General features: G+C 40.0%; 7 protein-coding genes and 2 non-coding genes across 15 annotated transcripts; 4 read left to right on the top strand and 5 right to left on the bottom strand.

Moving 5' to 3' along the window:
- The first annotated feature begins 3,125 nt into the window (after positions 1 to 3,125).
- On the top strand, positions 3,126 to 36,357 carry tcf3b (transcription factor 3b). Its single transcript, XM_034146943.1, has 23 exons — positions 3,126 to 3,669; positions 6,484 to 6,580; positions 6,829 to 6,876; positions 8,566 to 8,638; positions 14,796 to 14,869; positions 15,971 to 16,043; positions 16,504 to 16,544; positions 16,781 to 16,913; positions 17,666 to 17,705; positions 18,086 to 18,092; positions 24,984 to 25,083; positions 25,171 to 25,271; positions 25,548 to 25,671; positions 25,811 to 25,869; positions 26,433 to 26,508; positions 27,073 to 27,134; positions 27,321 to 27,509; positions 28,652 to 28,763; positions 29,022 to 29,163; positions 30,096 to 30,149; positions 30,698 to 30,939; positions 31,047 to 31,195; positions 32,825 to 36,357. Exons 2-22 carry the CDS (start codon positions 6,506 to 6,508, stop codon positions 31,187 to 31,189), a joined length of 1,968 nt encoding a protein of 655 aa, XP_034002834.1. The 5' UTR covers positions 3,126 to 3,669; positions 6,484 to 6,505; the 3' UTR covers positions 31,190 to 31,195; positions 32,825 to 36,357.
- Positions 36,358 to 38,069: 1,712 nt separating this feature from the next.
- On the top strand, positions 38,070 to 40,821 carry LOC117495633 (cytochrome b-c1 complex subunit 10-like). Its single transcript, XM_034147025.1, has 3 exons — positions 38,070 to 38,200; positions 39,290 to 39,428; positions 40,405 to 40,821. The coding sequence occupies exons 1-2, from the start codon at positions 38,139 to 38,141 to the stop codon at positions 39,408 to 39,410; spliced, it is 183 nt and encodes a 60-aa protein (XP_034002916.1). The 5' UTR covers positions 38,070 to 38,138; the 3' UTR covers positions 39,411 to 39,428; positions 40,405 to 40,821.
- A 61-nt stretch (positions 40,822 to 40,882) lies between these two features.
- On the top strand, positions 40,883 to 52,230 carry mbd3b (methyl-CpG binding domain protein 3b). 5 transcript variants are annotated; one of them, XM_034147020.1, is made up of 8 exons: positions 41,058 to 41,086; positions 43,343 to 43,411; positions 43,945 to 44,104; positions 45,959 to 46,096; positions 46,319 to 46,409; positions 47,245 to 47,422; positions 50,207 to 50,353; positions 50,939 to 52,230. In XM_034147020.1, the coding sequence occupies exons 1-7, from the start codon at positions 41,073 to 41,075 to the stop codon at positions 50,346 to 50,348; spliced, it is 792 nt and encodes a 263-aa protein (XP_034002911.1). In that variant the 5' UTR covers positions 41,058 to 41,072; the 3' UTR covers positions 50,349 to 50,353; positions 50,939 to 52,230. The 5 variants fall into 5 exon arrangements, with proteins under 5 accessions (XP_034002914.1, XP_034002911.1, XP_034002912.1 ...); XM_034147021.1 differs by having other exon boundaries at positions 43,346 to 43,411; XM_034147023.1 differs by lacking the exon at positions 43,343 to 43,411 and having other exon boundaries at positions 40,883 to 41,086.
- Positions 52,231 to 53,311: 1,081 nt separating this feature from the next.
- si:dkey-110c1.10 (unconventional myosin-Vb) lies at positions 53,312 to 72,808 on the top strand. The gene is made up of 35 exons (XM_034146150.1): positions 53,312 to 53,595; positions 54,235 to 54,345; positions 54,591 to 54,759; positions 55,417 to 55,561; positions 55,710 to 55,866; positions 55,959 to 56,102; positions 56,216 to 56,297; positions 56,447 to 56,554; positions 57,104 to 57,216; positions 58,550 to 58,818; positions 59,314 to 59,395; positions 59,711 to 59,851; positions 60,342 to 60,473; positions 60,625 to 60,708; positions 60,802 to 60,918; positions 61,014 to 61,111; positions 61,232 to 61,318; positions 62,738 to 63,058; positions 63,446 to 63,602; positions 64,389 to 64,628; positions 64,992 to 65,201; positions 65,369 to 65,462; positions 65,556 to 65,704; positions 65,810 to 66,004; positions 66,263 to 66,363; positions 66,775 to 66,889; positions 67,379 to 67,484; positions 68,746 to 68,868; positions 69,436 to 69,587; positions 70,029 to 70,118; positions 70,288 to 70,420; positions 70,512 to 70,809; positions 71,300 to 71,474; positions 71,552 to 71,632; positions 71,702 to 72,808. The coding sequence occupies exons 1-35, from the start codon at positions 53,569 to 53,571 to the stop codon at positions 71,861 to 71,863; spliced, it is 4,968 nt and encodes a 1,655-aa protein (XP_034002041.1). The 5' UTR covers positions 53,312 to 53,568; the 3' UTR covers positions 71,864 to 72,808.
- A 2,044-nt stretch (positions 72,809 to 74,852) lies between these two features.
- unc13a (unc-13 homolog A (C. elegans)) lies at positions 74,853 to 104,995 on the bottom strand. The gene is made up of 31 exons (XM_034147540.1): positions 104,978 to 104,995; positions 104,741 to 104,819; positions 102,768 to 102,842; positions 102,460 to 102,679; positions 101,192 to 101,419; positions 100,332 to 100,473; positions 99,790 to 99,959; positions 99,531 to 99,646; positions 98,127 to 98,290; positions 97,340 to 97,493; positions 96,991 to 97,059; positions 96,543 to 96,632; positions 95,807 to 95,941; positions 92,407 to 92,540; positions 92,131 to 92,216; positions 91,090 to 91,216; positions 90,863 to 90,959; positions 89,903 to 90,046; positions 89,701 to 89,778; positions 89,421 to 89,498; positions 89,135 to 89,223; positions 88,867 to 89,013; positions 88,330 to 88,453; positions 86,907 to 86,912; positions 84,822 to 84,851; positions 83,583 to 83,639; positions 83,385 to 83,465; positions 82,200 to 82,347; positions 77,438 to 77,530; positions 76,642 to 76,801; positions 74,853 to 75,579 (listed from the first exon to the last, which is right to left on the bottom strand). The coding sequence occupies exons 2-31, from the start codon at positions 104,816 to 104,818 to the stop codon at positions 75,291 to 75,293; spliced, it is 3,609 nt and encodes a 1,202-aa protein (XP_034003431.1). The 5' UTR covers position 104,819; positions 104,978 to 104,995; the 3' UTR covers positions 74,853 to 75,290.
- Positions 104,996 to 124,091: 19,096 nt separating this feature from the next.
- Positions 124,092 to 129,521, bottom strand: hmg20b (high mobility group 20B). 3 transcript variants are annotated; one of them, XM_034147543.1, is made up of 9 exons: positions 129,436 to 129,521; positions 128,240 to 128,325; positions 126,452 to 126,652; positions 126,028 to 126,148; positions 125,846 to 125,898; positions 125,681 to 125,747; positions 125,362 to 125,577; positions 124,946 to 125,078; positions 124,092 to 124,721 (listed from the first exon to the last, which is right to left on the bottom strand). In XM_034147543.1, the coding sequence occupies exons 2-9, from the start codon at positions 128,318 to 128,320 to the stop codon at positions 124,709 to 124,711; spliced, it is 885 nt and encodes a 294-aa protein (XP_034003434.1). In that variant the 5' UTR covers positions 128,321 to 128,325; positions 129,436 to 129,521; the 3' UTR covers positions 124,092 to 124,708. The 3 variants fall into 3 exon arrangements, with proteins under 3 accessions (XP_034003434.1, XP_034003435.1, XP_034003432.1); XM_034147544.1 differs by lacking the exon at positions 129,436 to 129,521 and adding an exon at positions 129,405 to 129,428; XM_034147541.1 differs by lacking the exon at positions 129,436 to 129,521 and adding an exon at positions 128,484 to 129,371.
- A 2,442-nt stretch (positions 129,522 to 131,963) lies between these two features.
- LOC117495933 (elongation factor 2-like) lies at positions 131,964 to 138,919 on the bottom strand. The gene is made up of 13 exons (XM_034147545.1): positions 138,673 to 138,919; positions 137,583 to 137,797; positions 137,066 to 137,247; positions 136,646 to 136,854; positions 135,836 to 136,014; positions 135,619 to 135,724; positions 135,129 to 135,381; positions 134,803 to 134,998; positions 134,326 to 134,692; positions 133,886 to 134,239; positions 133,556 to 133,738; positions 133,078 to 133,210; positions 131,964 to 132,335 (listed from the first exon to the last, which is right to left on the bottom strand). Exons 1-13 carry the CDS (start codon positions 138,673 to 138,675, stop codon positions 132,142 to 132,144), a joined length of 2,574 nt encoding a protein of 857 aa, XP_034003436.1. The 5' UTR covers positions 138,676 to 138,919; the 3' UTR covers positions 131,964 to 132,141.
- On the bottom strand, positions 135,461 to 135,529 carry LOC117496271. The gene has a single exon (XR_004557271.1). It is a non-coding gene; the product is annotated as a small nucleolar RNA SNORD37 (small nucleolar RNA).
- LOC117496272 lies at positions 136,441 to 136,509 on the bottom strand. The gene has a single exon (XR_004557272.1). It is a non-coding gene; the product is annotated as a small nucleolar RNA SNORD37 (small nucleolar RNA).
- Positions 138,920 to 143,678: the final 4,759 nt, after the last annotated feature.

Consider the following 143,678-nt stretch of genomic DNA (forward strand, 5'->3'; position numbering starts at 1 on the left):
AACATATGCTAATTTTTCATGTGCATCTGTTGTTAATTACACATATAAAGCCGGGAATGGCTGGAAGGAATCATCGAGGGCATGTGTGACAGCATCCCTCCCCATCCTGCCTTTAACCGTCCATTGTACTGTGAATACATTTTCAGATTATACATGGCCTGTTTGTGTTTTTGTTTACTCCTTTCTGTATAATGATGCTGTGAGCTTTCACCATGCGGTAGATTATCCATAGTTTGATAATGCAACATCATTTTAGCATACGAATTGAGCTTTTAGAGGTCAATATCCGGTTTTTTGTTGTTGATTGTGAAACAAACAAAACAGAGGACGGCCACATTTTATTGTTTTTATGTTACAGGCTGCACTGATTATTTCCTAACAGCTGAATGGAATTGCATCGCTCAATATCAGGAATAACATATCAAACCAGCTATTGCCTTGGGCTCAAATGAAAGGGGGTACCGCCCTAATTCCCTTGTAAATACAAATTATAGAGAAGATGGAAATATAGTTCAAGAGAGGATAATGCTTAAAAACAATCTGTTATAAAACCTATTTCTGTTAGCCTCGTGTCCCCCTCACATATACTCTGTGTTCATTAAGGTGAAGATTCTCACTATATATGTTTTCTTAATTCTTTTTCTTCCGCCCCCTCCCTCTCTTCAGCCTGGCTGCCCTTGTACATGCTCTCCATGTCAGACCCAGCTGTTACTACAAACTACTTGGAGGGCTTACAAGCCTCATTGCTAATACTGACAACAGCACTATTCTTACTCAAGGCCTTAACGTCTTCTGGAAAAAAGCGAGAATATGAAAGATTTTCTCTGCCTGCACTAAAAATTCATTTCCCCAAACAGATGTTTCCATCTGCTCAAATCTAATCTTTTGATTAATATGAAAGGATTCCAAATAGGTGTGGATAAATAACTCAAGATGCTCTTTCTTTGATAGCTGTGATTATTTTCTGGCTGTCGTTGGATGTTTTTTTTTTTTGTGAGTTCCTGTGTGTGACCAAATGTGAATGTGTGCATGGTATGTTTGTGAAGGTATTTATGGCCCATATGTGCGCTTGTTCCGAGCAGTAACCCCATTACATTCCTAAGTCGGTCCGTGAGACTAATTAATGTTCTGTGCCGGGGCTTTTCCTTCACCCAGGGGACTCCCAATGGATTATTTACCTATATGTCCTATTGACAGCAAATCCTCCTTCCCATTGGTGACCTCTATGCAAATACAAAGCATTAGGATAGTCAGCTATGTTTGCATCTGCCATGTGTTAAATTGTGTTAAATGGTGTTAGCATCCCGCCCACACTGTAACTGCACAGATACTTTGGCCTTTGTTCTGGTCTACAGTGATAACTCTGTGCTGAGATATATATTTCTGAAGGTTTCCGTTGTTTTCTGTTTTGTTTCTTTATAAAATAACATGTCTAGATTGTATAAGTATATGTAGAACATGGTAACTTTTGGAGCAGAAACAAAGCAGGGTCATCCTAACTTCTCTCTTCTTTGACAGGGTTTGCCCTCAGGCTAAGATCAACAGCTGTCGAACACCTACGTATACTTTTCAAAAGAGTGTTTGTTTTTGTTTGAGGGATTTTCTGTACAATACAGACAGGAAACTAATTAGTAAAACATCAGGGTGATCTAAACGTATTCCATTGTATGTGGTTGTTTATCATAATGGTAGAAGACCTGCAGTTAATTCAAACATCTATAATTTGCTCTTGTTTTCTTGTAAAAGCAGCATTTTGACATTACAGACCCATTTGCGTAGATCATCCGGTGTGCCCTCCCTGTTTGAACAGTTTTCTCTGAACTATTTCTCCCCCCCCCCCTCTCTGTGATCCTATACTCTGCTCTCCCTCCTCTCCACTCTGCTCTGGAGCAGGCAGTTACTAAGGCTGTGTTGGTTTTATGTTTGTCAGCTCATTCACAAACAGACTGGCTACATAGACATAGAAATGAAAGCGGAAACAATAAATATATGAGTCGATTGACAGAAAATCAGCTACTAAGCAAAAAACGACAAATGTTTAATTGTTCAAGCTTCTTAATTAACTGATTAATTTCTCTTTATTCGGGTAAGGTTCAGTTTTTTTCTCATAGAAACAAGCCGTACATCCCTTTGGTCTCTGGTGAATAATAATGGCACTTTTTGTTGTTGCTATTTTCTGATTCTTTTGAGAAAACTACTTGATCAATTGTTAACATAAACAGAAGACAAATAAATCATAATAAAACATAATAATTTTTGGTTGCAGCCATAGTGGAAAATGAGTACTCCCCTAAATAGTAAATAAATGTTACTTCGACTTACATTCATGGATTTGTTGACAAATTAATGAATTAACTATTTCTACACAATGAAGTGATACTTGAAGTCTTGTTTTTACCATGGACATAAGTTATTGAGCATGACAACACGTTCAAAATGTCTGATAGATTTAATAAATTAAAGTGTCTGATCAATCGACTTAGACTGGGGGGGATAATGGACATTTTATTATAGTTTTATTCAAAAGTATAGTATTTCTAAGTATATTCTTCTGTTTGAAATATTGTTTTACAATCACACAATGTTTGGAAATGTGTTTTTTAAACATTACATTTTTTAAGCTACCAACTTGGCCTGAATATTTCTTATCCATAATCACTCATAGCATACACCAGGAACATATATATGTTAAATGGTTGTATTGAATTCGAAAAAAAAGTATGCCTCCTTTAAATGTTGAGATAAAAAAAATTACAGTTAGCTAGGCATTGGCTACCAAACACGTTGAGTTTACAATTGCTGTTGTAATTATAACCAAATCATTTAAATCCTTGGTTTAGATATATTATTTTGTTTTTAAAAACAGCAAAAGAGGTCACACCAACCAAAGTAATAAAATGATGTCAGCGGGCATGTTGGAGGAGCCCCCCTCAGCCAGCTTCCCTGAGCACACAGGGAAAGTGAGCGTCAAGAAAAAGGCGGGCTTAACGTGCATTTTCAGCCGTTGGTTGGCTTCCGTCGCTGCCAATCAAGCGTACACGCTCCCCCATTGGCTGAGCCCCTTCACATTTATCGTGCCATCTCGTCAAGCTGCTGCTGTTTAATCGCAGGTAACTTTCTTACGATAGCCTTCCGCCGTACGACATAGTGCTCGTAGCGCTCTTGCATTTTAAGGATTGCAGATACGACACACAACACTGAGCTTCGACAATAGACATTTCCGTCGTTTTGGCGGTTGTTACACGTTTAAGCTGTATTTTTCCCACTGTGAAAATACCCCGTCTCTCAAAGGCGTTTGAAATCGGACACCGCTGGCATTGAGGCCCTCACTTTTGTGCGGAGGGATACGTTGTTGCGTCTGACAATGTGGACGGAGGTGGTGAAGATGTCTACGAGAAGAATGAAATCATCTCAGTTGTAACAACAAAAAGGAAGACGCGAGATTAGTTACTATAATAGATTTGTTTGCACCCAGACTTGTAACATTGTAGCAAACACGTGGGCGCTGTGTTGAAGAGCAGGCTTACCGGGACAAAAGGAAAGACATCTACGGTGCTCCAATGCGTTTCATGCGCTGAGGTCGAAATTCTCTTGAAGTTTTATGTTTTTCTCCTCGCCAGTCTCCGCTTTTCTTTTTACTGTTGGATATCAGACACTTGCAGAGGAGAGGTAAAAACACCTTCTTTCACTTCATGTTTCGGGGGGAAGTTGCATGAATACGATGGCTTTCACTGACACCTATTTTGACGCCTGACATTTTTCGAAAAGTTTTTGGGAATGTGTGGTTAAAGCGGGGGGGATGTTAAGTTTTTGTCTGGTTTGAGGTGGCGAGCCAAGTGTGTGATGGTCCCCGCATTGACCACGGAGAGAAGGAAATTACTCCTTTGTTCTGCAAAAAGACCCCACTAACGTTAACTCCTGCTTAACAAGCCTCATTTTGTTTTTCACCGAGCGTATCCGCCAAAATGTGCAAATATTAATTGTAAAACGTTGTGTAATGTTCCTGAGGATTTAAGCTAAACTTTGTGTTGCGGGCCTACATGTATTTTCCACACAAGCCACGAACAAACTTTCCATAAAACCCCCTTTTGGCAACCCTTTAAACATTCCTTTATGGAAGTGTCTGGCCACCAGCTAGACTTTATTTTATTGCACATTTGGCAGGAAATTCCTCATGCTCCCACCCCCACCACTGCCTCCTCCACTTCACTCCCCTCATAATGCACGACTTGAACCCTAATATGTGAGAGAAATAAGTCACTATTTGTTGCATGAAGTTTGGAGCTCTTATTCTCCAGGGTCACGACCGTTGCACTTGTTTTACACATAATTTGTTTCCCCTAGGCAGCCACAACTGCAGATTATGTTTTTTAGTTATTACTCAGGATGATGTCAACATGCTTCAAGATAAATGCTGAATGGGTTTAGTTGTCAGCCCCTGGATGTTGGCCTAGCGGAGATGATCAAATAATGTACAGCCAACATCCTGTGGTGCCCTGGATGTTTACTGTCATTGTTATAAACTATTTCACCTAAAGTGGATATTATTTATTTCGGGCACAAGACATTCACATCCGTTTTCTTTTGAATCAACAGTTGAATTTGCGTTTTCTTTTCAGCACGGCGGCCCCTGTTGTTCCCGAAGTAATAGCATTGACATAAACACATGTTATGTTAATTACTTTGCTTTTATTTCCCCGTTTGACAGGACTGACGACAACAAAAACATGTACAACCTATGCGGGCGGAAATGTAATTTTTAATTACACATATTTTACCGCCAACAACAGTAGTAAGAGGATTGTTAGACAAGTACAACAAGCTTCAATTAGCCCATTATTGTTTGAGAGGCGTAGTAAAAAAACCGGTGGTAGGCACATGCATTTTAAGTCGTGTTATTAATGAATTTAAAACCATGTTTGATAAAGTGAAGCATCTGTTTAGCTCTATGGTTTCATACACTTGAAGTCCAGGCTCTTTTGTGGAGAATGACCTGCCTTCTCTGCCTTGGTGGGGTGACAAAGACCCCCTAATCGGCCTGCTTCAAATATTGATCCAGCAGAAGCAGAAGATGCAATTTTGTTACATTAAGCCCCTCAGTGAGCTCCACTGCATTTAACCCAGTGGTTAAATAATATTTAAGTTTATGTTAGTGGTGTGTGTGTGGCCTATTTTTGTCATGGATTGGCCATCTTATCCAAAAGTTTGGAAAAGCAGTGACAGCCATGTTCCTAGCTTTTTTACACTTGGGGCGATGTGTGTGTGTTTTCACTTCCTTTCCTCGGCTCAAGGTTAAATTAGTTCTGCCTGCCTGGGTTCACTTCACTTGGAGAGCACTGTTTGTCTCCCCTGAAGTGACTTTTGTTATTTCATACAAGCAGAAAATTACTTGGGACATTTTATACTTTTGTTTACATTTGATTTTTTTTTTATTGACACACTTTCAATGATCTAAACCCCCTTTGTTTACATCTAGCAAATCCTTGAAAACAGCAACCTTTTTTTCTTTTCTTTTTCGGATTGCATCCATTCTTTTTGGCAGTGCTGTATTACAAATGAGGCTGTAAAAGCACACCACCTGTTGGTGTCCAAGTGCCTCTATTCCTCCACTCACTCCCCTCACCACTGGTTCCCTGTGAGGCGTTCAGGCGCTCAGCATCAGAGAGCGGCCTAAGGCTTGCGTTGGAATGCAAAACACAGGGTAAATCCGCATTCATGCTCACTGTGTCATTTGACAAGGTTTCTTTCTGAGTTGACATATGGTAATTTGGTAATGACGTGTTTGCATACAGTCATTAGCTCTGCCTTTCACCCCTATTTCCTTGGGCTAACTATAGTCCCAATTATGTCTGTAATTGTAAATGTATTACATACTCTTTCATGTAGCAATGATCGACATATGGCTGTGTTATTTGCCAGGGTTGCGTAGTATAAAAGAAAACATTTTAAAGTCATTACTTGGTAGTGATTTGACTGCTTGGATGGGAAGGCAGGGTCTGAATGACATTAGCAGTATTAAGTAGACCCTGCTCAAGTGAATAGCGTTAAGTAGCCTTATGTTGTCTGTTTTCCCTCATTGGTCCGTGTGATAGAGTTGGTAATTTGAGCCGCATGTTTTGGCCAGCTGAGTCTCATTGAACGACAGTGATATTTTATTTTAAATTCTCAGACTCACAAGATCTTTCCTTCTCGCTCTAATATTTAGGTCATGAAAATCACAAAAAACTAATTTGACGCGTTTGCAACCACAACATTTTTTATTTTTTTCAACAAAAATGCTGACATAGCCCTGCATTGGTGTCTTCAGGGGGCCTAACAACCTGCCAATATGAATCATCTCTGGGGTTGTGATAAAGCAAAGATAGAGTAGTTTGAAACATTCATTACCATCACCCTCTGTTATTTTTTTAAAGAGCCAAATGTAAATTCTCTTTGTGCTTGCTAGTGCCATTAAAATCCTGTATCTGCAAATTTCTCTCATAGGGTTTATTAGAGACTGAAGGGTATGAACGAACAGCAGCAAAGAATGGCTGCAGTGGGAACTGACAAGGAACTCAACGACCTCCTGGATTTCAGCGCGGTAAGAGAGTGGGAGAGCAGTCTGGGTGGTTCTGGGTGGCAGTTGTAGGTGGGTGGTATTGGGAGAAAAGGGCTAAAGAGAGAGCGATACAGGTCTGGGTTTGAGTAGAGGAGAGCTGCAGGTCTGAATGAGAGAAGTGGGGGAGGCGGGGAAGGGGTAAGCAAGGAAAAATCATTCATTGGGATGCCTAATTTCTAAAAGTCTGTAATATCACAATTTGATTTTTTTTTGTTTTGTTTTAACATCAGGTTGTGTCAGCCCAAGATAATTCCATCCTTCATTCTTGGCATGCAAAGGTATTACTGATTACATCAAAAGCATGTCGAGTAAAAATAATGCTGTACCTCAGGGTGACTGTAAAAAATGATATCAGGATTCAAATGTAGATTTTTCAATTATGTAGATGATGTAGAGATATAGCAACAATAAGCTGGTGTCCACTGTAAAATGTAAAAAAGTGAAAAAGGAACAATTGCAGAAAACGGCGCAATTATTTTTACCCCTGTTTGTCTTGTTAACCGAATCTGAGGGGGTAATATTGTTATATGTGCATTTTGCAGACAGCTTCTGCATTTCTTTATCATATTTTTAGACATTTTCAAAGAGGCTGTCATAAGGTATCCTCTTGACATTACCTAGAAAGTGCATGGAGATAGCACTGTATTCTTTTTCTGTGTTTCATTCTGTTGCGAAGCCTTTGCTGAGCTCTACGCGACATAAACATCTCTTAGGCCCAATGGAGCCGTTACATTTTCTCCTTTTTTTTTAAAACATTGAATAACCAGCTAAATTGTCAGGTCTGGATAATTTACAATGTATAGAGCACAGCAGGTTATTTAAAACTGACCTATAATGATTATTTGTCAGCAGACCTAATGACCCGTGAGATTTATTTTGACAGTACTGTTAATTTATATAGAACTGTTTATCCAATTGCAGGAATTGTTGACATTTTATGAAGAGTAAAAATGTTTTATGTGTTTTTGTGCATGTGTTTTTGACGGAGCTTCATTATAGTGACTTGCATGATTCAGTCTGCTTTGTTAAATGTCCTATTCTCTGCCACCCCATCGGTATTTAAAGGAAACCTTACCCCATGAAAGAAAAACACTCCTTGTTGTGAAGGGGCTTTGTGGGAGGTTCCCATTAGACAGTTGGGTTTGTGTTCGAAACGCTCAGATTGATCAGCTGCCAATTTGTATCAGCAGATGTTCCGTTTAAATACAACATTGATAATTGGGTGAGAAACTGTCGAAAATGGTACAAACAAATGTCCTCCTTTGTTTATCTGCTGGCTAGTCACGAAAATGCATGCTAGATTGGATACGGAATAAAAAAACAAAAACATGTTTGAGATATCAGCAAACAAAAATGTAACGGAAACAAAGATGGTGTCCAAATCGGTTGTTGGACCACGTAGACCTAAACTGTGACAACAAAATTACACAGAAAAGAGAGATATCATATGTGGTGGTGGTGGCAGATTGTGTTTTGGTGTCCTACTTTAAAAAAAGGTTTGTACAGTAGAGTTTCGTCACTGAAAGATGCCACATAGAAGATATTGAAACCACACCATAGCCTCATGGTTAAACCCACAGTGGCTCGTGAAAAAACAAAATCCCTCAGCCTAAAAACTAACGTTGATGCTGCAGATCAACTTATATAAAAATACTCTATACTTATTTTGGGGGAAACGTACTACTTTATTTTTTTATAGCAAATAAATTATTTTTCCAATGTGGAGTTTTGCAAGACTAAGCATGTTTGTAACTACATAGATTTTATCAGCATGCTTTACTCGCTAGAAGTCGTCTTAACAAGGGTCAAATAACTTGTTTTATGTAATTTATGTCTCCCATAAAAAAACAAAAAAAAAACACAAACTCAACAACATGTGTATGTGATGTCCTTTATGACATAGGATGTGTGAAGTGTGCCATCCTTTGCTTTGTTAGTTACGTTTTATTTCCTCTTTTGTCTTGTAGATGTTCGCGCCTCCAGTAGCCAATGGGAAGAACAGGACGATGACGCTCGCCAGCAGTCAGTTCGGTGGATCAGGTAAGCGCTCAAAACAGTTTTTGGCAAATTTTGGTTTACATTTCTATCACTTTGTTGATGTAAATACTCTCAGTTCCCAGTTTGGCTCTAATTAACAAGGCTGTGGTCGCATGTGTGTTTTGGCAAAGCAACAATATAGGAGTTTAATGTTAAATCCTTGACATTATATGCAAAATAAATCTAAAGTTGACGCACCAAAATCACCCCAAAAAAGTATTTTCTCACAAAACTCTTTTGGTATTCAGCATGCAGGCAGTTTCAGTTTTGTCTGCCCCAGTTTTGTGATCACTGCCTCAGTAGGTATAGAGGTGATTTAGATTTCTGGTGCTTAAAGCTCTACAAAAAACAACAGCCGCATTGACATCATCTGGGTTAATCAATAGATTGCACGAACCAGATTTCAATGAAACGGTTTTCTAAGAAAGATAAAGTGTTCCTAATTGTCTGTGCTTGTATTTGTTTATTCAGTAATTTGTAATGAGAGGGTGTATTGTAAGTCATTTTAGAAGAAATTCAAATGTTGTTACAGGCTACGGTTTGCTTTTGGCCTGTCTATGTTGTCTCTTGATTCTTGTCTTAACAGAACAATGATCAATTCAGACTTCTACGAAGGATTAAAACTGTGCAGATTTTATTTAAACATTTAAGTTTTAATTTAACATGTGTGATAATTTCACCCACATTTCTCTAGTCCTTGTATCACTATTTTAAAAGTGTGAAGTAGCTGTAACCCCCTCAAGCACCTGAGCCTTTTGAATAAGCCTTTCTCTCTTCCTGAATGTTATTAGTAAGTCGTGTTACTTTCGTTCCCTGTCACCCTCCCAACCTGGCGTGTGAAATCGAGTCACACTCCTCAGTGTTCCCCAGAGTGAGAACTTGGCCACTGAGGAACAAAGGCAAAAAAGGGGGCTTATGGACTTGAAACGACTCCCCCACCATGAAGTGTAAAACACTCCTCCCCCAACACGGCACAGGGCTCTTACCCCCACTGATCTGCAGGAAATGGCTTGAGTCCGAGACAATGTCCCTCACCCCTCGCTCGCAACCTCTTAAACTGGCCCAGCATGCAGTGAGTGGTCAGAGTGGAAGAGAGAGCGCGGTGAATAGAGGGATCAGCCTGTCGAAGGCAGGATTCTGTTTGTTTCTATTACAGCAGGCAATTACTAAGCAGTGAGGAGTTAATTCCTTTCCCCCCTCCTCATGTCCCAAAGTGTGGCCCTCGGTCATTGACACCTATTTTAATGCAGTACTTCATGCTGTCCCATTTCACTTTGGGAGATCTGCATGTACAAAATAAAATAAGTTCTAAGTCAAAATGCTAACATCTGTGGATTAAAGCACCATAGTTTCGCGTGGATTTGTCATATTACAATATACAAACCATATATATATAAAATAAAGAATGTAAATATGAAAAGGAAACCTAAATACATTGTGTTTTGTGTTGCACTGTCGGAGAAGCCTGTGACACAAGATTTTCATCGACATAACTACACTGTAGCTATGTTCGTTTGACAAATAAAGAACCTTGAACCTTGATAAAGTAGAAATATGAACAAACTCTTAGTTAGGGCTAAATGATATATGGATATTGCCGTCTAGTGCGTGATAAACACATCATGATTGAGATATTGCACATGCACATTTTAAATAAAGTTTAAGAATAGAAATGCACTTACTAATGTCATTTATTTAGGGCTCTTTGCATTCAGTTAATTAGCAGTTAAAATGTTGCTAATGGTTTCCTTCATATTTTTTAAAAGTTAAATAACAATTTGTTGCATGTTAACAGTTTACTTAATAAAAGCAGCTTAAAGACAACATTGAGCAGCCTTTTTAATCATTGCAAGTCATGTCATTATGGAGATATATATCTATTTCAACATGTATATTTTATATTTTATTTTTCTTTCTATTCTTGTATATTTTGTAGTTTTGTTTTATTGTAAAATGCCTTTTATGCTGCTGTAACAACAACAATTTCCCAATTTGGGATCAATAAAGTACTATATATATATATATATATATATATATATATATATATATATATATATATATATATATATATAGTCAACAATGTTATCCCAAACGTTCCTTATACCGTTCAGCCCAACTGTTGTTCTTAGAAGGAAAATAGATTTTGACATGATTTTAGTTTTTAATGTAATTGCTGCATTTAGTTGCATATGACCATCTTTATTTAAACTCAAACTGATAGCTTGTTCTTTCAAAAATCAATATGGCTAGGAGCCAGGAAACCTGTTTATTACAGAGATGATGACCAATAAAGAACAATGTCCATGACGTCACTCGGGGCTTGTATATTCAGGCAGGCAGCAGCGCGGGAACGGCAGCGAGCGGCCCAGTGGCCCACCAGACCTCCTCTATTCATCAACACAAAAGTGCTCAGAGGGGTGCTAATTGCATTAGGCGTCCTCCTCTCTTCCTCAGTGGCTATTGTGTGTGTGTGTGTACGCGTGGGGAAGGGTTTGTCGGGTGGAGGAAAGAAGAGAGGATTGGCAAGAAGTGTGGAGGATGTTTGAGAAGTAGGGGAGTTGGAGTGTGTTGGTTTGTATGGTGGGAGCCGGCCAAGCCTTCAGGCAGGCGTCCCCTCTGTCACCTTTGCAGCTGCTGGCAACGTCTCCAACCCCCGTCACACACACACACATTCACACACACATTCACGGGACAAAACAGGCTCGCTTCCCTTAGATCACAACAAACAACATTGTGAATTTACACATGTGGTCTCTCATGGTTTGACTTCTGATGCACACTCCTGCAGTATTGTCATTTGTTTCACTGTGCTTTGGTGGGAAAATATAAGCCCTCCAAAAAGGAGAACATCTCAAAGGAGAGTGGCTTCCTTCTTCAACTAAATTAGATGTTTTCAGAGCCTGCAGCCGCGTGAAAGCTTTGTGGCACAAAACAAATATTTTTTCTGGTGGTGTGTAAGTATTTGTCTTGCCATGGGATTTTCTCTGGAAGTACATTCACACACTAGCCTGCCAAAGTCTGGATGGATGTGATATACGTCCAGAGAACCTGTTGTTTTTATTGCCAACCCCATGTCCTGTTTTTTTCTTGTCTTACTGGTAGATAAATCAGGGATTTCTTTAGCCTTATTTCCCCAGTTTGATCATCAGTTCAATTTCATATATTTTTTATATTTTCATATATTTTCATACCCTTGATTTAGCCAAACATCCCATGGCAAAAGGGGATAAAGATTTTGCTTTCAGATAAGTTATTTGCAGTAAGACATTAAGTATTTAGTGGTAATAACCATTTACATCTTATAAAGCATCTTTTTCCCCACAATTGGCATAACCCATCTGTAAATATGACTACAGGCAGTAAGTGTTTGATCACATCCACCAATATGTGCAGTCTAAAGTAATGATTGTGATGATGGGGTTTGCATTAACTGACATTAATTCATCTTATATGAGCGGCTGTGGCTCAGTGGATAGAGTGCTGGACTTCGAATCAGGGGGGTACCAAGTTCGAGTCCCACTGCAGTCAGCATGTCGTTGTGTCCCTGGGCAAGACACTTCACCCATAATTGCTCCTGTGGGGATTGTCCACAGTATTGAGTATGTAAGTCGCTTTGGATAAAAGCGTCTAACAAATGACATGTAATGTAATGTTATATTTCTATTCCCTCACTAAATATAAAACATATGAATGATTTTTTTTATATTTGTAAGAACTTTCAAAAGGTTTTGATTTCTTTCCTTAAATGTATAAACTTGGATTGGATTTTAAAAACCATGCACACTGGCCACTATATTTGAATCATGGTAAGTTGCTCTTATACAAGCAGTAAGCAAGTTTGAAAGTCGAATTGTACAAACAAGACTTGTCTTGTACCATTCAAAGTAGGTCAGAGATGTACTCCTACATCAATTATTTTGGCCAGTAAAATATATTTAGTACTTTGTTTCAAACCAACCCTTTGCCTGTGACCTAAAAACATTGCAATGGACACTTTTCAGAGTCTGCATTCATCTGCAAAAACAGATCTGCCTAATCAGGGCTATTTTTTATCCTTATTTCATCAGATTTGTATTCCTTTGTACCCAGTAGTGCTATTTCTATTTCTTATTAAGAACATGCATATAATGTTATATCCTACTTGTAATGCCATCACTGTAACGCACATCATTTCACATTCAAGGACCTCCCTTTTTGGCATGTTTCTTTAAAACATGCCTTAGTTTTATTATGAGAATTGTTAGTGTTGTAACAGTCATTCAAATTGATGTGTGGCTCAAATTATGCTGTGTTGGGTCCTTGAATTTGTGTAATACTGGGCCTGGAAAGTCCTTAAAGTCCTTGCATCTGATGCGTTAACAGTGTGGAACTTGTTTGTAGCATTTGATAGATGTTGTTAAATGGCATGGGAAGCTTGCTGGTATCTTTTTAATTTAGCATTATTTTATATCCTTTTGTGTTGGCATGTTAAGTTTTTTAAAACACCAATAAAAAGGTCTCTCCTCTGGCATAGTGGGGCTCTCCTAGGCTGGCTGAGCGTCAGTGTCACCTCAGCAGCTATCCACCTTGTTTTAATTGCCTCAGAGTTAATTACTCCAGCAAGTGTGAAACAATGTTGTCAGACTTCTCCTGCACAGCCGTGCTTTCGCTCTACCCCTCTGCACCCCCGCTGGCCAAAAGCAGGCTCTATAAGCGAATGAGTGTTGTATATAAAACGACTGTGAAGATAAGAAGTTACTCTCTTAACTCTCTTTGTTGACTCTTTGCTACTCAGTGCAGGTTATTCTTGACCCTGATGTAGATGTATGTGTTACCTGTGTACTTGTGACAATACTTGAGGTCTAGCTGTATTTTGGAAGTGCAGCTAAAGTGGAACAACAACAGTGTTTGAGCGAAGATGTTTTTATTGCCCATTGTTGAAATAGATTTTTATCTCACTCATTCAGTCTCTCCTGGCGCCTAGCTTTGGCCGAAACCTCTCCCCACAAAGTCTGTCATCTTTATTTAGCGGCGAGCCCGTCACCAGCGTCCTGTGCCATTGGACATGCTTGACGGTGGTGCTTCTCTTTATTAGTACTGTGGCCCTTCAGCGGGGCCGGTGTGACGGTGAGCGAGGCGGATCTTTTGAGGTCCGCTCTCCACTCTGCTCGCCTGATTCTCCATGCCACTGGCATCAGCTTCATAGATCACGGCTGTCGCAGTGTGTGTAGGTGCTTGCACCGCTCTGTTAGTCTCATCACTCATTCTCACTCGTCAGCCAGGCTGCTGATCTCACCCAGACCCCTCTCTCTCTCTCTCTGTTTTTCCTCCCTCCCTCCCTCCCTCTCTCTCTCCTTGCCTTCTCCTTCCACCCGCTCGCTCTCTTTTGCTTTCTCACACACATTTTTTTAATTAGGCAAAAATCAAAGTGGAAATATGAATATTCATAAGGAAACCGCATTAATATGCACAATTATGCAAATCAGCATGCAATTAAGGCTTGTGTCTCCAGAGAGCCTGGATAGCATTAGTGCATAAGACAGGGAGAAGGGGATGATGGGGGTATTTTGGAGTTTTCTGCTCCACCAGTCTTTTGGCAAGGTTTTTCCTTTGTGCCACACATCGGTCCTTTCTTTACCTGAAACATTGTGGGTTCATGTTTTAGCTTTACACATTTAGTTTTGTCGTATTTCATGTTTGTCAATTTGATTGGAATTCAAATGCAGTTAAGATGACATGTTATCCTCTTTGATTACATTAGGGATCTAAATGGTTCATTTTCTGCTATTCAGTGACCGTAAAAACACTAATGGGTACACTGAGCAGCTTTCATATGGTTTTGTTTTTTTCTAAAAAATGGTGTAACATTGCATCTTGAAAGCAGCATCTTTGATCAATAGTGATGCTCTCTGCTGGCTTGTGAAAGCCCATTGTGACCACTTAAGGATGTTGAATGTTTAGACATAGTGACAGGCTCCCTTGATATGACTCTAACATCCGGGCATTTCAAAAAAAAATGTTACCGCAGTGACACAAGGGATGATATTTATATGCTGTCATTTGGGGTTTTCAAAAATCGTTCACAGCATTAATCTAACCTGTCTTTTCAGTCTTTCATCCCTACTTCTGACTCGCTTGTCTTCCTACCTGTCAATCCTAACATGATGTCCTCTTCTCGCAGCGATAGACGAGCGCAGCGGCTCTGGGTCTTGGGGCTCGGCAGAACAGAACAGCCCCTCTTTCAGCCAAGGACGGGTAAGATCTGAACACACACTCGCACTCTTAAATCACACACAATTTTAAGTTTGGAGATCTAAGCATTAACACCAGATGCCATGATATTTGTCACACACGTTTGGTTAATCACGCTGCCATAAATGAACAAACACACACATCCTCTCCTCCCCCCCCACCGCCACAGCAGCTTAGTACTTTTTCCTACCGTGTGCCATGTTTGATTTGAAGTGGTAGTTTTACTCTCTACCTAATAACCTTGGCTCAGGATCCTGCGTTGGCAAGCTCTCCAGTAGCCCAGAACCTCTGTGGAAGCCCACCGGTAATTGCAGCTTCACATCCGCTGTAACTGTCTTGGCACAACTCTGTGTAAATACAGAAACAGGGGGTGAAATAGATGCAGCAGGCTTTGATTACCACAAGTTGATAATTAAGAAAGTCGGTTTGAATCCCCCGAGCTGATGCAGATTTGTTTGGCATGGATCCTGTTAGTTAGACAGAGAAGTCGAAGGAGGGTAACCACTAAGCAATATACTGTAGGTGTGCAAACTAAATAGCTTGGCCATAAAGTTGAGATAAAAACATCCCATCTACTGACATTGTGTTCACTTGTTTCACAATCTATGCCAAAAAATACATTTATTCATAATTCTTATATCAAATTCCTGTTTTTTAAAATCTTTTGTTTTCTTATAAATGTTCACACACCCACACACTACACATATTACTCAGAACTGACTGCACACGTGATTTTGTTTCCTTAAATAAATTAACTTGCTGTAAAGAGTCAATTGTGGTATGCTTATTTTGTCTCAACTTGATCTCTGTCATGACATTTCTTGTCTTTCTGTGAAACCAATATCACTTGTTTGTGTTCATGGCAGTTATTTTACAAGCAATTTAACTAATTAGAAGCAGAATCTAATGTCAATTATTTAAATTGTGCCCCTCTTGTACCTTTACACTGCTAACATAGTTGGTTTTACTGGGGAAGATATCATAGTAGAGTTTCACTGGGACACATGATTGGGTCCTTGAGATGTTGCACTGTTTTTTCTATTTACTGTTATTGTTCTTTTTTTTAAGGTTAGTAATGTTGTGCTTTTCCCATTGCTCCGACAGGGTTATGGTGAAGGTCCCCACTACAATGAGCATGAAGGACTTTCCTCTCCGTTCATCAGTGCAGGGGTTGCAGGTATGTTTCAGAATAATATTTTATAAGTGACTCCGATTTTTTTTTTTTTTTTAAAGCTTGATTATTTGTATTAGTGTATACATTTTATTCTCAGTGACAGAGGACATGTTGCGTTATCACACTGCCGTTTTTTAAAGAATCATGTTGATAACAGCCGATTTGACTGTTGTGTGTACTTGTTTTCTGGGTGGTTGAATGTGTATGTGTCTACATACATGTGTGTGTGTGTGCCTGTGTTCATTCGTTGAGTGTTGGGGATGTTAGGCCACTGAAGCAGAAACCTTCCCTAGGGTTTTGTCTGGCAGGCGGCTTCATACAGCTGAGCGTACTGAAAAAGGGAGGGCATCCCTGGACTTTTTGTACTTTAGAAGATGCTACTTTTCATTTGTTTTTCACACACATCATTGCCTCAAATCTGTATACAGATCATGTTTAAACCATCTTTACTTTTATCTTACAGGTAAAAATGAGAGGCCACCTTACCCTCCCTTTGGAAGCCAGGTATGTTTCATTCAGCTCTTCTCTCTCACCCCCGTAAGGTTATGTGTTAGAGCTAAATTCATGTTATGCGTCATGCAAAGGAAGCCCTGTTTTCTCACTTCTCTTTTCATGTAAAATGATTTGAATGAACGGTCTTCATTTCTAAGAATAGAAGCCGTTTATGCTGTGTTACCCCACGCCCCTGTAGGTATTATTAGTAAAACCCTTTTTACCTTTTGCTCTCTTTTTTCCTCTAGCCTGGTTTTCATCCCAGCGAAATAGCGATGCCCAGCCCAGATGCCATGTCCCCCTCTGGCCTGAAATCCGGCTCCCAGTTTTACCCGTCGTACCCCAACAACCCCAGGAGAAGGCCGCCTGACGCAGGTATAGGTAAGTTTACTACATAAAGAATGGTGCATGTTGCTGGGCATTTCTTTATACATTATTTTCATATATTTTTATCTTAAAACAGTGCTGCAACTACATATTTTCCTCTTTTTTTTTTTCACATTCCGATTTATGTTTTCTTGATTACTTGTTTGGGGTTTGTTAGTTAATATGTTAGGAAATGGTTAAAATATTACAAATTCTGAGAACCAAAGGTGATGTCTTCTCAATGTCCAAAAACCTTGTTTTGACCATTTCAAATGATAAAAAGACCAGAAAATAATGGCATTACATAGGTACAAAGGTGTAGACATAGTATTAGCTTAAATGATTAATAAATAAAAACACTTTACCATTTCACTTAAAAAAACAAAAAAACTCACACTTACAACTTAATAAAGTTGTCGGTGCATAGATGTGAAATTAAGCTAGCTAGACCCAAAGTGCTTTGCTTATTTTCTGTATTCAGTTTTCTACAAATTGTTTATTTCTGTCTTGGTAAACTGAGAAAAAAATAAAAATAAAGCTTTTTGCAGATGAATGCACAGCAACATTCATGTACATTGACACGCACGCACGCATGCACGCACGCATGCACGCACGCATGCACGCATGCCCCGGTGTGTTTTTTGTTTCCCATTCTGCAGAAAACAGACTGCACACACTGTACCTGAACTGACATAACATTGGCAAATGTGTCTTTACTAAGTCCTTATTTGTTTTTCTCTTTCACCTTTTTCTCTGTCTGTATGTAGAAACCCAGCCAAAGAAGATTCGGAAACCCCCTGGCCTGCCGTGCTTCGGTGGAGAGCTTATTTATGCTCGACTTCACAGCTAACGGTCAAGGGAATGGGAAAGAAGGAAAGAAAGAGAGAGAGAGTAGGAGAGAGAGAGAGAGAGAGAGAGAGAGTAGAGAGAGAGAGAGAAGAGAGGAGAGAGAGATAGAGAGAGAGAGAGAGAGAGAGAGAGAGGATCTCTCTCTCTAGCTCTCTCTCTCTCTATCTCTCTCTCTCTCTCTCTCTCTCTCTCTCTCTCTCTCTCTCTCTCTCTCTCTCTCTCTCTCTCTCTCTCTCTCTCTCTCTCTCTCTCTCTCTCTCTCCAGTTTCTTACACTCTTTTTTCACTACACACTTCATAGACACACAGATACACACTGCTCTCCCCACTCTGCTTGAGCAGCTCTGTGACAGACGGGGGTAAAGACCCTCTGCTCAGTCAGACTCAGTGAGCTGACAAGGCAACTCAGGCCCCAATAAACATCATCACTGCGGTTGTCTTTACACTACACTCAAGTGGTTTCAAGTGGTCTTCAAGGTCTGGTTGTCATGTAGACGAGCAATTTTATAGGATTTAGGGGACTTTGTCGAGCCTGGTAACTCACCTTCACTGTTGGCTCAATATGAATATATGTTTTGTAAGAACACCAAGGTCCTGGATTTGGGTAATGAAGAAACATGCTGCCAATGCAAGAGGGTTTGAAGTAATCTGTGTTCTGGTGGCTGGTTGAATGTTGGATCCAGTTCAACGTTTGTAATAAGACTCTAAGGATTTGTTTTTAGGGATAGTTCAGATGTTTTAAAAATAGGATTATGTAATGTACTGGTACACTATGTAGAGTGAGTGTTTTATCAATAGTAGATGAAAATGGGCAAGACTCCAGTTTGGAGAAGCAGAAAGGAGTTACTGAATGGAAGCAAAACCGTGTAGTGCTGTGGATGATGGCCCACCAGAAGAATTTGGTATTTTAGATGATGTATATTAAAAGAGAACATGTTATGCTTATGCAAAAGTTATGTTCATATTTGTATTTTTGCCTCTGTGACGTGATGCTTTAACTTAAAAAACCTAGTCTTTATTTTTCTCACACTGCCTGTTCTGCAGCACCTCTTTTCACCCTCTGTCTGAAACCAGAGCCCAGTCTGCTCTGATTGTTTAGCTGGCCGGCTCTGTTGTGATTGGTCAAACGCAAGAGATGTCCCTCCCCTTAGCCTATCATGTACAATGTGTTGGAGTATGTTAGGGAGTAAACAAGGGAGTCCAATGGAAGGGCGCAGAAAAACTCTTTCAGAAAGGAACTTTGGGGTTCAGACCATTTACATGCACAAAAACCTTAATAACACACTACATCTAAGGGAATACCTCAAAAAGCATAATAGGGCCCTTTTTAAAGTTTTTTCCAGGCTTTACCTATCAACTTTAGACAGCCCTTTCTGATAAGGAATAGAAGCGGTTATATCAACCCGTGCTATGTGTAAAGCTACCAGACTGAGCTTAACCTGTTTAGCCCGAGAGACCCCGGTACCGGGGCCCTCCCGCAACATCTTGCAGGAAACAGTGTCTGAGGGCATGTTCATTTAATAAACTATGAATGTTTTATATCCATGTAACGGGAAGAAACTCCTCTAACTGATCATTTAAAAAAAAAAATTCAAAATAAAATCCACAATGCTAACGCTGAGCCTCTGAATTAGCAACGAGTGAAAAATGCTAACAGATTACTGCACCGAAAATCACTCACAAAACCTTATTATTTATCTTTTCTACACATCCAACACATCGATTCACATCGTGAGGTGACACAGAATCGATGGGTACATACATTATCACTCAATGATACGAACTTGCGACTTTATAAACAGACATCAAAACATGTGGCGCTAGATAGCTAAAAACGCTAACATGGTTTGCCTGTGTCGTAGTCTGGTCAAAAGTGGTCTTCAATGGCATTAAAACGATAAAAACGCTGCTGAAGTTAATCCATAGGTTAATCCAATGTGTCTGTGTCCCTTTGAAATTATTTCTGATAATCCATAAGCAATAAAACTGCTTTTCCGTTTCCAGATGTCAGAGCTAGAGTATAGGTTCGCTCTGATGCAAAACTGCATGCGTGAAGCCCGCACCTTTTTTTTTTACCGTGTGTGTGTGTGGGGGAATCCCCCTTCGATTCTATTGGCTCTAACGGTCAGAAAGAGGTGTCAACCATCAAAATCGAGCAAGGGGGGCCAGAGATATGGAAAATCCACCCAAATGGCCCCAGAAGTATTTTTTTTGTGCTAAATCTCTCTAAAAAGGTAAAATGTCACTTGTTTTGCATCAATCTTAATACAGGGTACTTATTATATGTTGTACTTTGGATTCCTACAGCTTTTAGTCTACTAACCCATCATCCAAGGGTAGTTTTCACTATAAGTAAAAAATAATTTTTGGACGGACACTATAATTTACAGTTTTTTACTAAATTCAATCTGAATTTTCTTTAAAATAAAAACATCTATATTGATTCTGACTTTTCTACATCCAACTCACAGGTTTATCATTACTTTGAGAAAAAAGATTATTAATTTAACCCTTTTAGAAGGGAAGATATGGTCATTTGTTCTGGGAATGTCATTTTCGAGCCTGAGACCTGAAAAACAGGCTCAGGGCTTAACAGGTTAAGGCAATATAAAAACAATAATTTTACATTGCAGAACACGGGAGATGTGGTACCACTGCCTCAATGGGTTAGTCTGTTTGCATTTTTACGTGACTTTTGCCCTTTTTTTTAAACAACAAAGTAAACAACAAACGTACTCTTCGAGTCGGTGGTAGACCAGCCACTTTTATGTTCATAAAATTACTGTTTTTGTCAAAGGAGTCTGGATTTGATGAGCATAAATAATGGTTTCAGTTTCCCGCTGCGAAGGGGTTTTGGGTGGTATTTGCTTACCAGAGCTTCATCTGTTCATTACAATTGTCACTGCAGTTTAAACATTCAAGATAAAATGGCTAGGTGATTAGGAAGTAAATACTATGCACAAAATAAGATGGTAGGTTGAACTAACCAATTTTGGTGAATCTTTTGTAGTTTTAGTTTCTAAATATTCAGTTATTTATACCTTTTTTTTTCCCTCTTTATAAATAGGCAAGTTGAACCTATTTGATACTAAATTCAACATGGCTTTCGAACCCCAATGCTATGTGTAAGCGCTACACAGTAACATACAGCGCTCTTATATACTGCACCAATTGTCACATTTTGTCAGAGGGCCCAGAATTCCCAGCAGCTGATGTGTGGATGGTTTCGACCACACATAGCTGGAAGCACAAGTCACTGGGACATTTTTGAATATATTCTGAATGAATCTTACTGTAAGTTTAAAGCGACTTGACAAAGAATTGAAACAGGCTGCAGTTGCATCATTCCCATTTTTAGATTATTTCCACTGCTGCCGAAGTTCATGGATGATTCAGAGGCCATTTGCTCCATTTGAATTCCACATAGCTCCACTTAATATTTTACCCTGCAGATACATGAAAGGTCTTAATGCCCAACAAATGCTATGCTGGTGAATATGATATTTTTAGTTTAAAGGACCCTTCTGTAGAAACCCAATCTTGTTGCTTAAGCTGCGACTGCATCATCAATCTGAAATACTGCCATTAGACACAAAGTTCTGTCACCCAGTCCTCTTGCTCCTGTAGTTCTCAGGTGACAAGAGCCTCAAAGATGATCTGGAAGCTTTTCGTCTACTCACTTGTGGCCTCTGCGTATTAACACAGTGTCTTGAAAGGGGCCTTATTATGCTCATTTTCATTTTCAAGTTCATATTTATATTTTGTGCAGCTACTGGGACATGTTTACATGCTTTAATGTTCAAAAAGTGCTTATTTATTTTATTTTTTTGCATACTGCTGGCCGGCTCTGTTGTGATTGGTCAACCGCTTAGAGATGACCAGCTCTTTAGCCTATCACGTACAATGTGTTGGAGTGCTAGCCAAATTGGCACATTGGCATAGAAGCACGATTATTACGTAGTGATGTCACTATGTTACAGAAGTAAACAATGGAGTCCAATGGAGGCGCTCGGGAAGGGGGGGATTTAAAGGAGAGAAACTCCCTCTGGAGGTAACTTTCCGATTTTAGCCTTTGCCGACCATTTACATGCACAAAAACCTACATAACACTCCAGAAGCAGGGGAAAGGCCCCCATAAGCATAACAGGCCCCCTTTAAAGCATTACATTAGCAACTCATTTAATAATTTCCCCAAAATCTGTGCTGCATTTACTCTCAAAAGTATATATGAAAATTGACTCATGCCTGTGCTGATGTTTATTCAACGCATGGATGAAGGGAATTCAAAGGAGTTGTATGGTTGACTAGGTCCAAATCACGGAGCCATGGATGCGTAATCTGTCTGGAAAAGAACTGAAGCGTTAACAGTGTTGCATTCAGAGTCCATCTTAGTTTGAGATCAAGTTGGGACAGATTCAACATTTTCATACTTTCAGATCAACTATTAATCAGTAAGGAGATGGATCAGAGATGGATATGGTGAAGTTGCTGCTTAGCTCATTTCTAGATCCATATGAGAAGTCTAGTTTTAGTTTTTTTTTAAAAGACATCAGTGCTATCCTCCACCTGTGGGTGTTGTCGTGTTGAAGTGGCTGCTGAAACCTCAGCGTCTACACACACTTCGCCGCAGTGACTGCATCACAGAGATCGAGTGTGAACACTGTCTGGCTGAGGGCCCCCTCTTTTTCCCTGTCTGAACCTCAGTCATTTCCTGCAGTGTGAACGATGGCCACGCGTGGTTTTAGTGCGAATGATGACATGTCTGTGTGTGAACCCCCCTCCCCCACCTCACCCAGCCCTCTGCCTGCGCTTCACCACATGATGGCCTGGGTGGGCCTCCCCCTGTGAGTGACCCAGTTGTGAGGCGCGGTGCTTGCGAGGCCTCTTAGCCCCGTGTCTGAGCCCAGATTAATGACTGCCAGTGATGATCCTGTGGTCTTTCGTCCCTCCCACACTCCCTCCCTTCCTGCTCCTCTTCGTCATCCCTTAGACACACTCTTCTAATTCTCTTTATCTACTTTTCTTACTTAAATCATGTTGCTGTGAATCAGAAAATGGACTATAACAGATGCACTGTAAAGGCAGTGTTCATTTGCCCTGAACTCTCAGTCTTCTATACCCACCAACACATTCACCCACAAACCTTCACCCCCTCATATCTGCAACAATCAGAAACATGGAGGAACTTCTCTCCTGCCCTCTAGTTGTGTAGTAGACTTATCACAAAAACCCTCCTGGTTAGATAAAGCGGTTTTGAGGTTAGGTTGATGTTAATCTTCATCTTCTCCCCGCCCCTTCCCACAAGCAATGTTGTTCTGGCGTAGAGACCTTTACACGGTCATAACCTGAATTACATTAAACCCCTATTAGTTGAGGATTTTACCCTAGAAATCCCCTTTCTTCCTGAGGATACAATTATCCAGCAGCACCAGTCATTGTGTGGTTCTCTGTTCCCATCTAGAGCAGCAGGATTCACTTGACATTGTTCCCTATGAAAGAACAACTCAAAGCCTATTGTTAAATGAAGCCATCTCCGTCATGTTTTCCCCTGAATTAACCGTGATCATTTTAAATCCCCTGCTTCCTTCACACTCCCCTGGCCATATCAAGCTTTGTTTAAGTCATTTAGATTACCTTCTCCTGTCCCCCGTCTACGCCCCTTATCTCTCTAACCATTTCATAAATCATCAGGGCCTTCATTTTTTCCCCCCTCATTCCTCCCCCTTGCCCCTTTGCCACCCCCTACCCACTGCAATCTCCCTCTCTTCCTCCCTTTCTCTCTCCCTCTCTCTCGCTGACTGGATCCCAGCCCCCATCTCTCTCCCTCTCTTCACTCCCTCTCCTCAGCCCAGCTGCCTGTGGAGTTGGATGTGGTCCAGGAACAGGCAGATGGCTCTGTAATTAGAAGTGCATCTCTCCATTCCCTTTCCACTTCTCCCTGTTAAATCAAATTACAGAAAAAATCCCTTCTCTGGATTAGCATTCTTTGCAGCATGGCCTCCATTCTCTTCCTCTCTTCCTCCATGTGCCATGCACTACAGAGGAGGAGAGGAAAAGACGGACTGAGTGTTTGCTGATGGCGTTGGGGAAACTGAGGGGCTTCTCATGTCCGTCTTCAGTATGTCGCTTTGGAGTGTGTGTCACTTAAGGCCCAGCATCCATTTTCGTTGGCAATCTTTACAAAGGGAGTGTGATTGGAGTCTTTATGGCGCTTATATAAAATGTCAGAGCTGTCCATCTTCATATTTTTTGGCATCCGTTCCACCGTTCATGCCATATAGAATGTGATAGTGCTAGTTTTAGGGGTATTGCCAGTGGAGTGTGTGTGTGTGTGTGTTGGCTCACTGAATGCATGGTATGTGTGCGAGCTGATACTGAGTGTGTTGCAGGGAGGGGCTGCAGGCTAGGCAGGGCGATGTCACTGGGGTCCTGGGAGCTAGAGGAAGTGCTAACTGTGCTCTGGGATTCAAGCCGTCGCTGTGCCCAGCATGGCATGGCCGCTGCGTTCTCCTCCACGGGCGAGAAGCCGGCCTGCCTCCACCGCCCGCAGTCTCCCTCTTGCCATCTTGTGGCCACTTGAAGCTAGTGTAATTACATGTTTCAGGATAGGGTGGATTGATTTCTTACTACTTTGTCTCTTACAGATTTAAGATTTGAAGGCTTTATTATCATATGCACACTAGCTACAGTTTAGTTATTGCAATGAAAATATTAAGTCCCAGGTTCCTCCAACAATGCAACATAGATATATATAAAACAATAAAATGGTGCGAGATTATCCTGCATGCCTTAGAATGTCTTGTATATGTTTCTTTTGTTGTTATTATTGATTTTATTTTATTTCAAAAAATTAAAAAACCAGACCTTAACCACAAAACATTTTTGTTGGTATTGTTGACCCTGGTAGAATGGTCTCTTGTACTCCCTTTATTGTACATGTGAGGCTCTATGTATGTATGCTTTCTGTGTTTGACAATGCCAGAAATAAATCATATATTTAAAAAAAAAAAGAGATTATCCTGCAAGACCAATGTGCAAGTAATGTAGATGAAGTAAACTATACATGTAAAAAAAAAAAATACAATAAGATAAATGTTGCAGATAATGTTGTAAAAGACCATCCCTAGGGCTACACATTAAGAACAATGTCTTTGAAAAGATCCATCATAAAAGATCCATGTTTGAGTAAATAGTGGTTATTTTGAGGACCAACACTAACTGATCACTGTTTGTTTAGGTGTATGCTTCCACATCTGGTGATGAGTATGCAAGAGACAATGGAGGATATCCCGGTGCTAAGCCTGGAGCCGTCTACCCTGGCTCTTTCTATATGCAAGGTAACCTTTCATAGAATATCAATTCCTTTTGTAATCGTATTTTGGAAAGTGTTTTCATATTTGCAATTTTGTCTCCGCCTTTATTAGAAGACCCCTGGTCGTCTTCTGGCTACTCCGCCATGCTGGGTAACTCTCCTCACATTGGACAGCCAGGCTCCTTCTCTGCAATCAACCCACAGGACAGGATGGTGTGTGCAAACCACCTCAATTTTGTGTATTTTCGTTCATTTATAATCAAATTTGCCAATGTAAGGAAATGATGTAGTGATAACCTTTCATTGGTTATACGTTCTGCACAAGTGTCCTTTTCTGTAATGAAACTAACATCATATGAGATGCATGATTTAATGTACCTTGTCTATCTGTAATTGATCTGGTTTATATGTTATTTATCTGTCTTTCACATATGTTAATTTCCTGTGAGGGGTCTGTGCCTTATGAAGCTACTTGTATCCTCTTTCCAGAAGCGTCAACCCCTGCCTCTGTCCCCACAGAACTATCCTCTTCACGGCAGCGAAGTCAACGGCTTCCACTCGGCCCCCACCACCTACAACCACACGCCCACCATCAACGGAGAAGGCATCATGGGTAAAATAACTTTTTTTAAATGAAGTTTTCACACAAGTATGTTGGTAGCATCTGCACCATGGTCATTTGTTTCTTTTGTCTTTTCTCAAAAACTAATTAATGGGTCATCCGACTAACATTATTTATTTTGTCTCCGCAGCCAACCGAGGCACCACAGCTGGCAGTTCAGGAGACGAAATTGGGAAGGCTCTTGCCTCAGTGAGTTATTTTCAGTTTGTTATTGTCTTTTTTTGTATTAGTGCTGGGCAATGAAACAATTAGAGTGATTTTGTTTCATATTCTCTGAAGTGAAAATATGTGAAGTCGGGCAATTTGTGTGAATAAAAAACAAACAAGTGTACATTTAACTATGGAGGGTGACGCTGACAAAGATGTCCCTTCAGTGGCTTGGCATTATTTTGGTTCAAATTGATAATATTGATTTGTTAATACATTGAAGAGATATTACAATAAGAAGAAAACTGTTTAATTCAAGATCCTAATATTGTTGAAATCATAAATGTGATACGTAATATGTAATAAGTTTAAAAAAGGACAAGCAATTCTTAAAACCATTTCTTTGAGAGGAAAAAAATACAAATGCCAACAGAGAAGATTTTGTTCTATAAAAATGATTATTGGTTAAAAATACCCTTTTATAATTATTTATTTAAATTACTGTGGTTACACATTACCCATCATTAGTTCACTGTTCGACTAAACTGCAGTGGAAATCGATGTTATGTTTTGTGTCGTAATGTTCTGCTAATTAATTATTTCAGATTTACCCGTCGGACCACAACAGTAATAACTTCCCCTCAGCTCCATCTACTCCTGGATCTCCTCAGGCTATTGCCGGTACAGTTGGATTCTCACATTTAAATCGTTAAAAAAAACACATAATTTTACTATTTGGATATGAAACGTCAAAATGTTTTGATTTCATTTGGTGATGTCGAGGCACTTGGATTCATTTATTCTCCTATCAACCTGCAATGTTTTGTTTTAAACACCATTTAAAGAAATTAGCATTTTCGTAAAACATGATTTAGTCTTGTAAAAGACTGTCTTTATCTTGCGTTGATGTAAGATTTGTATCAACTTAACAGCTGAGTACATTTTGTCAATCAGACGGTTTGTAAACTGAGTTCAGGTGGTGTTACCCGGTGCTTTATTCTCATTCATGCCACCGCAAATTAGGATAATGTTTCAATTTCAGCCCCAGAATACCTGCATCAGTCGTATTTATTTAACTTCAGTTTGATTGCAGCCTTGTTTTGGCACACAAAATGAATCAGTTGAAATTCTTGGAGAGAAAATGATCCTCTGCATGTTTAATGTTCTTCAGTTCAGAAATGTGTCTGCAGCTCCATCTGGCTGTTGGGTTAGGAATTAACACTTTCCCAATATTCCTCCCTGCAGGAGCTCAGTCTCAGTGGCAAAGACCAACCACACCCAACTATGAAGCACAACCACACTCACTGGTAAGTCAACACATTGCTCTCTGCTACAAGTTAAGCAAAATGTTGCTATAATATACTTATTGAGTGCTTAACACTTAAGTGCACCTGTCATTTTCAAGTTATTTCTCATAAATGTACCATGCATTGATGCACTTGTATTCCCTTTTGTTAAATGTTCTAAATGCACCCTCACTGTGTTTTATAAAGCAAAGTAAATTGGAGGATCGTTTGGAGGAGGCCATCCATGTTCTGCGCAGCCATGCTGTGGGCCAGGGCTTAGAGGGCGCTCCCGATATACACAGCCTGCTGTCCTCGGTACACAACGGGGCCCTCGGGGGCCTCTCTGCAGCTTTCCCCAATGCTAGCCTCGCCCTCAGCAACAGACATCCTGCTATGGTGAGTCACATGCTTTTTTTTGTGTGTTTGGAGAGACTTGGTACTACTGACAGTGAAAGACAACAAGATGAAGCAAACACAAGTGTTTATTTATCCTTGAGGTTAATATGATCACATAATATCCATTCTTAAACATCTCTGACATAATAGAGATTGTACTGTAAAGCAACAAGTACTTGCCCTTAGTGAAAGTTCAAATAAACATACAGTATGTTATTTGTTCCATGACAAACACTTGATCTTAATGTTGTGTATATGTTGCAAAACAAATTAAGAGCCAAAAAGAACTGTTGCTAAATAAATAACAAAAATGGTACAATTTATGAGTTCATTATTGAGAGGGAAAAAACAAACATGGGACCATTTGTGCCATCTACTGGCCAAATAAAACATTGCGAGCGGGCAGTATTTTTATAAATGTTTTATTCGGTGAGTTAAAGTGGACCTATCATGCTATATTTTAATAATATAGTGTAGGACCATACCTATATAAGGCATATTTATACTTTTTTTTGTTCAAAATACCAAACAGATCATGCATTTTAGCCATGCCTCATTTCGCTCAATTTGCACTTTTGTAGCTCTGTTTTTGCAAGGGCTGATTCTGTGAGAACAGCACCACCTACAGGCCTGGCATATGTACTACAGCGTCTCCAGCGCTTTCGAACGGCAATGGCCGTGGCTGTCTCCTCCTGATAGGTGGAGAGTTGGCCCAATAGCCGTAGTGCCACCGTCCTGACGTCAGGACAGTGTTCAAATCTGGATCAGTTTTTATCAGATCCGTTGCAGCCCCTTTTTTAGAGATTTGGGTATGGAGGAAAATAGAGAGGGTTGTGTTTTCTGACACTTGGTGAGTTCCCTGGAACACCGGGGACACATATTCATGTATAAAAGACGTACAAAAGCATTGCATGATAGGTCCCCTTTAAATAACATTTATACACAGATTTCAACATCAACAAATATGAAAATGTGTATTGGCTAAGATGGCCTTCTGTCTAACTGTACATTTTTCCCTGTAGCTTCTCTGTCTTAACTTTGTACCAACACATCTTGTTTTGGGGAAGCTTTGCCGTGTGTTTACAGGGAAGAAGTTTTGATATGTCTGTGAGTTTCACCTCATGGTTCTCCCCCTTCATCAGCAGGGAGGGAAACAAGACGAGGCTTCAGGCCTTCCTCCCAGCAGCACTCTTCCTCAGGGGCATCACGCATCCGGACCCACACCGCCCGGGGGCCAGCCCGAAGGCTTCACCAGTAAGTCCCACTAGATATTATTACTTCCAGTAGAGTTTGTTGTTAGTGACACTGCAAAATAACATGTATTTTATTTATTCATATAATGATTTTCTGTCTGGGTGTTTAAATCAAACATTTGGTTTTGTGGAAATGCTAGTGTGCATACATTTGAGAAATCTTCAGAACCTTCTGTTAAGCTTTCTAAGCTCATCTGTTGTTTTACATTCCCTCTCAAGTGGTTTCCGACCATCCTAACATCCATGCGTTTCTCCTTAGGTCTCCCTGGTGGTTTGGCGCGCTCCACGCACTCCTCCAGCAGCTCAGACATCAAAAGAGAAGACAAAGAGGATGATGAAAACTCATCTGCAGACAAATCCGACGATGAAAAGAAGGAAGCCAAGGCAGCGCGCAATCGACGGTAAGATCGACCTTTCTCTCGTTTTACTTCTTCATTTCGTGGATGTGTGTTTTTAACCAAAACCTTTATAAAACAGCATTTTAATTTAACAGCATGACAAAAAAATGTATCCCAGAAAGGAGGAAATTGTCTTGACACAATGAAATGTATAGGATTGACAAATCCACAAGGTTCCACATGTCAGCTCTTAAGGCCCTGACACACCAAGCAGTCACCAGAGAACTCGCCGACGCCGACTGTTGCTTCGCCGTGTTCTCCTGCGTCTTGGCCATGTGTCGCACTGGAACACACCGCAAAGACTTCAGCCGAACACGTACGAACTGCGCATGCGTGAGTGGCAATAACTCTCCTTACCAGCAGGCGGCGGTAGTGTGTATTCGTCATTCAAAAGAGGCAACGACCGGAAGACAGAGAAGAAGAACAGACTGCGTGATCTAAACAAACAACAAATAGCGTGTGCGTTCCATTTTCACTCTCGTCCATCGAAAACATGTTTCGTGCGGTACTGGAGCTATCAGCCATTGGAGTGTTGCTTGTGGAAGACATTCTCAAGCAACCGTTTCGCTTCTCATGCACTGATTCGCTAGCTGAACAGCCAATCAGAGTGATTTCTTTGTCCGACTGCCTGTGGCCGACGCACGGCCGATTCAACATGTTGAATCGGCCGTGCGTCGGCCATGACAGGCCAAATAAGGCGTGTCACGGCCGACGGTGCGGGACACACCAAATTGAGTTTGGGCGACAGGGCACGCTTCGTCGTCCGACTAACGAAAACGGCCGATTTCGGTCTGGTGTGTCAGGGCCTTAAAATGATTCAGACAATGTATTTTATCTTAGTCGTCTCCTCTGTCCTTTGTTCCCCACTGTATGCCCAGACCTTGTTAGGTATTTAATAATGTTGAACCCCCCCCCCCTTCATTTCACATTTTCAGAAGGGAGGCGTTGACCCTCCAGATGCTCTCTAGCCTTACAGACACGAAAGATGAGTAAGTTTTTCCAAAAGAGGGGAAGTTGTTGTGCTTTTTGGGCTCTTGCCAAACATCAATTAAAGCACATGTTCATGAAGCTATTGTCAAACGTTATTATCCATCACTGACCTTCAATATGTCTGTATTAATGATAAAGGAGTGACGACCTTTTGTCAAAACAGAAATAAACATTTACCCCTAACGGAACAAAAGGAAACCATACTACACAACCATTTTTGTTTTGATGACCAAAAAGGTGCTCATTACGCCTTTCCTTCTTAAAATCCATAGTTTGTAATCACAATGCATACACAGCGTACCGTCCATTCACTCATCCAACATTTGTAGGGCGGATATTTTGATCAAATTATCAATTTCCAGTACTCTCTTTGGAATGTTCTGCAAATAGCTTCTCACACATTTGAGTTGTTGTGCATCCATGCAGTAAAACACTGTGGATATACTGTCCATGCTATTGATGCTAAAGTAACAGAACGCTCGCCATAAGGTCACATGAACACTTTAGGTTTTTGATGATTTTTAAAATTGTATTTGTGCATTTGTAGTAGTCTGGATGAAGAAGAAGATGATGAGGACCTTCCCCCTGAAGTGAAGATCGAGCGTGAGAAGGAGCGGCGAGTGGCTAACAATGCCCGCGAGCGCCTCAGAGTACGGGACATCAACGAGGCATTTAAGGAGCTTGGGAAGATGTGCCAGATGCACCTAAGCCATGACAAACCTCAGACCAAACTGCTCATACTGCACCAAGCCGTCAACGTCATCCTCAATTTAGAACAGCAAGTCAGAGGTCAGTCTGCAAGCTGCACATCGAAGCACGGCATATTTCCTTCTGTTATATACACAGTTATTCTGTTGTACTGAAGGCCTGTGTCTGTTTTCCCCTTCCTCGTTCAGAGCGTAACCTGAACCCCAAGGCAGCGTGTTTAAAACGCCGTGAGGAGGAGAAGGTGTCCGGGATCGGGGAGGCGGCCATGCAGCTCTCAGGAGGCCATCCTAGTATGGGAGGAGACGGCCACAACCCAGTGGGCCACATGTAACACCAGGTAGGCTGTGAACAGGCTATTATAATAATTATTGAACATGTTACCCTGAGGATGTTGTAGGTTACTACCTCCCCCTGTTACAAGGGAACTGAGAAATTCCACACCACCACTATGTGCAATATAAATACCATTACCATCATTACAAAACACTCTGCTATATAACATGTGCAATATTATTATTAATAATGTTCGATAAATAATGTGCAATTACGTAACTACCACTACGGTTTTTGCACTACTAAATACTGTTAATATTAACATTAATTATGTGACCATCTATGTTTCCTGTAGTTATTGAATTGCTCTTTTTACTGCACTGTTGGTGTACAGTTTTATTATTATTGTACTGCTGTGTTTATTGTATTTTTGTAACTCTGGCACATCAATTTCCTTCGGGATGAATAAAGTCCCGTCTTATCTTAAGATAATTGTCCAGAAGAATTTGGGAACAAAGCTGCTGGTGGGAACAGCAAGTGCAATTTAATATCCTAATAACAATAATATCTTTATATTTATATCACAAAGAGTTTCTCATAGCAAACTGAGAGCAGATATAATCAAAACATTAAAGTACTAAACGAACCAAAAAGTTGTTTTTCAAATGACAGAACTTGCAAATTAAATCAGATATGGCGGTGGGATAATATTATGTAATACATTATTATAAAATAATAATAAGGCCTACCACATTAAATAAGCCACTGACACAGACTGTTATTTCCTAGGCCTTAACCAGCTGTTTTTTCCTGACATTGTTTCAATTAAAAAGAAAGTCAATAATTGCCCTTTTCCTTTCCTGTTTTTGTGTGAGGATATTAACGACAGCAGAAACAGTGAAGTTGGAAATTACTCGTCTTTGATATGCCTTATTTTGCACTCAACTCTTACTGGCTGCTTCACTCGGCAGGGTTCCTACGGTCATTAAAAACCTGGAAAAGTCATGGAAATTCAAAATGCAAATTCCAGGACCTGGAAAAGTTATGGAAAACAATATTTTTCCCAAAGTTTTGGAAAAGTCATGGAAATGTAACTAAAGTTGCATCAAATATAATTTATATTTTATCTAATCGCCGAAATAGTAATACTATAATGATAATAAATACTGTATCGCATAGTAATGAAACGTAAAATAGCATTTAACTGACGAGGTATTTTGCTGGTGAGAGAGTTTAGTTGCTTTAGCCTGTAGAAGCTAGTAAGCCAACTATTTGATTTGTTTTAGATAGGCACAACATGTTTGATATGCAGACCTTATTTTCCTGTTCCATGTTAAAATAAACCATTTTCAGTGAGAAAGAGTAATTTTTTTTGGTCATGGAAAATTAGGTAAAGGTCATGGAAAAATCATTGAAAATCATTGGTGAAAAAGTGTATGAACCCTGACTCTGTGTTTGGAGTAGAACATAATTGGTTAGCAAGACTAGTCATTTGTCTTGAAACCTTGGTGTGTGTGAACCCTACGTGAATAGTAAGGCTGCCATAAACCATGAAAACTACCCTTTGAAAATGTATTTCTAAATGTAAATGGTCGGACAATGAATGCTATCAAACATGGGTTTTAAGAGCTCACTTTTTTTATGTTCAATTATGATGAGGAAAACTACAACACCTTGTCTTTCCTTTTCACAGATCCGGTGGTGTTTCCCTGGCTGTCAGAGGATGTGGCCTTAACAGATTTCTTCCACCCATTATTCTCAGTGTGTGTGTGTGTGTATATGTGGACATGTCTGTGTATGGTCCGTTCAAGTTTCAAGATGCACATTCACACACTCGTACACACATGCATACTGCCAAAACTGACACAGCCTGTTTGTCGCACTCCCAACCATGACTACAAGCTCAAATGTGAAGAACTTTTTTTAGTTTTTGCTTTGTTTTATACATGTAAAAAAAATCTTCTTCTTGGTTTCCACAAGATGATGGAACACCGGAGAACTTTTTGTCCTGCCACAAATTGGGACTTGACACACTGCCGAGTGGTGCTCTTGTGAGGGAGAGGAGACCTAAACAAACACAAATTGAATCATGGATTTGTGCCTAATTGTTACATGTTTTCTATTTGACATTTAAGCAAATTGCTTTACATGTGAGGAACATTTATTGTGAGGGATTGCTTATGTGTATGAGCAATTATTTTTAATGTATGTCATTCCCAGCGTGATGGTACAGTCTTACATATGTTATGTAACCAAGCCCATAGTTGAAGTTGAATTGTCTAAATTCAGTGACTTTTCCTTGATCTTATCAGCAAATGTTTGGGGGGAAGGAAATGGAAAGGTCAACGTCTTGACAGTTGGAAAGCAGCTTAAGAAAGACGGAAACTCTGACGTAGAGAAAGTCTCTGACTGAAGCCAGGTCTCATCCCTCGGGGCATCCGAAGCCTTGGAGTAAAAATAATCCTTCCTTGAAGGTTATGACTTATCCAATCGGTAGAGTCTGTCAACTACAAAACTGTTCTTCCTATTCGTTGACCACAAATTCTAGTGTTACTCCACTTATCCCTCGTCACAGGTTCAGGTTTTTGTACTGCTTTATATACTAAAGCATACTTAGAGAAGACAAAGCACAGTTATAAGTTTAGGCTGAAAATTAAGTGTCCACCTGTTGTGCATTCAGTCCATGAACGTCTTTTTATAAAAAGCCATTTGAGACTCCTGCTAAGTGATCAGCACCACTTAGTGCTCTTACTTACAATGGTTTATTAACAATGCCAGCAGACTTTACAGCTCAAGCCCCCCCCCCCCCCCCCCCCCCCCCCCCCCCTTTAATTAATGTTCTGTAAAAGACACACAAATCTGGGTTCCTTTGACGGGATCTCAACAATCCACACATGTTTGAAGCAGACAAGCCTTTGTTTAACGGAGGCTTCCTTTTCCTAAATGAGCATTCCCACTGAATTACAGCCCCTCACCTTCCTCCTGACTACGTTTGTTCTCGTGTTTCTTACCGAGAGAAGTGTGACGTGTCAATTCACTTCATACATTACTCTGATATGTTTCATTTTTCAAAAATTAAATATATATAAAAATATATATTTTTTGTTAGTCTATACATTGTAGATTTTTTACATAAATGGCAATATTAGTTTGAAGTTTAGAGTGTATTGTAGATGAGCTGAAAAGGGGAAATATTTGACATTTTAAATGGAATTGTTCAAAAATTAATTCAAATTTGAACGGGATGGCAGAGGTAAAAAGGGCAACAGATTATGAATGAAAAAGTGTTTAGGGTATCCTTGATTCCAGTTTAAGTTGAAAGGCGTATCATGAGCTACCCAGATGAGTTTTTTCCTTTCCATTTGGGGGCATGTGGACAGAGTGTCCTGTTGAAGTGGTCTTACTTATCGGTGAGGCACTGAGGAATAATGTGGGAAGATTTTTGTCTCCAACAGTAATTATGCAACTGGTTTTTGAATGTAGCTACCATACAAATGTGGATCACCTTCATCGTCAAAGTTGTGTTCCTGGGTTTTGTCAGTAGGGTCAATTAGTTAATTTCACCTTTTTATAATGTTTGCCCCCAACTAAGTGGCTCTCAGTGTGCAGATCACTTTTTAGTAACCTGCACATTAATTTTGGAGGCAGACAGGAGTATTTGGGTGTAAAATAATGGATAAAATGGAGAACAAAACAGTGTTATTGTGATGTTATACCCATGTCATGTCATGTTGTGAATGGTTTTTACCAACATGTAATCACATATGGGAGGTAGAGCATTTTGTGTGTTTAATTTCTACAAAAAGAGATGAAGAAAAAGACCTATACAAATCAATAGTGTGGCCTTTTCATTCTCAAGACTTAAGATGACATGATGGGAGAGTGATACCTTATCAGTGCCTGAACTTGTATTTTCATTTAAGACCGTTTTATTTTGTGAACCATATCATTTCATTTATCATGGAGATTAAAGAGGTACTTGTTCATTCCCCCACCCTCCCTTCTCCTAATGCTTTTTTCAATTTTCAGGAAGAAGTTTAAATGGTATAAAGAGATTTTCTTTCAGTGTATCTAGTTAAATAAATAAATGTTACGTAGATCTTGTTTAGTTTTTATTCCCTTTTTTCTAATTATTCAACTGGATTATATTGTCCAAACTGCTGTTTTAGTTAAGGTCATGGGTCCAGGTCATGAGTTTTCTTTCTATCCGCCCTATATTGTTATATCAATTGACATTACAGGGTTCAATACATGCTGCGTTTGGCTCTGATTGTCTGCTTTTGATGCACATTGACATGTTTCAGTGTATGTGTTGCTTCAATTTCAATGTAGGGAGTGGATTTTATTTTCCGTCTTAGCTGGAACCTCTTATGACTTGGAGCATTTAAAATGTCTGTACATCAGAGTGTAAGCCCTTTGCTGCAGTGACTTTCAGTATATTCAGTCTCCATTGACTATTCTCACCTCTGACCTTTCACTCTTCCAGCTCTTTGATGCCCTTGACAGTGACTTTTTGTGGGAAGTTTTTATCACTTCTTTCAAAAAGTTGTATTTGAAGTTTTTATTTTTATTTTTAATATTACAAGATCAATAATTGTACTGAATATTGCCGATTTGTTCCAAGGGGGGAATCTGAATTAATATCATTTAGTATTCAGTGACCATCACATTAGCATTCAAGCTAAACACTCAAATTATTAGTTTGGGGGAACTTTATTTCTTAACATGAGTCTTGACATGAGACACATTTTGAAATCTGCAGAAAAGCAAGCCAACCACTGCAGGAGCACATGATGTCAACAGAAAAGTTACAATATTATGATGGAAAATGTTAAGTTGACGGGCTTGAAATTGTTTTGGTATAAGAAAGCAGTAATAAAACACTTGCTTTCAACAGTTTTGTCATATCTTTGTTGAACTTAAAAGGGGGAGACTATTGATGAATTGAGTGTAAAAAAATACATTCACAGGTACAGAGCCTGACATCTTGGGGGGTGAGGACACTGTTGACTCCTGCAGGGTCCTCAGTGCCTCACTCAATCTCTCTCTTTGTTTTTATATATATATATATATAAATATATATAGTTGAGAACTGTCCTGTATATAACAGTAATGTAGCAATAAATGTGCCATTTTTAATAACAGATTATACCTTTTCCAATGTCTGGCTTTTGAATATTGTATACATAAAAAGGAAAATAAAGGAAAACATTGTAATAAAGGGTTTATTGTAGTTCGGGAATGAATTTGTTCATATATTTGCCATTGTCAATAGTCTGTTAGGGATGAAATGCGCATGAGACTCTTGATTATGCAACCAAGGCACCACAATATATTCAAGATGAACCCGTTGATTTCATAAAGTCAACTCTTTCAGAAGTGGGATATTAGTTTGAATTACACATTGCCTCAATCGGGGCCTGCTGAGGTGCAAATTCACCAAAAATGTGTTTTTTGATGATGCTTGGCTATATGATAATATGCATACATTTCGCCCAAAACTGCACCATTAGGATGCAAATTATCCTCAATGAAAATCAGTGCTAATACACACACGCAGTTACATTGTCATTATAAATGGAATTATTGATGGCAGCAGTAAAAGCCTGCTTCACTGCAACTCATGCATTTTGGGATGCAGTAACAGGATGGAATGACTGCTGTGCGATGACAAATTAATTATCTTAGCCATACACGACTTCAATGCATACAAATAAGGTTATTTGGCTATACCAGGGGTCTGCAACCCGCGGCTCTGGAGCCGCATGCGGCCCTCTGCTCTGGCTCCCTTGAGTTTAGACAAAAAATAAGAAGGAAATAAAATAAAATATATTTGTAAGACTATTTATATTTTGTTGCACGGTTGAAAATGTTTCGTGTCTTGTATTTTGAGGTGATGCTGTGACACATAAATACATTTAAAAAAACGCTTTTAATTAGGTCAACTAAAATATGCGTCACATCCTGCTACGGTCTCGCGCCAGCGCCTTTTCTTGCAGGCGAATAACCTGACCCCCGGCTCGATGAGCGAACTATGGATACATCAAAGAAAATAAAAGTATCGGAGGAACACAGAGGGATTAATTCTGCGTGGAGAGAGTTATGCTTTCACATCAAACGATGCTGGTTTACCGATATGTTTGATATGTGGAGAGAAGTTGTTAAAGGTGCTGCAGCCTTTACGTATTGGAGGAAAAACACGTAAGAGGAAGACAGCTGACGATCTTCAGTCATAATTCAATCAGTAAACTATTTTTAGGGTGCAGCTATGTTTTATTTATTTCAAAGTGGGCTCATTTGAATTATATTCATGTTCTTCAAATGTGCAGAGGACTCCCCAAGTGCTGTGTTAATTTATTTTAAAGTTGCCTGTGTATTTTTTTTAAATTCTCCTTATAAGAGTTCTTTATTATTAAGGTAAATGGTAAATTGAGGTAAACAGTTTTCTATAATGTAATAAATAATAAATGCAAAAAAACTGTAGTTTTTGTCTACGATATAACAATATATACAACTTTATAAGCTATCAAATATGTTTTGCGGCTCCAGACAAAAAAAATTGGTGGAAAAGGGGGCAAAATGGCTCTTTTGGTCAAAAAGGTTACAGACCCCTGGGCTGCCCTGGGCTATACAAACAAATTATTTTTTCCATTTCCAACGACAAGAAAGGGAAACCTTATTAGTAATGGTAATATTATTTGTACAGTGTATTTTGTGAATTGCAGCCAAAGACAGGGGCATGCATGATGAGTCGGGTCTCAATTCCTGGTGCAATCAGCGCTGGCAATCCATTCTTAATACCCGATAATCTTTTTTTAAAACGAGTGTGTTGTAAACCGAGACCTTTGACACGATTGCCTGAAATGACCCGTAGCAGAATGTCACGCATGGATGTTGCACGCAGCACGTCGGTTGTTTTTAAACAGGCATGAGAAAAGGCAGCCCAGGGTCCTTAACGGCCATCAGCGTTAAAAGGAGCAAAGAACTACAACAAACAGAAGGTCAGGATGGTGCAGAACATACTAAATAAATTCGTCGGTGCGAAGTATATAAATATTCTAAAGGCGTGGTAAGTTAAATCAAACAGTGGTGGAGTGGTTTACCTGAAACAATATTTTTTTAGTTGTTTAAAATGATGTCAACGAGTCTGTGTCCTTCTGTGTGACCCGTTTGGCTAACTAGCTAACTTTAGCTTAGCCTGCTTGTTTATTTCCTACTGGTTCAGCTAGCTGGCTAGTTAGCATAATGCTACTGAATGGCAAGGTTAGTGGAGGAGGCAAGTAACAATGTTTATATGACACTAAAGATTTGTATTGGGTATTGTGATATATTTAATGCTCAGGAAATTTAATTGCTAGCTTATCTTAAATGAAATTCTTAAATGTGGAAACATTAATGCCCTGAATATTTGAAATGCAATAACAGAACTGTTCTTATTCCTTTGCTAACATTTAGTCGTATCTCCTAATTTATTTATGATATACCTGACGAGTTTATGAATCTGATAAACTTCCATTATACAGAAATCAAGATTTTAGTATAATGTATTAATGACATGAATATATATGTTTTTGTGTAACGTGTATTATTTATTTTTTTCTCTTGAGTATAGTGTTGATTTACTCATCATAGTTCGAGTTAATAATACATGACAGCTGTTCGTTTTTGTATCAACATAGTGAGAGCTGGGTAGCACAGATGACCCTGCATGAATGACTGCAAAGTGCACACAGAGAAATAGCCACCGCTGAACAGTGTTTTTTAAGGATTGATATTATATGTAACAAAATAATATGTTTATCTCATTATCAAACCTCTATACTATCCAATCATTTTTAACCTTTATTTCATTATATTTTAATTTAACAATTTAACAACTTAAGCCAGTTCAGTTCAACCTAGAATATTTGGTTTGTCTAAACACACAATTATGACTTGTAAATATTGATAATCATACTTAACTTGTGAGAGTAGCAAGAACTGACTACATTTAATTAGGTAGGTGTGCATCCCGAAACTTGAAATAGATACAATTTATATCTCTTGTAAACCATCATGCCTTCTGAATCATGAGTACAACTATCAAATTGTTCTTGACATATGTATTGTAGTGAAGTAAATGTCTAATTTCTGAAAGCCATTGTTTTCTCCCGTCTAGGATACCGAACATGGCTACCTGGGGAACAGTTGGTGGAGTGGCGCTCGTTTACTTCACAGACTGGCGATTAATTCTGGACTATGTGCCATACATTAATCAGAAGTTCAAAAAGGATGAATAGAGTCCACACAACTAAATTGTGAGTGTATTGTTAGTTTGACCCATGCTAGTGTAATAGGATATTTTCACACACTCTGTTTGCAATGTTCCTTTGGATTGCTCATTAGCTTTAACCCCACCCATGTACTTGTGATAAGATGCAGGCAGGTGTAGGCTATGCCAGGTGTTAAACTGAACATTCAAATAACGCTCTTGAGTATTAGTTACTGTCACCTTGCTTACACCTGGCAGTTTGTTTGAACTCTTCTCAAACATCTGCACATGCAACCCCATACTGAAGACAAAATGGTTATTATAATACTTCTGTAGTGCTGAATAACAAGGGAAAGGCTGAGTAAATAAATTGCTTTACGCTTCTGTGTTATCTATAGCTTTGCAAAAGGGTCATATGTTTTTTATTTAATTTGCCATTTGCGGTTCACTCATAAATAATTATTTGCCAATCAAACTGTACTATCAACACTATGTGACTCCAAATAAATAATACAAAAAGAAAAGAAGCTTATTATGACAAAATAGAGATTTAAAATAAATATGCATTTATTTGACCTGACCCAATTGTGTTGCATTTTGTTGTAATTGTTCACATTTATTTTATTTTTTTATTGGTTAGAGGTTGAATTTTATTTTTAATCCACCTCTATGTTTATAATTCTCAATACTGTTATTGGCCCTTTTGAGCTTTCCTGCAGTGCTCAAGTACAGTATTTATTATTTGATTTAATAAATAACAATGCAACCTTAATCCCAGACATATCCATTCCTAAATCACACTATAGTTGATATTTCTAAGCTCTATTAAGATTTATAAACCTTTTGGAGCCCTATTCTCCATCACAACCAATCATTTTGCCATAATCCCCATAACCCCTACTTGAATGTGTTTTTGTCAGAAATCCAACATGAAAGACAGGAAGATTGTGCTTCTTACACATTTAAACAGATTTGTTCATTTACATTTTGCTAACAAGTTGGATTTGTGTTTGTGCCTACAGCTACAGGACCAGATTGGGGAATGGGCACATGGATGGGTTGATAACGCAACACAAGCTTAAGAGGGATGCCCTGGCTCGAAAATCAGTCAATGAGGGCTCGCCAGTAGTTGGGACTTCAAGATGCACTCTGTATACGTGTGCGTTTCGATCCAGTTTTATTTAATATGAATAAATCTTTGAACTTGGTCCGATTTGTCCAGTTATTCAGCAAAAAGCCAACTAATTAAATGTTTTTGCTTGAATTTACTGGTAAAATGGGTTTTTAAAAAATCGATTTGTTCAATGCTGAATAAAAGTGGAAATACTGTCATTTTATTTTTCATGGGGCAGTTGGATCTGAAAAACCTTATATTTGCCAACTCTGTTTATTTGTACATTAAAGCAATATGAAATAAAAAATATATTGAAGACAATGTTTATGCGAAGTATGTTATTGTATTTCCTTATGCATGCTGAATCACACGCATCCACCGAGGTATTGTGAGCCTAGCACACTGGGAATACGCCAGGTTCGCTCAAAACATTATTCCCTTTTTATCAGCCAGACTGCGAAATTTGCGTGGATAATGTCTTTCATTTCTCCCATCGAAGGGGGAGGGGACTGAATGAGGAGAGAGGAGAAGGGATTTAACATAGCGAGAGGGAGAAAACGAGATAGTGTCTTCAAGATGGATAAAAACGAGTAAGTACATAATCTGAAGGGTTTTGAAACCACCAACAACTGTATTGATTGCAATTGCAGCGTTTAATGCGCCTTATGTCGTTTTCATAATGTAATTAGAAAGTATGTTTATCATCGATTAGACAGATGCACTCTGTGGTTTCGCGTTTGAAAATAACAATGCTGTGGTCTCCAGCTATGATGTCGGTCTTTTTCCTAAGCATGACTCTAATATGCTTTATTAACTGTCTTGATATTTACAGCAAATGTTGAATTAAGCATAGAGGCGGTACACTGCGTCGACAGTGTGCTATTTCGACAAGGATTTCCACCTTAAAAAATAGATCATATATATTGTGTCGGAATCGTTGCACAAAGACTCATTAAATGCATGATACGCTTTTTAAAATGGTGTCTGTATTATGGATAAGATCTACTTTGTTCATTCATAAAAGCCGGCGTCAAGTCTGAATGACAACGGTGGGCATTGTCGTGTTGAAAAGGCTCTCCTATTTCACGAACATGAAACTTTCGCATTTTGTGTTACCGTGCAAAGCTACAAGTGAGGGACGACATGTTTCTACATCTTGAATATTTAATTAGTCACCGGCGTCCATCATTGTTGTCATTGCATTTGCGTGAAATGTATTAACGGTCTATTTCGTAGCTGTAGTCTAATTTATGTTTCCCATATGTTAACATTGGAGCAGCCTTCAGCGTCAACATAGAGTAGAACACTTCCGGGAAACCTTTCAAAAGAAAAGCATAACGGTCATAACATGTTTTTAGGGAACTTGTAAATGTTCAATCTTCCCATACAGCCCTCTTTTATCATATTTTATAAATACACTTTTTCAGAAAACAAAATAATGGAAGCTATGTTACGATATAATCATATAGGCCTAACAATAAGACTTAGGCAACTATAATATTTGAATACATGATTTTGACAACATGCTTCTAATTTAGAGGCCTCATTTTTCTATCACATAAAAAAGAGTGAAACCGCAAGTTTAAACTATTAAACACAAACTTTTTGAACAACATTACGGAGAAAAACTATTTTACCATTGCTTCTTGAGTCTTTGAATGTTCTTGGCATACAAGTTTGAACAATTTGTGTACTGAATGTAATGTTAGGGCATTACTGAAACACTTTGAGGCTTTTCTATTCTGGGGTCCATTAAACAGACTTTACATAGAGGCAATACAACAAAAACAAACTAACATTGTAACCATAACATTACAGAATGAAGTAGGCTAGGACCAAACTAAAACACACACACTGAGATGAACATACAAACATTACAGAATAAAACACGAATACACCTACACGCATAAAGTGCATAACATGGCATTACAACATACACAGGACACAACTAGAGACATATAACACCAGCTCCTGACAATTCAATGATCATTAATGTGAAATAGTCACATGTCTCAAACGGTAATGGTAAAGTCGATTTAGTAACCAAAACAACTATTTCAACAACAGTACATGTTGCTCCAGTCTCTCAAACAAATTGCGATTTAAAGTTAAGTTAAATCAAGTGTAACCCGTTTACTCCGTGACAAATGTCTGCTGACTTCCTGTATCGTCCTGCCCGCGCTGTCCTATGTTTTCATTTGCGGATGTAGCGCTGGTAACCCGACTAGACAGACAGGTAGTGATGCGGTCCGAGGTCCGCGGCGGAGCGATCTGCGCGACGACAAAGACGAGATGTTGTTAGCAGGGAGATCCCATTACAGAGGACGCATGTTGTAATATGGTCGAAACAAAAGCGTAAGAAGCGGTAGGCCTTCCACAAAAATAAGCCTTAAAACCCAATCGCAGTAACTTTAAGTGGATTTATAGGCTACTCGCGTGGGAAATGGAGAAGAAAAGGTGGGATTGCACTGCTCTCCCCAAGGGCTGGAAAATGGAAGAAGTGACCAGAAAGTCGGGTTTGTCAGCTGGAAAAAGCGATGTCTATTATTTTAGGTACTAAACGAACGGGGGCTTGCAAAACTTTTAGCTGCACAGGACACAAGAGTTTGCGGAAACAAGACAGGAGTTGATAATTGGGAGGGGGGGTCTGTGTAAAGTTTGTGATGGGAAGGGGGGGGTCTGTTTGCAGCGGGGTAAAAAGGCCACCAATGGTGAGATAGAAGGAGTGTGTGCAGGCTAGTAGTAGTAGCTGCAGCAGGCCTTATGATGCATTACACTTCCTCTCAGTTAATACTCTTTATTTCCCACTGAAGTGAATCAACAACGCCAGATTTGTTTTCATTTAGCAGAGGAGAAGAGCAAGATGAGGAACAGAGGCAAGAAAGGGGGGAGGCGGGTCGGTTGTATAGTTTGTGGTAGGCTAACTGTACACTCGTACTGCTGTTTACTGTGGTGTGTGATGTAAGATTTGCATGAGTTACTAGCACGAATCCACCCACAGTTTTGTTGGTCATTTCTCAGGATTTGTAAAGATAATGTTGCTTCCTCAAGTGGAGCTAAAATGTTTTCATTTAGAAACATTAGTGACATTGTGTTAATTGGTTCTCAAAGTTATATACAATGTTGTTGAACCTATTATACTAAAATATATATGACGCATAACATGGCTTGGGGTAGAGTGTACATCAAAGATTGCATCCATTTCACAACTTAACGTGATTTTTAGTGACATTGCTCATTTGGATGTGCTCTGCTTCTGTTTGCTTCTGACTTGTTGCATGTTGTTGTTGATGTTTGTAGTTTTTCTGTCTGCTGTGTGCTTTTTAAAGTGTGACCTGTCAGTTCTCCCTGCCGTCGTCTCTGTTTGTTTTTTGACACCTTCTCTGTGTTTTTGTAAAGAGATGATATACGAATGTTTTGGTTTCTCATGCCTCTGCCTCCTCGCCAGTCCATCAGGGAAGAAGTTTCGGAGCAAGCCTCAGCTGGCCCGTTACCTTGGAAACCAGATGGACCTCAGCTCCTTCGATTTCCGCACGGGGAAGATGCTGATGAGCAAGCTGAACAAGAACCGCCAGAGGCTGCGCTATGATAACAACAACCAGAACAAGGTGAGACAAATGGACTCATGATGACCAGCTACTGACTGACATTCAAATTCAATTCAAAGGTTTTATTGTCGTATGCACAAAGCTACAGTGTAGAAATGGCAATTACATTCTTCTGACCTGAGCTCCTCCAACAATGCAACATATATAATAAAATACAAAAATACAAAATACATCTACAGGCGGCTGTGGTGCAGTGGATAGTGTGTTGCTGTTCGGATCAGGGGAGCACAGGTGCAGTCAGCATGTAGTTGTGTCCCTGGGCAAGACACTTCACCCCAAATTGCTCCTGTGGGGATTGCCCACAGTATTGAGTATGTAAGTCGCTTTGGATAAAAGCGTCTAACAAGTAACATGTAATGTAATTAAATGTAATGTAATATACAACTGATGGTGACCTTGACCCTGTGTCATGCATGAAAACAAACTGTAAATATGACTGAAAACACACCTGTTTCGACGGCACCTTGACATTTAAAAAAACAAAATCTTAATATAGCTTTTAAGTTTGATGTAGTCCAAATTGTTTTGACTTTTTTAAAGTTAAGAGTAAGAAGTACTTGCAGGATTCTTGATGGTTCGATTTGCATCCTCTTGTCTAATTGCACTCATGATAAGTCTCTTTGAATAAAAGCGTCAGCTAAATGACATGTTATATACTAAATAAAGCATTCATATATTGAGAACTGCAGGCGAAAAATAAATTAAAATAAATTGCAGATTAAAATCACATGTTAGGTTTTAGTCCCTATTTTTTGTTTGTTTTCAAAATGTTTTTATTTAAATCTTCTGCAATTATTCCCAGGTATGGGCAAACATATTCTGCATTATTATGAAACTATAAAAACGTAGGATCAATAACAATGATTGTAACAGTAATAAAGCAAGGCAGCCCATTCCTACCACAGTTCATCCCATTGACTATCTATTTGTTTATGAAGTCAGGAGTTAGTCACAATAATAACTGCTTGTTCTGTTGTTTGGGTGTTAATAATAATAATAATAATAATAATAGCTTGCATTTATATAGCGCCTTTCAAGGGACCCAAGGTCGCTTTACAAGTAATAGGGCAAAAACAAACATAACAAAAGTCAGACAGACAAAACAACAGATCGATTAGGGGCCGAAAGCCTTGGCAAACAGATGGGACTTGAGGGCCCTTTTGAAGGCGTTGAGTGTGGGGATGTTGCGAATCTCCGCAGGGAGAGCGTTCCAGAGGGTGGGGGCTGCCACACTGTAGGCTCTGTCCCCGAAGGTTCGCAGTTTGGTGCGGGGGGTGGTAAGCAGGCCAGAGTCTGAGGACCACAGGTTCCGGGGTGGGGCATGTGGGTGAAGGATGTCCGATAGGTACTGGGGGGCAAGGGCATGGAGGGACTTGTAGGTAAGGAGGAGTACTTTGTAGGATATACGGAACTTGACCGGCAACCAGTGTAGGTGGATGAGGGTGGGAGTGATGTGCTGCCACGGCTTTGTGTGTGTGAGTACCCTAGTTATGTTATGAAAGTACGTCTTATAAATGGTCTTTTTAGTGCCACTGATTGAGAATAATATAATACCTTTCATGCACAAAGCAGCCCAAAATGCTTTACAGAAAACATAACAACAATATTCAAATAATATTAAAATGAATACAGAACAAGATAAAACATCTACAGTGATAATATGTTAAAATAAAACAATAAAAGCAAACTAGAAAAAATACAGTAATACATGGACAATGATACTAGAGAGAATTTAATACATCAGCTTCATGTCATGACAACCAACTGCCTATCCATATGTCATGTTCTGTCTCTTTGATCATTTTACATTCTCCTGTCTCCATCCTGGCCTCATTCTTCCTCTGTTTTCTTCAGGGTAAACCTGACTTGAACACGTCGCTCCCAGTAAGACAGACGGCCTCCATCTTTAAGCAGCCTGTTACCAAGGTTACCAACCACCCAAACAACAAAGTGAAGACGGACCCTCAGAAAGCTGTGGACCAGCCCCGACAGGTAAACAGCCGTCACCTGTTACTGTTTAACATCCCCCATACAAACAGTGTTATCTAATGCTGAATGGATATGTGCTAATATGAAACTGGTCGGATCAGACTTTGATTTAAATATGTTGGTGGTGTATTTGTTCTTTTCATTGCTCAAAGTGGTTTTATATTTACATTTTAAATGGTATGTTAAAACTGCCTGCCGCTAATATAACTTTTTTTATGTTTACAGCTGTTTTGGGAGAAGAAGCTCGGCGGTCTCAATGCTTTTGACATTGCAGAGGAGCTGGTGAAAACAATGGAACTGCCTAAAGGCCTTCAAGGTAAAATAAACACGTTAAACATCGATTCTTCAGAGAGAAAAAACGTTGTTTATTGTGAAGTTTAAATGTCCATTGTTGGGATAATCAAAAATATCCTCACATGAATGACTTGAAAAGGCTGTCTAACTCACTATCATAGCAGAAAAGTAAAAACAATGTATACGGAAAGAACAGTCACGCATTTTTTTTTATGCAACTTTATATTTTGTAATTATTAGTTTTTCTCCAATTTTCACTAAAACAGTAATGACATATAATTGTTTCGTATCTGTGAGGCAATTAAAAATATTCTTTCCTTCTGTCATGCCATTAAGAAGATTATCTGTATAATACCGTGAATTACCATTACTTTGGCCACAATAACTGTAACATATTTCATATCATCCAATGACTACATGTCCCTCAAACATTTATTCTTTGCAGTCTTAAAGGGCCCATGTCATGCTTTTCCGGTTATTACCCGTCCCCTTGTGTGTTATGAAGGTTTTTATGCATGTAAACGGTGTGCAACGGTGTCAAAACCCTCAAAGTACACCCTGTAGCGAGTAAAACTCTAACACAGAAAATACCTCCGCAAAACGCCTCGTTGGAGATACGTCATTGTCCATTTGATTCTTCCATTTCGTTCGTCGTAGTTTACAGAGATGCTGTATGAGAAACCAATGTGAGTTTGGAAAATTGCACAATATAAATCTATTCTAGTAGACCTCAACAATGGAATTATGATCAGTGGAAATGGCCATGACATGGGCCCTTTAACATGTTACTGATCCTGAGCAGAGATCCAGCTTTGATGTCTCTTCATAGTGTCTGATAACTCCCTGTTGCTCCTCAGGTGTGGGTCCAGGCTGCACAGATAAGACCCTCCTGTCGGCCATCGCCAGCGCTCTGCACACCAGCGCCGCTCCCATCACCGGCCAGCTGTCTGCAGCCGTGGAGAAGAACCCTGGAGTCTGGCTCAACACCACACAGCCGCTCTGCAAGGCCTTCATCGTCACTGATGAGGACATCAGGTGAGCCATCACCAGGGTCCCCGCGGATCCAGTCGCGAGATGATTCAACATTTATTTTTTATTATTATTATTATTATTATTATTATTATTATTATTATTATTATTATTATTATTATTATTATTATTATCCTGTGTTTCCCACATAATTTGATTCTATTTGTAGGGGCACCGCACCCCCCCCCATGCAAATGAGCCATAATCTCATTAAATATGCGCATATTTTAATCCTTTCAGGAACACAATTCTGAACATTGGATAAAGCCAGGTTCAAAATTCTTGTTTCATTTTGTAGTCATATTAGAATCTACAGTTTTTACAGAAGGGATTTTGGATATCTCTTTTTATCACTCCATAAATCAGAAAATACTGTCAACAGCTCTAAAATATCAATTTTTGCCATGTTTTTAGGTATAAAATGTTATAATTCAGGCTATGAATGATACATAAACAAACCCTTCTGTAAAAACCTTCAGAATATTGATAGGAATATAACTGGAAGGTTTGGTGTATGCAAGTGCTACTGAAGTGGACATTTCTGACTCAGAATATGAGAAAAAACTCATTTTGAGAAAACGACCTCACAGCAAAGATTGCTGTGAGGCGCTACCTAAACCCTCCTGTTCTTTGGATGACAGCTTGCGCCTCGACGCACTCCATGAAGGTATTTCATGTTCAGGGTCATTTGTTTTTTGTCTAACATTGCTTCGTGCAAGTGACAATTGTTGTCGTCTTCTCTATGAACGTTTTTTTCACTGTTCTTTTGCCAGTTTGAGATTTAAATTTCCAGCGAAAGCTAAACCAGGAAGTGTTTTAGCACACCACGTGACGCATCTGAACGAATCACGTTGTCAGAAATTGACACCAGCCAATGAGATTTAGTTTTTTGTTTTAAGACCCCTTTTGTACTTTCACGATTGGTTGCTGATACAAAGGAAATGACCATATTTGGATCCGATGAAATTGTGCAGGAGAGACGGAGCTTTCGAACGATACCTCTGATTACAGTAGGCGCGTTCACACCGCAGTACTTTTCCCACTTTAGTTCCGATATAGTTCCGAAATGTCGCGTTCACACCAAAAAGAGCCGGAACTAAAATGAGTTCATGAGAACCTTTTTACCCCCTTTTCCGTCCCTGCTAGAGAGCAGGTACTTTCGTGGGAGAAAAAGGTTCCTATGTCTGATTGGCTGGGCGGAATGCAAACCACGCCCCGTAAAACTCCCAAAAAGTTTTGTGAAGCCGCCATTTTATTATCCTCGCATTAGCATTATTAGCATTAGCCCAGAGCAGAAACGCAGAGAGACTAACTTATGGCAACACAAAAGAAAACATGGGAGCGGTGGAGTGATGAGGATGTGAAGGCGTTCTGGCGATTTACTCGGAAGTCCTCAACGCCGGGGACTTCCGGCTGGGGACTCCGGGTGGCAGTATACGCCGTGAAGTTGTTTGCGGCCTGCCAGTAAACCCAAAGCAGAAGAAGAAGAAGTGACGTCAGCGGCTTCATTTGCCTAATCCTCCCTCAGGGAACTTATTCCGGTGTGAACGCGATCTGTACTTAGTTCATGAGAACTAAAGAGTTCTCATGAACTAAGTTCTGCGGTGTGAAAGCGCCTAGTGTGCAAACAGCGGTCGCGGTACTTTATGTTACGTTAGAAAGCTAACTTTTGGTGAATTTAGGAGAAATCTACAGACGCAAATATAAACACCTAAATGTGTATTTTGTACATTTTCCTTCCAAAAGCCTGAAAGAAAACATGTTATGGAATCAAAATAGCACAACATATCAAAATTGACCAGTGCATGAAAAACGATGTTTTTGCCTGCCGTGTCTTGCCTTAATGAGTGAGGCAATTCATGTGGCGGGGGGTCTCTGGCACAGTTATTTTGGGGGTCGCGGGCTGAAAAGTTTGGGAACCCCTGATGTAGTTCATCGATTACTTTGTATTGGTATTATTTGTTCCTTTTTAGAGGTCTTAAAAAGGTCTTAAATGTCATTACATTTGTACTTAAAAATAGTGCAGATACCCTGCATCACACAACACATCCACACATTGATCACCTGTTGTGGATTTTTGTGTTTTACAATGTTAAGATCCTGATTGTTGGAGGAATATTTTGGATGTTTTGAAGTGGGTTTGGTGAGGTACTTTCCCGAACTTGGCGTATTCCTCAAACTAGATGTTTGGAGAAGCAGACAAGTTTACCAGCACAGGAGCAAAGCAACCCAATGGACAGGTGGAGCAGTAAAATGTATTTTAGCCACCCCAAAGAAAGACAAAAAAAATGAGTTTAAGTGTACGCTACACTTAGAATAATTTTTAAATGTAGTCAGATCCAAAATGCGTTTCCTCATTTGAACTTTTTTCCGTTTTGGCTTTGGGAAGAAATGCATCAACGATCGATGTGCCTGTGTAACAGTTGGGTTACAAATCTTGCTAAGATATTCTTCAGTTTGTCTAAAAACAAAACAAAACACAAATAATAAAGCACTGTGAATAATCGAATAATGCACCGTTTATAAAATATTGGCGTCCATTTGATATGCTTATGCACAATAACAACTAAAAAGTTTGAATCACAAAGACATAATGAAGAAATCTCCTATCTGATTGAGTTGAAATGAACTTGACGATTTCCCCATCCCTTCTTGTTGTCTGTTCCACAGTCCATCACCAGTGACCCGGCTCTTTGTAAAAACACACCATCGGTTGTGTGCTGATTCAGTGGCTGTTCTAGGCATCTGTAACTGCCAATTGTAACCACTTCCTGTTGTGTTGGTGTTTAGGAAACAGGAGGAGCTGGTGTACAGTGTGAGGAAAAGGCTGGAGGAGGCCCTGATGGCCGACATGATGGCGCATGTCGAGGAGGCTTCCAATGACGACGAGGCTCTGAAGGACGACGGCAGCGAAGATATGGAGAGTGTATAGCACAGGTTGGTTAAAATATAGGACTTAATTTAACCTTTAATTAAACCAAGGGAAGTTTCATTGCGATGAAAAATCTCTTTCACATGTTTTTTGTATGAATCATGGCCAAGATAAGCAGCAGCACAGATGAAGGCAACACATAAAAAACAGAGCATATCATAGTCACAATCAGAAACATTACTAAATAAAATATCTTCAGTTGCCTGCTGCTTGGGTCAGTAAGAAGCACTTTAAATCTGTTGAGAGAGACCATCTCCCTGAGTTTCAGCTCATATTGCAGCTAGTTCCAATCTACAAGTGGTCAAGAAGAACCATCCAACCCGAGCATACAAGGAGCAATGCAGTGTTCAAGGGTTTTAAAGTTTGGAATAAATCACAGAGCCACATGGGAGACAGTATCCAAAGAGTGTAGGCATTAAGAAGATGCATTCAGATAAACATCATCACCATAGTCAAGCCCAAACATGAAGGTTGCAGCACAAACAGAGCTTGTTTCTAAAGTAGAAACGTAGCTAGCTGCAGATCAAGGCGTATTGTGAGTGTTGTATTACTACCTGTTTCCTCTAATTGTCAATCCTCTCCTCTTGTAGGGATTTGTTCAACGCCCGCACACATGATCATGAACAGTGGGAGTCTACAGCAGTCCTGCCCTGATGAACTGTCCCCGAGTATCTGCGTTCAACCCTGACCTAACCCGACTAACACCAGTCCTGAACGACCTAAAGAACTGTCTTCCCCCGAGCCAAAAAAACGCTGGGAGTCTCAAATGCACCTATTCATCATTACCTCCACTGGATGGGACTCCTTGACTTCAACGACAATTAAATTACATATATATGAGCTGACATTTTTAAAAATTCCCTTGAACTTTCGAATATTAAAAATAACTTATCTACAGTGTGTCAAATTCAGTGTTTGATGAGAAGCGTATTTTTTACTGAGAGGCTTTGAATGGGTTTGTATTAATTTAGTGATAATCAGATCCAAACATTTTACGTCAGCTAAATGTTAATCTGGTTTCCTCTTTTTTCTTTTTCTTTTAGGGCAGATGGAAATGAATGTTTTGTATTTTTGGCATGTCTCTCTTTCTTTTTATTAATTGAACAGTGCTCTCCAAGAGTTGTCTGACACAAAACACAATGTTTTCTAGTCAAACCAGTTGAGCTGTAACAATAATAAGTTAATTGAATAGGTGCCAGCCTGCAGTTCTCCTGTTGATACTAATGCAGACGTTGTAGTTTGAATCCTGTGTTGATCCATCGGAGGGCACAGTAAAGTTTTTATTGTTGTAGTTTCAAGGAAATCATGTACTTTATGACAGCTGTGTCATCCTGTGAGTAATGGTTATTGACCAAAGAGGTCGTTTGGAAGAGGGTTGTTTGACATTTATGTAAAGTCTGCGTGGTATTTTTACCGTAAGCGATTATATTGGCTATGCCGTTGTAAAATTAATATAAGGAAAGTAAGACATGAGTGGGATGAGCACAACGGGAAAGATATAACTTAAAACCCGTTATTATGGGTGCTTACTGATGTTGTAAATCATGGTTGTTTAGGTATTGTTTCTGTCCGAGTCAATCCAGGTTTTTCTTTATTGTTTCAATGTTACCAGCATAGAATATATTTCCACGTTTACCACACACATGCTGCCTCCATGTAAACCCAGCACACAATTGGTGTCAAAGCAAAATACAGTCAAATCGAGGATTTCATGTCATTCATCATCTGAAGAAAAATTGTTTTGTATTTTATATCCCTGTCAATCATGGTTTGATGTTAAATAATATATCAAGCTAAAATATTGAAAATCCCTTCTCATTATCAGCAGGCTGATGCTGAATGAATTTGATTGTATTAATTATTAAAATGAGTTGAAAAGTCATTAATTCTGTTGCTACTGTGTTATTTTCTAATTGTGATCGTTTAACTTTGAGGTGTTCCCTCATCTAAGTAAGGGGGATAATATGGAGGACGTTCCAAATGTTGCTTCACAATCATATCTTAAAGGGGACCTATCATGCAAAATGCACTTTTGTACGTCTTTTATACATGAATATGTGTCCCCGGTGTTCCAGGGAACTCACCAAGTGTCAGAAAACACAACCCTCTCTATTTTCCTCCATACCCAAATCTCTAAAAAAGGGGCTGCAACGGATCTGATAAAAACTGATCCAGATTTGAACACTGTCCTGACGTCAGGACGGTGGCACTACGGCTATTGGGCCAACTCCACCAATCAGGAGGAGACACCCACGGTCATTGCCGTTCGAAAGCGCTGGAGACGCTGTAGTACATATGCCAGGCCAGTAGATGGTGCTGTTCTGCCCTTACACAAACAGCTAAAAAATGTCAAATTGAGCAAAATGAGGCATGGCTAAAATGCATGATCTGTTTGGTATTTTGAAAAAAAAGAAGTATAAATATGCCTTATATAGGTATGGTCCTACACTATATTATTCAAATATAGCATGATAGGTCCACTTTAAATACTTTTTGTGATCCATGTCTTTCAGCACTTTACAATTATAGCAACTGAAACGGGTTGAGTCAAACAAATCTAGGTTCGAACTAACATTTAAACTACAGTGTTACAACCCGGCTCCTGGGCTGCAACAAAAAGCTGGGAGGCGAGACGAGGGGTATGAATATAATAATCGTTTATTCATAATAAACAAACAAGTAAATGGAACCAGCAACAGATCCCCGAGGCTGGCACGGAGAGAGTGCCCAGAGGAGTGAGAGAGCGACGTATCCGACTTGGCTCCCCTTTTAGGCTTCCAGCAAGTGCAGCTCAACTGACAGGTGCAGCTCATTAGGCACTGGAACCTGCAAACACCCACAAACACACACAAACAGATGGCACCCCACGTGGTGTGGAGGGGTCGTCACAATAGTTTAACATGGATGTGGATGCACCTGAATCCCCCTAAAGTAGGCTTTTAAATTACCACATGTTCTGGATTTATTGGTGCACACTGCACATTTAAATGGAGAAACCCCTCCGTCCAATCACTGCATCCTCCCATAACAGTTAACTTGACGATCCTCATGCCTCCGTGTGAGCCTGGACAAAGTACAAAGAACTGTCAGCAGGACACAAAGTGGCTCTTCTGCAGAAGTGTGGAGGAAACAGACAGTTCCTTCAGAGGGATGTGTGGATGTTGCTCCTGTTGATTTAACCTCATAATGATATATACCTGCATGCTTTAAAGACGTTAAGATGACCTCACTGGAGCTATACAGCAAGGTAAGACTAGCTTAAATGTTTGTTTTTTCAAAACCTCTGAAGGGTTTACCAAAAGAGTACTGGTTATGATATATAAAACATTACTAGGTATGTATGTATTCATAAGACATATCTCGTATGTGTGTGTTAATCTTTGCCATTCATGTATTTTATAGAATATGTTTCAGTGCCCAAATGAAAGCCTTTCCTGATTTGTGTCAACAATTAATAGGTTTTATGTTAAAACGTGTTTTAATCTTTCTATGTGTAAACTCATAAGAGTAGGAAATTGTAATATGTTGATTTAACCTTTATTTGTAAAATGGGAAGAATAATAAGCAAATTACATATGTTGGAAGTAGGTAATGGGTAATCCAATTTAGAGTAGGATGACCAGTGTTAATTTTTAACATCGTTTAGGAGCCTTTTATGCTGATGGCTGACAAATGTCTGGGTGGGGCCAGGAAATTCATGTATCCTAAGCGTGTCAGAATAGAAAATAAAAAGCTGTAAAAAATCTCTCGTTTCTGGACTCCAAAAATGGTCTATAAAATGCAAAGAGTGTCAAACCTGCAGAATCTCTTCCCTTCTTTATTTAAATGTTTAAAAAAAAATGGTGTGTCTGTTACATTTTTTAAATCTAATGTGTTCCCTTGTTAGGGAGCAAGGGTGTGGGTTCCTGACCCGGATGCTGTTTGGGTGTCAGCTCTGCTCCTCAAGGACTACAGCCCCGGAGATAATAACCTGCTGCTACAGCTCTCTGATGGGGAGGTGAGACATGCTGTATCTTGATATTATCCACAATTTAATGTGAAGGCTCATGATCCTTATAAAAAATATGCTACACTCCAGTGCCTTCTATATTTTCATGAAACACTTTACATTTCCCATTCAAATAATTTCTATCTTCCTGTTGGAGGAGCCCGCGACCTAAGATTTTCATTGACATATCTACACTGCAGCTAAGTACAAATGACAATAAAAGCCTTGAATCTTGAATCCTTCTCCATTGGAAGGAGGCCCATTTCCCTTTGGCGTCCCCCTCTGATCTCCCCCCGCCGGGGAACCCTGACATACTGGAGGGGGAGAACAACCTGACGGCTCTCAGCTTCCTCCATGAACCTGCTGTCCTGCACAACCTGCGGGTTCGATTCCTGGACTACAACAGCATCTACACGTACTGTGGTGAGCTCTGAATGTGCAAATGCAGACTGCAGAGAGAGGGAATAGGAGCTACATAAGGGATGATTGCTCTACTTATAGTGGCCAACATTAGTCACAGCAGGTGTTTGAGATGTGTGCAACATGCAGCTCCTGTGTGCTTCTGTCTGCAAGATAACAGCTCATAGTGATCGATATATTACTGTAGGTCAAAGGTTGAGGAGGGAACTCCCTTGCTGCTACTGTTTTAAGATGCAATTACTTTTTTAGATGATGCAAAGTTTTCTTAAAGTCACCTTGCCCATTTAAATAAAATCAATTTCTTTTTTTTACTTTACTTCAAACGTTTGTAGTTTTTGAGATAACAACTTATGTTAGGGTTAGTTTAGTTGACAAAGGCATTTCATTGCGTCTGCTTGGTTCGATTAAGACTAAAACTGTGGGTTTTTGAAACAGTATCTTTTCTTATTTGTATTTTCGGTTGCACTGGGAATGCTTAAGTTAGTACGTGTACAATTAAAACATGTGTACTCTATAATACTGAGACTTATATAAGTGCTTTTTCTATACAAATAAAAACACCATAAAGCTATTACAAAAACAGTATTTCTATTTTTTTTGTCATTATTAGCCTATCAATATCCAGAGTATCTTACTGATGTGACTTTCCTGTCGCTCCAGGTATCGTGTTAGTGGCCATTAATCCCTATGACCAGCTGCCCATATATGGAGAGGAGGTGATCGATGCTTACAGCGGGCAGGACATGGCCGACATGGAGCCTCACATCTTTTCTGTGGCCGAGGAAGCCTACCGCACCATGATCAGGTCAGAGGTCATGTGACAACAACCAGAAACATTTCAACCATTATACAGTACAACCTACTTTAATTGCTTACACTGTACTGTAACAACCACAGTGATGGTCTCAGCATAACTTTATGGGATGTGGTATTCATGGTATCTGTGTGTACAGGGAGGATAAAAACCAGTCGATCATCATCAGTGGAGAGTCTGGCTCGGGGAAAACAGTCTCAGCCAAATTCACCATGCGATACTTTGCTGTGGTCGGAGGAGCGGCCCAGCAGACCAGCGTGGAGGAGAGGGTTCTGGCCTCCAACCCAATCATGGAGGTGATGGACCATTAAACACATTTAGCGCTTTCAAAAATAGTTTTTACCTGTCATTGATGTTTATTTTGCAAAACACATGCTTTTACCTACAGTCTATTGGGAATGCTAAAACCACTCGCAATGACAACAGTAGTCGTTTTGGGAAGTACATCGAGATCGGCTTTGGCAGAAAAGGAGACATCATCGGGGCGAACATGAGGACGTATCTCCTGGAAAAGTCTAGGGTTGTCTTCCAAGTAAGCAAGCTTTATTGCATTTGAATAATTTCCCATTTATTCTGAGGTTTAATGTAACTCATTTATGGATTATGCATATGTTAATGAACATTTCTGTCTTATGTGCATGTAAGGCATCAGCAGAGAGGAACTACCACATCTTCTACCAGCTGTGTGCCTCCAGAGAGTTGCCTGAAATTAGATCCTTTAAACTGGGTGAGACTTCACAGGCATCCCCATCATTTATTTTTCTTATAAAATGTTACCATGTCTACACCTTTTCCATTCACTGAGTTCTGTATCTGTTGTATATAACACTGTCCATGTTGCATGCAGCCTGACTGTGCTCTGTGTTTTTCCTCCAGATGCACCTGAGAATTTCCGCTACACCAGCCAGGGAGGAGAGATGCAGATTCCTGGCACTGATGACCTGTTGGACCTGGAGCGCACTCGCAACGCTTTCACCATCCTGGGTAGAGTACGCTTACTCTCAGACACCATACATAATTAAATATTGCATTCTATTTCAATGTAAATTACTGCTTTATTTTATTGCTATCTTACTATATTTGTATTACTGTGTTCATTTTTACATTTTTGTTTTTTATTTTATGTATGCACCACGACACCTAGTCAAATTCCTCGTACGTGTGAACCTACCTGGTAATAAACCAGTTTCTGATTCTCATTCTGATAAACACAGTCATGTTTCCATCAATTTAGAAGACATTACATTGACGTATATTCATGTCCACACTAATCTAACCATAACTATAAACACTACTGGTAGGATCCTTACTCTAACTTGTCCATTGTCCCCATAATTAAGTCAAGTCCCCACAACTTGGCTGTGGAAACAGATGTATGTCCCCACAAGATTATAAAATACAAGCTTTCTACACACACAAACATGTACACAATGCATCCACCTGTTCAGACTCAGGTGACATTAATGTGATTAAATCATGTTGTCAATTAATGAAGATAATGCAAGATTATTGGTGTATTTGTTCATCATGCAGGTGTGCAGCCTGACCAGCAGATGGAGCTCTTCAGGATCCTGGCAGCTGTTCTGCACCTCGGAAATGTCAACATCCAGGCCAGTGGGAGAAATTCTGACCGGAGTTATATTGATGTAAGAAATACATTAATCTCTCCTCTCACTTGCAGTAATCTAGATCTTCTATATATTATCCCTCAGCTATCATTCAACTTCCTTTATCAGTGCATCTACTGTAAGGCAAGACACGTTTATTTATACAGTGCATTTCTAAACAGTGTTTTTAAAAAGCATTAAGATTGAAAAAAAGTGAAACAGAAACTCATTACAGAATGACATTTTAGTACATTTAAAAACACACACAAAAAAACACACAAATTAAAACAAGCTAAAAATATAATGAGAATATAAAACAATTAAAGTTACAGTGCAGTGAAATATATGAATAGTGATTTGATATACCAGAATGCAGCGGCAAAAATGTAAGCCTTCAACCTGAATTAAAATGATAAGAAACTAAGATAAGATAGTATATGAAAGATAAGATAAGAAAAACTTGTGCAAACTTGAGTGGAAATGTATTTTGGGGCCAATGTGCTACACAGCTGCATTCAACTTAAAGTGCACCTATCATGCTATTTTTAGGCAATAGCATAGGTCTCTTTATATATAAATAAAAACATGTCTATGAAGTGTTTTGCTCTAAATACCAAACAGATCACCCATTCTAGCCATGCCTCATATCCCTCTATTTCACTTCCTGTTTCAAAAGTGCTGATTTTGGGTATAAAGCTTTAAAAAAAAAAAGAATTGATAAAAAAAAAAAGGAGGGGGCTGAGCTCATGCGGGACCCGGCAGCTACTGTCTAAACAAAATACTGCCGTGATGAAACTCCATATCATGGATTATTTCTGAAACAGTATGGAGCTCAAAGGCTTTCTCTCTTGCCGGTTATACCACAAGGTGAGTTCCTTTTTATTTCCTGCTTCTTCACACACATGCTCTCCAGTACAGGTTAGGTCTGAGTGTTAGCGATGCTAGTGTAAACACCGACCATATTACGTCCAAAACAGTCGGGCATAGCAACTTTCTGATAGTGCCGTAGGTCCACATTTCCGATATTACGTCATATCGGACGCAAATCTGGATCAGCTCCGTTGTACCCCCGGTTTTAGAGATTTGGGTACGGAGGAAAAGAGAGAGGGTTTTATTTCATGATGCTGCGTGAGTTCCCTGACTCACCGGGGACACATATTGATGTATAGACATACAAAAGACATACAAAAGTGAATTTTGCATGATAGGTCCCCTTTAAACAAATCCCAGCCAAAGGTACATTAATAAATTACAAACAAAGACAATTCAAACACACAAGAAGAAGAAATACAAAACATTGCACATGCTTTGTGAGACAATACAACAAATACATTGTCTATATAGTCTTTCTGATTATTTTGTTTCTTCTCAGGCAGACGACCGCCCCCTGGCAGTCTTCTCTAAGCTGCTGGGAGTGGACGGACCTCAGACGGCCCACTGGCTGTGTCACCGCAGGCTGGCTGTGGGGGGGGAGATGCTGGTGAAGCCGGTGTCCGGTCAGCAGGCCTTAGAAGCCAGAGATGCCCTCTCCAAACACATCTATGGTCAGCTGTTCACATGGACTGTCCAGAGGCTCAACTCCGCCCTGCACAGCCAGAAGGGACAAACCAAGTCCTTTATAGGGGTGCTTGACATCTATGGGTGAGGGATGAGCTCTGTGACACTGGATATGTATAATGTGTGTGGACTTATTACACAAAAACCCTTACATGTAGTGCTATTTGTGAATGTAGATGGTTTTGGTGCCGAATTGTCTTGTCGAGTAGATGCATTCATCCTTCTGCTAGGTAGAGTTGGGTAGAAAGAAAATAGTTGCAGCATGAAAAAGCACCGCATCATGATTTCTGGAAAGAGACATTGCTTTTGAGTTTTTCAAATTGTTTGTAGCTTTGAGCACCAAAGGTCAACTGCCATTAAGTTCCACTATATTCAAGAGAGGATATCTCCAACACTCTGCAACTCACAGCAAAACAATCTAAATGGATAAATAACAATACATTAAAGAGGAAAACAATTGTGGTTTTGAGTTTAGACCATAGACTGTATAGGTTTAGACTGAACTGTCCTTTTATTTTTAACATTGTTGTTCATATCTTCAGGGTTTTATTACAAATCTAACTGATGATCTCTGTGCAGGTTTGAGACTTTTGACCGGAACAGTTTTGAGCAGTTCTGTATAAATTATGCCAATGAAAAACTGCAACAGCAGTTCAACAGGGTAAGTCACTTTACAGGAAAACATGTCTTTCTCCCCCTATGTGTATTGGTGTTTACAGGTAGACTCATTATTCTTGAACATGCTAATAGCAAAATCATTCTTGTTAAACTCCTCAATCAGCCCAAAACAAGCACATACTGTCTTTCTGCGTGATGATCTGTGTTTCAAAGCAAAGCTAGCTTCACTGTGTTGACCATATTTATATCTTCAGGATCGTCTGCCTCCTTTAACTTTCTGTCGAGAGCCATTGCAATTTCTTTCACTTTGTCTCAATCTTTTTGAAGTTTTATATTTATATTGTGTGTTCGTCCGCAGCATGTGTTCCACTTGGAGCAGGAGGAATACATCCGGGAGGAGCTGGCCTGGAGCCGGATCGAGTTCAGTGACAATCAGCTGTGCATCAATCTGATCGAGGGGCAGCTGGGCCTGTTCGATCTGCTGGACGAGGAGTGCAGGGTCAGTGCTGCTGTCTCCCTCTCTCATCTGTCTTTTCCTATCTCCTTCACATTCGGCTCAATCTACACATTAAAATTAATATCTTTAACTGCACTGTAACTTTTATTCATGTATTTTTTCTTTTAATGTTTATTTTATTATCTTTGCTTTTTAATGACTGTTTTTAAATGCCATTTTCTTAATGTCTTTCATTTTTGTAAAGCACTTTGAATTGCCTTGTGTTGAAAGGTGCTATATAAATAAACTTGCCTTGCCTTGCAAGTGTTCATCTCACTGGCTTGAGTCAAAATAAATAAAATAAGAAAGCCTTTTTTTGTTTCACAGCATGGAAATGTTCAGTGTTACAACAGCGATGGGACAGTGCTGATTAAAGGCAACAATTAAATAAGAAAACATATGAAATAAAATAGTATTCCGTATGTTTTGCATATGAGCAGTGATAATCTGTTAATCTTTTGTCTCTGTGGTAATTGTCTGTGTTACTCACCAGATGCCCAAAGGTTCAGATGAAAGCTGGGTACGGAAGCTGTACGACCAACACCTGAGCAGCAAGCCCCACCCTCACTTCCAGAAACCCCGCATGTCCAACAGCGCCTTCGTCGTTCTGCACTTCGCTGACACGGTGAGTGATGAAGGTCAACACAGAGAAACTCTAGGAATACTGTTCATCTGTGGACTGTAGGATAGTTCCCCAATGAGAAGCCTCAATATGTGAAAAAGTCTCTTTTTCCAGTTTATGTTATTTCTAATGACAGTTTCCCTTTTTTCATCAGGTGCAATATGAATGTGATGGCTTCTTAGGAAAGAATCGAGACACAGTCTTTGAGGAGCTCATTAACATCCTCCGAGCAAGTCAGGTAGATATTTTCTATGTATTCTATTTAATTTAGTTTCTATGTGACTTTGTGATCACTGACTTTTCTCTGTGTGTGTTGTCATGTGTGTGTCAGTCCGAGCTGGTGGCCGAGTTGTTCCAGCAGCAGGGAAACGCTCCATCTGTGGCTAATGGAAGTGTTCGCTCAGGAAAAAGAGCCACCAGAGAACATAAACTGACAGTGGGTTTCCAGGTGAGCTGGTATGACTTTCATATTCTAATCACTTCATTTTTCATGCAGCAATTTGTCTGTAACGTTTTGTTTTGTTTTCATTGTGTTGGTGTCAGTTCCGACAGTCCCTAGAGATGCTAATGGACACTCTGAACAGCACCACTCCTCACTATGTCCGCTGTATTAAACCCAACGATCTCAAAGAACCATTTATGTATGTCTTTGTTCTCCACAAAATTGCACATTTATGCAATTTGAATTTGTGTTTTTTCTGACACTGATGTGTGCACACAGCAGCATGACATCCTTTTTTTGTTCCATTGCTTTTTCTTAGGTTTGACCCTAGAAGGACGGTCCAGCAGCTGAGAGCCTGTGGGGTGCTGGAGACAATTCGTATCAGTGCTGCAGGTTTTCCATCCAGGTACTGAATATTTCCTAGACATCAAATCATATACTCTGCAAATTGATGCAAAGAAAATCATATTGGAGAGGATATTAGGAGTTGCCATTCTCCTCTAACTCTTTATTGATGAAAGAAACGCATGGAACAGAGTTGAGTTTTTCTTAAACACATTAATCTTACAGGAATTTACTAGGGATTTCTGTAACTACAGCAATTTGTGGTAACTAGACCATTAACGTCAAGTTCTTTTTTTATTAGAATTATTACTACCTTTTAAGCAGCATTTGTTTTAGTTTTTTGCTATATGTTCTCACAATTTACTTTGAATGTTTTAGAGACATAAAACATGCTTGAGATACATGAAAATTATTTATTGACTTCCAGTATTTTTTTATTAAGCTAATAGGGGGCGTGTGGTGCAGTGGGTTGTGTGTTGGTTTTCGGATCAGGTCACAGGTTCAAACCCCACTGCAGTCAGCATGTCGTTGTGTCCCTGGGCAAGACACTTCACCTCAAATTGCTCCTGTGGGGATTGCCCACAGTATTGAGTATGCAAGTCGCTTTGGATAAAAGCGTCTAACAAGTGACATGTAATGTAATAGTATACATAGTGTAAATAGTGTGATTTTGTTGCTCATCTTTAAACAATAAAACCATCTCTCAAATCTCAAATGTACAAGTTTCATCAAACGCACCAACATGAAATAAAAAATACTGAAAGCATATTAGTATAAATAATCAGTACTGTAATATGTCTCTTTATATATATATTTTTTTTAAATGTTCACTTCAGTGACATAACTACAGTAAAAATAATGTCAAGTTAATAAAGATTGGACCAAAAGAAAAAGAGGCCTACTATCCTTCCTATAAGTATAAAGCTGTTTTCTTTAAAGGTCACCTATTATGCAAAATCCACTTTTTCATGTCTTTTATACATCAGCATGTGTCCCCTCTGTGGAACGAGATTCTGAAAGTCTCAGGAAAAAAGATTCTCTCTCTTTTTGTCCTGATCCATTTATATAAAAACCTGTCTGAAAATGAGCTGATCAGATTTTGGCCACTTTATGATGTCATGACGTTTTTTTGGCTTGTGTTAGCCAATCACCAACCAGGGTAACCCCCCCCCCCCCCCCCCCCACCCCCCCACCTTATCACCTGAATCCCCTCCTAGAGCACCATTGAGTTATTTTTAACCAAATATCTCTTAGAGGGGCGTGGCTCCTTATTTTCATCTAAAGTATCAGACACAGAATCAGCACTTTTGAAACAGGGCTGAAACAGAGGGGATTATGGGATGCTACAATGATCTGTTTGGTGTTTGGAGCCAAACACTTCAGAGACATGTTTTGTATTTATCTGAGACCTATAATATATTGATGAAAAACAGTATAATAGGTGACCTTTGAGATTTCCATCCCAACTCTTTATCTCCAGGTGGACGTACGAGGAGTTCTTCTGCAGGTACCGCCTCCTGCTTCACGGTCCCCTGACCCAGGATCAGGCTCAGGCCTCCTGCAGACTCACCCTGCCTCAGCTCATCCCGGACCCGGACCAGTACTGCTTCGGGAAGACCAAAGTGTTTTTCCGGGCCGGTCAGGTGGCTCTCCTGGAGAGGCTGAGAGCTGAGAAGCTGCGTGTCGCCGCGGTGATCATCCAGAGCCGGGTCAGAGGATGGCTCGCCCGGGTCAGATTCACCCGGATCAGCTGGGCGACCGTCACCATCCAGAGATACTGCAGAGGAGCTCTAGCCAGGCGGTGAGGAGAGGACATTAAAATGTTTCTTTATCAAAGTAAACCTCACTTTTTATTTTTTAAGTGACAGATCTTTAGGGACAAATGTTGTTTAACCTCACAATATACTTTCTATTACCTTTCAGTGATAAAAAATGATTATTTTTCTGTATTTTTATAAACATTTACTATAAAGGGTTGGTTAAAGATCTTTGCGATGATAATAGTTTTATGTTTCAAACTATTTCAGGTGAGCTACAATGTATTTTACACTGCACAATATTCTGCTAAATAACCATAAAAATAGTGCTAGTTTTGTTATTTTCTTAATTTTTTGTTCATTTTGTAAATCCTCAAAAAAGAAATTGCCAGATAAATACTTAATTGTCCCATTCATCCTCCTGGCTGCAGACTGGCCCTGACTATGCGCTACACTAAGGCTGCTCTAGTGATCCAGAAGACATACCGCATGGTGGCCGTCAGGCAGCTGTTCCTCATGATCCGACAGGCCACCATCACCATCCAGGCCTTCAGCAGAGGAACCATGGCCCGCCGCAGATACAGACAGGTCAGCACATTACAGCCTTAATCATTACTACACTAACACTTACTGCTCGAGTAGATCTTTAAAAAGCAACCTCCACCCGCGTATTTCAAATGTTTTTTCGTCAGCACTTCTTTAAACGTTTGATTATGTTCTGTTTACGATAGAAGTCAAATGTAGTTACACAGTTAAAATATAATTAATAGTAGAAATACTTTCGTCTTAAAATCCTCCATTACATTTCAAAATCAAAAATTCTAAATGTTGCTTGAGTCAATGTTTAGAAGTACTATCAGCTAAATGTACCTAAAGTATTAGAAGTAAACGTACTCAGTATGCACAATAGCTCTTTTCAAAGTATTATCTTATTATAGGATAGCATATTATTCTGCTTTTATCATTAACAAATACATGTAATAGCATTTACATTTTCTAGTTTGTCAATGTTGACCCAAATGTTGACCCAAATGTAAGGTCTTATTGGTACATAATCTTTAGTACAGTGGTACTGTACTAAACGTATAATATTAAAACAAAATCTGGTGTTTTATTTGTATAGCCACTAATAGGAAAACTACTTTATAAGTAGCTTCTAATTATTATTGTTGAATTAACGTAGCTGAGTAAAAAATATGAATTTTGTAGAATAGACAGAATGACAAAATAGAACAAAAAAGAAGTGCTCAAGTTATGTACAAGCATGACACTTTAGTACCTAATTACATTACTTTACTAATGTACTTAATTTCATTCCACCCCTGAGTATACATATATAACCTCCGTTAAAAGTCTAAACTCTTTCCTCCTCAGGTGTTGGTGGAGCGTGCTGCTGTGCTGCTCCAGGCGAGGGTGCGTGGGTGGATGGCAAGGCGGGCGTACAGGCGGGTTCGTGCGGCGGTGGTGTTCATGCAGTGCTGCGCGCGCCGCAGGGCTGCCAGGAGAGAGCTGATGAAACTGAAGACAGAGGCCCGATCCGTGGAGAAGTTCAGAGAGCTCAACAAGGGCATGGAGGTCAAACTGATGCAGCTGCAGCTCAGAGCAGACCAGGAGGTGCGTGAAGGGAGTTTGGTCCTGTGTTGTGATCCTTGTAAACTCAAACTCAAATATCTCTAGTATAAGCATAAGGGTTGAGAGGAATTTCTGTATGTTTTACCGAGGGGAAGGGGAGGTTTGAAATGCTGGCCATGTGGGGTTTTATTGTCCAAAATGGTTGACTCAAAGTTGTGCTGTCCTGTCTCTCTCCAACTGTCTATAAGGCTCGTAGATACATTATGTGCGTGCAAGGATCCCAAGTGGTTCAGACCAACAAACGTCCTTGTTGATAGACATTTATTTGTACACTTGTTTCTGATTTGGTTGTCTCTCAAGTAGTCATTGTATTTCATATTCAAAGTTGAGTTTGTTTTTGTCCAGGCCAGGGAGGCTGCAGCTTTGAGAGAGACGCTGCACGCCGAGCGAGAGGCCGGCAGCGCTGAGCTGGAGGCTCTGAAAGTGACGGTACAGAAACTGGAGAGCCAGAAACAAGAGAAACCTCCACCCTGCCCTGTCATCAGCGAGAAGGAGGTGGAGGAAAGGAGGAGAGCTGAGGAGAAAGCTGCACAGGACATCCTGCAACTCACACAAGTAGGCCTACTGAACAAAGACTTTCTTCACATAGTATTTTACCCTGTGCTGGTGGTTGTGTTCTCATTGCATGTAAAGAATAAACATTGTCTTTTCCCTGACCATGTTTACAATCTTAATTGATAGAAATGTTAATTAGTTATTCTCAATCTCCCATATTCCTTAAGGAGTTGCAAGCCCTGCAGAGAGAAAAGGACGGTTTCTGCAAAGAGAAAGAGGATCTCTCTGCTCGCTTGTTTGAACAAGAACAAGCACAAGAAGGTAGTTCTTCTCTCTTTGCAGCATGACACATACTGCATACTTCAAAGGTGAACCCTGGGTGTTTTTCCTCTCTCTGTGTTTCTCTCTGTGCAGAGTGTGTGCAGCAGGCTGTGTCTCAGGCGAGTGCATCTCTGAGGGCGGAGCTGGATGAGGAGAGGAGGAAGTACCAGGGTCTCCTGAGAGACTTCACCAGACTGGAGCAGAGATACGACAACCTCAGGGAGATGAGTCTGCTCACCGAGGTTCATAACTACACCTACAGACACGGTTAAATACTCGTACAGAAATACTATTTTGGTCTAAAACTCCCTCTTGGTTGCTTTGGGTATTTTCTCTCTTCTCAACAGGGCACCAAAGTCCACAGAAGGACGGACTCCACTCAGAGTCTGAGTTTAGAACTTCCCTCTCCCTCCACCGCCCCGCTGTCACCCTTCTCATCCTTCTCATCATGCTTTCCCTCCCCAGAGGAGGTCCGCAGGGTCAGCGTGACTTCTCCCACCCTGGAGTGGAGAGAGTCAGTGTGGAGCTTCCAAACACCAATGGTGAGAGAGTGTAGGAGTTGGAAGAGAAATATCACAAAACTTGCCTAAAGTTTGGTAGAAAAAACATTTTATGAGCATTATTAAACAGAAACATATTTTCTACCCACAAAAATTGAAAAAGAAACCCCAAAAAGCAACTCAAAATATAAATAAACATCATACTTGGTAACGCTGAATCTAGGCCTGCCTGCTTTTGAACTTGCAACATTATTTCATCAGATCAGACAGTAATGTTCCACACTGTGTTTGCATTGACAGGATCAGCTGATGGTGAGCATGGACATGGCCAAAGACCCGGCTGTGAAGATGAAAGGAGAGGACCTGGCACACGCTTATGATGCTGTTCGAGTGGCCAACAAGTCAGTCTGTTACCTGTGTATCAACTTGCTTCTCCTCAAATTCTATGCTGTAATTTATATATGATGTGACTCAGGAGTTAGAGTGATTGTCCACGAGTCAGAGGGTCGGTGGTTTGATCCCTGGCTCCTGCATTCAATGTTTCAAAGTGTCCATAAGCAAATCACTAAGCCACAAATGAATGTCAACGGTGTGTGAATGTTATGAACGTTTTGGAAGAAGATACTTTGGTAATCCTTTGTACATTTCAAAGCCTCTGCTGCTGTATGAATGTGCATGATTAAGTCAAGGCTGACGTGTGTTGTAAAAGTGCTTTGAGTGGTCTAGTAAAGCTGTATATAGATGCAGTCCATTTACTGCATTTCACTGTATGAACTCTGGTATCCTGTTGTATCTCTCCCCTTGTCTCGCAGACTCCTGGAGAGCCAGCTGCGCAGTCAGAGCCATCAGAGGGAGGAGGAGCTGGAGGCTCTGAGGGGCCAGATCAGTGCAGCTAGCTGTGGCTCTTCCTCTGCTGCAGGGCCACAGGTAGAAGAAGAAAAACACTTCTGCTAAAAAAAACGATATATACGTTTAGGAAAAAGGGTCATTGGCGTGTGGCGTGTGGCGCAGTGGATAGAGCCTTGGTGTTGGGATAAGGGGGTCACAGGTTCAAACCACACTGCAGTCAGAATGTCGTTGTGTCCCTGGGCAAGACACTTCACCCCAAATTGCCACAGTATTGAGTATGTAAGTCGCTTTGGATAAAAGCGTCTAACAAGTGACATGTATTGTAATGTAATGTAATGTCATTATGCTACCATCTTCCCAAAAGTCCCTTCCTACCACTTTCCTCACTCTTTGACTTAATCACATACTGTACAGTCTATAAAGTAAGAGCTAGTGGATTTTGGCTGCTTGTAATCCTGATGAAAAGTTCAAGCTTTTTCTACTGTTTCTACTAGGTCAGTGTGCTTTTAGAACATTAGATATATAGGCCAAACAATCCTAAATGCAAGTGTGTGTTTGTGTGTGAAGGAGCTGCAGGAAGTACTAGAGGCCAAAGAGCAGGAGTGTGTGAGACTGAGGAGAGAGCTGAAGGAGCTTAAAAACACAGTGTCGCTCAGACGACTCCTGACACAAGGTACGGTTTCATCAGGAGCTTAAATTCAGAGCTTTTGGTTTGCCATGCACGTTCAGATTTAATATGTTTGGTGGGTTTTCTTCATCACTGAAAGGGATTAATGAAATATAACGTTTAAAAATGTTTTTTTACATATGACTTCTCTTAATGCCTTTTTATGACATCATAGTATATAGCTTTATTTTGATCATTTATTGAATGATGTTGAAACATAGTTAAGAGCAGATGAGTAAACACTATTTATATCATTAGATCAAAAGTTCATATAAATAAAGGGCCTTCATGATACTGCCCTTTTTATCTCAAGAGGGTAATGCATGAACTTGAGTCCAACATTACATTATTTAAAGCTCCCATGTCATGCTTTTCCGGTTATTACCCGTCCCCTTGTGTGTTATGAAGGTTTTTATTCATGTAAACGGTGTGCAGAGTCAAAACCCTCAAAGTACACCCTGTAGCGAGTAAAACTCTAACACAGAAAATACCTCCCCAAAACGCCTCGTTGGAGATACGTCACTGGCCATTTGAGTTCCGGGTACGGCATGATGTCAAGCCGTACCCGGAACGAAATGGACCAATCCCGAAGAGCCGTTACGTTACGTCCGCGGAGCCGTTACGTTAAGCCCCCGCTGATTGGTCCAAATTGACCGATCCACGGACTTCCTCACACACACATCTGTGTGCAGGGAGCAGGCAGCTCTGCTGATTTCTCCTCCCTGGCTGCAGGCTGATAACAGACAGTTGGGATCGCGGCAAAATTCTCTCTGCAGACCCATTCTCTCTGCAGACCCATTCTCACAGCGTTTATCAACCTTTTTCTTACTCAATATCAAGCCACACTTATTGTTTTTACTTCGGATGTGAGTTTGTGTGTGCTCAGGATGAGTTTGGCTGTGTTTCGCTATGTATCCTAAACAAGGAAGCAACACCTCCACGGAGCTCAGCGCGATTCACAACGTCCCGACCAATCAGAGCACACTGTGCTCACAGGGAGGGTGGGGGCTGGAGCTTTTGGAGCTACAACGAGCCGTTAAAGGCAGATAGTGAAATTCAGTGAATACACGTAGTTTACAGAGATGCTGTATGAGAAACCAATGTGAGTTTGGAAAAATGCACAGTATAAATCTATTTTAGTATACCTCAACAATGGAATTATGATCAGTGGAAATGGCCATGACACCTCTCCTTTAATGTTCTCCCCTGTCTTTTTAGTTTTTGCTGGTGCTGTTGTTTAAGTTGTTTGTGTTGTGATGTTTTCCAGTTCTCCCGTCAGCGTTCACAGCAGAGACTTCCTCCTGTCCTTCCCAATCAAAGCCGGCAGTCACTGGTTTGCTGGAGTGCAGAAAGAAGGATGAAAACAAGCTCATTAAAAACCTCATCATAGGTGAGAGAGTAAACAACAAACATAAACAACTATATGTTTGAATACATAAGCTTTCCTGCTTTTACAAAGGGCTTTAATTATAAATGACTTCTTATAATCGTATAATATTGGTGAAAAATCCAATAGGGGGATGTTTTTGAAACTTTTTTATTTATGAAAATAAATTACAAACCATAATGTGCCTATAGACAATGAAGCAGTTGAAGTAACACTTATATAATAGAATAATCTACATTTTATTAAATCATTTGAGAGCTTGAACTCAATCACTAGTAATATCTTTTTATAATTTAATTATTCAAGAGTGCAATATTTTCTTCACTGGTATTTGTACTGCTTTTAACAATGTCCAACAAGCATCCATCCTTATTTTATTTGCACAGTTTAGGACTGCATCATAGTGAATCCTTGGAGGAATTATGCCGTTATCATTTGCTTATGTGAAATATACATCAACAACAGAAAAATGTGTATGAGGATAATGTGACACAGAATTACATTTTAACGTCCACTACTTGATCTGTAGCTGACACATCTGACCTTGTACACTCTCTGTCTGTGGAGCAGACGTCCGTGTGGACAGCGCCCTCTCTCTTCCTCCCGGCCTGCCTGCCAGCGTCCTCTTCCTCTGTGTCCGTCAGGCGGACTGCAGCGGGGATCAGACGCAGGCCCGCTCCCTCTGCAGCGCCGCTGTCACCGCCATGAAGGCTGCTCTGAAGGTAACCCCGTTCTGAGTCTGCTTGGTGCACCATATGGTGGAGGTTTAATGTGTAAGAGCGGAGCACATCATGCCACTTACAGAGAAGTATGGACAAACTGACTTTGAACCACTTTCAAGTCTTGTTGCAGATTTTTTGGACCAACTACCTGGCCCCTAAGGAAAAAGATAAATGCTCGATTTAACATATATTAGAGGAATTTCACCTTCAGTTTTATAAAATGATGCTCTCTTTTTCCTTTGCTATACTTTAAGAAGCCAGAGACAAGTTTCCACTGAGGTGTATAATAATGTAAATATAATCTAATACGAAATAAATCACAGCAAAGCCCATAGAGCTCTTACAGATATACCCAATAGCACTGAGTGTTATCATTTCATCACATTACTGTCAATCTCCATGTGACAATATAACCTTTTTTCATCCTGTCTGTCCCTGCAGAAACACAGTAAAGATGTAGACATGACAGCTCTGTGGCTGAAAAACGCCTGTCTGCTGCACGACCTGCTGCGCCAGCACTCCCCGAAACAGGTAGGATGAACATGTTTTTGCTATTCAATTCTCCTACCATATTTATGTTTATAAGATGACACACTAAAGCCAATTCTTAGTGTGTGTAAACTTGCCAGTAGATCAGATTCTGATTCATTGATTCCAAGTTACCTTGATGAATGTATGATTGCATTGATTACTTTTTCAGACCCTTGACTCGGACGACCTAGCTCCTCTGACCGTTGATCTGAGTGACTTGATCCGCGCCCTGAGTGACCTCTGCATCCAGGTCTATCAGCAGCTCCTCTCCATCACTGAAAAAGGCCTGCAGAACATCATCGGTACCACTATAATAAAGACAACACTGATGCTATGGGTCTCTACCCTCCACTTTCTCCTCTCATCTCCCCTCCTGCTGCCTCTTCCCTTTAGTCCCTGCTATGCTGGAGAGTGAGACCATCTCCGGTCTCTCTGGCTCCACGGTGAAGTTGGCAGCGTCCAGAAAGCGAGCCGGCTCTGACCCCCGACCTGTGGGAGGCGATGCTCCATCGATGGCGGCGGTGCTGAGGGAGCTGGGGGCGCTGCACACCGCCCTGTCCCATCAGGCTCTGCCCCCCTCTCAGATGGAGCAGGCCTTCCGCCAGCTCACCTACCTCATCTCCGCCTCCGCTCTCAACAGCCTGCTGCTGAGGAAAGACATGTGCTGCTGGAGCCGCGGCATGCAGATACGGTAGAGAAATACGCAGATTCAGTATATATACACATATCATATTATAGTATATGTTCATTAAGATATGCTATACTATAAATGTCTGAAAGAAAAGTTCCAAAAGGTTGATATGTCATAAAAGTGTCTTAATACAATGCCTTAAACACGCCATATAAGCAGTCACACTAAAAAAAAGTAATTACAGTATGTCATAAACATGTCAAAAAAAGTAATCTTATGTCATACAAGTATTGACATGACATTTGTGTAGCATGCATATATAACACTATTATAACTTGCCTTTTTGGACGTATTATAGTATAACATTTTTATGATTTCAATGACATACTATACTATGACTTTTTTATGGAATTGTATATGACCCTTTTTTATAATTTAATTTGTCCCGCTGTGCTTGTATCATTGTATTCACCCCATTGAGAGGATGTTATCTTAGTAAACATATTTAATAACTGTTTAATCAGCCTATTTGTTTGCTTTTGTCACTAAGCTATAATGTGAGTCTGCTGGAGGAGTGGCTGCGGAGCAAAGGGCTGCAGGCAGGGGGCGCTGTGGCCACACTGGAGCCCCTCATCCAGGCGGTTCAGCTGCTGCAGGCCGGGAAAAAGAGCGAGGCGGATGCAAAGGCCCTCGTTCAGACCTGCACTGCCCTGTCCAGCCAGCAGGTGGGTCTACATCTGTCTGTTTTTGGCCTAATAAGAGAAAAATGCAGTTAAAGTATAATATCTGTTTTATTTTACAGATTGTGAAGATCCTGACCCTCTACACGCCCCACGGTGACCTCGATGAAAGAGTCACACTGAATTTCATCCGTACTGTCCAGGTAATGTCTCAATCCTGCATGTTTTTAATAATTTAAATCAGTGTTTCTCATGTGAGTTGTCTCTTCCAGGGTCTCCTGAAAGGCTCCTCTGACGGCCAGCCTCCGCAGCTCCTCATGGATGTGAGACGAGTGTTTCCTGTCACATTTCCCTTCTCGCCTCCTGCCGCCCTCCACGCTGAGCAGTTAGTCATCCCAGACTCCCTCAAGATCTCCTTTCTACGCAGAGCCTAGAACAGCGTGCATGCCCTTGTCAATTAAAAATGTGGTAATTTTGTATCTAATTTGAACTTCCAACCTATTTAATGTAGTCCTTTGAAATGTAAATAACTTCCAGGAGGTGTTGTGAACCTAATTCCTGATTTTTGTATCGTGGCACTTACCTTGTTTAATTAATATGTTAATTATCAGTGGATTAGTGACTGAACTGCAGAAGGTCACAGGTTAATCATGTAAATCTTAGATAACTAAAACGGTATGAAGAGGTGTTGCTTAAACAATGTTGTAAAGATAAGGATAAAATTAGGCAATTATGTAGTCAGGATTAGCAAATGTGCAGATATATCTTGGTGCATTTTGAAAGAAATAGCAATGACATTAAGCCTTTTTTCATATTTTATTGGAAGCAGAAACACAACGAGACTGCAGTCCCAGTAACCCTAACCCCCAATAAGAACAACCAGAATAAAAAAAACGCAAAAAATTAGAAACATCTCGTGTATAAAAAAATTCTCATGCGAGTACTTTGTATCACTACACAGTAATACATATTTATATATTCACAAACATTTGAAAAATAGAAAACAATAATGAAATATCAAAATAAAAGGAGACAACGATTGGCAGTTTAACATCAAGTAGTTATGCGTGCTGGCACAATACATTTTTTTCTTTTTAGTGTCATTGTTCCTATCATGCACTTTTTCTGGAAGTACAGGACTGTCTGAGCAGCCGCCTGTCTGCGTGGCCGGGTCAGCTAGACAGGACAGATCATGCATGTCTGTCTGCGCTCTGTCTGTGTGCTTTTCTTTGTGCTTCTACATTTATACGCGTCCTTAACTTCTGTGTGCATACATGCCAATTCAACACCCCAACACGCAAACTGACCCTCTGAGGGAGGAGACTGAAATATCATTGTCAACAGCAATAAATAAAGATTCTTTTTTCGTGGCATTTCCAGCTATGTGACAGTTGTGTACCTGTTTTTTAAAGTTATTAAAAGACTGTGCAGAGGTCCTTTGTAAACCTTGTACTCACCGGAAAGGGACAACATGTTTAGATTTAGTTTACTTAAATAGGTAGATGGGTTATTTGACTTAAAGTTAGAAGCTAGCAGTTTGTTCATTTGGCTCTTAATCCAGCCAATCAAATCATCCAATTGGCTTGTTTTCCATCGCCAGTGTGTACATGGTCTTCATATATCTTTCATTAATAGCTACATATCCAAATTGGGCACCCACACACACACAACATCGTCAACTGCACCCAGAGCAAATATTCTACAAAAGAGCAGCAAACTTCACTTCACATAGTCTGACGTGTTTCGAGCTATTTACAACGCCCAACGACAATAATCGATCTCTCTGTTCCAGATTAATTTCCTCAGCGCTGAAAGGCTGTACAAACGAATCTCAGACTCTAATCGGCTCTACTACAGCTGCGATATTTGGCCCATTACAAGAGAGACAGCATGTACAACATATCAGACAAACACTTGCTGATATAATAAGAATAATCCACAATGTAAACATTATAAGACTGCTTCGAAAATTACTCATCTACATAGATTTTTATAGACTAGATGCATAGAGTTCAGTTCTTACACTTTGTTCAAAAGAGGGGTCCTGTTAAATTATTCATTTACGAACAAGTGCTTTGGGGGGGGGGGAACTTAAAAAAGAGGCAGAAATAGAAAAAACTAACACCCTGTAGATTTTCTTCTTTTTTAAACAGCCTGGATGCTTCTTTTTTTTCCTTCACGACAAACATACACATCTCGCATATATAAATAAACCAATCAATCTTTTAAAAAACGGGCATTCATGAAAATAGAATTAAGAGTCATGCTGGACAGTCAATTCAAACACTTAGTTTTAACATATCTCTAGGATGAATTGACGCCTCGATGTGTAATTCCTGTCATTTTAAAAGCAATTTCCGGACAATAAATGAAATTATCAGAGTATAGATGTGTTATTATGGGTGCAGTAAAGACCCTGTGCTTCTAGATTTCCACACTACATCTCTACTAAGCTGTAGGCCCCCTTTTAAATGTCAGATCCAGACCTGGTGTGCTCTGGATCTGCAGCCCTTTATCAGAGGTCTGGCTTCTAGGTATCAGGGTTATAGCACCTGCAGCTGAGGGATCATGGGTAATAGGTCATCACTTATTCATGCTCTTCATGTGGTGCGATGTGGTTTTTTATAACACACATATTTAGCCTCAGAGCATTTTACCATTGGCAGTCAAGAACAGGGCTGTTGGGAATGTTTACAGTAGCACAAAAACAAAATGTAAATCCTCCATCATAAGATATAAGAACGATCCCTCCCTCGAGTAAAAGACACTTTGTAAATCCTCTAAAATCTAATCTGAATGTGAACCGTGTGAAGTTCTTAGCTTGTGATGGCTTTCTGTGATTATATTTGCAGGTAACAGGCAACACGGGCGGCTACATGAGGTCAACAGTGGAACATTTTACAAACACACATTATGAGCTCCACACATGCTCAAAAACGCAGATTCTCACACACGCAGACACACACACACGCTCAAAAAAACACACACACACACACACACACACACACACACACACACACACACACACACACACACACACACACACACACACACACACACACACACACACACACACAGATGAATCACAGTGCTTGAAGGCGTGTTTTCATCAGATTCATCTCTCCATACAGACGATACGAGGGTCAACGAGACAGAAGGCATTGAGGGTGTCAGGCAGTGTGCTCTGTTACCGGGTAGACGGACAGAAAGACAGACTAGGACAATCTTTCAAATCCCACACGTCCATTGAACAATCCTGCATAAAACGTTACATATGTCCTTCATATATTGTATATTATGATATATTGAATTATTAGAATATAAATATAATTTGGAAAATAACTATAAATAAATATTTTAATTATCTCTGTTCCGCGCCCGATATCTGGAATGTTAAAGGCCTTTTTCAGCCATTGTTTTGAATTGGTCAGTTGTGCTTAGGGCTGGTCCTATACTTCTTGTAAACCAACATATTAAAGGCTACAATATATGTTCTTAACTAGTAGATTGAGGTGTGTGTGTGTTAATGGCGTGACTAACCTCTACAGACAGAGGAAAGTAGATATAAGCTGTATGATTAAACTCTATGTAATTTTTCATCAAAAGGATGGCTGATAATATCTGCACCGTTGAAGACACAGGTGCGTTTTTAAGGAAAATGAAAGATGAGTTGTTCAGCACTGTACTCTACCTACTGACATGGGTGTATTTACAGCACTGGATGTGTGGTGACTGTTATCTGTGCTTTTACAAAACTGGATCAGCAGGGCAGTGGCTAGCAGAGGCTCAGGAGAGCTCCAGGGCAGTAGGTATCGACGTCTGATTGAGCTTCAAACATTTTTGTTAAACTAATTGTGTCTTTTAGCTGCGGCCTTCCTCTGCCGAGCGCTGGTCCGACTTGAGCTTGACGAACTCCTTGGCCACGTCGTCGTTGTTGCGTTGGGAGAGGATGCGCAGGACGGTGAGGCCCGTCTCGTCCATGTTGATGCGTTTCCCCAGCGGCAGCCAGCAGGCCACGCTGCCTTTGGAAGCCATGTCCTTCAGCTGCAGGACGGCCATGCCCACGGTGCGGTCCTCTCGCGCGAAGCAGTAATCCTTCACACACACCTGCAGCTCGTAGCACTCAGGCCCCACCTCGCTGCTCAGAGTGCTGCAGAGGACAGGATATCATCTCATCACAAATGTTCTACAGGCCCTATGTCATTTTTTTCTTATAGTTTTGATGTACTATACAATGTCGTTTTTTCTTTTCTTTATTCGATGTGTTTTTTCTCATATTTTCTACATACCATATACTTTTCTGTGTCTTTGTTTTTCTGATAATTTCAACATACATATGTTGTTTCAGAGGAGAAGATTTCATCACACAGGTTCTACATGCCCTATTTTCTGATATCTACCACATACTTTGAAAAAAACTAATTCCACATTCTATACTATGTGTTTTTCTCATATTTTCAACATACCATATACTTTTTCGTATATATTTGACATTTCATACTATGACATTTGTTCTGATATTTTGAACTTAAAGGTGGGGTAGGTAAGTTTAAGAAACCAGCTTGAGTGCGCTAGAATTTGAAAATACACAACCGGAAAAAATCTGCCACTTCCTTACAGAGCCCCTCCTCCAACACACACGAACGCGCACATGACCAATGAGGGCACGAGATAAGTTTGTGCACAGATGGAAGGCTGACAGGCAGGTAGGCCATCCAGTTATTTTAGCCGGGCCGGCTAAAATGATTGGTCGTGCTTTTTACAGTACTACGGCTTCCACAGATGACATTTTTTTATGGATTTTTTGTCAAAGCACTTAAGATATTCATTGCTATCGGGAAGTTAAGAGCATTCCATGGAATATAACAAAAAGTGTATCTCGAGCCGGTTTCTCAAACTTACCTACCCCACCTTTAATATCCTGTCATCTTTCCTGATTTTTTCGGTATACTAAACTGTGTTGTTTTTTTCGACATACTATATTATATGTTTTTTAAGGCATAATATACTGTGTCTTTGTTTTTCTCATAATTTCAACATACTATATACTTTTTCGTGTAGATTTGACATTTCATCGTATGACACATTTTCTAATATATTCAACTTAATATCCTGTCTTTTCTTTCAGATTTTATTGACATACTAAACTATGAAACCTAACCTTAAAACCTTAAAACAAACAAAAACACAACTCATCAGTATTTTTACTCACAAAATGAAGGATTCATTGTATTTAGGGGCCCAGCTGTTGTTCTTCGACTTGGTGGCGTACTTCCTCTTCTTGTCGCTGAGGTGAGGGCCGATGATATAGATCTCCACAAATGGCCGGAATATTCCCTGCGTCTGCCACCTCAGGTCATTGGCAGCCACCACTGAGACGGAGAGAGGGGAGGAGAGTGGGAAGGTGTGGGTGAGAGAAAGCGAGAGAAAGATTCATGAGGAGAAAATATGTGAACATTTCGGAGCGGTAAAAAAACACGAGTTAACAGAAAATAAAAAAACAAGAAAATGCTGGTCCTCCCTCAGGTGCCATATTCATAATGAGATGAGGGATACTTTATATATTACTTAATTAAAGTCGTATATTTCTTTGCATGCTAAAAGGCATTTATGCCTTTGCCATATGATATTGAATTTGATTATCGTTTAGATTTGTGCAGTCATTAATCCGACATGTGGATCAAGCCATATCAAATATAGTTTGATTCAATGTTTTAAAACAATATAATGTGATATTTTCCTCAGTGGTTTAGTACTTTTTTCTAAGCACCGTATATCTTGCAGAATATAAAGAATATCTTGACAGTACAACCTGTTTACAAACTGTATAATGTAAAACAAATTGGTCATATTTCATACAACTGATAGAGATACACCCAGGTCAAAATCAATGTGCCTGCTTAGATCTGTTGACATGCAACTCAGTAGCTGTTCTGATTTCATTCATAGGACTTTTAGGAAAAAGTTATTAAGTTGTGTTATTGTGAGTATGAAAAGTAGTCCCTTACCTTTCACTGTGACCTTGTGCTCTCCTGTGTTAGGATGGGTGAAAATCTCCACATGGATGGACACCTCTCCGACAGCATCGTCCACTCCAGATCCTGAGGGGACAGACAGAGAGTCAGGCTTTCCCCTTTAAGCCTTCAAATGGGGAAACATGGACTCCTCTTGCTTCTCTCTCAGACCAAACACTCACACAAACCACTGGGCCCAGATCGTCCTCCTCATTTTGAAAGGTTACAGAACAATTCCATTTCAATTTAATAAAGTGAACATTGAAATGGATTTGACTTAAACCTTTTGGATATTAAACGGAATATTGAATATGCGCACATTTGTTTAAATAATGAACTAATCACTATGTAACAGGAGGACGTAAACTTAGGCGTAGTGATCTGTTGGTGCAGCTGTTGTGGTCTTGAAGTGGAAAGACAGAGCTGCTATGAGTGGGCAAACGATTTAAAAGGTAGTTTCAGTAATTCTCTGTAATGCATTTAAAATATTTTCTACAGAAGCTTCCTGTATTAAGCCACTACGTCGTATTTTTCTCAAATTATTTGACACACTATACTATGTGTTTTTTTCTGATATTTTAACATAATATATTCTGCCATATTTTTGACATACTATACTTTATAATTGTTTTGACAAACTATACTATGTCTATTTTTCTGAAATGTTCAACATACTATACATACTTTTGCCCTGACCTGAAACAACTTTTAGTTTTTCCAGTAAGGCAACAACTGAATAGCCTTTGCACAGATTCAGCGATTGAAAGGCGATCATTAGGATCAGTGAGGACGGTAATTTGTGCCCACTCATAGATGCAAGTTGTCTGTTTGGATGCAGGGTGGTTATTTAGAGGCAGAGAAGAAGCTGGAGAAAGTAAACCCACAGTGTGGTTTTCCTGACATGCTCAGATGGATCTACACAGGTGGACGCACCCATTACTTGGTAAACTTTTTTTTATCCAAGCATGGAAAGAGGAGGGGCAAGAAAGGAGAAGAAGCGTGTGAAGAGAGAAGCACCACAGCCTCTCAGATCTGTCAGTGAAGAACGGCATCACTGATATCCTTCCCAATAATGTGTGATGAGCATCTGGAGGACTTCAAATGAAGTTCCAGGTCGATATCCTCTATCTACGCCAAGGAGGATATGATTTCAGTGGGGTTCGTTTATCTACTTGTCAGCAGGAATACAGAAAAAGCGTCCGATTTGTATGAATCATGTAAGAGGGTAGCATGAGCCAAAGAGAACTATTATTAACATACATTTTGGACCCAAATGATGGCCAAAGCCATAGGCCGGCGCTCTTGATTGCCCTCCAAATATAAATGTACTCTTTCATTAATATTAATGTTTTTCCCTGTTTTCCCTATACATTTGACAGTATTGAATGTCTGTATGTCCTGTAAGAGTACTACAAGTGTTGTATGGTGTACACGTTGTAAAGACCTTCGAGGAGTTTTCTCTGTATAAATGAATTGTAAGGACAGGACTTACATTTTACTTATATTATTCAAACGAATGGTTAAAGTCAGAGATATCTTTGCATTTAAAGCCTAAAATACATATAACTTTGGGTCGGCTCACCCCGATCCAAGATAACTCAACTCTGCACTCTGGCTCAAGTTAAGCTCTTGGTTTGGTTTGGTTCTATACTTCTAGCTGTAAGACTATTTTAGGATAAAGAAGATAGTGATGGCTCCACTCACACCCCAACTCTTTTGTCTGGGAGGGAGAAGGTGGACAATGAATTCCTTAGTTTGTGTGTTTGTGCTGCAAGTGGTCCAGCATATCCTATCCACAAGGATATGGTGACAGATGGGCATACATGTTCAATGTTTTAATTAGTGTCTTCACTTTGTCAACGGTATCTCTGTGGCGCTACCAGCAGCCTGTGTGAATGTGTGTGTGTGTGTGTGTGTGTTTCCAACCAGCCGCCCACTAAACAAGGTGTCTGTGGGAGTTAGACGGCAGTGTGTTCCTGGCATGCAGCTCTCTGCATCTCTCCAGGGAGCATTATGGGATTGTTGGTCTCGCTGCCAACGGGACCAAAGGGAGCAGCAGTCATCCATCTGGGCTTGTCTACTCTATGGACGACATCCATAAAAGATGAGAAAGAAACTTTTCTGGCTGGGAGGCAGGAATATGTTGCCAGGAGTAAGCAGGTTTTTATTTTCCAATAAACACTGCATTCAGACGGGCACATTTCCCCAACATATTGGAAATCTTCACCAGAATGTACATTAAATGTCAAACTTGAGCTGTGATTGAGTCAAACTGTCAAAGCATCACGAAAGTTGACGCATAAATATGAATTACCTTTGATTATTTCTGTTACAAATCATTCAGCTCATAGCCCGCAGTATGTAAGGATGACAGTCATCCAAGCTATGGTGGAGATAAAAAGAATGAAACTCCACTCAGCCTCAAACAGTCATGCTGCTCTAATCATCTACTCTAAAAACTATCCAGAGAAAGCTGCTTGGCAGGAAGTTCATTTGCATCCTTACAGTCAAGGACATCTAGCAGCTGTTGGGAAGGATGAAGACACTTTGTTCTCTATGTATGGAGACAGAGACATTTCATAAGCATGAATACCTAACTGGAAAACTACTGGAAATGTCATGTTAGAATGTATAGCCACTGAGAGCATATCAATAAACATTTTTTACTTTAAAACCGTCCGAATGTCTGAGTAAAAATGTGTGTGGACTGAACTCCCCCGTGATGAGACCTTCCATCAGGTTATAGTCTGTCCGTCATGCGAACCAAAAAAAGGCAACTAGGGTTACACAATTTCAGACTTATACTTGAGTATAAACAAAGCACAAATGCTGTGTTGTTTTGAGTTTCAAAGTGTCATTTTCAGCAATATTCTGCTGCATATACTGCCTTCATACATATCTCATTGGCTTCTCTCCAGAGGATATAACACAACTTGGTATGCAATATATATTTTCTAAGTATTTCTCTGGAGCCTTCACCACTTTGCATAGCACTGTCAGTGTGCTGGAGCTTTTGCAGCTCCAACTAAAGTGCTTCTGTGTGAGTGTTTGAGAGTCAAACCTTTCCATACTAATCTAAAGTGACAGAAATCAGACCACATGACCTGAGGGACTATTTCTGATTGGCTCAATCTGTATAGCGAGGGGGGGGTTGAGTTGGGCACCCCTTCTCATCGTGCTGCACGTGGGAGTTATTTGTGTGTGTTTTAACGTGTATGTGTCTGTGTGTGTTTGTGTGTGATGAGCAAGCGAGGACAGGGAGCCCTCCCAGACAAAAATGAGCCATCATAATTCTTCATAATAATCCTAATCCTCTCCATCAGCGTCTTTTAACACTGGCAGGGGTGGGAGCGCCGGGGGGGGGGGGGGGGAAAGGATTTCCTCTCGGTTTTCCTCGCTGGGAGAAGACGATACAGTGTGCTTCTGCTTCAACAACCTTAAGGACAGTCTCACTCAATCACATTGGCTCTGCTCAGTCACTTTTCCTCTCGTCCACGTGTACACACACTCACACTCGCTCAGCCCTCGGGCCTCTCTGGGTGACATCATGCTGGATCAGGATTCCTTCACACTTGAATGCATTCCTATTCTTTTGGTCTGATGTCAGCGCATCATGCTTTAGTGTCTGCTCATACATACACTCCATTGCGAATGTATTCAGTGCAGTTCCTTACATACAGACATCAGTGTGTACATTACATGCTTTGATGCATAACGTCTATGTTCTCATTGTTACGATGATGCATGTACAGTATGTGTGTGCAGGGAGGCAGGGATAGATCAATCGGTGCATTGTGTTTGTCTGTTGAGATGAGTTTGAGCAGGCAGGGGGGTTTTGGGATGCACATGGGGTGGGGTGGAGGGAGTTGGGCTTTGGTCTGGAGGCTTTCTGGTGGTCCTTGATGTCTCAGGCCCTGAACCTGAATGCCACATACCCTTTTCTGGGTAAACATCCTCACTAGTGGTGAACCTCACCCCCTTCCCGCCGAACACTGGCCCACAGACGGGGCACAAGGAGGGAGTGGACAGAGAAAGAAGAAACGTTTGCAGAGTTGAACGTTAGAATAACAGAGTAGAAAAACAGACAGACAGACATTTATAAGTCTCGTTCCTAGAGTTGGGAGAGATTCTGATACATTGATTACACACTCATATCAGCTCTTTTTAGTTCTTCTTATCTGCTGTGAAATCCTGCAACATGCAACATGGACTTAGGTTTCCCCCGAAAACCACATGGCATTTTGCTAATTAGATTTTCAACGATCATCCGCTCAAATGGCATTTCTACCAGCGGCGCTCGGGGACAGTGTGTCAGCGGCAGCGTTTCCACGAAGATGATGGCTGTTATGTAGCCATCTGACGGTAGGATGGAGGCTGAGCAACAGAATCAAAGAGCGAGAGAAAAAGAGGGGGTGGGTATTTATTTTTTCAAATAGCTGTCAGATCGTGTAAAGAATAGCCTCTGTGTTTCCCAAGGCTGGCTACAACGAGACTCAGCATTTCAGATCAGAGAACTGTTGTGCAGCCACAGCCTAGACTTCATGCTCTACAAAGCATGAGTGAAATGTGCAGGATATACAGCTCAGCATTTGGGAAAGCCTTGCTTAACACAAACTAGGATTGGCTGACCTCTTTCAGAGAGTTATGTAATGTGATACACTTTGAAAATGAAGATACGGCAAATAAAGAGGATTACAAGTCTCCCAAAGAAGGAGGAAGGGAAAAGTGTCACAGAGAGTAAAGATCGTAAGGTTACCTTGTGCGTTTTGTGAGGAGACAAAGGTCTTAATGAGTTTGTCTGTAGCCTGGGTGTAGAGCGACAGGGCGTAGTGCAGAGACAGGAGGTCAGGACTCTTCTCCAGGAAAGTCTTCTTCAGACCCACACCACCAGCATGGAAATATTGCTAAAATACACAAAGACAGAAAAAAGGAATTTAAAATGTAATGCAATGGTTGTTGATTGATCAATAAGATGACTATGCTATTAGTTGATACACAAGAAATCATTCAAAAACTATTTTGATAAAGGCTCTAAATGTGGGTATTAAGAGGCTTTTTCTTTGTGTTATTGTTTATATAAACTGAATATTCTTTTTGTTTTTAACTGTTAATCAGAAAGAACATGAACTATGAACCAAAGTTATAATGGTGTTTGTCTTTGTAGCGCAAGTTGCTAGAAATTAAAGGTGGGGTAGGTAATTTTGGAGAAACCAACTCGAGATCGCTAGAATTTGAAAATACACAACCGGAAAGAATCTGCCACTTCCTTACAGAGCCCCTCCTCCAACACACACGAACGCGCACATGACCAATGAGGGCACAAGATAAGTTTGTGCACAGATGGAAGGCTGACAGGCAGGTAGGCCATTCAGTTATTTTAGCCGGGCCGGCTCAGATGATTGGTCATGCTTTTTACAGTACCACGGCTTCCACAGATGACATTTTTTGTATGTATTTATTGTCAAAGCATTTAATATATTCATTGCTATCGGGATGTTAAGAGCATTCCATGGAATATAACAAAAAGTGTTTCTGAAATAAATTACATACCCCACCTTTAATGAATGCTATGCGTTTCCATGGTCATTATTGATTTTATTTGCATATTGGAAAGCTCAAACCATCAATAGAGTTATTTGTAGATCATTTTCAAACATTTTTGCCTCTTAAAATACTTTAGCAGATGTTCCTACATTAGTTATAGTTATAAGGAAACATGTAAGGTTGTAATCACCTAAAAGAATAAATGACTTTAGTCACAAAAGTAAACCTCAGACTCTGACAGATGGGGACTCTATACACCGCATCCTTGTAGAAAACTTCTAGAGCGCAACGCTGAGTTTTAAAACCAAGGCATATATTGTGATTTCATGTCATTTCCACTAGCCATAAATATGTATTTGTAAAACATTTAACATGGCTCCTAACAGTGAGTTTCTACCTTGATGGTGTCCAGGGCCAGCTCTATCACAGCGCACTGCTTCGGGGAGAGAGCTTTAGCTTCCTCTCGAACCATGTGCTCCTGAACACGGACAACAATAGAAGCACAGAACAAAAGGATCCATTAGTCCATTTATTTTTTCTAGGCAATTAGAGATCAGTCTTGATCTGAAGTATTGTCAGAGAAAATAAAAAGCACCTTCAGTTTGGACAGCTGTCCCAGCTCCTTGGCGGCGTTAAAGATGAGCTGAGTGCCCTGCAAGAGACAGATAGAAGAAAGGTAGACAGAAAGAAGGAGAAGAGTATTGTTATTATCAGGACAACGCATGGCAGCAGTAAAAGGCTTAGTGTCACACAGAGGACACAGCGACGTTCCTGACACACACATTCATGAACAGACAGTCACTCTAAACCGCCAAAGGTACTTTTTCCTGTAAGTGCTTTATCAAACTTTTCTGTGTTTCATTTAATGCAAAACATTTCACACGCACACGCACACGCACACACACACACACACACACACACACACACACACACACACACACGAAGAGAAGGGAAAGTGGTTCAGCTCGTAGTAAGAAAGAAGACACACTAGTGCAATCTTGACACACGTGCAGACACACACACACATAAACGCTCACACACACTGTGGTGTACGCAGGTATTTCCTGGATGTCCAGCCTGATGTGAAACTCTGGTAAGAGCATATTTATTCACTATACAGAATGTGACCTTTAAATGACATCCTTGGTTAAAGCCTTAAGCATGAAATCATCTGTTATTATATACTGTTTAAGGCTAAAACATATTCAATATTAAATATTGTTTAAAATACCATCACATATAAAGTGTGCACAATTGAAACTGTGATGTTCAACTTAATGAAGTTTTTTCAAATACTAGATTTAGGCTTTACAGCCACCTTTTACGGCTACATGATGTCAAACTGACAGCACACTTTTGCGGCTAAATAGACCATAAGCCACAGGTTAAAATGCCAACCGTCACTTACTTTGCCTCATGTGGCTCATTAAGCTCAGCCGCTTTTACTCACAAAGCAATTTGCAGCTGAACTACAACCTATTTTTCCGTCTGTGATGCATTGCTGCCAAAAACCTGCAGATTGTTTTTTTAAAACTGAATGGAATTAAGTGACGTTTGACCTATGGATTGTGGTGCGTTTGAGCCGCAAATGGTTGCACGTCGATTAGAGTGTATGACCTGCGGTGAGGCTGGGAGAGCAGGCAGCTACTGCTACAGCATTACTCACACCATATAAACAGCACTAAAGAGGGATGTTGTGTAAAAACAAAAGTGAAAAATCAATATTTCAACTGCTTTGTTTGACTGGCGAGCTGAGGGAGCGAGACGAAGACACGGAGAGAAGACATAGAGGAGGGAGACAAGACACATTGATCTAAAGGGGTTTAGTCCTTACATCACTGTGAGAAGCATTCTTCAGCCTCCCCTGCAAAGAGAGCATGTGGTTAATACTTCAAGCAGAGGCCCTGCAGTCTGACTTCACTCTCATTGGCTAAATGACAATATGCAATCAAAAGTGCATAATGTTGCTTTGCAAAATGTAGAAAATGTACTCTTAACTGCCTGGAGATGTCAGGTCCTTTCAGGTAGTTAATTAGCTTTCACTTCAAAGCAACAGCATCACATTTTGTGCTTTCTCGCAAAAACAAAGACAACATAGTTTAACAAATCGCCTGCTGGCAGAGCAGAGAGGTTAGCATTTATGCTGACAGGAGTAAATGGATTCTGTCAAAACTTGCTTTCGCTGCATGTTGAAATCCATTAGTGTGCTTTTTTATGAGAGGCTACATTTACAAGACAGCACTTATAAAGTCAGATATGAGGTCAGGTCACTATAATACGTTTACATGCTATTTACTATAGTAACGATCCAAAAGTGACTAAAAGCACATGATGATATCCAATGTCATCGTGATAACAACCATCCTATTCATTACATACAAATACAAACACTTTTTATAACATTTTGCAAAAATACGCTTATTGCACGCATGCCGAGGATGACAGAGAGGAATATTTTAGCTTAGCATACAGCTTGAAAACAATGGGAAAGGTAAACTAAACTAAGCTAATCTACTCCCGGCTCTCGCTCTATACTTATTGCAAAGATATGAAAGTAGTATGAATAATCTTATCTTACTTTAGACACAAAAGCAAATAAGACTAATTAACTAAATGTTCTTCTAAAGGAGAAGAGATCAAACTCTAGTTGTAGTTTGTGGTGTAATGTAAACATTATAAAGATTAAAGGACCCAACTGTATAAATGAAATAGCTCTTACTTATCGTACTGATACAAAAATAATAATGTTCCTTATTATTATTTAACTATAGTAAATAGTAAATACACTATATGTTTACAACCAGTGGTTACAGTTGATAATAAACAATTAAAAAACCGCTGCAGATCATTTGAACAGATTAACACGCATCACTAACACAGGACTTCCTGTGCTTCTAAAAAATGTGCCTGTGCACTGTCAAGTAAAACACAGCATAGAAATTCAACACAGTCTTATTTTAAACTAGATACTTTGTTATATTCTGTAGGAGTCATACAAAATAACTTTAAGACATTGAGAGTATTTTTTGCATAGGTCATTGAATGCACTGTTTTTAACCAACTTTACCTCAAACCAGAAAAGTCATTCTGTACATCGAAACCAGTGACATAATCCCAGCATTTCAATCAGCATAGTAACAACAGAACATGAAATCAAACCAGGACAGACCAACATGACAGGTCTGCAGAGACATACAGTACAGTGTTGTACAGTATACTGAGAAAAGACTGCAGTGTTGAAATAGATCAGATGCAAGCAACAAACCCACAGTGGGCGGTGGAAAGGGGGACACATTTCAAACAGGTGGGGACAGTAGGGGAAGGGCGGAGGTTTTCAGAAGGAGGAAAAGGGGCTGAGGGGGGGGGCAGGACACTGGATACCAAGCCACCGAGAGATCAGAGTCACCCCACCAGAGTCCAAGTAAAAGGACACAATGCATGAGAAGAAACAAGGCAAGACCGGGCGCAAGAGAGGAGTACCACTTCCTGTTTGAGGAGAGTGTTCAGGAAGATGACAGCAAAGGAGAGGGGCACTGATTGGTGGAGATTATTGAGAGGGGTGTGGGACCTATCAAAACCAGTCAGGAATGCACCATGCTTCTGTCTTCTCAAAAGAGAGACAGCGTTGGAAGAAGGAATAAGAAGAGGTTGCAGAAAATTAGAGAAGAGATGAGGAAGACTAGAGTGGAGTACAGACGAGGAAGAAGAAGAAGAAGAAGAAGTGGAGAAAAGAAAAGGGATGAGGAAGAAAAGGAGGGAGGAGAAACCACAGCAGAGGAGGAAAAAGACAGGTTTGAAAGTGAAAAGGGAGAGGGTGTGATGTGGGGTAAAAAACAGGGGAAGATCGCAGCCACATATAGCAGAGAACCAACCACCGTGGACGGACAGACAGACACACACGCAGGAGTGCTGTACTTACAATCATCTGTGGAAGAAGAGCGGTGGGAGCGGGATGTAATTGTAATCACAACGACAACAACCAGAGAGAAGGGTCAGTCAAAGCTGCAAAGAGCCCCACATCAATCAAAAAACACAAGTTTGGGCCTCAGGGCTGGAGGGACGTGGACCAATTGGGACCTGTCTAAAGCCTGGACTTATAGTACAGGTCAGGAAGTGAGAGGGGCCAGCAAATTAGTAACTTTAAGACAGCAACATTTAAAAGAATAGAAGATATAAGAGTTATAGCTTTTTCTTAGCAACTTCAAATGGATAAATATCTATTATAGAGATGATTATGTGGCATTTGCGTGAGTCCAATATATCCTGTTTTTGTTGCTCTTTCTTTTTTCTGATTGGATGAACTCATTGGAACAGGGGCTAATTGCTTACCAATGGCTACTGAGGCTCAACCAGTTGTGTAGATAACTGGCTTTTGCTGTAAATGGTGAACAGAGATCAATAATCACCTTATTATCAGTGACATGAGGCTCTTTAGTTAATAACCAAACACAAATAAGAACACATATATCCAAAAACAAAAGAAAACAAGAGGCTGCTTTCCAAAATGTTTGATTCTTTTTGAAAGTGGGCCAGATCCTTCGGGCAAAATATTTCTGCCACTCTGATATGAGTTACTCATAAATCAGAAATCTCTCAGGATAATTGTTGTCTGACATACTGGAGAGCAGCCATGAGCTGGTGTTAGAATGATATGGTGCACTCCTTTTGTATTTTTAACCCAAAAAACAGGGTTTCATCTTGATTGTTTGGATGAATGAAGGCACTGGGGGCGATGCTAAATATAATGTGTGGAAAGGAAGCCATATGTGGAGAAAAAGTAGATTGATCATTTGTTTATAAGGGGGCCATCTTAAATCACAACACACACACAAAATGTCTGCCTTTGTATTCCCTTCCTTGTTCTCCATATCCTCCTCTTGGAGGTGTGTGATAGTATGTATTTGTGCATGCTTGGAAGTATGTGTGTTACATGTTTTGTCCATTCCTTTTTTTATATCTACCTTATTAACTGGTCATCATCAGACCAAATATTTGTGGTCACTTATACAAAATAATCAGTAAGCTTTCTGGGAAACAGATCCCTTGAATGTGTGTGTGTGTGTGTGTGTGTGTGTGTGTGTGTGTGTGTGTGTGTGTGTGTGTGTGTGTGTGTGTGTGTGTGTGTGTGTGTGTGTGTGTGTGTGTGTGTGTGTGTGTGTGTGTGTGCGTGCGTGTGTGTGTGTGTGTGTGCATGAGCAGATCCTCACTAAACATGTCCTTGCATGTACAGCAGGCACAGGGTGCAATGAGTGCCGACATGTGTGGCTCAGCAGCATTTCTGTGTGTATTTGTACGACTTAGTGTTTCTGTGTGTGTGTGTTCGTTCGTCTGTTCACTCTCACCGTTTGGTCCGTGAGTGGCGGCAGGACAATGGTCTTCTCCATGGTGTTCATCACCAGCTTCCACAGCTCCTTCAACACACGTTTCAGCACTGTCTTCTCACAGATCTTAGCAAACAGAGTCAGGCTGGCAGGAGGGCGAGACAGGAGAGAGGAAGGAGCGATGAATAATAAGCAGCAGAAGGAGGCGACCGCGGATTTAAAATCCCTAGCTTGAAGGCTTGTCAGAAAAGCCCAGAAGCTCAGATTTTGGGGAATTTATCTCCTGATTATACTTACCTAGAGTAAGGCAATGCCTTTCTTAGTCCTTCTTATGTCTCTGTTTGAGCAATAATGTTAGCTTAAGAAAATCCATTACATGGCTATAAAATAAAGTAAAAATGTATTCCCTAACATCAGACATCCACCAGACCATTACAATTGCATTAAGAGACAAAACTGTGTCCATTGTTGTGTTTGCATAACCTATCACTATTTCTAAGTAGGTAAAAGTAATACATGTTCCCATTTAGATTCTATTAAAATAACAGACTGCCTCACTTGCTGTCAAGGAACTCCATGATAGGCTGCAGGACGTTGTCGGCATCCTGGGCCACGCTGCTGGCGTTTCCCACATTCGAGGTTCCCTTCACCTGAGCCAAGATGTCTCCCATCTGCTTCACATTCTCCTCTATGTGAGGCTGGAAACTACAAGGGAAAAGTACAAAGAGATATTAACAAAGTCTGCATCGTCAGTAAATCTAAAAATATACATCACATTAATGTCAAACTCTTGCATGAATGACTTTCTGTGTGAGCGTGTTATTACCTGACAGCAAAGACCCTGCTGAGATCATCCATGACATTGTTGAGCTTAATCTGCAAGTCCTTAAGAAAATCGCTGGCCTCCACACACAGCTAAAGTACGGATATGGAAACACACACAGAGCTTGTTATGTGATTGGGCAGAGAGTTTTGCAATAGTAATACCCCTTATGGACACATTTGGGACTGTCTGGATAAGGCATGTGACCAAATACCAAAAAAAAAAAAAAATAAGCCTGTCAATATTCGGTCGGGATATTGAACTCCAGAGTAAAAAAAAAGTGACTAACATCTTTTCCACCCATAGCTTCAAACATTTTCTCCAGCTGAACCCTCAGCTGTTGGATGTTGTTGATCAGGATACAGGGCTGAGGACAGAAAGACAAATAGATCTTTATCTTGTGGGTACAGGATTCAATAAAACAATCATATAACAACCATGACCTTACTTTACTTAACAACAGCGCTTAACTAAGACTCGAATGTGTATTATATAGACTATTATATATTAGAACTCCAAGAGCTGATTGTGAAAACCCTCACAGACTCATCCAGTTTTCGACCACTTACCACTTTCTCCATGGTGACATAGTTGGCAAACAACTTGGAAATGACATCAGCATAAGATAAGAGCACATTGCTGATGGTCTGAAAGGGTAACAAGAAAGGGCAACATGTTATCATCATAAAGCTGTTCTGAAAACAACTTTTAAAGACCCGTTTGTTGTACATTGATTTTGTAAAGTGTGATTTTACTGCAAACTGTATTTACCCTAGCAAATCGCTTCATGTAGTGTCCTACGATCTGTGGATCCGGACACTCTAGCTTCCTGATGATCTCAAAGCTCTGGTTGAGCTGAGAAAACACGTCCACCACCGAACAGGAGAACAGAGCATGTTCGGATGTGACCTGGAACTGTAGGGTAGAAAAGGTGTGCGAGAAGTTTAAAAACTGGGATGAAAATAACTTGGAAAAGGCATAAGTGACAATTTATGAGCAGCAGGTGAGAAGATGTGATTTAAGGGGCCTGGTTAGATGTGACATCTGGGCCCCTCACACAAAATAGACGGATCATTAGAGACACATTTAAACTGAACCTTTGATATTTTCGATCACATGAACCAAGCGGGAGACCTCTTAGAGCCAACCAGCCATAGAGCGAGTTAGACAGCCATTGGGTGACAGGTGGGAGCTCCTGTCTATCTCCCTGTAATTGGCTGCTGGTTAGCTCTTTGTCCCTAATTGGCCGGAGGTGAGTGTGAAGGTGCTCCTCCGGGCAATCTGGGTAATAAGGTGCAGACGGCTCTCCTGCAGTCAAACTCTAGAATAAGGCCATTCATTCACAATATCCTACTGTCACTGCGGTTCACTGCCGCCTTAAGCGCATGCACGCCTAGACCGCACTTCTATAAACTTCCAAAGAGTACTTTGACGGAAACACCCGGATAAGAATCCGAGGAACACGTTCTACTTCAATCTCAAGTCTTTCCTGCCGTATCCATGCTTCACTTATTGCCTTTGAAGAATTCAATAAATCACTTTGAGGAGCGGGCAAAGTGTGGGAGGCAGAGCGGCAGAAAGAGGATGAAACTGTGGCTGATAACTTTGAGTGTGACAGAGGAAGTACAAAGGATGGATTACAGTAATTCTGCTTGAACAACAACAACAACAACAACAAGTCAGCGCTTTCATAGGAGTGAATGGGAGATAAAGAGAGCTGGAAACTTTTACCCCATCTTTTTTGTCTCTTTCCAAAGCACCATGTTGAAAGTCCCGAGACACCTCCTCGTTTTCGTCCAGCCACTGAATGACAAATGGCTCGAACCACCTGTGGAGGGCAGAAGATACGAAGATATGAACATATTCACAAACTAGGATCGCAAATTGACAAGATGAGGATTTCCATTGCTTTATTTTTAGTTTCTGTTTTGGATAGGCGTCAAGGAGTTGCTACTCACGCAGGATATTCAGGCACTCTGCTCTTGAAGAAGGGCAGGTCTTTGCAGTACTCGTTGAACAGCCACTTGACCTTAAAGTGCAGGTTCATGTAATCCGCACTCTTGCACAGGCGATTTTTTTCATGTTCTGAAAGAAAGAATAAAGCAATCAAATGCATGTTGAATAAAAGGCTAATTTCTCTCCTATGCTTAAAGTCCAACAGTAATTACTACATTTTTATTTTGTATTCAGAAGCACTGAACCCTCATTGCTCACAGACTCATACATTATTTGATTAGAGAATAATGTTATTGAGTTGTCAAAGCTCAACTGAAAACCTAGATTATCAAGAGAAGACCCCAATTTTATGAAATAAATCAAATATTAATCATCCTGAGAAGTGTTTATGACCTTTCACTTGGAGAAATGTTTATTTTTTCTTTAAAAAACTTTGTATGTGAGACACTAGAATACTGGAGACTTATACACATTTGATTTATTCTTTTATTATATATATATCTGTTGGTTATCATCCATGCATGATACTGTACTAAGATGACAATGAGCTATCATCAGAATAAAGCTTTACGAATAAAAAGCACCCCGTGTGGGCGCCAACAAGGGACACTTTTTCTGGAAGCTAGGGATCCAATAAAGAAGTAAGTAAAGCAAATAAGCTGGAATTTAGAATCAATTTACTATATGTTTAATAATATAAGTCTTCCAATACTTTTAGCGGATGTGACTTACCATATCGAAGTAGTATTTGAAAACATCCTACCAAGTTTCATCCAAATTGATGAACGAACAGTCAAATGGCAATTAAAACGTCCTTTTTCCTACCATATTTACATAAATTGAAACAGATAAAAACAACTCTGTACACATCATTAAAAGAGAACAGCTAAACCCTTTCATGGTTTGTGTGTCCGAAGTCATTAGTGCCAGTATGTCTGAACCACACAAATCCTTGTTAGTGGCTACATTTATCTTACAAATCTTCAGTGTTTTGTCAAAGCTCAGTCAGTTCAGAGGCTCAGTGTATGATGGCCTGCACTCACCCTCCATTGCATACTTCATATCCTGAGCAAACAGGTTCCACATCACTTCAGCACTGATTTTACCCACGTTGAGCTCCTGGGGAAATCTTGATGGAGGAGAGAAATAGAAAGGCTTACTGTATGTGCACTTAGAGGGAGAAGCTTTATCAAACAGAGTGAGCAGATAAGAGCTTAAGAAGAAACTGAAGAGAGGAAATGGAGCAGGAAATGAAATCAAAAAGGATCTGGGTGAATAGAAGAGAATACATATACAGTAGGAGGGATGTGGAGACTCACTGGTTTAGGCAGGGAGTGTAGGAGTTCTTGTCCTCCTCGATAATGGAGACGATAAGTGTGATGAGTTTGGACCAAAAGTCCAGATTCTTGATGCTCGGACCCTGTTCCTCTGGAGGCACGGGACCCTGTTTGGCCTGGAAAAGCAATTCAATAAAAAAAGTCACTATACAATTCTACACTGGTCACTTAGTTAAGTAGATGAAGGGAAGATGGGCACATTTGGCTGTCAACCTGAAAGTGTTGGAGTGTTTTTTTAAAAGACAGAATAAGTAACATGTATTTCATAAAATGTAACTGTGTGTTACACAATTTTGGTTGATACATAATACCAAATGTCTAACTTTATCTAAACCTAGAGAAATGTATTATTATAAACATTCTTAATCGAGTTGTATACTTAACAAATATACTGTATATCTAAACTTACATGTTGTTTTTTTTGGAACATATCTTATTCCTAATTTTGCATAGATTATGTATCATTTACACATACACACGTTTTCTGTTTTTGTTAAAAGGTCATAATATTTTCATCTAATGGTGACCTCTGTAGTCAAGGAACTATAAAAGACTACAATTCCCATGGTGCCAGCCTTTAAGATACACATGGGCAACCTGTGTGGAAGGCGCCTCAGGAGGACACAGTTTACAACCGTATCATTATATCATGTACAACATACCAGAAAAAATACGATCTAAGTTTGTTCATCATATCATTTGAGTTTTGACTCTTTTGTTTGATTATTGTAAAGGCCTGCTGACTTGGTTGAATGTGTGTGAAAATGATTTGATTTTGCAAAGAGATGCATAACAACACATCATCAGAAGCCAAAAAGGGTCATTACAACTGTGAGTTACAACAGATGAAGTAAAAGATTATGTAGAAATGTCTGTTTAAAAGGCTCAAAGTGGCTTAAAGGAAACAAAGGAAGGAAGCCACGATATGCAGAGTTTTCAGATAATTATATTCTGCTCAATCTCAGTTTTTTAGAGTCAAAACATATCAATTTTTATTTTCTAACAATTTCCTCATCATCACAAAATAAAAAAACCTCATATTAAAATATCTATTCGTATTATGGATCAAATAATCATTGGGACAATCTTCCAAAAACAAGTTATAATTCAGTAATGAGTGCAGTGCTCTAAATGTGAATTTCACTTTTGTATTTTTCATGTCTGAGACAACAAGACTTCTTCTGGGGGAAATCCTGACTGTGTTTGTTAATTCAACAAAAACAACTCATACATATTCAAGATTAGCTGCTAAAACAGCTTTGAACAGACCCAGAATGTCAACTGTCTGGACGACTTCTTTGAAATAGCTGAAAATGTGCTGGAGGACAAAAAAAAGGAGCCGAGCACCGCAGGGTTTGAGACGTGAAGAACGATCTTGCAGAGATTTCAACAATATATAGCAACATCCCTGAGGATGAAATGTGTTATTCAAAGGGAAAAATGCTTATTTGAAATTCACCAGGGACTCTGAAACGAATAAGCGCTTTAATGATGACTCAAAGCTAGTTTTAGAAATCCCTCTTGAAATCCAATGCAGGAGTGACGGATGAGACAGACCTGGATCTGATGATGGGAACGCACACTAGTGTCACAGTGCTTTTTACATAACACTGAGGATAATACAGAAATCAAGCAAAGGAGTCACAGATACAATTACAAAATGGATCCAGGAATATTGGTATCCAAATGATCAGAAAGTGCTGCTTGAGTTTAAAGTGGACCTATCATGCTATATTTGAATACTATATTGTAGGGCCATACCTATATAAAACATGTCTGTGAAGTTTTTTTTTCAAAATACCAAACAGATCATGCATTTTAGCCATGCCTCATTTCGCTCTATTTGCTCTTTTCCAGCCCTGTTTTTGCAAGGGCTGATTCTGTGAGAAGTCTTCTTCGCTGCTTTTGTGGCAGACTACAGCGCCACTTACAGGCCTGGCATATGTACTACAGCGTCTCCAGCGCTTTCGAGCGGCAATGGCCGTGGCCCAACCCCCCATTCCCCTGATAGGTGGAGAGTTGCCCATATAGGCGGAGCTCCCCGTTTCTGACGTCAGAACAATTTCAAATCTGGATCAGCTCCGTTGCAGCCCCATTTTTAGAGATTTGGGTATGGTGGAAAAGAGAGAGGGTTGTGTTTTCTGACACTTGGTGAGTTCCCTGACACACCGGGGACACATATTCATGTATAAAAGACGTACAAAAGTGCATTTTGCATGGTAGGTCCCCTTTAAGTTATTAGTTTCTCTTTCAGTGAGTGGGAGTTTGTTTTATGATTTATCCTGCTTGTTTCCTCTCAAAAAGTGAGCCAAATTACAGCCAATGGAAAAGAAAAGAACACCAATCTACGACAATTCAAAGTAAATCTTAATGCTATTAGGCCCTGAAGAGACTTTACAAAATGGCAGATTGTTGAGGAACGTCGAGTAACCAGAAACTCAGAAAAACATGAACTAAATTCAGATTGAGTGACTAAAACCCGGCCATTGGCACTGGTGTGGGCAGATACAGAGCAACATGTCCTTCTACAGCAGGGGTGTCAAAACTACGGGCCGGGGCCAAATGCGGCCCGTGGACTATTTTGAATCGGCCCTCAGCAAATTCAAAAAGTATAATGACTTAATATAATAAACTTCTGCTTGTCTTATATTGTACTTCTTAAATATATATGGTCAAATATATTACACAGTATTCATGTTCAGTCCATTAAAGTTGAAAACATGTTCTAAGAAATCTAAATTGATAATAAAAAAAGCCCAATAACAAATATACATAACAACCTTGAAATATACCCTTTCATATTTCCTCTTATTATAAGCAATCTGAAGCTTCTGTTTTAAGGTTTTAAGTGCTTACAAAATAAAGTAAACCCTCTGGAGAGCCTTGATGTAGGCTTTTTTTCTCTTACAGCATTTTCAAGTATCAAGAATAATTTACATTGGATTGATTTTTCCAACTCATGACTGAACTTAAGAGGCGAAATACCTCTAGTGAGTGGCCCAGCCCTTCGTATATTTTTCTGTATGTGGTTTAAAGTTTGGACACCCCTGTTCTGCAGTGTTGTCTTCAAGAAGAGTTATAACAAAGTTTTAAACGACAACAATTAGATGTTTATCTATGTTTATCTATATTTATTTGACAATGTCATGTTAGTCTGAGGGAAAATGAGTACAAATGTTTTGATCTCTAAATCAGATGTTATTAGAGTGGTCTATGTAGCAAGCTATTTGTTGACTCTTCCTTACACTTACAGGACTTTTGGCAATACTGCACCTAATTACAGTCATGCCAAACAAGCAAACAGAAATATGAACATTTTGAGAGGAGACAGACAGACATTCACACACACCCACACAGATATTGAATAAATTGCTGTTCTTACCGGGTCTGTCTGATACTCTCGGCTGTACAGCTCATGGCAGTTATTGAAGATGTACTCGTAGGTGGAGTTGAGACAAGCTTTCACACAATCCTTCACCACCTGACTGGCTCTGGGGGGAGACTGGAGCTCTTGAACCTGAAAAAAACACACACAAAAAATATAAAGATAGTTAAAGTAAGGCAAGGCAAGGCAAGGCACGTTTATTTATATAGCACCTTTCAACACAAGGCAATTCAAAGTGCTTTACAAAAATGAAAGACATTAAGAAAATGTAGGCACTCAAATTAAAAACACTAAATCGTGACACTTCAGAATTGTTTTCAGCTTTGTCCTTACTGCAATAAAATAAAATGCAATAAAATATGATTATTTCCCAAACTTAATTCTAGGTTTATTTTAAGATTAAAAATGTGCCAATTATTTAGTATAGAATAAAATAATAATAATAGTAATACAACTAATAATAATAACAATAATAATAATAAAACTAGTAATAATAATAATATAAATAAATAATAATACAAATGGTAATAATAATAATAACAACAACAATAATAGTAGTGATAATAACAATAATAATATTATTAATTATAATACAATTTATAACAATAATAATAATACATTAAATTCTGCTTTGTTTTGTTACATTTGATTAAATTCTACATGTGGTATACTTTGAGCAAGTTTGGTACGTGGAGTGTATAAAATACATCAAAACAGTCTTTGACAGATGTACCTTCATCCTGAAGAAGGTGATACTGGTGAGCAGGTCCACGGTGGACTTGAGGTCCTGCAGCCTCTCAGGACTGCTGGCAGGGAAGTTGTTCTGCAGTCAAACGGAAAAGAAATACAGTGAGGCATAACACATGAAATCACATCCATCTAAGTCCACTGTGTGTTTGTGTGGCACGATCCAGCTAAGGAAACACTTATTCCTGCGTGGGTGAGCAGTGTTTCCTGGATGTGTCTGTGCATGCTTCAGGGTGTCAGTCTAATTATCACATCCGCCTGCTTTGTTTTAGTGTTTTTCACAAAGCGTAAGATGGACAGTAGAGAAAAGGAGGTGAGGGGGTTTATTCTTTACCATGCAGTTTGACTACCTAACCACTATTAGTTGTCATCCATTATAAAATATCAAAAGATAATTTAAAGAGAGCAAACAGTAAAATGGAGAGGCATCTTACGCGGTACATGGACAGGTCTATCCTCAGAGAGTTGTGAAGCTGGTCTAGTAGCTTGACAAATCGCTCTTTCTGCAGGAAAAAAACAAAGAAATGGAAATATTAACACCAGACTACTTAAGAATATTTAAGAGCCGATGCCATCAACACCAGGATAACAAATGACCATAATGTTAAGAAAGGAAATTATGATTGCAAAAAAAAACATTTTACTTTTGTAAGCAAAGCACAACCACAATTACACTTTACTTTTTTAAGCAAATTATGATATTTCGCTTTTTGTTCTACAAGCCTTTATGAATAACATTGTTGCATGTATTCATTATAAATGTGTCTGGCTGGTGTGACCCACTCCAAAGTTAGAAGCAGCAAAGCGGTCGGAGGCAGAGACGTTGTTGGTGGCCTGGGTGGTGTGAGCGTAGTAGGCGTTGATGTTAGCCAGGAGGGTACTCATCACCGCAGGCACACCTGGGCACATGTACTTAGATGACAGGCAGGCAAAGTGACTGAAAAAGAGAAATATTGAGGGACATGTAAGCAAATGAAGGAGACTGTACAGAGAGCTTAATGCATATAAATAACTGCACTCAAAGAAACAGGGGCTTATGTTAAAGGTCTCCTATCATACTGTTTTTCATCAATTTATTATAGGTCTCAGATATATACAAAACGTGACTCTGGAGTGTTTGACTCCAAATACCAAACAGATCATTGCAGCATCCCATAATCCCCTCTGTTTCAGCCCTGTTTCAAAAGTGCTGATTCTCTGTCTGTTACTTTAGATGAAAATAAGGAGCCACTCCCCACGCCCCTCTGAGAGATATTTGGTTAAAAAGAACACAATGGTGCTCTAGGAGGAGATTCAGGTGGTAATGTGGGGGGGGGGGTTACCTTGGTTGGTGATTGGCTAATGGTTACACAAGACAAACAATCGTTATGACATCACAAAGTGGCCAAAATCTGATCAGCTCATTTTCAGACAGGTTTTTATATAAATGGATCAGGACAAAGCTTTCAGAATCTCTTTACACAGAAGGGACACATGTTGATGTAGAAAAGACATGGAAAAGTGGATTTTACATAATAGGTGACCTCTAAATAATCATATTCTAAGGTCAGGCTTTCAGGTAGCAACATACGTCATGGCCTGGTAGATGGACTCCACTCCATAACGCATTGCAAACTCATCCACAATTTCCTGGGGAGTCTCCTCAAAGTAGACCTTCCATGCGTCATCCCCTTTGGCGTCGGGGATCTTCACAACACCGGTGTTCTGGATATCTGTCACATAGTGGAAGAGGTTCTACGCAGAGGAACAGAGTAACGAGTTAGAGAGAGAATTGGAGGAAATATCTAGAGAACATAGGTGAGAAAGTGAGAAAAATATCGGAAAGGAAGGCAAAAATAAATTACATGTAATAGAGAGGTTAAAGAGAGAGCAATCAAAAGTGTTAAATGGCTTTTAAGAGCATTTGCACATCTATAATCAAAGCTTTTTAATCTTCCATTGGACAAACACAGAGCAGATTAAATCTGGTTTGTTAATCTTTAAATGGCTTGGCTACATAAATATCCATTACACTACATTACGAGGCCAACACAAGGTGCTGTCTTGACTACTCGACCCTGAAGCGTTTATACTGCTGTAAAAGTTGTCTACGTGGTTTATGGCCACTTATGTGCAGCAATAACAGCGGTCATTTGTCTGTTAAGGTTCAGCTAATATGCTCAGTTGAGTAATGGGCTGAGTAATGACTCCACACAAAGCTGTGATCGGTCTACAATCAATCAGCACCGAGCCGGAGGAGAAATGTGTCTGATGTCTTGCTGTTGGAAGTGGATCTTTATCTCATGAGAGCAAAGCAAACTTCCTGCAGTATTACCTTCATTTGAAATGGATCTTAACATTAGATGTAAGAAGAAAATAAGGAAATGAACCTGTTTGGCATGGCTCATCAGGAATACTGTGCACAGAAATACTCACAGGTACACAGACAAACACTACACTACTATAAACCCTAACGGAAAAAGTAGCATTGCAAAATCCTAAATTTGAATGATTGAAATTTTAAAAAATCTGTTATTTAAAAAATCAGCGTTCTTTTATTCTACAAATAATACGAGTGCTTCGATGCTTCAAACTATTCGGTAGAGACCTGAGAGATTCCCTGTTATTATTTTATCTAATGCCCAATCTGCTATTAGTGTGCGATTAGTGTGCATCTACAAACAAAACAGAGAGGTCTAAATGATATTGTGTACAATGTGTATGTTTTTATGCAGACCAACTATGAGTTAATCAGTGCACAGTGACTTGGACCTTTAAGTAAAAGCACATGAATAAGTATAAGCTTTAACGTGGGATAAAGTATCTGTTTGTTTGTTTGTTAGAAGTAAGTGAAATCCATTGTCAATATTCCTTAAGATCTTGAAGCAAAAATGCATGTATAAAGCCTCAAAACTGTATTTACGAGAAGCTCTTGAATGTATTTAATAAGAAACTGTCTGTTCAAACACACAAACACACAACACATTGAGCTTACTTCATGCAAACAGGTGTACTGAACGTGATAGGGGGCCACCGTCTCCTCTCCTTTGATCTCTACATTAATGTGCATGCGGATAGCTCCAGACACAGCAGATTTGTCTGTGCGCTTGTCTGTGAAGAGCACAGCACATACAGCAACACGGTTACTGAACTGAAAACATCTGAATCAGAGAAGTTAGGTCATTCATATAACTGCAAACTATTCAAGGTATCAATACAGTTTCAATTAGCTGATATAAAGAGATTTAACTGACCCAGATTGTACCAGACGTCCATCTCTCCGCTCAGAGTGCGGACCTCGATGATAGTTTGACCGAGGAAGTCGTCTGACTCCCTCTTGAACTTCTGCTTCACACGAGACTTAATGTCGTCGTCCTCATCCCACACTCGCACCTTGATGCGGTCCGATGAGTTGTGACATTCACTTAAACAGACACAGAGTCAGCTGCTAAATATAGTACTTACAATGACAGATGGCCAAGATGGAAAGGTGGATTACTATCAGGAATCATGACTCATACAAACATAAAAATACTGTTAATATAATCAACAGTATGCATATAGAAATGCTTAGCTGAATGAGTCAGACGATTATAACAGGACCGTTAAGTTGTTAAAAATACATTGTATAATGTTAATTATAGTTTTCTCTGTTTTATATCATTGTCATTTGTGAACTGTTTTTGACTTTTGCTTAACTGGAAAAAATAACCAACTTAATAACTGGTAATACAAATAATACTTTTTGCAGCGCTATCTTAAATGTCACATATGTTTGCAATCGGTGTTCACTCACAAATTAAAAGTCTCCTCCCAGACAGGGTTGAGGTTGCCATAGATGGTCTTGGTCCTCTTTTTGGTCTTTCCCACCTGGACAGTGACGTATGGATCACTGGAGCCGGTCTTATCCTTGGCTTGTAGACCCTGAGCACACAACACTGGGGAAAAGAGGGTAAAAGATGCCATGCTGGTCAGTCAATGTGTGTATGTCTGGGTGCAAATCATGTGACCTCGTGCTCTACTGCCCCACAAATGCCACCTGTGCTCTCTTCATTCAAACGCCAGCTTGTCTCTGACTTTGATGTAGACAGGGTTGGCCAGCTCTGTTCAAAGCTACTGTACTGTACTGATTTAAAGGTCCCCTATTACACTGTTTTTCATCAATATATTATAGGTCTCAGATATATACAAAACATGTCTCTGAAGTGTTTGGCCTCGAAATACTAAACAGATCATTGCAGCATCCCATAATCCCCTCTGTTTCAGCCCTGTTGCAAAAGTGCTGATTCTCTGTCTGTTACTTTAGATGAAAATAAGGAGCCACTCCCCACGCCCCTCTGAGAGATATTTGGTTAAAAAGAACACAATGGTGCTCTAGGAGGGGATTCAGGTGATAAGGTGGGGGGGGTTACCTTGGTTGGTGATTGGCTAATGGTTACACAAGCCAAATAAATCGTTATGACATCATAAAATGGCGAAAATCTGATCAGCTCATTTTCAGACAGGTTTTTATATAAATGGATCAGGACAAAAAGTGGGGAATCTTTTTTCCTGAAACTTTCAGAATCTCTTTACACAGAGGGGAGACATGTTTATGTATAAAAGACATGAACAAGTGGATTTTGCCTAATAGGTGACCTTTAACTCCCCTCTCACCTGTGATGCAGATCTTGGCCGACCATTTAGAAGTGCCATCGAGCACGCTCTGTTTGATCTGCTTCATGTGGGTGACGTGGGTGGCCTTGGGGGCGGCGAACACCTCCTGAATGAGTTCGAAGATCTCAGGTTTGTTCCTCTCGCGGATTTTCATGCGGTCTTTAAGAACCATGATGATGTTCTGCGTTCGGTCCTCAGCGCCGTGTTTGGAGCTCTTCTCTGCTGCTCCTGGTTACAATACAGATTAAGACCGGAAAGGATTAGACGTGTTAAAGGAAATATAAGTGGTGTCATATGAGAGGTGTTGATATATGATAAAGTGATTAGTGAAGACAATAACAGAGCAGAACAACATTGCATGGCGGATGCATTTCTACATGTTTAAGGAAGATTTCGAGGGATTTCAATACATTAAAGAGAAGAATGCCTGTGAAGAATGTGTAGGTGATGAAAACCTATATATATTATCAATGAAAGAGGGCCACATTTGCAGAGCTATAAAACGCTGAGTAAAAGAGAGATGGAAAAGCGAGGCGGATGACAACAAAAGACAAATGGCTTTTAATATCCTCTCAAGAGAACAAAATAAGAAAGTAGGAGTGAGGGAAGTAGGAGGAGGAGGACTCTGTGCTTGGCAGTGACAAATAGTGATAAGAGGAAATAGATGGAGTAGATAGTTTACTATTATTAATATAAAAACATCAGCACTGACGCAGCGAAAAAATATAAAAACGTAAAGTCAGCAAATGGTTGTTCGGCTCCTGTAAATATTTCATGGTATATCTCAGTAACACCATGTGAATATTATACTTTCATATACTGTACTATGAATATACTACGAAGTCTAAGCTTTAGATCTTATATATCCCTAAATATGATAGGCTATACAAAGCCTATTTAGGACCAAGTATTAAATATATAACATTAAAAGGAATAGCTAATACATTTTGGGAAAGACGCTTATTTGCTTTCTTGCCAAGAGTTAGAAGATTGATGCCACGTTCATTTCTGTACTGTAAATATGAAACCAGCCCTGCTCTGAAGGTAACCTGCTGACAACTAACACTAAAGCTCACTAATCAAAATGTCATATATAACTTGTCTAATAAGTAAAAACATTTTAACCTTTGGATAGCTGTTAAGCTAGGCTAACCGAGAGTGGTATCAAGCGTGTGTTGCTTACTTTAAATTACATATTTTGAATCCTGCCTTTTTTCCAGTATTTTAGTGGCTAAAATGGCGCGTATATGTTCGGGCACTTCACTTACTTTGCAGACAGTCGGCATTGAGTAGATCTTGGCACTTCTCGTGGCATTTGACTCCACACTCGGTACAGCGCATGCCCTGGCGAGCGATACCCCACAGCAGCCCCTCACACTCGTAGCAGTAGGTAGGTGTGGTGGCTGTCCACACCTCGAAATTGTGCGGGGTTGTGCAGGAGATTGGATATATGAGGGCCTGGAGGGTCTTCTTGTATACATGACTCTTCTGCAGGAGAGAGAAGTAAAGGTTCAGCTGAGTATGATACAATTATGATGTGAGATACTGTGAATTATTATTCTAATCGAGTACTGACCAGTTCTTCGTTGTGCAGGGTGCTGGACGTCAGGGCTGAGGTGATGCCTGCCTTCCTGGAGCTCTGAACCAATGACTGAGTGACAGGAGAGAGGAGGGGTCAGTTTCCCTCAGATCCCTACTCAATATCTTATTTCTTTATCAAGACACATCTCAGTGCAGCCTGTGAGGCAATGTGTTTTTATTACTGTCTGTCTGGCAATGCTCCCCTGCAAGAAAACTAGAGATGACTACTGCAGCATTTAAAGTGCTTCCTCTCATAAGAGGGATCCATTTTCTGGTGAGATGAGAAAACTAGTATACCTTCAAAGGTGTTGAAGTTACTCACCATAGCCTTTGGTTTGGCATTGACGGTGGAGGGAGGGAAGGGAAGGGAGAAATTTGATGTTAGAAAAAGGCGAGAGAGTGGAAGGATTGGGGGGGGGGGGTTCCATAGGGAGTTAATAATGTTAAGAAAGGCTGCATTCATTGTGCATATGCTGTGGTTATCATGTTTAAACAAAAATGGACATCTGCAATAAAAGGATGGGGGGGGGGGGGGGAAACAGGGTGAACCTAGAGCCAGATGCGGAGACTTAAAGGCGAGAGCAGCTGCTAACCAAACTGGAGAATTGTATATGTTTATTGAGTAGCACCCTTTTGCATTTCATGAAGACATGACCTCACCCTGTATGATTAATTACATACAGTAAGACACTATGACACGTTGTGTGTGTGTGTGTGTGTGTGTGTGTGTGTGTGTGTGTGTGTGTGTGTGTGTGTGTGTGTGTGTGTGTGTGTGTGTGTGTGTGTGTGTGTGTGTGTGCATGCGTGCGTGCATGAAAGCAGGAGACAGAGAGAGGAAGAGGAACAGGTGTACCTGACTGTGACTGTGTAGTCACTGCTACCTACTGACAGCAAGATGTATGAATGAAGACAGCATCAGAGCTAATTACCTGTGTATGGTGAGCTTGGATCTGGTGTGTCAGGGAAAATGGCACACTGAGCGTTGCCTGGCGGTTATGATAAAGAGCCAAATTGCTGTCCTATTTCTAGACTGCCTTCTGTTTCACTAGCCTCCACTAAAGAAGGTGTTTTTGGATAAAAATCAATTGTTCCACATTTTCTCAAATTACTTATTTGCTTTTTTGACGAGAGTTAGAGAAGATTGAAATCACTCTCTTCCTAACGTTAAATATAAATCTATATCCTACTGCTCTGTCTGCAGTTACTACAAATCTACTTAGTATCACCCCTGTAGATCACCATAGTATGTTGTTTCTAATTGGTTTAATTTGCACAAACAACCAAGTGTAACATGACACGTAGCAACACGTTAAAGGCTGTTTCCCCTGCTTCATGACTTGCAGAACATTTCATCTTCTCTTCTAACCCTCAGCAAGAGAGCAACAAAGGGGCTTTCCTTAAATGTGAAACTATCACTTTAAAGTTTATTTTTTTACTTTTCTATCTGAATACCTAAAACTATGTGTTTTTCTATATTATTAGACTAAACTTTCTTAGAAAATTAAAGCCTGTTCTCATCTTCTTAAAGACAGAAATTGATAATGCTGCTCAGGCTAGGACAATAAACTCTAAGGGAAAGACTCGATTTTACAGTTACAGTTTTCTCAAGAGGATATATATTTCTCTCTGTGTTACCCCTAATGAGGCATGGGGACGATGGCAGCAGCTGGTAATGAAAAGTCTGTTATACAGTATGACAGCATCTAGCAAACATCACTGTCAATGACAGGAAACCAGCTCGCCCTTGATATATTGTTTTTTCGGCCATGTCCATGTAGTGCAGTGGGCTAAAAAACGGTGAGAAATAAAAGTCAAAAGAAAAAGAATGAATAAACGAAAAGAACAATGAGGTAAAGAGAATAAGATGAGAACACAGGGGGTTCTCTCTGCGATCTGAGCGATAGATGGACTGGGGAGATGTGAGACTTTTCATCTGGGAAATATAAAGAGATTAGTGCAGAAACTCACCAGATCTCGGACGAGAGGCATAGCTTTCCTCTTCCTGAGGTCTGGCATGCTGTCAATGCTATAGAGAGCGCCACCCATCCTGGAGACAAGACATGAGCAGAGCAGGATTCAGCTACACAACAAATTGTCTATTGGACAATAAATGCATTCAGACATTAAAGCCATGAGCTTGCTTTTACACTTCGTGAATTATAGATTTTCAATGACCGTAGTAGTAACAGCGTCATGGTTACTTACCCTGCTGATAAAAGCAGAGAGGCAATGCCAACACTTTCTCCCCGGGCCTGAGGAGAAGAGAAAGATGAGAAGCGGAAAAGAAGCAATCAGGGTGCCATTAGAGCTGTGGCTGGGAAAATGGGAAGCATAACATATTATAGTACTCTCTATAATGCGTTATATACCGAGAATAAAGAAATTGGGAGGGATTCATGGTATTCCTAATCCAAAAGCACTATTTCTTGTAGATTTCACTGGTAGTGGTTGCCAATGAATGCAAGTGTTCCCTGAATTCACAAATGAATAATACAACAGTGGTATACCTTGGAAACTTGGACAAAAGGGGTGTTAAGCATCAAAGAAGATTACAAATAGATGGTGGTCCATGTTATCACAACAATTCTATATGCTCTATTATTGACATGTTCTTTGTCTGCCTGCTTGTTTAAAGAATGATACACAGCATTGATACTCAGGTCACACCTACGAACAGATCATGATTGGTATTGGTAATGCCATGCTTACAAATGACACTGAGCAGGCATACTGTGACTTCCCATGTGTTGCTTTACTCCCCATAAATATCTATAAGCCGCACAGGGTTCATCAAATATGAATAACATTGATTTTCACACTGCTGGCCACACCCACCTGAGCATCTGCTCCGGATTACATGCAAATCGCTACGAGGGTGGCAAGCAACTGAAAAGAAAATAATGAAATGGCAAAACAGTACAAGGGGTGAACAGAAACTATTAAACACAAGACAAAATAATTCACAACAATAACCAAAAACTGGGGAAAAGGTGGAACAGTCATCAAAAGCTGGAAAAAACACAGTAACAGTAACATGCAGGGACTGATGCAACAAGTCAGTGAGCTCAAATACTAGAGAATAGTAGTGAATTAAACCAGAGCAACAACAACAGAAAACATATTACCCAATCCTATGAGCCTATACTGGCATTAAATTCACTGCTCTGTGAACAAAGGTACACTAAAACACACACACACACACACACACACACAGGTTGTACCTCTTGCAGCTGTAGTCGTACTCTACTGAAAAGTCGCAGCCAGTTGGCTTTGGCTCTGGCAAGACCAGGCTCCATGATTTCCCTCCTTGGGAAGCTTGAAGAATGAATAAAGAAGGAACAACATATCAAATAAACGTTATTCATATATGTGCCTGTATGTGCTCTTTAAAATGATAAAGTGAATGTACATGTGTATTTTCGGAGAGAACTTTCATTGACTAATAAAAGTAAAAGCATCAAGCAGCATTACGTTGATTTTCCACACCTTCTACAAGAAAACATGATGATTAAAAATGTAAATAATCATTTTTGAAATTATTATTTGCTGTATTATTAGAATGGTGCTGCGTTATCTGGACAGGACCTAAATGTTTTTTGGTTTTTTTCTACCACTTCCCCAGAGTCTGTTTCCTATGTTTCTTTTTCGAATTACAAGTATATTGTATGTTCTTATTGTTAGTGAGAAATTGGGAGAGAGTGATATCTTGTTTTAATATTCCTATAGGAAGTGCATGAACAGTGTTCACCTTGGGACAGGGGGCTCCTCTGGTTTTTGTTCAGGAGGCGTGGGGACACTCTCTGTTTCAGGAGTAATCTCAGGAGATCGAGGTTCCTCCAGTGGCTCCTCAAATTTGGGTTCAGGCTCCAGCGGCTCGGTATCTGGAGCTGGAAACTGCGGTGTGGTTGTGGGGGTGGATGTGATGGTGGTTGACAGAGCAGGCTGGGTGGGTGCAAACGGGGGCTTTGAGGGTTCTGCACTGAAAGGGGGCAACGTGTCGTCCTGCGTGACTGGAAGGAGGTTAGAAGCTGTGCTGGGGGGGGGGAGCGAATCCTGGGCCGGCCGCTGCTGGTGCAACGAAGCCTGCTTCTCCAGTGGAGGTCTGGGGGAGGACAGACCATCAGAGGGGGGCATGAGGGTGGGGGCAGTGCTTGTGGGTGTGGGGGTGTAGGGCGGCTCCTGGTCTTCACTGAGTGTGCCATCAAGCTGATACATATCTTCATCTTCCTCAAAAGGCATCTCCTCTCCATCTTCGTAGGTGTACTCTCCTTCTTCCGCGTATATCTCAGCATCCTCTTCGGCATACAGCGCCCCCTCTTCCCCTCCATCTTTGATGTAGCCTCCTTCGTCGCTGTATATGCCTTGGGGGTCCTCCCCATCCCAGACTGGGGAACCCTCCTTGCCGTAGCTGACGGAGGAGTGGCAGGAGTGGTAAGAGTCGTTTTCATCGTAGAACTCCGATCCTCGCAAGCTCCCGCCTTCCTCAGCAACAAATTCCTCGCTGAGCTGAGAGCTGCCTCGACTCAACTCGCCCGACGAGGCGTAACGACTGTCTGTGGGACTGAGGGGAGGGGGAGATAAAGACACCCGTTACTTAAACACACCCACATGCGATTACAGGTAAACTAGTTCCCACACAATAACATTTGGCTGGAACAATGAAGTCTGTTGGGGCCAAGAAGGGAGACAGCTAACCAATAGGAAACAAGGATTGACTTTAAACCAACCAATAAGAAAACTCAGAGCAGGGGGGTTGGACTAGTGATGCATCTATTTGACTGCAAAGGGAATCATCTTTTAGTAATTGGTGAGGTTACTATGGAAACTTCACACACAGGTTAATACAGAAGCACACACCATACAACAGCCAACGATTAGCAAAGACATGAGGACAGATTTGTTATATAAATAGGCCGATCCTATTTGAGAACCTGGAGAGGTTGAGGGTAATTTATCAGCCTAGCAGAACAAAAACAGTCTATTGTTTGCAGATAAATAGTGAATAATATGTTTTCATGATGATGAATGAGGCTATTGAGAGAGACCATGAGTCAGAGAGAGATTTGAGACACATGCAGGCCCCACACACACACACACACACACACACACACACACACACACACACACACACACACACACACACACACACACACACACACACACACACACACACACACACACACACACACACACACACACACACCACACACACACACACACACACACACACACACACACACACACACACACACACACACACACACACACACACACACACACACACACACACACACACACACACACACACTTAATTTGTTCTTTTCTATTGATTACAGTCATGTTGGTTCAATAATGCGTGGAGCAGTAAAGGAGAGAACTATACATTATGGCTTGAACACTTAAACAATCATGACACTTTGTTCTTTTCTATCCATCAGCTGTCTCATAATCTCTCTCCCATCCAACACAAAGGTGCCCTCAATCTCAGCAAAGAATTCAAAACAAAACCTCAAGACATGAAAATAAAAATAAACTAAATGTGGTGTCAAGGCCTCTCTGCAGCCCCATTATTGGGCTGACAGCCTCCTGCTGTCTTAAAAGTGAAAATTAAATGTGTATAATTAACAAGCATGGGACACCCAGAATAAGACAGGGCTCTTCTTAATGTCTCACACAGGATGAGGCTGTAATAACATGCTGCTGCAACAACAGAGCCCCCTGCACGCACACACACACACACACACACACACACACACACACACACACACACACACACACACACACACACACACACACACACACACACACACACACACACACACACACACACACACACACACACACACACACACACACACACACACACACACACACACACACACACACACACACACACACACACACACACACACACACACACACACACACACACACACACACACACACACACACACACACACTATGTTAAATTGTTTTAATGAGCATTTTGTGTCCTGCGGTTCTATGTTTGATTCTGTGACTAATTCTGCTACTGTGAACACCACAGTCTGTGACTCTGAACAATGTGGTCTGGAAAACACTTTCAGTTTTACTCCTTTTACTGTAAATGTTGTTCATGAAGCTTTATCTAAGTTAGATCCTAAGAAACCGGCTGGCCCGGACAACGTAGAACCTTTCTTTTTAAAGATAGCTGCAGATTTTATTGCTCCACCTCTCACTACTCTTTTTAACCTCTCCCTCAGCACAAACACAATTCCTAAAGTATGGAAGTCAGCTTATGTCCTGCCACTACTAAAAGGAGGGGAGGCAACTGTTTTAAATAACTATAGGCCAATCTCGAAATTGTCAGTTCTGGCTAAGGTTCTTGAACGCCTAGTGAGTGAACAGGTAAAGGAGTTTTTATGTAACAATGACATTCTGTCTAAACATCAGTCAGGCTTCAGAAAGCAACATAGCACCATCACTGCCACAATGAAAGTGGTGAATGACATTACAAGTATTTTGGATAAAAAGCAGAGTTGTGCAGCTCTATTTATTGACCTTTCCAAAGCGTTTGACACAGTCGATCATCACATCTTAAAGCAGAGGCTACTCAATATTGGCTTATCCAGCCATGCAGTGGGGTGGTTTGTGAACTACCTCTCTGAAAGGTCCCAATGTGTTCACTTTGATGGGCTGTCTTCTGAGTGGTTGAACATTGCTAATGGTGTTCCTCAAGGTTCTGTTTTAGGTCCACTTTTATTCTCCATCTACATCAATAGTTTAGGTGAAAATGTGGATGAAGCTACTTTGCATTTTTTATGCGGATGACACCGTGATGTACTGTGCAGGTCCCTCCATTAAGGAGGCGGTTGTTAAATTACAGGCTGTTTTTAACATTATTCAGACTCAGCTCTCTGAACTAAAGCTTCTTTTAAATGTTGAGAAAACCAAAGTAATGCTCTTTTCTAAAGCTAAAAAGACTCCAGAGACTGCTTTGGATATTGTGACTATGCAAGGACAAGTACTCCAAGTGGTTAGCTGTTATAAATACCTTGGTATCTGGCTTGATGATTGTCTTACTTTTAAACTTCAGGTCACTAATCTGCTTAAAAAGCTGAGGGTTAGATTAGGTTTCTTTTTCAGAAACAAGTCCTGTTTCTCTTTTGAAGCCAGGAAAAGGCTAGTCACTGTGACCTTTTTACCTGTGCTAGACTATGGTGATTTGTTGTATATGAATGCACCTGCCCATTGCCTGGAAAGGTTAGATGCCGCCTATCACAGTGCTCTGAGATTTGTTACTAACTGTAAAGTACTTACTCATCACTGTACCCTGTATGCCAAGGCAGGTCTGCCTTCACTTACTGGTCGGAGGCTCAGGCATTGGTACATGTTCATCTACAAAGCCATGCTGGGTAAACTACCTTCTTATATCTGCTCTTTGATCTCACGGACAGTGGCAAGTAGCTATTGTCTGAGATCACAGGATGTGTTTTTATTACATGTGCCAAGTGCTAGGACTGTTTTAGGTGCTAAAGCTTTTATGTGCGCTGCTCCTCTGGCTTGGAACACCATGCAAAAAATATTGAAACTGAGCATTTTGATTCCCTTGCATCGTTTTAAAGCACGGCTGGATGAAATATTATTGGATACCTGTAAATGTAAATGTATACCCCTGTAATTATGTTGTGATGTCCTTTTGTTTTCTGTTTGTTTTTATATGTGTAACTAAATGTGCCGCAGGTCTCCCTTGTAAAAGAGATCGTTGATCTCAATGGGATTTTTTAACCTGGATAAATAAAGGCTACAAACAAACAAACAAACAAACAAACAAACAAACAAACAAACAAAAACACACACACACACACACACACACACACACACACACACACACACACACACACACACACACACACACACACACACACACACACACACACACACACACACACACACACACACACACACACACACACACACACACACACACACACACACACACACACACACACACACACACACACACACACACACACACACACACACACACACACACACACACACACACACACACACACACACACACACACACACACACACAACACACACACACACACACAACACCACACACACACACACACACACACACAAACAGAATGAACCTCTCTGTTGCTGACGGTTAAAAAAACAACACACTCATACACACATCTTGTCAATAACTCACCCACACAGAAACAAACAACAGCGCAATACCTACAAGAGTTTAGGAATGGCAAAGGTGAGAATGATTCATCATTTGTGATACTGACCGGCAATTCTTCACTATGAACAGAGTACATATATATTAGATGCAGGACCAAAAGTTTTGTTTAGAATATACATATAAAGAGATAGGGTAAGAGCGCATGCATGCAAGCACAGCGAGCGAGGAGGACGGGACAAGTCCACCACTGACGTCACAGCGAGACGGAGTCACAGGCCGGAGCAGGAGAAAGTAGAGGGGGAGGAGTTGGAGAGGAGGTACAGAGACCCACCTATTGGACAGTGAATGCCTACTGTCTAGAGAATACTGACGACTGGTGCGTCGGCTCGACCCTGAGCCTGAGTCGATATCGCTGCGCCCGTTGGTGGCCGAGTCTAAACTATCATTGCGTCTGGTAAGAGGAGTAAGGAGGGAGGCGGGGGAGAGGGAAGAGGTGGGAGAGGAGCATCAGTAGAGCTCAGAGCAAACCCTTCAAAGAAAGATCCAACCAAACTCAGCCTCTGGTTTTCATATGAACATTGAGGGAGGCTTTTGCTTGCTGTCATTTATTCCTTCTGTTCATACTGGCTATTAAAAGATACCTTCCTGCTGTACTCAATATAAGAGATGGAGGGGGAAATCCACTGTTCTGCACAACTTATAGCGTGTGGGTCTTTCATCTATCCATTGTCTTTTTAGTGCAATATTTATTTTTGTTCCTTCCCTGAAGCTCAACAAGGAAACTGCGACACAAAAAGGGAATTCTGCACTAGAAAGTCCTGGGAATAATATACCCACTTGATGTTGTCCCCATCACTTAAACTGGAAGCACAAAGGAAGGGATCCACTTTAATCAGAAGGGAGGATTTTAAGCAAGAAAAACCTCTTTTGATGTTCATATTTGACTGTTAAAAGACAGACTTGAAAATGGTGTACTCATCCTTTAAGACCCCTCACTGAGGTTGAGCACTTGCAGAAGTATTTTACCCATCTAAATGTCAAACTTTCTGTTTACGTTTTTCTAAGCAATGCATGACATTTATCCATCTGCCGCCCTTGAAAAAAGGGGTAAGAAATAGTGTTATTTCAAGATTTATTTTCTGCACAACGAAAAGATCCCGTGGGGTTTCTGATGCCCACACACACTCAACAGGCACACACACACACACACACACACACACACACACACACACACACACACACACACACACACACACACACACACACACACACACACACACACACACACACACACACACACACACACACACACACACACACACACACACACACACACACACACACACACACACACACACACACACACACACACACACACACACACACACACACACACACACACACACACACACACACACACACACACACACACACACACACACACACACACACACACACACACACACACACGATAACCACGAAGGCCCTCTTCAAACAGGACCTGTATAAGAACTGCGCTCCCAGCATGCTTGTATACACTGAGGCCAGGGTTAGTCTCTAGAGGAGGAGAGCACAGTGGGACATGTTACCATGAACAGTACAGTAAAACAAAGCCACTGGGGCTGAGCTGTCTCAGGGCTAAATGCTACACTCCAGAAATAAATATTTGCTTAAAATAGTGGAAGTCATATTTAAAATGGGTTACGTTCTCCTGTCTCAACAAAAAGACAAAAGCTTTCTCCCTGTTTCTGATACGTTATGACATCCTGCCATGTTCATCTCTTGAAAAGGAAACCACTCAGTTGTGTCTCCTTAGTGCCTGTAGGGTGCTCGTTACCTCAGGGCTCTGGTGTCGTAGCCCAGCTCGTGGATTTCATCACTGTATGAGTGTATGTACTGCTGGTTCCTCATGGGATACTGGTGCATGGAAGCGTTGGGCTGGGAGGTGGTGTAGAAGGGAGGTGGGATGCTGTTACTGGTCTCACTGCGGTAGTCGCTGTCCCTGTCGTCAACGGCGCTGTCTTGATCCTCGTCTGTTCAAACAAACACAACGGGAAACAAGATTTAGTGATAAGAAACCATAAGAGAATGATGGGTCAGTTGTTTTGTAAAGTCTTTCAGGGAGCACGACAAACAACAGGAGAAAAGCAAACTAAAATTCTGTTTTCTATAATAATGGATGTTCTCAGAAAGAAAAAGTTTCCTTTATAGGAGTTTGCAGATACCTTCAGATAGTTGCTGTATTTGGAGATAAAAAGTGAATTTCTAGTGTCTTTTTATAAGTTATTATCTTAGAATGGCCTGTAGCCTGAGAGGCAATATTCAGGGCATACAAATTCTTTCCACGTTTAAGCGTAACAACTGAAGGTGACTCAGATAAGTGTATCCACATTTGTATGAATTCAAGCCATCTGTCATCTGGTATTTGGTCCAAACAACGACACTTGAGTGATAAAATCAACCTGAATGTTTCCATCCCCGGTGGAAATTACACTCTTAGAAAAACTAATGTGTCTCAACAAAACAACACAGAGCTTAGTTTTAATTCCACCAGCTCGTCTTTAAATCCAACAGGAGAATATGGATAGAAAGTACGCTTGGAGAAAATGTATATTTTATTGGCAGCTAATGGTCTCTATGGAAAACTACACAGGGAGATCATTACCTTCAGTGAGACATGGACAATAAATACAGAATTACTCCAAGTCGTTAGCAGAAGCACATGAAAGACACTTACTCTGCTGTTCTCCCCAGAGACTCCAATTACCTGCAAGGAGATAAAGGGAGAAACCAAATTAGGTTTGGGACACAAACTAAACACATACGCAGCCGACAAAGCCAGGTAAACAAACATGTAAAGATTAGTAGCTCGCAGATATAATTATTTTGATGTCAATATGTATTCACGTGTTTGAGTTCACAAGTTCATGTATGTGAGAATAGAAAAGCACAAGGTTTTTACAGCAGTGTACAAAAGCTTTTGTTCACATGCTGCCGTCCTTGGTGCAGCTTAGTAAATAAGAGCAGAAAATACACACGCAAGCATCATGCCATCCTTCAACCCCACTGTCTACATATTTATAGGACACACACGTCATCACTTTATCATCATCACTAGACAGTCAGTCAGCGTGGTGTGTGTGTCTGACAACCCATCGTATGTCAGTTTGCATTCAACACTCATCGACATCTAGCACCTATAAATGATCCTACTCAGGCAGGCTTTAATGCATGATTTGTCACATCAGCTTTCCACCCTTCCTCCTTCCATCTATCAGTCTCATTTCTACCTCCTGTATTATCCCTTTCTCAGCAGGGTAAAAAGAGTCATAAAAAGGACACAGCGGGGGACAGAACAGGAGGAGGTGTATTGTGACACTCACAGCACTGCGTGGTCGGTGCATGGAGTGGTCGCTCCTGTTCTTCTTGATCGGCGTACTGAGGGGAAAACAACAACAAGAAACATCAGAAATTAAGATCCAGCACTAAAAGATATTGGCTCTTTCAATTCTGCTGTTATTATAAATGTAATTAGAGAGACAGAGAGTGTGGGAAATGAAAAAAAGAGATGGATAAGAAACTGAGTAGGAAAGGGATTATGAAAGATAATGCTATGAAAAGGAAGTCATAAATACATGAGGAAATATAGATGACAGATGGTGCGGAGACAGTGATGGGAATGTGGAAAATAAAAACGTTCTCACATCTTGATCTCTCATGGCATTTAGTTGTTCAAGTTTCTTGGCCCAGTATCTTGCTTCTTCCTCAGGAATGTCTGCAGCAAACAACACATATGAGACGGTTTCTTCCTTTTACATTTTATTGAAACACATCAATAATTCAGAAATCTTGAATTTATAAATGAAACACATGACATATTGAAGCACAGGGTAAGGTGGGATAAATGTGACTATGGTGAAAGGTCAGACCTAGTGGCAGTTCAAAGCGGGTGTCAAGCAGCAGCCTGTGAAAGGTCGGGTCTTTGGTTCCACAGATCTCATTTTCAGCCATGATCGCATTCAGGTCCAGGGTCAGCCACTGGCCTGGACCCTCCTGAAAAGAAGGATTGAGGAATATGAACAAAATGACTGCAACTTTACTCACTGCATGATATATATGTTATTTGCCATGTGTGATTATCAGGCTATATGTCACTCTCGGAGTCTCACATAATGGCTTTAATTAAAATGACATTTAATGGCACATGTCTCCATATGTTCTTCGGTCATTTTAGTAATTGCATTCATTCAATCACTCAAATGAAGTATTGGTTAACACGTACTGTAAGTATGGCTAATAACACCTAACGCTGGGACCCAGAGAGAGAGAGAGAGAGAGAGAGAGTGTGTGTACCTCGTTGGACTGCCGTATGTTGCGCAGGGGGATCCATAAGGTGCCCACCATGGTGTCCCAGATCAGGCCTTTATTCCACACCTCCACTGTCAGGCCCAGATCCAGCCGGTTGATCTCACTGCAGGTAAAAGAAGAGACGGATTAAGAAAAAGAAAAACCAGTTAGGAAAAAAGGCAGAGGCAAGAGAGTAAAATACTAGGTAATGTTATAAAAAGCAGAGTGGAGACAGGTTTGCAAACAGACAGCTCAGTGCAGAGGGCTTTCAACAGAAATACAGTCTGTGCCATCAGAAGCTGCACTTAACCTGGTGATGGACGTGCACTATGATTCAATCGGCTGAGGGAAATGAGTCATTCTGCATGAAGATGGAACAAATGTGTGATTGTCAACTAGGCTGCTGGCAGGATAGAAAAGAGAGCACAGATAGAAAAACAGCGGAGATCTTTATTTCTTTATTTCCATGATGCAACACTCAGCAATATAATATATACAGCAACTATTGTCAGGGAATAATTTGCCCTGCATGTCCTCCTTCACCCTCTGACGCAGATGCCCAGCCTTGATCAGCCGCTATCTCCCTTAAGGAGGGGCTGCCCTAGCATTTTGTTGTTGTTACCAGTTTATGACCGGGCAACTCTCGGTCAGAGATAGTTATTGTTGTGGGACACCTGGAACACATCCTTCTCGGGGTGTAGATGACCCCGAGCCATAAGCGACAACTGAAGTTGATTCAGTTTCCTCAGCTGTTTAGTCTATCTATTGAAGAATGTTGATTACCCTCAGCAAACTAGTTAAAACCTCCTACCAGAGAGGAGACCCCCCAGAATTGATTTGGCATCTCTACCGTGTGGTCAACTCGTGGCTCATGATATGTCTTGTGAATTCTCCGGCCGAAGCTCCAAATAAACCGTCAGTGTTTGCCATCAAAGCTCCAGCTCTCCTCGTGTCTCTCTGAGTCCTGTTTCCAATTGCTTCAGAAGTTTCCCCCACAACTATTACTGAGGTCTGCAGAAGCCAGGCTTTGTAAAGTGATTACAAATCTGACTTGCAGATTATCAGATCAGTAAGCTTTGCTCATTGTCACGCTGTGCCTCTTCCCAAGCCCACTGGCTGTTTTAAGTGAAACCTAATAATAACCACAGCTTTGATGTGAAAGCTGATATTTCTGTTTTCATCAGAGCCAAAGGGGTAATCTGGCAAATCACAAAATGGTGTGTTGCTTCCCTAAAGGTAAAAGAAATAAACATAGAGGCAGTATCTGTCGTGTTTGGCTGTTTTTTCCCCAATTCAGTCAACTTTCTGGAGTTATGAGGTGTAATTAAGCCTAGAGAAACCCTCTACGCGGTGTGTGTGAACTCTGCTGCAGCAGGTGTTATGTCATCCACTCAGTCTTCAAAGGGAGTAAGGGAGTGAGGAAAAGAGGAAGCAAGAGGAAGAGGGCAAAAATAGGAAGTATAAATGTCACAGCTGACCGTGCTGCTCTGTGTTGAACAACATCTGTGTGCCCAATTGAGCTTGAAGTGACATCTTCCTTCATGTGAATTGACAGCATTCATCCCTTTTTAGAGCCTATATTTCAACTATTTATATATTAATCTGGAAGGCAGCTAACAACTGATCTTGACACTACATGTAGATTTTCTGGAACTATGTCAATTAACTTACAGCCACAAAGATATTGCATGATTTATTGATAGTTTCACAAAAGATATGTTTAAACTAAAAGCTGCTGTTCCATCAAAGTTAGAGCTTGAGGTTTATATGACATTACATTACATGTCACTTGTTAGACGCTTTTATCCAAAGTGACTTACATACATTCAGTACTGTGGACAATCCCCACAGGAGCAATTTGGGGTGAAGTGTCTTGCCCAGGGACACAACGACATGCTGACTGCAGTGGGACTTGAACTTGCTATCCCCTGATTCAAAGTTCAGCGCACTAAGTTCAGCGCACTATCCCACTGAGACACAGCCTCCCCTATGAAATAATATACTTAAAAGAGTACTCCACCCATTCAGCATTACACTTCTTTAACATGGTCCAGAATCATCAAAAACAATTGTGTTTGTTATTTCATGCGTTATTAAATACTTGTCAATACCTAGGGCCCAAATGAATCACAATGCAACCTGAATGTCTTTAGTTCACTGGGTGATGAGCGCTGTTTTACTAAATCAAGCCTCCTTCACATAAACTTTAATATATGTACAGTCTGTGAGCCTTTCTCTGCCTCCTGCCTAACTTCAATGGGACATAATGCAATAGGAAGCAAGGTTTTGAGAGGCACCACGTGTGCTATTCAAAAGGAGAAGGTTGAGAGGGAAGAGGTGTGTAGTAAGAAATAGATTTGAAATAGCACTGTCTATCCCCCAATTAGGCAACACAGTGGGAAAGTCATGGTGAGATAAAAGGTTGGCAAGAAGAGCACTCACAACATGAAGTCCTGCTCCCAGCATGGCAGACTGCCACGCACAGCGATGGTTGTGCTCTTAACATTCTGCACCTTCAGCGTCACGTATGTGTTAAATTTCTCTGTAAAAGAATAAAATACAAATACCATTAGTCACGTTCCTTTGTGTGTCTTTTATTAACAATCCAGGTGACATCCAAGGGTCATAACTCACCTTGGGGTCCATCGAGCTTGCCTTTCTTCACTGTAAATGAATAGAAACAAAAAAACAAGAAGTTAGTCTTAGTATGAAAGAATTGAGCTATTATGTTACATTTCCAAACATGGTAACGTCACAGTTGGAAAGAAGATTTTTACGCTTCAATTATAACATTCAGTGAATCCTCAAAAGCTTTTTCTAAGCATATGCATGATGTGAATCTAACCTATACAGTCCAGCAAGGCCTCTGCCTTTAGCTCATGTTGTCTGGTAAATCATAGTAGCCTGGCATTTTAAAAGAGGAGGCGATCTGCTCTTCTCAGCCTGGTCTCCTCTATCCGCTTTGATCACAATGCCACAATCTCAATATGAAAGACTGCATCTGTTCAGTAGGAGATGTCAGGATCTCTGAGTCGCAGGGCCAGGGACGAGAGAGTGGCCACATGCCTGGTCCTCTCGGAATGAGGCATGTGTATGTATTCCTGCATAGTAGACAACAGGAGGTGGTGGATAAAAGACAGAGCAGTGCTGCTTTTTGTCTAACACAACAGACAGGCTCTGTTGAGGTGCCACTGCCAGCTCCTCCACGCAGGGACCTCTGGAGGCACCAGACTGACTTTTTAAACCACACTGACGTCAACGGCATACTCATTATTTATCAATCCGACTCCCTGCTGATGCCCAGCGTGAGGTATTCATATTCAGAGCATCTTTTCTTTTTAAATCCCTGTTGATTGCCTCTTTTCACTGATGTTACATTTCAGGAAAGAAACACAGGGACTAAGCTCAATACATCTTATTAGACCTTGACAGCAAGCCCTTAAACTATCTAAACATGAGTGAATCTCCGCAAGAAAACATATAAATGTATGAACCACAGTCAAACTCCATTAATTTGAAATAAGTAAATACTTAGCGCTCCCTGTTATTAAACCAAAATGAGGGAGGACAAAAGTAATGCTGATGAAGAAACACACACTGAGTCACTTTCTTAGTCAGTGACAGCAGAACAAGCACGGTAATCATTGTAGACAAATTGGCTTCTAAAAATAGCATCAACCCAGCAAACCCTTGCGTGATAATCACCAAAATATCGGTCTGGTATTCATGAGGCAGGTGGCGGAGTAAGTGGTGTCGTGGAACATGTGCTTGGGTGCCAACTTCAAAATACAGTCAAATACACATCCTGATACTTTAGCTGCTGACAAGGCAGTCGCGCCTAAGGAGGGTGATTCTCCATGGAATCCCTGAATATACTGTAAGTCATTTCACAAAGAGGCGTTCCAATTAATTTGCATTTAACAGAGAGTTTATTACCGATGCACATCGCTAACACTCTCCCTCTCCTCACCATCACCACCAGTCATTGTTGATTTCTCTCCTTCTCACTCAATCACTGGCTCCTACAAGCTCCAAGCCATGAGGCGAGTATGCACGTGTGCTCCCTTTCTATCTCTTTCTCTTGTGCTCCATTAATCTCTCTGTGCAGCCGGATGCGGGCAGAGCGCGCTGCATCCCCAAGACTAAAAATAACCACTTGAGTGTGACAGGGGTGGGGGGTGCCGGAAAGGGGTGTGTGTTTACAGCTCTAGGCTTAAGACTTAAACACCATTCCTGCGGTTATAGCACAAGGGAGTGAAGAAGAGTAGGTGGGAAAAAAAACCTCAACAGAAAAGGTTGAGTCCCCTCCACAGCAATCACAGAGTCTGATTTTCTCTTTCTTTGCTCTGAACAATTGGACACATACATTGACTCATGCCCCGGTGCAGACGACCTAAAAGGAGGTTTTTATTTTCTGAGGTTTTTACAATCAGAAGCTTTTGAGGAGCCCACGCTGCAGAGCAATTATACTGAGGCAAGGCACAACAATATACACTGAAGACAGGAAATGCAGAGAAGAACAATCTAAAGGTTATAGCCAAAAAACAATTAAATGAAAAACAGCTGTGCAGTTTACCTCGGGGGAATACATCAACAACAGTGACTTGAGTATGAATATTATACACATAATGCAATGGTAGTCACCCATGATTGAATATAGACTCTCATATAGACTAATTAAACATACAATACATTTCTAACACTAAGGGTCTGTCACTCAAAAGAATAACAATAGACAGGTTTCGTGACAAAATGGGGGATTATGTTTTTATTTGTCTTTACCAACTTTCAGACTGCTTCTCCCAGTTTGGATTATTTCATTGTAAAAAAAGCAGCCAAATTATCCGCACAGGGCTCCTCCTCCCCAAAAGAAATGGCTTTATTAAAAAAAAAAAAAAAAGGTAATACACTTATTAAAACACTTTCACGTGCAAATCAGTGTTTTTCCAGCAGGAACAACATAGAAGGGGTATACGAGCTAAGGGCTAATGTTAGCTTGGCTTGTTTCTCTGATTACTTCCGGAAGTCCAATGACTAAAAGTTAAAATATATCATTAAAATCCACAAAGATCGGAAAAGTGTATGGTTAAAACATAGATTAAAACGTCATAAGCCAAAATATCTTCTGGCACAAAAGCACAATGCTAAAATAAAGTGTTATCCTAAATGTAATTACAAATTTCACTAGGTTTGAAAACGGTCGCAAACATTTGGTATAATGTGAGTTATACATTATTATTTATTATTATTATTATACAACAAATATTTATAGGTTTACAAATGTTTAGACCTTTTAATGAGGAAATGTTACAAATTACACCTTTAAAAACCTGTGAGAAACATTCAAATCTGGAAATGTAAGTAAAAAATATAAAGACTGCAGACTTTAAACCGTCTGCCTATAAACCTTTCAGACCATAGAGTATTTAAACAGTATCTTCAGCCTTGGAATCATTAACCACATAATGCTGCAGTAAGTATGTATATATTGTTATTTCCATACAACTGATATTTTTTCCTAACTGTTTTCAGACCTCCAGCAACCCTGTTCATTATAACAGTAACGCAGCAGTGTGTTTGAAGTGGTAATGAACTAGCTAATTCTTTGTTGCCATTTCTTATTCTGGACTTTCTGACCAAAAAAACGTCCCTAAAGATCTGCATACATATGTACAAAGTCTCTATTATATGTTTGCCTTAATGAGGAGGGTGACACTAATAAGAATATCTCAAGGCTAACCCTGTTATAAGGTATAATGCATCATGAATTGTCATCTCGCTACAGGGGGTGACAGTTAGAGGATGGTTGCCAGATCTGAATACGCTTATTTCGCTTCTGTGGCACATGAAAGTGAAGTATAGACGTATATCTGAACGCTGCTGCTGCATTGTATATCAGCCGAACCCGTGTTACTGTGCAGTTCAAGGTAAACTGCCATTCTCCTTATTTCTTCATTTTTCTCTCAGCCACAATGAAAAAAATATAGTATCAATATAAATCTAGCTGCGGGCCTCTAACAGTGTGTATAAAATAATGACAAAATGCCAGCAGCAGAGATCTAAAATGCCATTGGGGTTGCTATGCCAACAAAGCTTCAGGATATAAAGGGACCCCCTCAACAGGCCCAGATCGTAATCCTGACATCTGTGCAATCAGCTCAAGCTCTGGTGTCAACAACACAGCATCCTCTTCACACACTTCAAGTGGCTCCTGCCTCACAGGCATCTGAAGAAGCTTCAAGGAATCACTTTTCTAACTTTCCCTTTTAGTTTCCTGATAAGTCAGGCACCATATTTATTAGATGAGAAAAAAACTTGGGAAACTAATTGACGATTTAATAGAGTTTCAGTACCGTTGAAAGCCAAATTCAATATGTTGTCCTGCATCAAGTCATTGTCTCTTCAAAAGCCTGCCATGTGTTGAAAGAATTACGTTAGGATATGGATAACGTATCCCTGCTTAGAGGATGTGTAAAAACATGTAATGTTCTATAAAATGGGGGCATTTATAATCCTTATGAGGGTTTAACTTTAAGATTCTGGTAAGGCTACATGATATCTCCAGGATAAGTTGAAAAATGTCACTAGGGATGTTGCTCTATCTATTGAGTTTCATCATAGACAGTAACACAATTTCAGTTTAAATTATATCTTACAGCTAAGGGCTCATAATATGTAAATAAGATGAAATAAAGTCCAACTAGATTGGAGTATTTTGCTCCTTTTTCGAGCTTGTGGTCAAAAAATGTCTATACACAATCCGCAATGAACACCCAGATACTTGTTAGACAGCCTAATATGCTCAGCCTGGAAATGTTTCATAATTACAGTGACTGGATGACATTTAAGGGCTTATCACTTCCTCTTTAACGTCCATTTTATATTGTTTCATTGAAGAAATACATAATAACAGATAACACCATGGACTTAATCGAAAAAAATACAAACACACCATCAATAACTTAAGGAAGACATTGGAGCTGCAGTACACTGCAATATGGTGAGTTGCTGAGTGTTTATACACCAATTTGAGCAGCATTGAGTTATCTTGAACTATTTAAAGACAGAGGAGGTTGCAGTTGTCATAGATCATAATCAATATAAGAAATCATTAGAAAAACGCTGCAGCCAATCACGTGGCTTATAGAAATATCCGGTTTTAAATGCACCCGGTATGCTAATGAACACGCCTTTTTGTCCAACACTATTACGCAAAAAATGTCTGCACTTTGGATAATTTTTTGCCTCAAAGTGTTTTTTTTTGTGTGACATTATACAAGAAACACCCTACGCTTCTGGTCCTCCGGGGAAAACGGAGTGGTTTATGTCTTGTTTTACTATGTTTGACAGCGGCTGCTATAGAAAGCATACACCTACTCCACAAATCGATCCGGTTGTAGCAATGGATGTTTGTTTTTTTAAATGAGCCCGGCTTTCATTCTAGGGGGGATTTGTTTCAGGGTATATTAGTCAAAATGAAACGAAAATGTATAAGATTTGCAAGAAAAACCCTCATTTAGTAACAAATGTTATCAATGGACGGATTATTTTTGCAAAGGTGAATCCCCAAAACCAGTGAAGATAAGATCTGGAGCTATTTAGATCTGCTCACACCAGCAGGTCGAGGAAATGTACACACAAGCCGTGCCGAGACGTTAAGGATTAGTTCTCTTACCTCCAACACACAGCAATGACATTTCTTAAATGCGCTAATAGTGCAGGGTCCAGCTTCTTCACCAGCTTCCGTAATTGAGCCAATCTGTGCAGAATTCAGCCTGAGGATGAAGCGTCGGGCTGGAGATGGAGAAGCCAGCCGTCAGTGGCAGAGACCGGGCCTGGCAGGACTCTTCGGCCTGACAAAAATAAAAAATCTTTACACTTCGAGAGTGAACGCTAGCGTCGCAATCCTTTCTGTCTTTTTTATGGCCTGTCTTCCTTATTTTAAGACTCTTTGCCCCCCTTTTCTCTCAGCTTTCCGCTGCCCAACACACAGCCATCTTGTTCAGCTTCAGCACCGCCGCTGCGTGGACAGCTCCTGGCAGTGACGTCAGGGCGGCGTGATGCTGTGTGAAGGGGGGGGGGGGGGCTAAAACAACTGATTATTAGCCTCTCCCTCTTTTTGTAACAGACGTCTAAATATCTCAGAGAATCCTTGGAAAATATCATAATATCAACATGAGGGTATTTAGGGAAGATTACTCTGAACATTGATTTTGACAATATGACCAAGCCTTACTTTGAATTAAACAGTGATAAGTGAGTCAAATACATTCTTCTTGCTTGACAGCAATAGTGTTAGTTATAGGGGAAAATATGGAGTCCTCTGGCAGAGCCTAACCATGAAATTATGTTTTAGCAGTAATAAAGTAATTATGATGAACATGAATAATGCAGCTTGGGTATTTAGTAATAGTTGACTAAAAGTAGATGAATTGTTGGTGATAAAATTACACTTTAGATCATGTCATAAACAACACATCTTTGTGTCCTCTTGTGGCCTGAGAATCCCATCGGCAAAATCAGTCATTATTAACTTTGTTGCATAATTACTGCAGGTCATAACACCTGCATCCTTTCAGTAAGACTTTTCCCCCCATTGTGGGCGCACAGCTCCCCCTGTTGGAACAAAACATTTACTGCATCTTTACAGACTCCTCCAGGGTCTGGTTCAAAATAAAAATAAACATGTTTTGCCAGTTCATTCCATTTGATTTGACAGGAAAACAACAGTTGTCTTGTAAAAATAACAACACGTATCTCACAACAATTTAAAAAAAGCAAAATTACACAAACATTTTCAGTTTGGTTTAATGAACATTTCAGAAAATACAAATATATAATGTTCGGACAGCGTGTTTTGTCCATTAAACAACCTAACATCATCAATGTAAACACACAAATTCAAAACCCAACATTTGATTTTCACTCTTTCCAGTTGTTTTATTTTTAATGCATTCTAAATAATACAACATACACATTCCCCAACCCCGTAATGCAAGTGGGCATTCACTGTAAACTAATAATTAGGCTTGTCTTATTGGACAGGTCATGTGCCTGTAGGTAACTGCTGACACTACAAAAGGGTAAGGGTCGAACCAATTTGACTTAATTAAAGCTGTTCAGAAGATATAATTACCTTATATTTAATGGAATTCCTGAACTATTAAAAACCCTCATCAACGCCACAAATATTTGCATTTACAAATGCGCTTGTGCATGAATAGACACATTCATAAAGAAGAGGCAGGGCCTGCGTGGGTGGTGTTTTGAAGTGTTTTCACCCTTGCCTTTACTATCCTTGAGATATCCACATGCTCTGTTGAATGGCACTGATTTGACCTAATCCTGCCGAGCCTGTATCGTGTCCCTGTGATGCAGCAGTGGGAATCCATCCGGCTGGAGTCTCCTCATAACTTCTCACTGTCAATAGATTAAAGCCCACATGTTAGTAAATTGGCAAATATTCAGACATATTGATATATTATATGGGTTTCAAACCTTGAAAGATGCGTGTTGTAAATCACACTTGACTATGTTTTCGAAAAACGGTGCTCCTTATTGGTAGAATCTTAAGAGTAAAGCAATGGTCCTCATGTTGGAACCAATACAATCCTACTGTGTTGAGTAAGGGATATACAAGTTACCCGTCCAGATGAGAGAGGACTTCGCAGAGCTGGGAGAGCAGTGCACGATGCTTGTGAGGGTTGCCCTCCAGCACTCCATTGAGACGAGTCAGGTATGAGTCCAAGTTCCCATGAGATGCTGTCTCACCTGTATCTGTTCAGAAAAGTCACAAAATAATTAAATCAAGACATCCACTCAAGTTGAAATACATTTACATTCCAGCACGGTTTGGCAATCCAACTCTTAGGGTATACGTTTTCTCAAATGTATTAATGAAAATACTGTTTACTCGTCGATTAACATTGCTAACAGCACCAATGCATTAATACTACGGGACAAACTCTAGCATCAAAATACGATAAAATGGCAGAACATTTCATTTATCATCCATCTTTCTTCATTCCTGCATTTCTCCTGTGAAATAATAGTTGCTGACCTGGTAAGGGGACTGATGACAGACTGTTGACCAGTGTGTGTTTGATGGCCAGCAAGTGTTGGTGAAGAGCCTGCGTCCGCTTTTCATCCAGCCCCAGTTCAGCCTCCAGGCGCTCTTTAGCATTGTACATGTCCTTAATGTGTCGTTGAAGCACTGAATTCTGCTCCTCAAACTCAATGTTGGCTTTACGAAGCCGTCGCAACTCAGCCTCTCGAGCTGGAACCACAGAGGGAGACATTTAACAGGAATTGAAGATAATGTCTCATAAGATACGTTGGACGATATATTGGAATGATCATCATCAGTTTTTCTCTGTTACCTTTGTTCTGATCGAGGAACTCTTCTGTGAAGATAGGAATGTCGAACCTGCTTGTGAGGTCAGAAGCCTAAAGGACATCAACAGCAAATGGACAACTTCGATGTTTAAAATGTATGTAAAAATACATTGCAGAATATACAGTGGCAAAACATGGATGTCATGTACCTTTGATATAGATGGCTCTGAACGAGTGCTGATGATGACAGACGGAGTGTCCTCTGCAAGATAACGTTGCATGTGGTTATTATAGCACACAATGCATGGAGTCAAAAGCTAAAAACTAAGCAGTTTCTTGCTATTTGCCCTTGTGATGTTTTCTATATGAGTAAGTAAAGCAGAGTCGTCACCTTTCTTGATCCTCTTGTCTTGTATCTTAGCAGTGGTGATCTGAAAGGCCTCCGTCTGCTGATACTCCTTCAGTTCCTGAGCATACTGGATCTTCTCCCGTTCTGCCTCGTCAAGGTAGCGCTATCATTGCAAATAATGTTGGGAAGCTTTAATGAGGGAACAGTTCTTCATTTAAAAGCTTTTTCAGCATGCACATTTCACAACTATCAAGAATAAAAGCAACGCTGATGAGAAATATCTTTAATAAAAAAAAAAATCGAACAACAGAAATCAATGTCTCCAACATCTTTATGACATTTCGTCCAACAGGCCAAGTAATACAGCATCATTAATACCCACTGCTCACAGTCATGGGTTGTACTGAACATACTTTGTTAAAAAAAAAACTTGTGACGTGCATACTTGCAAAATATGTATAACTACCTGTTTGTCATTCAGGGCCAATCGTGTCCACTCTGCTCCAAGTCTCTTGGTGATTTCTGGGAAAGGTAAGTCAGGGTACCTGGCCCGCATTTGTTCCCGACGTTCATTTAGGAAGCGGACATATCCAGTTACTGGTGCCTTGGGACCATTTGGTAGCACCTTCTTTCTCTTCTTTCCCTTCGGCCAGCCTCTCTTCTTTGGCTGGAGAGGGGGGAAACAACGGGCAGGTCATCGTCAACGCTCAATGTCAACAAATAGGCAATATATAATAATAATAATAATAATGGGTTCCATTTATAAAGCACTTCATATTTGATTTCAAATCCCGAACTGCTATATAGCTTGTCCTGAATGACAAAAACTGTCTAAAACTACAACAAAAAAATGACAATCAATGATGACCATAAAGAGCAGCAGGTATTCCCATTTGAAAAAGCTACAGCCCAAATTATTTTGGCGATTTTTTATTCAAACATGTCTCAAATGATGTATAAAATAATCAGAAATGTTTCCTCATTTATTTTAGGTTGATCAATGAATTGGTCCAGCACTACTACACGACCACATCACCCCTATCCTCCATGACCTCCACTGGCTCCCCATCAAACACCGCATTGACTTTAAAATATTACTTTTCACTTTCAAAGCCCTCAACAACCTTGCCAACCACCCGTCGCCTCAGGTCTGCTGAAGCTAACCTACTGCAGCCCATCAGGACAAAGCTCTGGACCTGGGGTGACAGGGCCTTCGCTGCAGCCTCCCCCACACTCTGGAACCCCCTCCTCAGCCACGTCAGAACCGCCAACACTCTCACATCATTCAAACAATCCCTCAAAAACTCACCTTTTCACTCTTGCCTTCAACTCCTAATCACCTAACCCCTTGCCCTTATTCCACCTAGCTTAGCACTTTCTACTTTTGTTGTTATTTTGTTTTACTTGCTTGTAAGCGCTTTGAGTACCAGGAAAAGCGCTTTATAAATGTAATGTATTATTATTATTACTCTACACACCTCATGAAGGTTTTAATGTTAGGTATTTGTTGACATTGTTTCAGAGGTTTTATTTGATCTGCTCATTTAGAATCTGGTTAGTGGTGCTGTTGACGTGAATTGTGTAAAAATGAAAGGTATTTTTTCTGTCTGCGGTCAATTTTTATATACGAACACTGTTTGTGCTGATTTCTATTATTCTGCCCAAACTGTTAATAGGATATCCTCATAAGAGCATAAATACTCCACCTGCCTTGTAAAATTAAATACATTTCTAATAATAGTTTTCCTCCTGTAACAATGTAACGCTAATGAAGGTAGAATGTTTTGCAAGGTGTGTGTAATTGCGTAATAGTGTAAAAATAAAATGGCAACTAAGTGGAGAGGTAACAGTTTAACTCCTAATGATTACATGTTTGGTTAGACAGCCTTATTCATCCAACTAAGATAAGATAAGATGGACCTTTATTTATCCCCGTGGGGAAATCCAGGTGTTTAAAGCAGCAACAGAGGGAGAGTGAAAAACAGGACAGTAAAGATTCACAAGAGGATAATCAAATTAAAAACAACATTATATAAGTAACTGTTAAAACGATATATCACAACAAGGTCAAACGTTGATCATTTGAATGAACATATATACATATTTGAGTCCGGGTTATTTAATATATTGACATGTATGTGTGCAGATGTGAGTGCAGGTCAAAGTGACTTGTACAAACAGTGCATGGGAATAAGGAGGCTTTATTAAAGTAATTTACAAAGCGAGTTGTTAATCCTTGTCACATGTAACTCACCTCCTCTGGTGGTTGGTCTGCTGAATGTGAAGGTTTGGACTGATTCGATGCATCACTCTGCTCTTGTTTGATCCCTCCCATGATCTCTGTGTATTGGACGATCAGAATCAGAATTTCTTTATAAGTCCCGCATGTTTACAGTGTTACAGCAAAAGTGAAATAGCAGATAAAAGGCTACAGATTATAAAGTAGCTAACATGATAAATATATAGAAAAAGCACATGGCCCGGTCTCTGCCACTGACGGCTGGCTTCTCCATCTCCAGCCCGACGCTTCATCCTCAGGCTGAATTCTGCACAGATTGGCTCAATTACGGAAGCTGGTGAAGAAGCTGGACCCTGCACTATTAGCGCATTTAATAAATGTCATTGCTGTGTGTTGGAGGTAAGAGAACTAATCCTTAACGTCTCGGCACGACTTGTGTGTACATTTCCTCGACCTGCTGGTGTGAGCAGATCTAAATAGCTCCACACAAAAGAAAGACAAATAAGTCCTCATCCAGGCAAACAAACAAACAAGTAGCAGCATAGTTTGTTTATCTTCTACTGCTGAAATGTATATCTTTATTGTTTTTGTGAAGGAAATCCTGGTGTAAAAAAAAATAAAAGTGTAAAACTTAATGAAAGTGTTGTAATCTTTGAGACAACAGCTGCTCTATTGATTAGGCTGCAACGACAACTTTTACTTTCATTGTATTGTATTTACCTTTAATTCATGTGCAATGTCTTATATATGCTGCTCTGACGAAAACATTGGGATCAATAAAGTATATCTTATCTTATTATTTACGTTATCTTAAATGGACATGAACGTATTAAGGTTTTAGATATTATAAAAAGTATGTTTTGCACATATAAATGTTTTAGTATGTAGATGTGAAAATGGCAATTACTCTTAATCTGTAAGGGTTAAATCCGGGTGAAAAGTCTGTACACAATAATATAGGAGAAGTATTAAAACAGATAAGAAACCAAAAAACAAATCACCATTATGAAGCTAACCTGGCTGCTAGCTGTTCTTTATAGCGGCTAACTGTTCACAAACAACGGATACAAAGGTAATCCAAACGGCTATATCTTCACATGTAAAAAACTGAAATATATATGCTATATAAAATAACGTTAAGTCACACCGGAAAAAGGCAGATTGAATACATTATTCATACTTTTTGGGGGATAAACGTCTTCTTTACTCACCGAAAAATGATTCCTCCGGCCAAACAGGAAGAGAACCCTTCCTGCCATCGGATTGGTCGGTCGATCGGCATGCAGAGTCGTGATTGGTTGGCTGCATATTCCCATGAACCCCACTAAAAAACCAGTGGGTCCTATATAATACGTTATAATTATTTGTTATATGTTTACGTGCACTATCAATATTATTTGCGATATCATTTATACAATAATTTAAATTTGATGTTTAGTCTGTCCACGATATTTGTTTTAACGGTCAAATTGTTTATTGTTCTACTTCCTCTTGGTGTTGCACTGTCTGTCCCTTTGCTGTTGTTACACTGGAAATGTCCACATTGTGGGACTAATAAAGAATTATCTTATCTCAAAGGTCCTGCATTCAATATTATTAACCCTTTAAGTATGTAAGTATAATCAGGAAAATCTAAACATATCCCCTGCTGTGACTGTTATTACATACTACATTGTTGTTGCTCATGAATTCATGTAAAGGCTGGATTTGACTGTTGTCATTTTGAAATATTAATTCAGTTATAGCTGCTGGTTATATGGGTGGGCTAACAAATGATACGTTTATACATCAACAGTATGCTGCAGCAACAGCAGTATCTCTTCTGCATGTGTGTCATATACATAAACATGAAGTTTATTCAGTTTGGAGATGAAAAGAGAGCTTGTTAATCAGTCCTGTACATTACATCACTTGAGTATAGTAATCTGATTATTGTATTGTGTTTGTAAAACGTGTTAAAAAAGGACTTTCACAATGTTAGTTTTGTCCAAAAAGCAGTCCAAACATCAACATTATGACAGTATTTCAAAGGAATAAGTCATCCTCACATTAACAACAGGAATCAGTTTTATTGTTTACATTTACAAAATATTTAATGACATAACTGACCAAAAACGACATATTTAATGTACATTACTTGTTAGAAAATATGACACTCAGTGTGGTACAAAAATATATGCTGTATAATAGAGACCCAGAGATTTTTAAGATCACCTTTGTAGAGTCGGGGAAACTGATGTCCTCTTTCGTTTTTTTGCCATAAATATAGATCCACTTACCTTAACACTTTAACTGGTATCCATCAGTTCCAGAAATGAACCATATTTGTTAATTGCTAAGAATTCTAACTATAATCATTATTGGATGTTTGCCGTTGAGTGACTGGTGGTAATATAAGCTGCTGGTATACTGCCAATGTTTGGAAAAAAGAGATCTCTTAATTGAATATTGAACACAATTTTTAATTGTAGGTTTCTTCACCGTCATCTGGAGCACAACAGAAATAAGTATTATTAACCCAGTCATGTTTGATTTCCCATTTTGAAATTCTTGTAATGTTTAGACATTTAAAACTAAGTACAAATCAAGAATGAATTTCACTGAAAACCATGGCCACATACTTTGCAGTATTAAACATGCACATATATTTTAATATACATTTAAAAGATCTTATAGAAAGCAGGCTATCACATTATTGTAAACCGTAACAATAAAAGGCACAACTCTTCCAGCTATGACTATAAATGAAGATGTTCAGTTATTGATACCATTTATCTGCAATATTTAGCATTAGATTTACAAACTTATTTAATATTCTGGGGCAGTTGAACTTGTGTCAGCTGTAGTAGCACCGCAGACACAGCAAACATCAGCTGTCTTTCAAAGTGTACATCCTTAAAGATAAACTCTAGTTGCACACACAATAGCCATTTAAAGTGCTTTAAAAAAGAAAAGAAAATTATAATTTGAATAAAGCGGATTCCTTGAAAACAAATTGTAAAATATTGTTGTATAAGATTAATTCAACTAGAATGAACATCCAAACCCTTTTATCTCCTAAATGTAGCGTTAGAAGTACATGCATTATGGCTGCATTATATTTAACCTGACCTTAGGTTTCATGTTTGGTTGAGTTGTGTAGTTCTCTAAAGTTTCCAATTATGCTACAACACATTTGCTAACCTATAGTGGCCGCAGTGAAGTTATGGATCTTCGAACAAAAAAAACAAGCAAAGCAAATTTTAGCAGCAGTCAGAGAAACAACTTTATTCAGTGTCTTTAAATACAGGGTCCATTTGTTTCAGAGAAGACATTTTTACTTCTCGTTAAACCCACCTAGGACTTTATGTTCCATATAATAGAATTACCGTCTTGCAGTTTATGAGTCCACAATGTCATACCATAACTTTGTCCCAGTGAGGCAGTCAGTGACTTTGACCATCAAATTCAATAGAGTTCATCCTCGGTCAACAGACACTGCCTCAGGCGTTCTGAGATATTCTGTTCAGCTGATGCTTTTGACTTGAGACAAGATAGTCACCTTCTGACAAAAACCTTGTTAACAATGAATACTAAGCGGGAGAAGCAGCGGGAAAGATCAGTGAACCGTCCCATGATCCCAGATAGTACCTTATGACATAAGCACAATGTCTCTAGACATGGTTTTAATTGTGGCAGAAAAGACATGACAGAAAAGTCAGCTTCAACATGTTATAAAGAAACAAGAACGCCGTTATCATTGGTTTTTATTTTTATTTTATTTATAGTTTACAATTTTTGTGGGTGTTTATTCATTATTTTGAATCCTTTTGGCAAACTTTAGTGCTCACTTTGTTCTGTATAGTCCAGTCCCCCAATGTAGACTTAATTTTTTGGGAAGGGAGGAATGAGGCGAGAGCCAAGTGTAGTCAAAGCGATTACATTTTATCCAGGTAGTTATCCAGCAATGGGACACCTTCCTTGAGCCCCTTGCGTTTGCGCGCGTCGGTGACAACAATACCGGGCTTGGACGCAGGGTCGGTTGGATCTCCGGGGAGGATCTGCCAGTGGTCAAACACACACTGTGGGAAGGCCTGGCCACCAGTGTGGGAACGAAGGTCAGCTGTGAAACCTGGGAATAGACACAGCAAAGTATGCTCGTTATACCCTCCCAACAATTACAATGAGGGATAATGCACAAGTCACATATGAGGAAGTGAACATTTGATAAGTGAATCCAACTGCTATGTGTGGAGAGCTGAAACGTTTGCTATATTACTGTAATAAAGACTGCACTGACGCAATGCCTTATAATGGTACAATCAATATATTTGATGAACAGAAATGTTCTTTGGTTTATTTGGGGATGTTACCATTGATGTATGACTAAAAAAAACAGGCAATATACTTAATTACTCTCAGCATTACTGCCACTCTTCAGAGTTTATTAGCCTACTACTTTTAGCCTTAAGGATTGAAGAGACATCGCTCCAACAACTTTTTCTTCCATTTTCTGTTCGGGTCAAATAAAACAATCTTCCAAAATGATCATTTTTTTCTAATTGCAAGTAGTGTGGTACAAACTGAATACATTTTTTTTAATAAATACAATAGAATATTGTTAGTTATGAATGTTATGTTTGATAGTGGTTATTCCACAACAAACAGACCAACTTCTAAAGTCCAACTAAAAGTTGACCGCAAGCACCAAGACTTATTTCTGCCAAGAGCTTGATAATAAATTCATTTGCGAGATGACTAAAATGTATATATTACCGGTAAGTAAAATCAGGTTGCATACAAACAGTGGCTTGGGAACTAAGGGTTCTGCTGCTCTATTCTGAACAAATCACCCTTATGAAAAGACAACTTACCAAATGACTCCATGACAGGCAGGAAGGCCTTGGTGACACGCATGGGTGTTCCTGGGATAGCAACCTCCTCAAAGACGTGACCACGTCTCTTGGTCAACACACCGTAGATTCCACCGACAGCAGACCCGGGACACTGCAAAGGAGAAGGTCGTACAGACAACAGTTACCTTTTTGAGATCACAGGCATGCCAAGTGCTGAAAACTAAGGCTGTTGAAACGAGGGGAAGTTGATGAATGCAGTATTGATATATGGGCTTAGATATAGTTTCTGCTAAAGGCTGCATTACAGTGAAGCTTAGCAATTTTCTAAATCGACCAGACTATTCTTTTTTTACTTTCCCACTAAATTATGTGGATTTAATGAGTAAGATTATCTATTGGCAAACATTTTAAGAAGCACCAATTGTCCACATTCAATCACAATGGGCAAAATATTGATTGAGGCATTTGAGCATCTTGAAACTTTGGTGACACATACCTGAATCTCCACCAGGTAGACTGGCTCCATCATTTTGGGCTCTGCAGTGAGCTGGCATGCATACAGGCATCGGCGAGCTGTTGGAATAATCTGACCGCCACCACGATGAATAGCATCTGTATGCAGGGTCACGTCATGGACGTTGAAGCGAACGGCACGCATGTTCTCTTCACAGAGGACACCCTAAAGACAGAGACACCAATTGTAAATAAACTGAATCCAGAGAACAAAAAAACAATTTCTTGAAATAAATAAACCTGATACAAGATGCTATACGAACATGACTATTAAAGCTGTTCAGTGAATTTATATGCACATCAGTCTGCTTACCTCCTTGACTGCCCACTGGAAGCCAGCCACAACGCTATCCTTGATCTCATTAAGGTACTGCACTCCCTTTGTGACATCCACCAAAAGATTAGGGCCAGTTCCATCAGGTCCAAAGCACCAGATCTTTCTGGCCTCTCCAACATCCCAGTCGTGAGTATCAGCAAGGTATCTGGCACGGAGTTTCATCTCCTGACGAGGTGTAATGTCACCCTTCTCAATGGCCTCTGCCAAACCATCCTCCAAGGGAGCAGCCTTCATGAACAGACGGTTGTGCTTGTTGGGGGACTTTGAGAGACACACCACACTTGATTCCACGCTGACCGTCTCCCTGTAGGACACCACTGGATCAGATTTCTAAAAAGAAAACAAGATATGTCAAAACAAGTTTTCCTTTAGCAATATTGTTTTTTTTCTTTTTTTCTTTCTTATTTCCCCATTACCCTGAGTGGAACACAAGCATGATCCTCCTCCAGATCCTTCAGACAGATCTCCAGATGCAACTCTCCAGCGCCAGCAACAATATGTTCTCCAGACTCTTCAATGATGCACTGCACCATAGGATCAGACTTGGACAGACGCTTCAAACCCTCCACCAGCTTGGGCAGGTCAGCAGGATTTACGACCTCCACAGCAACTCTCACGACAGGGCTGACACTGAACTTCATCACTTTCATGTTGTGTGCCTGCTCAAAGGTGGTGATTGTTCCAGTCTTGACAAGGAACTGATCCACTCCAACCAGACCACAGATGTTACCACATGGCACATCCTCAATGGGCTCAACATAACGACCCATCATCAAAATGGTCCTGTTAAAGAGTAATGTGTGCGTAGGGAAGAAAGAAAACACAATTTTGATATGACATATCTGTTTATTTAAATCGTATAACGGATGCATATCAAATAGCTAATGACTCACCTCTGGATCGGCTTAATGAAGAGATCGTCCTTCTTTCCAGGGACATAGTTTGGTCCCATAATGCGTACCTTCATGCCAGTGGAGACGCATCCAGAGAACACACGACCAAATGCATAAAAGCGACCCTTGTCGTTGGTGGGTACCATCTTGGAGATGTACACAATCAAAGGAGCCTTGGGGTCACAGTTCTTGATACCTGAAAAACCAAAGCAACATCTTGCTTAGTACCTGGGTCTCAATGAAATTACAGAATTCATCATTTGATATGCATGATGAAACTTCCAATTCCTGTGTATGAGAATATGTAAAATAAATAAAGTTCATACCCATGGCACACTCATCATCCATAGGTCCTTCGTAGAGCATTTCGCAGCGGTACTTCTGGGCAGTGACGGGGGAAGGCAGGTGGATGGTGATCATCTGAAGGAGAGCCTCTCCGGCAGGCAGCCAGCGACGCATCACAGCCTTCAGAAGAGGCTTACCTTCCTTGTCCTTGTCCTCATTATCCAACTTGATCTCAAGCTTACTGAGGAGTTTGGCAGTTTCCTCTTTGTTGAAGTTCATGATAGCATTGAACACCTAAACAATATCATTTCATTAGTGGACTGCACAGTTACATGACCAAGAATGTTAAAGCAAAACAATGTTTCTGTGTGCTGCTCAGAGTGAGAGTTATCATCACTGGATATTCAGGTCAAAGTGAAGAATGTTTCAAATCATCACTTGCAGGCACATCTATTTAGCTCAAAGTTTACAACAGAAAATTCTAATTACAAATGTATTTAGCGCTGCTTTTAAACTGCCCTTTCACGTTACCTTGAAAATGGGGTCCAGGACGAGAGCAACAAAGGTACGGGGGAGCTTGGAACCTGGAGGTAGATTGCTAGACTTGTAGAACTTTCCAGTGGCAGGATCAAAGTACCTAGAGAAATGCACAAAGTGTCAAGATTTAACAACACAGTACATGTTGTCATAAAAGTTCCTTTATTGCTTGCACTTGATAGGTTAATCAAGATCTGTTTTAAAGACTCACCTATCACCCCACAGCTTCTTCATCATGTCTTCAACCTTCTTGCAGTTCTCCTCTGCATTCATCTGGGTGTTGCTCTTGGCAGCAAACTTGGCTGCATACATTTCAGCAAACTGCTTCAGAGTGAAAGCCCAGCCATGGAGCCCAGAGCCAAAGCCCACAGTGCCAATCACTGGGGAGACCTTTAAGTGAAGACATAACAAATCCAGACATGAAAAGACTTGAAGAGCTTTTTCCAATTTATGATAACTTATCTAGCTGTTGATTTTTTTATTAAATTGGACAGTACTACAGGGACACCTTTTGTGTGGCTATCCAGTTCAGAAACTGGATCCTCAAATGTCTTTAACTAGAAATTAAAAATGTAAAGTTACAGAACCGAGCTAAACCACAAGAGTGAAAATGTACCAATGACCTTGGTATCACATTAAAAACACATGCTTTTCATGCCACAGGAATCAGAAAAGTAATGTGAAACATGGATCCCAGTTTCCTTTTTGTTGAAGTGCATGATAGCATTGAACACCTAAACAATATCATTTAATTAGTGGACTGCAGTTACATGACCAAGACAAGAATGTTAAAGCAAAACAATGTTTCTGTGTGCTGCTCAGAGTGAGAGTTATCATCACTGGATATTCAGGTCAAAGTGAAGAATGTTTCAAATCATCACTTGCAGGCACAGTCGCATCTATTAAGCTCAAAGTTTACAACAGAAATCAGATTTATTTTGTAATTAAGACAAGTCTTTATGGTTGTTTTGAATGCACCGAAAAGTCATGTGAAACATGGATCCTCATTACAGCCACTTACCGGGAGATGTCCCATCGGCCCATCTTCTTCTCCATAAGTGGCGATGATGACGTTGACTGACTCAACAATACGCTGGAAAGTTTGGTAAAGATCTTCAGGCTCCAGCTGCAACTCCAACAAGGCACGGTCCATCTTGTTCATCATCAGGACTGGCTTGATGCGCTCAGCAATGGCCTGACGGAGCACGGTCTCAGTTTGCACACAAACACCTGGCAGGGAGTCAATGAGGCAATTTAATGGCAAAATAAGCAGCAGTGTAGCTGTGCATAGTTTCACGCAAGCATCTCAATTATTCACATCGCAGGTCAGCACACAGAGCTTTTCTGTAGCATGTGCAAAGAAACAAAAGTGCAAAGTAAAAATGGAGATCACAGTGGAAGTATGCATAGGCTACAGAGGATTGTTCAGCCTTGTCCTTACCAGACACGCAGTCCACAACAACCAGGGCTCCGTCAGTGACACGGAGAGCAGCAGTCACTTCAGAGGAGAAGTCAACGTGACCTGGAGAGTCAATCAGATTGATCAAGAAGCCAGCGCCATCCTTGGTCTGCTTAATGAAGGCCAAATCAGTTTCGGCCAGTTCGTAGAAGAGGGAGATGGCGCTGCAATTAAAGTAAATGTGTTAGAACATGTCAGATGCCAAATGTAACATTTCAAAGATTACTAAAAAAAAAATAGATATGACTATTCGTAACATGTTGAGTATTTCTGCATTGTTGACATGCATATCACTGAAGATTTTAAGAGACGGAACACATTTTGTTCCCAAAAACACAAAGGTTTGTAGTTTTAACTCTGACCCCTACGAAAGGAGACTAAAAACCACAATTTGTGTTGTACTGGTAGCCAGGACTAAACAAGGGCAACCACTGAGGACATTACGTACATAAGTGAAGCAATGTAGAAGAACAGTTGGAAAATATAATATGATGCTTACGTTGACTTAATGGTGATGCAACGTTCCTGTTCATCTTTACGTGTGTCGGTGAAACGGGTTTCTCCGGCACGAGATGAGGCAATGATGCCAGCCTTTGACACGAGCGAGTCTGTCAGAGTTGACTTGCCGTGATCGACGTGCGCAATCACAGACATATTACGGATGTTGGACTTCTTGTCCATGATGGCACGGATCTGGTCGACTGTAAAGTTCACCTGAGGAAGGAAAAAATCAAATTAGATAATTCACAAAAAATCCAAATAAAGTGCAAACATGGCAAGACTGCAAGGCATCTGCAGCATATCGAAAATCTGCTGACGCAACGATACCCGTTCTGTACTTCCACCCAGGGCGTTTTCCCCACTCATAATAGCTATGAGTCATGACAAACAGTATATCCATTCAGCATATCTTTTATTTCAACCCATTGTCTGTGTATCAATATAGTGATATATTGACGTTTTCCAAAACTGTTGTCAAAGCATATTCAAACAAGCCATCACCGGCATAATATGTCGGCACGAATAGGCCACGTGTACATACTGACATAATGCTACATGCTAACTTTAGCTAGGGGACGGTCGATGGGAAATAATCTCTCCTCAACGCTACAATTAAAAACAAACACGGCACAATCGTACGCATCAGATTTCAAAAACAGCCACTTGTCCTTATTCAGCTTACGTCCATGGTCACATACATATTGATGTCATTTCCCTTGCAATGGCTAACGTTGAGGCAAAGCTGTGAAAGTTAGCCGGCGAAATACCGTAGCGTCACCTAATTTTAGACATTTAGGCCTCTACAAAAAGCGTCAGTATGGGTACATTACAACTTCAACTCCATTATAAACACAACCGACTTGTTTTAGCCATTGAGAATCGTCTTTTTAGATTCTTCCTGCCTTCTTCTGGCTAACGGTATCAATGACAGAATGGCTGCCATTTTGATCAAAGCACAATCCACAGAGTTGAGATGCAAGTTAGGATATTATCCGCTAAAACGGCCAAACAGTTGTCAATATTCGGGTAGACGGCACCGTTTGTGTACGATAAATGAGTATTAACTCAGAAACAAATAATCAACTCACCATTTTGACGGATGGTTTTGGATCCGCTTAGTGGCGAAAAGAGACAGGAAATGTTACGCTGCCCACCTCACCAGGGCATAGGCAGGAAAGAGACAGCTGACGTCAGAAAGCTGGAATTTATACTGCCTGCGTAAGGTTGTACGTCGTCACGTACTGACATTACGCTCGATGGGTCGTGTTGCTGGTGTTGCGGTTTCATCCATCCACATCCACGTTTCTTATGACGTGACATTCAGGTAAGGTAGCATTATGTCAGCCATTTTACAAGTTTACAGGTCAGGCAGTGGTGTAAAGTAGGTAAGATAAGATAAGATAGAACTTTAATGATCCCAATTTGGGATTTTTTTGTAAGTACGTAAGTAAGTAAGTACATTTACTCAAGTACTGTACTTAAGTACAGTTTTGAGTGAGAGGTACTATAGTGTACTTTTACTCCACTACTTTTATTTCATAGATTTAGTTACTTTGCCCATTTGGATAGTAATATTAATTAATATTAATAATATTATATAATATATAATTAAAACTAGCTGCACCTTTACTAGCTTTGATAAACACATTAATGCATCAATAATTATAATCAAAACATATACTATATGATTCTGTAATGGGTCAATCTGCGTAATGAGTACTTTTACTTTAGGTACTTTAAGTATATTTTAATGCTTATATTTGTAACTTGACTAACATTTTGAATGCAGGAATTTTACTTGTAAAAGAGTATTACTACACTCTTCTTCTACTTTTACGAGTGACTGGACCCTACACTCTTCCATAAGTGGGTCAAAAAGGACCGTATTAGAATAATATGTGTTTTTATGCCATTTTTGTCATTTTGGTTAAGAAAAATCACTTGTATAATATGTAGTATTATATTTTGGTTCACACTAGAAATATTTTATATTTAATTTTTCACTATTTAGAATTTTAGAATTTTTTTTCACATTTTGAAAAAAACCTTTTGAACATATTGATGCAAATATCTCCGCTATTCTGAGACCCTCACAGTATTCCAGTCCCTTTTCAAAACTCATCTCTTCTCCTCTTGTCTACTCATCATAGCCCACCCCCCATCAATCCATGCCGGTTGATCAAGTTTGATAGTTCTATACTATACCCCCCATCCTAACCTTCCTTTATATTGTAAAGCGATTTTGAGTCCTTGAAAAGCCCTATAAAAATATAATGTATTATTATTATTATTATTATTATTATTATTATTATTATTATTATTATTATTATTATTATTATTATTATTATTATTATTATTATACTGACAGGTATCAGATCTTGCTGTGTAAAATAATCTTCCTGAGAGGTGTTACTTCTGATGTAGTCTGTGTGGTCTACAGTGAATGTATTCCTGACAGCCACAGGTGATAAGAATCAAAGGTTCCCATAGGATTCCATAGAAAAGGCATGCGGGTCATTTTTGACCCACTTATGGAAGCTTGGGGTAGTAATACAAAAACTACAATTTCTTAAAATGTATACAATTTAAATTTAAAATTTGAATGGCATGATATCCAAAACATGTTTTTTGAGGAATAGTTGAAATATGAAATGATACAAAAATGTAATTACAAAGGTACTTCAAGAAAACCACCTCACCGGGTCAAAAAATACCCACTTATAAGCTTGGGGTAGTAATACAAAAACTACAATTTCTTAAAATGTATAACATTTAAATTTAAAATTTGAATGGCATGATATCCAAACACATGTTTTTTGAGGAATAGCTGGAATATGAAATGATAAAAAAATGTAATTACAAAGATACTTCAAGAAAACCACCTCACCGGGTCAAAAAATACCCACTTATGCATCTAAGGGTTAAGTACAAGATCTGTGAACTTCTCTGTTTAGGTCCAACTAAAACTAGCTACATAAAGTCAGGCTTGCATTCGGTCAAAACAAACACAAAAACTCACATGCTGGTATCAGGCAAAATTGTTTTAGTAAAACTATTACGTTACTACATACAATTGTGGTTTATTATCAATAAGTACAATAATTGCTTAGTAATATTTATGCACTGTCCTTAAATAAACTCCCTATTTTCTTGCCATAGGACAAACTGGACCAAAACCATCTCAAATCTGGTTGACTATTTTAGTGTAAGAAACAGTTATCAACCTGTTTTATGATAATATTAAAATAGCACAAACAATGATTCCAATTATGAAAAGATAGATTATTTTGAGTGATGTGTTGTGCTAGATATTACATGTGTTGTAGTCAGATCTTTTCACATCATGTTACCTCATTTCATTTTTCTCCAGCAGATGGTGCCCCAGCTTCACTTCCAGAAACTTCAGCTTTCAACACACCAGTCCATAAAAAACACAGGTAATACTTTAGGCTACTGTGTTATCAAGATAACCATTTCACTCTACTGTACTTACGGAGAAGCGCAAAAGACAATGTTAATGTCTTTTTTCAAGGGCTCTTGAACCATTGATGTATTTTTTAATTATGCTTGATTCAATTAACCATTCATTCAGTCTCCAATCAAGTTAGAGTTGAATAACAGTAGTTATAACCTCAAATACACATGTACTACCCTTCTTCTGCTGTACATGTATTAAACCATGGTTAATAGCCAATGCTTATTTCACTTGTTCAATCTGTTTAAAAACCTCTATGGTAATGAAAAAAAGGAATGAAGGAAAATTAAGTATTTTCCAAAATCTTTGCAAATGTGTTGAGTGGATGGGTTTGTATCCTTTGTCATAGTGTAGCTCCAATAAAATATGCTGTTGAATTTCTCTTAATTCACTTCTATCATACAGGAAACTATTTGAAATCACCAAATCTAAAACTAAATAAATCGCAGTTGTGTAGAAATATTTTTGAATGATTGTCATTCAGCATTCAGGGATACATTCAATGGAACTTGTAAACCTTGGCCAATACTTTGTGTATACCCATGAAGCATAAATAACAAGGTCCTTAAATGATATGCTGTCTAAGTAATTCATAGCAAAACAATTCCATTAATTTTAAATGTTAAGTGTATGGGTGGCTAATGTTTTTCAGACCAAGGACCCTTTAGCTAAAAGGGAGTCGAGCAGACACCCTGCTAACTTCATGTATAAAATTGAGTTGCATAATAAACTGGACCTTAAAGGGAAGCTTAAAGTGCCATTGCTATGGTTTTATTTATTTATTGAAATAAAGACAATTTATCGTTGCTAATACGTTGGATTCATGTAGCCTAAATGTGAATTTTCATACATATTTAAAATTGTTGAAAACATTTTCAAACAAGATATTGGAGACACCCCTGCAAATAATAAGGACCCTAGGGACCCCCTGTTGTTCACCCATGGTAAAATGCATATAAGTAACAGGGTTTTGTATGTGAGTTGTCACCATGATAGACCACCAGATGTGTTTTTTCATAAAAACAGATTTAGATGCCTTTATTTGAACCCTGTTATCATAATTCACCTACACCTTTCATGGTTGTTAACATTTCACTTTTTACCACAAGAACTAATATGTATGTGACATTTCATTTGATCTGTCGGGCACAATTTTCTAGGAGAATTTTGAAAGTCAGCTCTGTCAACATGTTACAGATAAACAGATAGATGGATAAAAAGACAAGATGACTCAATCCTAATTTCTACAGGGATTTACCTCCACCCCTACTCTAGGCTTACTGTAAATATGTTTTCATTGCTTTGCTGCAATGGGAATTGTCGGCTTTATGACATCCTGAAGATTTACACACCACTATGAGATGAATTGCATAGACATGCTTGTAAGCCCTCTCTAAAAAGCATTAGATGGTTTCATGATTCATATTCTGAGAGGGAGCAGAACTACAAAACACTTAGGCCGAAGATGGACAAAAAAATACAGAAAAAAGAGAATAATTTGAACACAGTTGACAGTGTTAATTACCTGTGAGAACATGAATTAAACGGTGTTAAATTGTCCAATTTAACGCCATCACACTTGGTCTGCTGGTCAAACCTTGTGCTGCTGCAGTCATGGTGCCGTCATATCTGAAACACTCACAGAGTGATTGACAGGCAGCAATGACAGTAATTGACCATGGATTGAAATGACACTAAACGTTTCGTTCGGTATGATTTCTCCCTACAGCTATCTTTTAGCATGTGTTTTGGTAAAATTAAAAGTTGTTGTGCTTACTTTGAAAACAGTCTATTGGTATTTTTTGGTGACAGAAGTCTGACATACTTCAAATATATGCTTCAGTTCCATCCTGACAAATGCACACACGCCTGAACGTCTTCAACGTTTGTGATTTGAGTCTCCCCTTTTCCTCTCCTGCCTTAAACCTTCCCTTGCTACGAAATGTCCTATATAAAAAATAAAGTATTACGATTAAGATTGTGATGATTTACTCCTTATATATGAGTGCCCATACATCACAAACATCAATGGTCATAAGTGTTATTGAGATTAAGCGTTTAAAGGAAAATACAATATTCCTAGATTAGTAAAATCCTGAAAGCAGTAATACTTATTTATTATGTTTTATATAATTATAATGTGAATGTATGTGCTTTTAAGAGCCGCAGAATATGTCCAAAGCATTAAAAACACATTTGTAATATCGCCACTGTAAATGTTGCTTAGAAAGAGAGCACAAGCACCTTTTCCCCTGAAGCATCTCCAAGATATCATTATGGCAAACAGTTTGCGCTATAAATAATAAATGAAGCCGGTAAACACACATTTTTCTCATCAAATAACTGAATGCAATGTATGACTTCCTGTGACAGAAGTGATTCTTTAACAAAAAAGTATAAATACAAGAAACTTCATTTATGTTAATATCAGAATAAACGTTATTGCCCTGGCATGTTGACAAAGTTCAGTTCAGTCACAAAATGAGTTAATCAAATGAAATGAAAATAGCACCTTTGTACCAGGAAGGTTTACATGTGTAACTAAATCCCTAGTTTAGTATAATGCTTAACGACAATACCTTATGATATAAAATAACACTAATTGGTCTGATATTGTTT

This window comes from Trematomus bernacchii, unplaced genomic scaffold (genome assembly GCF_902827165.1).
Source record: "Trematomus bernacchii unplaced genomic scaffold, fTreBer1.1, whole genome shotgun sequence".
Classification (NCBI taxonomy): Eukaryota; Metazoa; Chordata; class Actinopteri; order Perciformes; family Nototheniidae; genus Trematomus; species Trematomus bernacchii.

What these genes read in the sequence shown, in the direction of transcription:
- tcf3b (XM_034146943.1), top strand. Translation starts at nt 6,506, where the DNA reads ATGAACGAACAGCAGCAAAGAATGGCTGCAGTGGGAACTGACAAGGAA. An exon ending in ACCCTCCCTTTGGAAGCCAG is followed by an intron (nt 16,545 to 16,780) that starts GTATGTTTCATT and finishes TTTTTCCTCTAG; the next exon opens with CCTGGTTTTCATCCCAGCGA. An exon ending in GCCGCCTGACGCAGGTATAG is followed by an intron (nt 16,914 to 17,665) that starts GTAAGTTTACTA and finishes GTCTGTATGTAG; the next exon opens with AAACCCAGCCAAAGAAGATT.
- LOC117495633 (XM_034147025.1), top strand. Translation starts at nt 38,139, where the DNA reads ATGGTGCAGAACATACTAAATAAATTCGTCGGTGCGAAGTATATAAAT. An exon ending in ATAAATATTCTAAAGGCGTG is followed by an intron (nt 38,201 to 39,289) that starts GTAAGTTAAATC and finishes TCTCCCGTCTAG; the next exon opens with GATACCGAACATGGCTACCT.
- mbd3b (XM_034147022.1), top strand. Translation starts at nt 42,940, where the DNA reads ATGGAGAAGAAAAGGTGGGATTGCACTGCTCTCCCCAAGGGCTGGAAA. An exon ending in AGCGATGTCTATTATTTTAG is followed by an intron (nt 43,050 to 43,944) that starts GTACTAAACGAA and finishes CCTCCTCGCCAG; the next exon opens with TCCATCAGGGAAGAAGTTTC. An exon ending in ACTGCCTAAAGGCCTTCAAG is followed by an intron (nt 46,410 to 47,244) that starts GTAAAATAAACA and finishes GTTGCTCCTCAG; the next exon opens with GTGTGGGTCCAGGCTGCACA.
- si:dkey-110c1.10 (XM_034146150.1), top strand. Translation starts at nt 53,569, where the DNA reads ATGACCTCACTGGAGCTATACAGCAAG. An exon ending in ACATCCTGCAACTCACACAA is followed by an intron (nt 65,202 to 65,368) that starts GTAGGCCTACTG and finishes ATATTCCTTAAG; the next exon opens with GAGTTGCAAGCCCTGCAGAG. An exon ending in AGGCCTGCAGAACATCATCG is followed by an intron (nt 70,421 to 70,511) that starts GTACCACTATAA and finishes TCTTCCCTTTAG; the next exon opens with TCCCTGCTATGCTGGAGAGT.
- unc13a (XM_034147540.1), bottom strand. Translation starts at nt 104,818, where the DNA reads ATGGGTGGCGCTCTCTATAGCATTGACAGCATGCCAGACCTCAGGAAG. An exon ending in TATGAAGTATGCAATGGAGG is followed by an intron (nt 91,217 to 92,130) that starts GTGAGTGCAGGC and finishes TCTTTCTTTCAG; the next exon opens with AACATGAAAAAAATCGCCTG. An exon ending in AGCAGGGTCTTTGCTGTCAG is followed by an intron (nt 89,014 to 89,134) that starts GTAATAACACGC and finishes TTTCCCTTGTAG; the next exon opens with TTTCCAGCCTCACATAGAGG.
- hmg20b (XM_034147541.1), bottom strand. Translation starts at nt 128,517, where the DNA reads ATGAAGCGTCGGGCTGGAGATGGAGAAGCCAGCC. An exon ending in AGACAAGAGGATCAAGAAAG is followed by an intron (nt 125,899 to 126,027) that starts GTGACGACTCTG and finishes GTTATCTTGCAG; the next exon opens with AGGACACTCCGTCTGTCATC. An exon ending in CAGAGCCATCTATATCAAAG is followed by an intron (nt 125,748 to 125,845) that starts GTACATGACATC and finishes GATGTCCTTTAG; the next exon opens with GCTTCTGACCTCACAAGCAG.
- LOC117495933 (XM_034147545.1), bottom strand. An exon ending in TCCTGGACCCCATTTTCAAG is followed by an intron (nt 135,382 to 135,618) that starts GTAACGTGAAAG and finishes GATATTGTTTAG; the next exon opens with GTGTTCAATGCTATCATGAA. An exon ending in GGATGATGAGTGTGCCATGG is followed by an intron (nt 134,999 to 135,128) that starts GTATGAACTTTA and finishes TTGGTTTTTCAG; the next exon opens with GTATCAAGAACTGTGACCCC.